The sequence below is a fragment of the Pinus tabuliformis genome, chromosome 4_2, assembly GCF_031772625.1.
Source record: "Pinus tabuliformis cultivar Carrire ecotype Pingquan chromosome 4_2, CPIR1, whole genome shotgun sequence".
Taxonomy (NCBI): domain Eukaryota; kingdom Viridiplantae; phylum Streptophyta; class Pinopsida; order Pinales; family Pinaceae; genus Pinus; species Pinus tabuliformis.
Window position 1 is genome coordinate 500,178,640 of NC_142304.1, and position 144,179 is coordinate 500,322,818.

General features: G+C 39.8%; 1 protein-coding gene across 1 annotated transcript; it reads right to left on the bottom strand.

Moving 5' to 3' along the window:
* Positions 1–13,181: 13,181 nt before the first annotated feature.
* Positions 13,182–96,211, bottom strand: LOC149170178 (cysteine and histidine-rich domain-containing protein RAR1-like). The gene is made up of 6 exons (XM_089428935.1): positions 95,848–96,211; positions 83,498–83,500; positions 55,837–55,919; positions 14,395–14,552; positions 14,028–14,257; positions 13,182–13,840 (listed from the first exon to the last, which is right to left on the bottom strand). Exons 1-6 carry the CDS (start codon positions 95,947–95,949, stop codon positions 13,745–13,747), a joined length of 672 nt encoding a protein of 223 aa, XP_089285061.1. The 5' UTR covers positions 95,950–96,211; the 3' UTR covers positions 13,182–13,744.
* Positions 96,212–144,179: the final 47,968 nt, after the last annotated feature.

Sequence of the window (144,179 nt, forward strand, 5' to 3'; positions counted from 1 at the left end):
CAAAGGCAAAAGATGTTTACGCTTCACTTTGATGGGGCCTCAAAAAACAATCCAGGCATAGCTGGAGCAGGGGGAGTAATCAGGGATCCTCAAGGGAGAACGATGGTTACTTATGAATGGAGTCTGGGGACTATGTCGAACAACAAAGCCGAAGCATACAGCCTCCTATTGGGGACCTCCATTGCGTGGAAGTTGGGCATTCACGACCTCCTAGTGTTAGGGGATTCAGCAATTCTTATAGCAGCCATGAACACTGGGAAAAACTTCAACCAATGCGCCTTGAACAGAATAAAAGAAAGAATATTGGAACAAGTCAGGGGCATGAACAACGTGATCTATAAGCACGTCCTCAGAAACCTCAATTCGACAGCTGATGAGTTGGCCAATAAGGCCACAAGAAGACCCACGGGCAAGGTGAAGGAGAACAATGAAATCTATGACCATGATATCCCATAGTCAACTTCTAATCCCTATGCATCAGACAAGAAGTCACCTCAGGCATCCTATTCGAGACAGCCGACCAGTGCAAAGGCGGTCCTCTGTTCTTCAAATCCCTCTCGACTGCCAAAAATGGGGAAACAGGACATGGTATCGGCATAAGGAATCGAGCAAAGCAGGAATAAACAGAGTCTCTGTACAACACATCTCAGGAAACATCAGCAGGCGTGATCACGCCCATGCCGGCTCCAGATTACAAGGACGGAGACATATCACTTCAGATGATCCGATGATAGTCAAGATCAGATCCTCCACACCCGTTCACGAGCGGGAGAAAGCCCGATTTGGCCTTATAAATCACAGCAAGCCTCCCAGGGCCCTCAGAGCTCGTTGGGGTCGGGGACAGCGACAAGTCGGCCTTTTACATAGCAGCAAGACCAGTATTGGAGCCAAAAGAACCTCTGAGCCCCTCTCAGTGGACGGCAATCGTCGGTCATTCCCTGCACACAGTGCCAGCTCAAACACCAAGTATCGATTGAAGCAGAACCTTCCGTGTGGGAACTCAGTCGACATTCCCCTGCTCAGGGTAAACAAATTTCCTCATCTCTGTGTTTTTTCTAAGGCTAATACTCGGGTTTGTATTCTCAGCAGCGCCCTCAATCAGCAACAGGACTCTCTGTTACATTCTGCTCCAGCCAATCAGCTCGGCAACACAAAGGCCACGCCGCCCTCTTCCCCTGCATTTGACAAAGCAGAAAACGCTCCAAACAAGATGGCGGATCAGAACAACCAGCTTGCCAATCAGCAGCAGCCCAGGAACCCAATGGATAACATTTTCAATAACAAGGAGTGTCATATGTGCAAAGCACATGTAGTCATGATTAACGCCCTGAAGAAGCAGGTGAAAGAGCTCACGGAAGACTACCACGCGGACAGAAACTCTAAGCGCAAGAAGCTGGAGAAGAGGAAGAAAGATATTGAAGATCTAAAGGACCGTTGCATCCATATGGAAGCTGTAATAGATCACCTCCGCACCATCACTGAAAGTCAGCAAGGAGAAGCCTCAACTAGAGTGAGCAAGAGGGAACCACTCCCGGATGTCTCGGTCACTCAACACTCCCCATAATCCATATGCACTGCAAATTTAGTTGGCTAGGAGGATCTTTTGTAAGGCAATATAGCCGTTGGTTTTTAGCTTTAAGTGTAGTCAAGAGAAGCTTTGAGAACTATGGGTCTGCGAACCCAATTTTGAATCTCAGCTCTCGGAACTTCCCCCTTATTGTAATAGACTTATGAATTGCAGTTTTATAATATACAAGTAGACGACGTTGTTAAAAAAAAAAAGTTTAATTTTCTGAAAAATTTTATGTTTTGGAAGTTTAGAAAATTCAATAGAAAAACAGAGATAACTGGTTCTTGCAAGTGAATCGCCAATTTTTGTGGCCACCAACAACCCCCCTCTTTATTTAGTATTAACAATAACACTAGGTACCCTTAGTAAAAATTCAAAAAATCAATTAAGGCTCATGTATTTTACTCCTTAAGAAACATCGCATCGCGCAAAAAATGATAGGACATTTCCTTATGAGTAAAAATGATAAACTGTGGGATTGCGAGGCGAACTCCATCGCATTGCATGCATTAATAAACACTCACATTAGAAAACCTTAAAAAATCGCCGATATGCGATATCGCATATCGCAAAATTGCAGGAAAGACACACAGCGATTATAACGATACTGCCACCCACAATATTGTGATCCGCGATCTTGCGATAGCGCGATAAAGCAACCTTGCGATAGCATAACACGATGACATTGCGATAATGTGATACTGCGATGCAGATCGCTGAAACATTTCATCGCAAATTTCCCTGGCTCAATATTCAAGAAAAGTTTTCCATAAACCAAGAACTGGATACGCGCTTTAATGATAATTAATGAATTATATGCCAGTTTTTAATGAAATATGGTTTTGTGTTGTTCGAAGAGCCAGTTTACGTCAGGTGGCATGTTTTTGTATATCCGTAGCATTGAAAGCTTTCCTGTCGATTTTTATTATCATTACTCTCTCCTCACTTGTGAACTGCAGGAACGAAAAACGAAAGATAGACAAAGCAATGTGTAGGAAGCTATGAGGAAAAAGGGTAAAACTCCAATGATTCAAATACAGAGAAAAGACGCCCGCATGCAACAGAGCCGCAGATTCACAGAACGCTGCTGAGCCATCCATTACAGATATTTCATTTACATCCATGGTTGAATGAGTATTGAACGATGCTGATATCAACAGGCACTTTAACGCTCAAGGTCAAGAGCTCCCGAAAGCAGTATTTTTACAAATTTTGAAGCTTTATACCCAGTAAAGAAAAAGGTGCCAAAGGAGAAAAACTCAGAGAAGCCCGAATCAAAGAACGGAGGCAGTTTCCGATGCGCTGAGAAAATTGTTCAAGAAGCAAAGCCTCTAACTGCTCAGTCACCTGTGAGCCCGAAAAATGCAAGAAAGCAATGGTAAAGAACAAACTGGAAACAGAAAGCTAGAGAAAAGGCAGAAGCAATTCAAGGGTTAACCAAGTTGAACTTGGATTATTACTGGGCCTACGCAGTAAAACCACATGGTCAGAAGATGACTCTCGAGTATATCATCGATTTTGCTGAAAAGATGGTGCCAGCTCTTACCATTTCTGTTTGCTTAGCTCAACCAAAAGCGGAAGACAGTCAGCCGACTCTACCCAGGCAAATACTGAATGCTTGCAACATTAAGGAGCAAATGCAGAAATAGTTAGATATTAGATTTAATTTTTAGAAATAGTTTTTCTTAGAAAAAGGGCGGTCATTTAAACCGTATCCTGAATCTGTGTAATTAAGTTATTTAGTTAGTAGTATTTAAACCCTTCTCATGCATTTAGAGAAGGGTCCAGAAATTTATCAAAAACTTATCTTCAGAACATGCATTTTTGCACCCTCAGAGGAGGTTTTGGTGAATGAATGGATCAAGATTTGTTGATGTTTGCATTTGATATCTGCTACTTGATGTTGCACTTCTGTACTCTTAGTGGATGTTAGAGCAAGGAGAAATAAATCATTGTCACTTGAAGCTTATGAGTAGGACTAGTCATAAATGGTACTTTTATCTCTTGACCATTTCTACTTATATGTTAAAGTGATATACAGTTTTTAGTTGTTTATGTATTATTGCATGAATGCCTGAGTTATCATTTGGCACTTTTGTACGGTGATAGCTATTTATTTATGCTTAATGTATGAATAGCTCATTATGCGATATGTTTTTCATAATTGTTTCGTCTAACTTTTTATGCGAAGTGGTTCATCTTTATTGATTTTCCTTTCTTATAATCGCTGAATGATCTTTATTACCAGTTGTTATTTGAAATCTCTTTATATCGCATAATAAAAGAATTACATCCCGGGTTAGTATAGACTTAGATGTTACTACTTATTAGATTACAACAGCATAGAATTAGATTAAAGTTAGAATTAGAATATCTTAAATAGGAACTGTTAGATCAGCAACATCAAATTCTACACACACACACTCATAGATTGGGAAACTAGTCCCATTATCCCCAGTCGGACCCGCTATACCAAGCGGATAAGGTGTTGCCAACCAAGGTCCAGACTGGGCGGGTATCCCCCTTGTTCTCGACCCGATTTTCGGGGCTTCAACAGGATCCTATTGATCCTCCTCCCCAAGAGCCCTCCTCCTCCAAGAGGAGACCCTCATGGCTTAGGGAGACTCTCGAAGATGTCGAGAGACATATTGCACCAAGGGGGACTTTCCGTGAGAGCAAGAAGTCGAACAAGTATCAAGGATACTTGACCATCATGAGCACTATCATTCAAAATGAGCCTTCATCATTTGAAGAAGTCGTGAAGCAACAAGTATGGAAGGATGTTATGAATGAAGAATACGAGTCTATTATGAAGAATGATGTCTAGGATGTGGTCCCTAGATCCTAGGACAAATCAAATGTAACCTCTAAGTGGCTCTACAAAATCAAGCATGAAGTTGATGGAAGTGCAGAAAAGTTCAAGGCTCGCTTTGTTGCTCGAGGCTTCTCTCAAAAGGAAGGTGTAGATTACGATGAAACATTTGCACTTGTTGCCCGATACACCAACATCTACTCGATCATAGCCCTCGCTGCCTCGCAAGGATGGAACCTACATCAAATGGATGTCAAGACCTCTTTCTTGCATGGTTCAATCAAAGAGGAAGTCTATGTGGAACAACCCGAGGGGTTTGAGGTTCATGACCGGGAATCTCATGTATGCAGGTTGAAGAAAGTTCTTTATGGCTTGAAGCAAGCACCCTAGGCTTGGTATGAGAGGATTGATAGCTATCTAATGAAGCTGAGATTCACTAGAAGTGAAGTCAATCTGAAACATTACTTTAAGGTTGAAAATGATAAACCTCTCATACTAGTACTTTATGTGGATGACCTCTTTTTGTCAAGTTCAGACCCTCTCATTCACAAATGTAAGAGGGAGTTGGCTTCTGAATTTGCGATGAAGGACCTAGGACAGATGCACTACTTCCTAGTGTTGGAGGTCTAGCAAAAGCGAGGAGAAATTTTCCTATCTCAAGGAAAATATTTTGTAAAGATATTGGAAATATTTGGGATGGTGGACTGCATGCCTGTGACTACCCCAATGGAACTTAACTTCAAGAAGTTATGTGGTAGCGTCGCTGGACCTGAATCAGGAAATGCTTCTAAGTATTATCAACTCGTAGGAGCGCTGATGTTCTTGGTGAACTCCTGTCCGGACATATGTTTTGCAGTTAATACGTTGAGCCAATATATGGTTGAGCCTCACCATATACATTGGATTGGTGCCAAGAATCTTCTAAGATATCTTCAGGGCACAATCACTCATGGACTGAGATACACTGTCGAAGATGTGAGGCTGCACGGTTATTCTGATGTTGACTGGGTCAGCAATGTGGTGGATCACAAGAGAACTTTTGGGTTTTGTTTCGATATCCTGGATGAGCAGGAAGCAGAAATTGGTTGCCTTAAGCACAGTTGAGGTCGAATACATAGCTGCTAGTATGGCCTCCTGTGAAGCTGTCTAGTTGACGAAGCTCTTCAGTGAGTTGTTTGTACATGTGTTGGATACTACCGTGATCCTCTGCGACAACCAGAGTGGGATCCGATTATCAGAGAATCTCGTATTTCATGATCGCTCCAAGCACATAGATACTGGGTACCACTTTATCCGAGATATGGTGCAACGAGGAGCAATAAGGCTCCATCACATTGGGACTGATGAGCAGGTCGCCAATATTCTGACAAAGCCTTTGCGAAAGGTTAAATTCTTAGCCTTCCGAAAATGACTTAGAGTCGTGGAGAGACCATCTTCTGAGGGTCTTGTATGATATGGACATTGAAATCTAGGAGCTCCGAGGGGCTTGGGGTACTTCTTGGAACGATGAGCAACCATAGGGTAAGTGGTTCAGCCTTCCCCTAGTGGTTTTTTGTGTACAAGGTGAGTGGTTCAGCCTTCCCCTATGATACCCCGTGGCGACATGTAGGCAAGATGAGTTGTTCATCCTTCTCCTACTGAGACATCCTACCCATGCAGTCTAGGACGTATGGGAAGTACCTCTCATCTTGCCAATGAGTAGGGAAATGAGGATAGGGACCATAGTACTACCAATGGACGCATCGTGTACTACCATACTCCCTATGCTAGGATGACCGATATTGATCTGGGATCAATTGGAACTGACTTTGGGCCAATAAGAGTGGTATGACACACTCTTTTGATTGGAACTAACTTCGGGTCAGTAAGAGTGGTATGAGACACTCTTTTATCTGGGACTGACTTCAGGTTAGTAGAGAATGGTATGAGACATTCAATCACTTATTCTTCTCCATAGTTCCGCAGAGCAGAGCAGTGCATTGATGGCAAAGATAGTACCGATTGGAAGATGGATTAGCAGATGGAGTTCACCCTAGTTGAGAGGGAGTGTTAAAATTGGCAACTAGGGCCAAACTCCACATGGGTCATATTATTTATGGTAGCTAATAATTTTCTTGGATTCCTCTCTCCGAGAGGTGTAGGATTGATCTAAAGATCATCTGATTCTAATATGTAAAAATGAAGATATGAATTTATTTGTATTATTGACAAATTGTCAAGGTCGACCAGCGAGCAAAACAGGTATTCAAACCCCCAGCTCATCATCAACGTTGCATATAAAAGGAGGAGACCTCAAGTCATTTTATTATCATCTCATGTTCACACATCTCTCTCTCCTCACTTGATTGAGTATGCAAATCTGGCAGCTATCTCTCACACGTGTGAAGGAAGGAGGACATTTTCTGTTTCACTGCATTGACCTCCTCTTGACTGCATTGACCTCCTCTTGACTGCAGATTTGGTGAGGACCTTCTTCGTGGTAGGCCGCGGATCTGGGCACTAAAATCAAGGTGATTTGACCTCGCATTTGACCAGCGTTGACTGCCCTAGATCTGGCCGCAGTTTGACTTTAGTTGACCAACATTTGATTGAACATTTTCGCACTATTTGGGATTGTTTGGGTTTTTGTTGGAGGCCGAAGTTGACTGGGTTTGACTGAGCTGCTTAGAGGAAGAATTTTGCCCTGTTTAACCAGCGTTGACATTTTTGGTTAGGGCTTTTCTACTATTGTCATCAATTATCAGATTTGTAAATTTGTACTATCTGTCTTTGTTGAACTATTGAAGAATATAAGAAGAATTAATCAAGGTTTTCCCCACATTGGGGTTTGTCACTAGTTGGTGCCACATCTTGTGTCCTCTTGTCTTGGTTTATCTTCTATTGTTTATGTTTATGTTCTATCTGCATTTTACTATCATGCTGATGTGATTGCTAAACTAGATATTGATATTGGGATAATAAAGAAATTGAAGTAAATTGCTCTTAAGCATAGAACATACCATTGTTACCTAATATTTAACATAATGATATTATAGCCATGAGCCTCATTGTGGATTCAGTCAAGGACAATTTGATTCCCTACATATCCACTCAAGACACCTCAAAGAAAATGTATGAAGCTCTCTCCAAACTATTTACAATCAAAAATATTGGCCAAGTAGCAAGCTTAAAGAATGAGCTTTGAACTATCAAGATGACAAAAGATGATACTATATCTTCATATTTTGTGAGAATCTCCCGTTTAAGAGATGAACTCCAAGCAATTGATGAAATTATTCCTGATAAGGAACTTGTAATATCAGCCATACTAGGATTACCCAAATCTTGGAATGTTTTTGCAGCTAGTATTAATAGTTGGAAAGAGGCTCCATCTTTTGAAGAATTATGGTCTGCACGTACTCAAGAAGAAGCCCAGCTTGGTCTAATAGGAGGAAACCAAGAATAAAATGTTATCTCCAATGCTTATTCAACTTGTTTCAAAAAGAAAGGAGGAAATAAGAAACATGACAAAGGTTCAAGAAGAAATCATCATAAGAAGATTGACCTATCAAAAGTTCAATGTTTCCATTGTCACAAATTTGGGCACTACAAAAACCAATGTCCTGAAAATTTAAATAATAACAAGAGAGAAAGAGATCATGCTACTGTTGTAAACACTAATGAACTATCAAAGAAAGCCAAAGGAGAAGATTCTGATGTCTAGGATTTGTATTATTGATCAAGAAAAGACTTGGGATCTTAGGTATTGTTAACCTTAGAGTATCATAACCCTTGTATAAAATTCTATTTAGGCCTTTTACTTTAGAAAAACCCTTTATAAGATCATGATTAACTTTAGCCTTTTTATTACATCCTTGTATTATGTCCTTGTTAATTGCGGCCTTTGTTTTCTAGGGTTTTTCAACCCAGTGTAATATGATAAGAGAGATTTCCTAAAGTTTTAGACAAAACCCTAAGATGAAGAAATATCCCGTGATGTCTAGATCAATTCAAGACTAAGAATGAGCCATTGTTATTCACAAAAATATAGTATTTATTGTCTTTCATTGCATTGTTGTTGACTTCCTCACTATATCTAGCTTTATTATCAGTTGATCATAACTTTTTCTTTTATGTTCCCTCTGAAAAGGATTGCAAGTAAATGAAGTCAAAAAATTTATGACAAGATTCAGAGGGAGCTTAAGAAGAACTATGAATTTAAAAGAAGATTTGTTTCAGAGGGAGCAATCCAACTCTCAAGTTTTAAAGTTAGCAACTAGAATTGCACATGCGGGTGCATTGGTAAAAGAAGTTTTGGAATCATTGTTAGAAGAAAATCATCTAGCAAGGCATCTAGATTACTTTATGCAGCAATATTATGGCATCATAAGGATCACAAAGATTCTCTACCAAAATGGAATTGAAGCATGAAGTCTCAGTGAAACAAGTCCAAAAGGAAGTAGAAGACTATTTGAGGTATATTTTCTATGTCTTTGTGATTATTTGAAAATATTTATGAAGAACATCTATGAGGTCTTTAAAGCTATTTTAATCAAGGGTTTCTGAACCTTGGATAGAAATAAACCTTAGAAACAAAACCCTAACCCTAAATTATTATGAATCCCTAGTTCTTAGGATATAGCATCTAGGATTTGCTAGTTGGATGTTTCTTTGCTTACTATCTCAAAACACTAATAGAGTTTTGAGTAGGGTTCTAAGGTATGTACTAAACCCTACCTATGATTGGGATAAAATGGATCTTAGGACCCTAGGACCAAATGCTTCCGCTATAAGAAGAAACCCTAGACTAATAGAATTAACATAATACTTAGTTGTGTTGAGAATTGAGGTACATAATAAAGAATTGAAGCAAGACAAGAAGAATAAAAGTATTCATACCTATGAAAGATGATGAGCATTATGGAAAGAGGGAGTTGTAAAAGAAGCTTGATGATATTGGTCAACATCCATTATAGATTCTTGAACAAAGAAACAAAAGACCACTTCCGTATATATTCCATATTGGATCAAGTATATGAAGCTTCTAGTTCGTTCCAGGAACATGATGATTAATATACGCAGGCTCAAAATCTCTAGATCGATGTAAAGTTGAACTCTATAAGACCTCCAATGAAGAAAGCAATAGTATAGACTATCGTAAATGACTTGGCATTGTTGAACAGATATTGATAGAACATGGTTTTGCTATCGAAAAGGACATATTGCAGGGATGTAGATGATAGAATAATATTTGGATTAAAGTAAATGACATTAGCATTGAAGAACATGTAGCTATAAACATATGGCACAAAAGGTAGTAGAACTCGAGTTGATAAAGAACTTCATTTTTCCCAGAAGATAAGAGGAACCTTTGACTAAGCTCTATATTGGTATCTTGGCAAGTAACCTAGATGATACGTAGATGTTTGTTGGGTTGCACCTTGTCAGATAACCTATATGGTACCTAGATCTTTGTTGGTATCTTGGCAAGTAGCCTAGACGATACCTAGATATTGGTTGGGTCGATACCTTGGTAGGTAGCATAGATGGTACCTAGATACATGTTGATGTCTTGGCAAGTAGCCTAGATGACACCTGGATCCTTGTTGAGTTGGTGTCTTGGCAGGTAGCCTAGATGACACCCGGATCCTTGTTGAAGTTAGTGTCTTGGCTAGTAGCCTAGATGACACCTGGATCCTTTGTTGAGTTGGTTTCTTAGCAGGTAGCCTAAATGACACATGGATCCTTGTTGAAGTTGGTGCCTTGGCAAGTAGCCTAGATGACACATGGATCCTTGTTAAGTTGGTGTCTTGGCAAGTAGCCAAGAGTACACCTAGATCCCTTAATGAGTTGATACCTTGGCAGTTAACCTAGATGGTATTAAGATCTATAGCATTATATATGTTGATTATGATACTCTTCTTAGAACATTTCAACTTAAGGTCATCCTTGTATTGTTTGTACAATTATGAATACCTCCCTTGTTAAGAGGGAGTGTTGAGAAATGTAACTATGCTCAGTATTCATAATAGTTATTGTATATATATCATTATATATTCAATGTAAAATGAAAAAGAAAAATAATTATTATTTTTATAAGCATGGATTTTAGGCTCAAGTCAATTAGATTAAAGCATGTTCTTCATGCTTCTAGGGCTTGTCAAATCAAAAGATTATTTAAGTCACTATCATGTATATAAGACCCTAATGGGCATTTTTGTATCAAGAAAGAAAAATTAGTTTTGAATCTAAAGAGTCAAAAGAGTCCTCCAAGACCAAGTTGACCTATCCTAAAGAAGTCAGCCTAGAAAGGCTCATTCGACCACATGGAAAGGTATATATAGAAATGATTTTTTTCCTCATTTATGATCCATCCATCCATAAGTTCGATCTGCAATAGAAATAAGAAGGAAGTGCGAAGAGACTAAAAGACAAGAAGAAACCCAAGCGAATGAAGACCTATTCTTGAATATTTTTGCTCACACGTGTGAAGAGGATAGAGGTTTCTAATTTGTTGCAAGGCCGAAAAAGTTGCAGACCTACAATTGAAGGCTGAAACTTTGACTTGACCAACAAAAGAGAAGTTTCACTTTCGTTGACTTTACTGACTTGGGCTTATTTGAAGAAGCATTTCTTGGGAGGTTGACTTGGTGCTTTGAGGGAACCTTTGTCTTTGGTCTAAAGGTCTTGAATGTCTCATTTTGTCTTGGTTCTATAAGAAGAAGATAATTTTTTATTGGGTTTTCCCCTAGGAGAGGGATTTTTCCCTGGCAGAAAGCCTACATATTGTGTTCTATTGTTCTTGAGATCTTCATGTTCTTTATGGTTGACAGTTGCTTGATGAAGAGACGACAAAAGAAGATAATATAACTAAAATTATCACAAGCTATTATCAATGTAAGAAAACATTTTTCTACCTTTTGATTTTCTAACAAGATCATCCTCGAGAGGAGGATGTCCATCCCACACTCGAGTGACAAGATGCCCTATATGCCATGGGATGAACCCTAGCTCTCCTAAGAAGTTTTGGGATCTACCTCTATTATAAGGGCTCCCCTAGCTCTATTACATGAACATCAACATCCATAACGAAGAGACGCTAATATATTACATCATATTATATGTTTGGTTTTGCATTCTTTGAAATGATTAAGTTTCTTTCCTATATTTTATATGTGATGTATCCCTAAATACGTTTCAAAAATGCATCCACACCGAAAAATCAAAACTACTTAAAATCCTACTTATTAGGACACTAATCCTTGTAGTCGATTTAATTGTGGATGTCATGCATGTTCTATTCATAAGTTAGTAACATAACCCTTTTTTCTAATAGCTTCAACTCTACTTGTCATAACCCTTTTTTCCAATAGATTCAACTCTACTTGTCAAGAATGAATCATATTAGATTAACTTAGAATCCTACTTATTAGGACACTAATCCCTGTAGTCAATTTGTCAATGAATGTCATGCATGTTCTATTCTTAAGTTAGTAACATAACCCTTTTTTCTAATAGCTTCAACTCTGCTTTTCAAGAATGAATCACATTAGATTAACTTCGACCGATGTTTTCTTGCCTAAACATTCATGAGCACCAACCTCCCCTTGAGAAAATGAAGTGCTTATAGGTTAGCTCGTAATTCAAAACCGATGCCTAAGTTGTTACTTTTAACCATCATCTTAAAGCATTATGAGATTTTACATTCTCATTGAAAGTTAGCTCGTAATTCAAAACCGATGCCTAAGTTGTTACTTTTAACCATCATCTTAAAGCATTATGAGATTTTACATTCTCATTGAAAGTTAGCTCGTAATTCAAAACCGATGCCTAAGTTGTTACTTTTAACCATCATCTTAAAGCATTATGAGATTTTACATTCTCATTGAAAGTTAGCTCGTAATTCAAAACCGATGCCTAAGTTGTTACTTTTAACCATCATCTTAAAGCATTATGAGATTTTACATTCTCATTGAAATATACTTTTCACGCAAAGCCAAAACAAAACCAACAGTCGTTAGTAGTTAGACATCACAATATCAGTAGCTCATTGTGAAGATTGTCATATTAATGTCAATAACGATAAAGACAGTGACAGTGGTGTCACAAGAAAACCATCATAGGCCCCCCTAACATTGTATCCAGCAATGAAGTTCCCTTTATGAATCAACAGAAAACTGATTCAAATCTAATGCCTAAATTTAATGGTTGTAATGTGATTGAAAGTTGCGCAGACCATGCTTTCCCTCTTTTCTGTGTGCACCGTTCAAGGAAAAAACACTTTAAAGAGATGTAAGAAAATGATTGAGAGATTGAAGAGATCAAAGTAGAATCATCTAATTGACGTGGGGTGAATAAGGGTTAAAGTCCAGCGTTAACGGCAAAACACAAAAAGACCATATTTCTTCAGTTTAGTGAAGCAATGAAAGAAAAGAAAAACATATGTAACGTCCCCAAGGAAAATGGAGATATGATTTCAAGAGTCAAATATCATTGAGACAACCCAATACATTAACAACTCCCATATGGGGGCCATAAAAATTTACCATGAAAACAAACAAAGCATACGTTAGACTACATTGCACCAACACTATTTCATTATAATAGGGATAATGTGAAGTTGTGAACATCCAATATTTAGCAAGAGTACAAGCATATTAAACATAGTTAAAGATATAGTTAAATAAACAGAGGGTGTACAGAGGGTTTGTAGTCCTTCAGCTATGAATAGTATCGATATTAAAACATGTGTTTCTGATAGTGTCTGGCATGCAAGCTAGGAGCAGCCACATAAAAACTCAACCAATGCTCTCGTCGACATAATATTAAAATCCAACACTATTATATTGTCCATGTCCTCAGTAAATAACCCATCCATGGGCCTAGGCAATAAATGCTCTCATTCAAATTAAAAAGCAGATAGCAGATGAGATATGCCCTTAAAACAAGAAATCACATACAAACAAAAACTATTGCCCTCAGTAAGAATAGGCTGTTTTTGTTTCTTAAAATGTTCATGGAAAAGAGAAGTACTCGTTAAGTTAAGGCCCACTGTCAGCTTAAGATGTCAATTTGTTCAGGCATAAGATAACCACATTTCTTAGTTTAGTACACATTTCATGTTTGACAGAATCATGGCACAATTCTTTAGCATATATTACGGCATACTACAATCAGCCTCAGGCTGCCTATGACATTACATTTGGCTCAAAGTTCATGAGATCGATTAGCCTTCATAAGTTCACCACCAAACTACCCATTGTTTATACTAGCAATTTGACTGCCAAACTACTCGAGAGGTTTTGGAAGATGCCTTTTAACGCACTTTTTTACAAAGGAATATGGGACCCATTCAATGTGAATAGTAAGATGATAGAAGCAACTTAGGGATCTGGATTTGCATTATGCCAACCTTTGGTGCAAGGAGGTATGGTCAAGAATTCATCAAACTCCTTTACATGCACATCGCAACATTGCCACTGCAAAAATATAAAACATTACCACCTTTCTTAGCATATCCTGACTCCTGCCAAAATCGTTTAACCTTCATAACAGCAATAAATTGAAAGAATGTTCACAACCAATCTGGAAAGCATCAGTAAGTTTTAAAGACTTTTAAGGAAAGCATCAGAAGATTTTACAGATTTTGGATTAACGTTCACTTACTCCTCTTGATCTATCATGGAAAACAGCTGGACCAGGATGATAAAGGCATGCAGTCTCGTGGTTGTCCCTTTCAGTAAAATTCTTCCCACAACCTTTGTTTCTGCATACTTGCTTTTCGTTTAAATCAATTATTTTTTTCGACTTGGGCACAAATGTAGATTTAGGTTTTGCAGCACTCTCTGAAGCCACCGAGTTATAAAATCCAGAATTTACAACTCCAACTTGGGAACCTATCAGAAAAAGCATTGCCAGATTTTGAAATTGATATGCAAAAGCAGTGCATGCTTTAGAACTTTGGAGGGTAACAAATTAAAAAAAATACAGTCAGAAAACAATTATAAGATAGATAGTTTGCATGAAAAAGCACCATGATCAGAACAGAAAAAGCCTTGACGACATCGGGAACAAGCGGCCTTCGCCGCATCTAAAGCAGTATTTCCAGTAGTTGATAAAGTTACAGGCTTATTGGGGCTCGGTGCTGCCTTTGTCTGGGGTTTTTCAGAAGTATGCTTCCCTGTTTTGCATCTACATTGGAAAAAAAAATTGGTTAGAATGAAAATATCTTATAACAAGACCTTAGATACAACAAAAAAGAAGCAAATACACTAGGAAATTCCTCTCAACTTTACACTAGGAAATCCATTTCTGCTCAATAAAAGTAATCCGTAAGTCTTTTAGTGGTGAAACATGAGATCATCCAAAAAAAGCAGTCATAAAAATAAGCTTCCAAATATGTTGCCTCAGAACCAACATTTATTGTCTGGAATCTTCAAATGACTTTGTTTCAACCACAGCAAAACTCACAATCACTCTATGGATACCAGTCAGATCCAAAATTGTGAAAATCATATTCCCAAAGTGTCAAAATGTGGAAATTTTGATTCCAAAATGTCAATTTTGATTCCAGAATTTTGAATTTCAAAGTGTCACAAATTATGACTGTATTTGGATTTCATTATTGTGAATTTATATTCCGATGTGTATATATCTCATTATAATAGAACCATTTAATTCGAGTGTAATTCATTCTTCCCTGGAAATAACCAGACAATCTATGATATACCAAATATTATCTCCATAACCTGCCCATTTCATTTCCAAGACTAGATATCCAGTTCAGAACTTCCCAAACATCAATTACACATTACGTTTCTCTTCCCTCCAAAATGGCTGCTAGCATCCACAATGTTACCAAGGATGCTAAGTAAAGAATTCAAAAAATAACTTAGGGGACCTTCGATTAGTCTTTCCTCTCCATAGAAACTGTTATCCTTCAGATTGTATGAGGTCACATCCACGACTTTTATCACAATCCAATTGCACAAGACACATTTTTTATGACACTGATTGGTCATTGGACAGATATAGGGGCTATTTTATAGATGCACATACTTTCCCTAGCATTATCCTTATGGTCAACTGCCTCAACAGTTAGGTGTGTGATGTCTAGAGGAGAGTGGATCTCATTGATTGACCAATGATACATTACTTGCAGTACCTTGATCTGTTTCAATGATGTGATGGTATATTTACTATGAGATATCCTTTGTCAGATCATTCAAGGATGGTTAGTGTGGTTCGACATGACATATATGATGATGTGATACAAATTTGTCTATATGGTGATTTTCCTAGTACCTAGGATTCTATTTCACATGATGATGGCACAATCCTACGATTGATGTCCTAGAATACCTAGTGTAATACACCTTCGATATGGTTCTAGAGGTGGCGCATTTGATGTGGATATACCCTCCTAGTGTCAGCACCCTAGCTCATGATGGTATATTTGTTGATTATTTCACATGATCATTTCATATACCTTAGTCCAAATGGAATGCATTAGGGGAATTTTGAGGTCTAAAATGGGCCTCCTAAGGAAATAGTAAAATAATAGTGAAAATAATAAAATAAGATTACATTATATCATCAAATTTTAGAGGGAAAAAAAAAAAAAAAAAAAAAACTATTTTTTCAACTCGTATTTTCAACTTATCTCCCTATGGGTTTACTCAAATTTCGAGTAGCAACACTCGTTGGATGCAGAATTTGATTCCTCATCCAAGGAGTGCCCATGTTGCATACTTTCAATGGACCCTGCTACACGAAAATGAGAAATACATGAAAAACATTATTGCTATCACGTTTTTTCATGTATTTTTCATTTGTTGTGTAGCAGGGTCCATCGAAAGTATGCAACATGGGTACTCCTTGAATGAGGAATTAAATTTTGCATACATCGAATACTCCCACTCGAAATTTGAGTAAAACCTTAGGGAGATAAGTTGAAAATATGAGTTGAAAAAATAGTTTTATTATTTTATTATCTTTTAATATTTTTACTTTTTTACTCCAAAAATGGTGAATCATCCCCCATGGTTGAAATCATCATCTTGAATCCTATTGGTTCTTATAAATTTTATTTTGGCTGTACGTTTTTCTTAGGAGGCCAATTTTAGACCTCAAAATTCCCCTAATGGCGACCCTTTTTTCAGTGTAAAAGAAAAACGTTGGAATTTGTATTAACAAAATCACCGGTACATAAACCACATTGGGAGCATCTTTCTTGTGCATCCATCGAAATGATCAACATATAATTTATCCATGACCATGCCCCATCCAGCATGTACAAATAAACAGGAATTTTTATGTTCCAGTGTCAACAAAATTAAAAACCAAATCATTCCCAGTAGCATCTTTCTGAGATATATCCAGAAATTAACATATTAAAGCAAGATACAAAGATAATCCCAAAATAGTACAACAAACAGTAATAACAAAAACAGAGGATAACCATCATAATAGCAGCTTCAGGGTAGTGGAAGAAGACCATCATGCAACGGCAACCCTTTGTGCACACATGTTCCTATTGATTTGATTACATAGAGACAGTTTTACTACACTTTGACCATGTGGAGGCTTCTTTGCTCAAGCACATGGGTTTATTGACTTGGTTTCACATTGACGAATGGCTAATTGAGCATGAATTGAGCTATTCTAATGGAGCGCTCACCTTCCAAGAACATTTGTTGAGGAAGCCAACTTATATAGTTTATTTTATGCATAATATGAGATTGTCAACCCCTTTTTTCTGAGGTAGTTGGGGTTTTGTTGACCAAGCACAAGGGCAATGGCATTATTTTATCACTTGTTGACACCTTCTTCATTGGATCCACCTCCTAGCAAACCTTTTCATGAGTATGTTGCATACATGAGGGGAACACACTCCCTTAGAGGCCACATGCCACATGGAGGAGACCTTATCATTTAATCAAGACATCTAGCTTGGGAGAGCATATGTACCACTCATCTCCATTCATTGCCATGATTTTGCAAGATTCTTGGAGGAGATTGCAAGACAACCCTCACATTTTATCATTTTTCTCACAAGTAGAGGATGGGAGGCTCGTACCCTAGTCATTTTACCTATTTTTGGTACATCTAACCACCTACCTAGAAGTGCACTCCTCTCTTGGAGATGTTTGACATGGTCTTGCCCCTAGATTGAGATGGCAACCTCTACTTTGAACTCTTGTTGCTTGGATATTGTACATTGTTGAAGAATGTAGCTATGGTCAGTGTTCATAATATTATTTTATTGATGTATTTTGAAAAATTGAAATTATTATTGGCAAGCGTGTTCTTCATGCTTTGTATTGGGAAAAACAAAAATATAGAAGGGCATGTTCTTTGTGACCCTTGCAAAGGAAGAAAAATGAATTTTGTTAAGTGTCATTTAATCCACCAAGTTGCCAAGTCGACCCTCCTAACCCTCATGTCGGCTCAGCTTAAGTGGCATCCTTTCACATGGCTTGGATGTTATATATAGCCCACTTGCATTCTTCATTTGACACATCTCACACTTATACATTTGATCCAAGAAAATAAGAAGAAGATTTTGAAGGCTGAAAATATCAGTGAAACATGTTAATTTCCACGAAATTTTGCGACTACTTAGTGAATAACTGAAAATAGTGCAATTACAAACTGAAACCAAACTTCCTTTCACAAAGATACAAAATTTCTTAACTCATAAGCAGCAAAATATAAACATAGAGATAAAGAACACAGTCACAAATTTACATAATTATTTTTCTCATGAACCCAACTGGGAAAACCTGCTTCTTTGTTTGTAGTATTTTATTGATAAACTTGAGCAATGGAATCTCTTACAAGGCAATTTGAGAACAAACTTGTTCTCTGTTGTACTAGCTTAAAACACCTTGCAAAACACGTGATCCTTGCTCTTGCTTCCTTGCGGCATACTTGGCCCGAATTCCTTGCGCAGAGGCCTCCTATATGTTGAAAATATAACTATGGTTGGTCTTCATAATTTCTATTATACATTATCATTATGTATTTATTGTAAAATTGAAAAAGAAGTAAAACAAAATTATTTTGAAGCAAGGGTTTCATGCTCCTTTTACTTATTTATTAGGTCAAAGCCTCCATTGTAGGCTTCTAGGGTTTTCTTGAGTCATAAGAGTCATTGTCATATTTATTAGACCCTTCTTGGGCTTTTGTATCATGTAAAGAAAAATTATTTTGAGTCAAAATAGTCATATTTCACCTCCTCACCAAGTCGACCCTGTTTGGGGCAATTTGACCCTATGGAAGCAGTATAAATAGAAGGAGAATTCGACCTATTTGGCATCCATCCATCAAGTTCGATCTGCAATGAAGGAAGAGAAAAAGAAGTGTGAAGTCAAGGACAAGAAGGTCAAATCAAAGGAAGAACAAAAATCGAAATTTTGGGGCATCTTCTCTCTCACACGTGCGAGATTTCTAGGGTTTCTAGGCAAGTTGAAGGGCCGAAATTTCTGTAGTGACTGCAGGTCCGAAATTCTGAGTTGCAGGGGGGCCGAAATTTCAAATTGAAGCAATTTTTTTAATTGACTCTTGATGACTTTCGAAAAGTTTGTCTGCATAGAAGGAAGGTTGACTCGGTGATTGGAGGAGGTCTTTGTCTTGGTCAAAAGGTCTTGGATTGTCTCACTTTGACTTGGTTCTATTATAGAAGAATAATTTCACTGGGTTTTCCCCTAGGAGAGGGGTTTTGCCCTAGCTGCATGCCTACATCTTGTGTCTCTTGTTCTTATGATCTTCATGCATTTTTTATTTGGTAATTGCTTGATGAAAGATAACATAATAAAGAAGTAAAGAAGCCAACACATATCACAAGTAATTATCAAGAAAAGAGGAATCAAAACCCTAATAACTACATGCATTGATTTCTCAACACTATATCCTAGCATAGAGGGCCTCCTATTCTTTAAGACTCGACTCCTAAATCCTAGCACAATTCTGCCACAGAGAAGCCTCCTCAATACTGCGCACTAGCTCCTCTAAGGTACGCACTCACAAACAAAGATGATCTCACACAAACTTGTGCTCTCTCTCACAATCTCGTGAGTTGTGTCTTGTCACAATCCTTCGTGCACAAAATAACAATGAATTCCTTGTGCCTTCATCCTTGCTTTATAGATTCGATCCATGCTAATTTTGGGCCTTGTTCAAATTTAGAACTTGAGTCTCTAATTGGCAAGTTAACTGGGTTCGAATTGTTTCTCTCTCCAATCATAACTAGAGTCACAACTCGTCCTTACTTCAAGTTCCCAACTCGTCCTTTTCTAAACTTGAATTGCCACTTGAACTGTAGCTAATCTGAAGAAGGGTCCATGTAACTGATCCTTCAACACTACGCATGAACTTGTGAATATTATTCCCACAAACTGGAAATAAACTCACCATCTCCATGAACTTGCTCCATGGTCAAAGAAGGACAACTCATGGTCTTTCTGGCTAAGACACAAACTATAGAAGACCTTCCACTCACTACATTTTCAACACTCCCTCTTAGCAAGAAATGTACTTCTGGATAAAACTCATCCACCTAGATCTTTCTTCAACGCTACCACGTTCTTCATTGTTGTAGTTGCTCCCTCTGAACTAGAAGACTTTCCCTGTTTTATCTTGTGGAATTTGATTTGAAGACCTGTTCTTTCTATGAGTCTATCACCTCATTCATAAGTACCATGCACCTCGTGTACCTCTATGGTTTCTTCCTCTAGTTGAAGGTGGTACTCCGAGGTTCAACTCGCTTCTGATCCTCCACAAACAAATCTCCTACCCACTTGGCTGGAACTCTCCTTACACTGGGAGTCACTGACTGAGTAACTGCATGCTCTCGTCCCGGGCTTTGCTCCTCATCATCCTGTTAATCGACCCAACTGCCAACTAGCCGAGACTCAAACTGAGATACTGGTCAAGGCTCCATCTTCAGTAGCTTCTTCTCAGGTACTCTAATTCGCTCTTGCTCTAAGGACTCCCTCGGAACTTTTCTCTCCTCAACCATCACTTCTCTACTTTGAGCACTTCCTACCTTGCTACTCAAGAATGTGCATGTCTCTATCTAGAACTTGTAGAGATTCTTCATCCTCACACTTATCAGCTTCTTACATCTAGAAGCCAAATGTTGGAGGTAACCCTTACCTTTGCTGAAGATTGCATCATAAACTATGTCCTCAAGGGTAGTTTCTGAAATAAGATTATGCTTTAGTCCTAGAACATAGAGGATATCTCTCAGATGGAGAGGATTACCTAACTCCCTCTGAAAACTAACAGTGCCAACTCCTCTAGCTGCATACATGCCATCATCTCCTAGCTCAATCTAAAACTACATGTCCTTCTCCTTTAGGTGCCCGGTCATGTGGAAGGATGCTCCTGAATCAATATACCATAGATTGTTATCGCATGAGCTTGCCATGCAAACTATTGAAGAAAAATATTTCTAGAACTGGGCAGAAAACACATCTAGCTTCATTCTCTAGCTGAAGGTGTTACTCGGAGGTCCAACTCTCTTCTAGTCCTCCAAAAATAAATCTTCTGCCCACTTGGCTTGAACTCTCACTATAGTGGGAGTCAATGATTGAGTAGCTACCTGCTCTCATCCCAGGCTCTGCTCCTCATCATCATGTTAGTCAACCCAGCTGCCAACTAGCCGAGACTCAAACTGAGATACTGGCCTACGCTCCATCTTGAGTAGCTTCTTCTCGGTACTCTAATATGCTCTTGCTCTAAGGACTCCCTCAGAGCTCTTCTCTCCTCAACCATCACTTCTCTACTCTGTGCACTCCCTACCTTGCTGCTCAAGATTGTGCCTGTCTCTATCTGGAACTTGTAGAGATCCTTCATCCACACACCTATTAGCTTCTTACATCCAGAAGCTAGATGTTGGAGGTAAGCCTTACCTTTGTTGAAGATTGCATCATAACCCTTGTCCTCAAGGGTAGCTACCGAAATATGATTATTCTTTAGTCCTGCAACATAGAGGACATCTTTGAGATGGAGAGGATTACCTATCTCCCTCTGAAAACTGACAGTACCAACTCCTCTAGCTGCATACATGCCATCTTCTCCTAGCTCAATCTGAAATTGCATGTCCTTCTCCTTTAGTTGCCCGGTCATGTGGAAGGATCCTCCAGAATCAATATACCATACATTGTTATTTGTTGAGCTTGCCATGCAAGCTAGCAAAGAAAAATATTTCTCAAACTGGGCAGAAAATGCAACTACCTTCGTTGATGTAGCTACATGATTCTTATTAGACTTCTTCTTCCGATTAGGACACTTAGTGGCATAGTGTCTAAACTCATGGCAATGGAAGCAATTGATCTTGCTCAGATCCTTCTTCCTCTTCTCGCCCCTCTAACTGGACTTGGCCTCACCTTGGCCCTTCTTTCCCTTGGATTTGCTATCTTTCCTTGCCATGGAAAAGTTCTCCTTGTCATCTACAGAGCTTCTCTACGAGCTCTCGTGCCTCTCGAGATCTCTTCTTGAACACAATCACTCCATAACCTTTCCCAATTGGGAATATGCTCTTTTCCATTTACTGCATCTTGAAAACTATACCAAAACATATGGAGTCCTAGTAGCACAAGACTCACAAGGTCACTTTCTACTACAATCACACCCATACCACCTAGCTCATCTCGAATCTGAGTGAACTTTATGATGGGCTCTCCTTTGCTCATTTGAATACTTCTTAGCTTCACTTTGAGAGCTAGCTTCCTGACATCACTTGAAGCCTAATACAAATCTAAGATGGCTTTCAACACCTCATACATTGTCTTCTTCTCATGGAGATTAGGAATAATATGGTCTCTGACCCCCTCTAGAATGATCCTCCTCACCTTGGTGCCATGCTTAATATGTTAGGCCAACTGTTGGGGATCTTGATATCGCACTATTGTCTGCTTAGCAAACTCTCCCGCCCCATTATCATCCAACACTATCGTGATTTGCTCCTTCCATGCATAGAAATTTGAGGCTCCCTCTAAACTGTGATCTGACTTGTTACCCACCACTTTGTGGGTGACACCTATAGAAGAAAATTTTCTCCTAGATGGTCCTCAACCGACAGCCCCTTGTAGCCACCAGATAGCTCGATGTGTCATTTCTCGACCACCTAAGCCAGCCATGTGGTCCCTTGTCCATTTGTTATGATCGTATCTTTGAAAGTGGACCTGCCAAACCCTAAGGTATGACTTTTCATTGTCTAGTTGGGTACTTGTGTTTACTTGTCATGGATACTTTTGGGCATGGATTAGTGGGGGGACTCGAAGGAAGGAATGGGTTAGGTTTGTACTCTTGTCTCCTCTGCCCAATTTGATGGTTAACCTTGCATCCTAGTCCTGTGGGATCTCTTGTACTGGCCACTAGCTTTAGGGATGACACTACATGGGAAACCCCGATTTTGGTTATGTGGTCCCACTTCCCGATGCCACATGCATTACTCCCCTCCGCTCATTACAACCCCATTCATCATTTTTCCCATCTAGGTCCACATTTGTCCATTGGGTCCACAAGGAGTTAGCCTCCCCCTCCCCTTGTCCACACTTTCGGTCAAGCCCGGAACGATGCCCCGGAGATTGATGCAGCTAAAAGAAAATGAAAAAGCATAATTTGGCCCCTCTCAACAAGAAATGTACCACAAAATGCAAAAGATGGTCGGGACATACAAATTTAGCAAGTGGGCAAAAGCCAAACATGAGCCCTACCCCTTATCTATAATCATCACCCTGGTTCCTATGGACCCTATATGAGGCCCTTCATCATTAAGGAACCCATGATTGTCCCAACCCCTGGTGCACGATGAACTGCCCCACCTTAAGGGGGTATCCACTGTTATACCCTACACATCATGCTCTCATCCCCTAGAGCCCCAAGCAGTTATGAAGAAAAATCAATCAAAGGCAAAAGGCATAGGAAGAAGGGTGGAAAAGCAAAAGCTGAGGTAACTCATATGCCACGATTGCTCCCTCCTACATTCATGTAAACAAGTGTGGGTGTCCCCTATCATGGCTACCCTTGTACCATGGCATGTGGCTTGGAGCCTTCCCCTTGGTCCCCTGCTCCGTTCCATCATTATATCACATGCCACCTACCACTTGATGGATGTACCATGGACATGTCACCCCCTTTGAAGGTTGAGACTACCTAATAGAGTCCTTGGTTAACATTTTTATTGAGCTTAGAGACACTTGTACATGTCAAAGCCCACTATGGAAGGGCATGTCGTTATGAAGCGTCCACTTGTTTTCCATGATTTCTAAGATCTTTTACTCAATTAGTCTAATGATTTGTTGTACTGGAAGGCAAGGAGATGCATTTGTTGGACATTGGATAAACCAACTCTCCCCATGTGTTCCGTGACATGGACTAACTGCATCTCGTGGATCTTTATCTCTGGCGATGTGATCGTTGACTAACACCTCTGGGTTTTGGTCTAACTGTAATCGTGATTCCCAACAAGTGGTATCAGAGAATAGGTCATGAGTTCAATACACACCTAGTTCGCGTTCGGGGGGAGATTGTTGGATATTGGATAAACCAATGCTCCCTGTGTGTTTCGTGACATGGACTAACCGCCACTCGTGGATCCTTATCTCTGGCGATGTGATTGTTGATAAACACATGCAGGTTTTGGTCTAACGGCAATTGTGATTCCCAACAGCATTAGATATTATGTAGGATTGCAGGTGGGTATCCATTTGGGGTTTGGTATCCTTGTACGAGGTCCAATCCCTCCAAAGGGTCACATTGGCATTTATAGGGTGAGCATTGAGAGCCATGGGCCTCCACCACAACAAAGAGCAGGAGTCCACTTCATGGATCCCTCAGCACCACACGTTGATTGCTCGTGTTCCACCTTTTGGATGAGGATGATGCACCTCCCACTTGGTGTTGATTTTTGGTAGCATCAGATGTGCTCTAGGCCTCAAAATTTGCAGGAAGGCTTAGACACATGCATTCTCCAATACCCACAAATCGTTTTGGGAAATTCCACCTGGAAACAATTTCATTAAAATAATTAATTATTTTTAATGAGACCCTAAGTCTAAACTTAGGAAATTAAAATAATTAATGGGTATTAATCTAAACTATCGACAGAACTTCTAGAAGAAGGCAGAGATCAAGTCAAATGATCCTAACCATTGATTAGAATCTAATCTGGGCCATTGAATGATCAATGAGAGGATTATAAGAAGAGACTTGATGGGCACTTGGAGTGTTGAAAAATCTAGGGCAATTCTATGTAGTGTGATTCTTCTTGACTTGATAACAATTTGTGGAGTCATTTTACTTTTTCTTGTTAGCTTAATCTTCTTCTTCTTATTATTAATGCATGTGTATGTACTTCATCCAAATGCTACCAAAAACATAAGAACAAGAACACAAGATGTTGGCTCTCTACCAGGGCCAAAACCTCTCTTCTCTTGAGAGGAAAACCCTTTAGTAAGTTTCTCTTATTGAAGCTTCTTATTGATCAATGCCAAACCCTAGACCCCTGACTAGAATTTCCTCCAAGCACAAGTCATGTCCTTCCTTCTTCCTACACTTTGTTTCCTAACACTTCGTCCTCCTTCCGACACTACGTCCTCCTACTTCTTTCGGCAACTGGTGATAGACCTTTATACTTTGTTCTAGAAGAGATATTTATCCTTGATCCTTAGTGAACTCTTTCACATAAGATGATGCCTTCTTTCTCTTACCCAACCGAGCTCCTTCTTGATGTGAAGTTGCAGACTTGATGTGACAGCACTGCAGCCCTAGTTTTTCGCACGTGTGGGAGGTTTCCCTTATGTTTTGACTCCTTTCTCCTTCGCTTGTGAGAGTCTCTTCTTCGCTTGAGTAGGAGGCCTTATAGGCCTAAGTTTCTAGCCCAAACAAGAGAGATATGTAACTGTGATGTGGCTGTTGTAATGACTGCAGATTACCCTTCCTTTTCTCGCACGTGTGACTGTAATTCACACTTAGAACAACCCCTTAAACTTCGGTCTTGTCTTCTCCTTCTTCGCTGCACTAGAGGCTCCTTATACTTGGCTTCTTTCACTCTTTTCTCGACTTCTCTTGCTCGCTGATTTCAGAGGTGAGTGTGTTCTCTTTGGAGGAGTGGACAACCTCTATATATAGAGGATTGTCCCTCCTTTAGGCCGACTTGAGGACAGTAGGCCGACTTGTCTATTTCTTCATCATTTTTCTGTTTGAAGGATGTCGTTGCAAGGAGGAGACTTTGACTTTGCTTGGAGGTATTCCTTTTGACTCTAATACAATTATATACATGGTGTAACATGCCCTTAAGGTCTTCAACATTTTCTTTTGACTACTTGACTCACCTATAGCACTTAACATGTGCTAGACCTATTTCAATGAGCAAGAAACTCATTATTATAAAAATAATATTTCTTTTCTTGAATAAGTACAAATATCAAAAGTACTTTTATGAAGACTGAAGCTAGTTACATTTCCTTCAACATGGAGAACACACTAGAGGCAGATACTAAGTTACTCGAGTAAGATTGATTTTCTCATTGGTCGAAGTTCGGCAAGAGAAAATCGAATCAGAGGGAGAGTTGCAGGTGAGAAAGAGAGTGAGGACATCAGTACAATCAGAGAGTGCAAGGCAGCAAGACGCAGAGCAGGAATAGGGTGACGCAGAAAGAGGCAGCGCAGAGGCAATGTGAAGCAAAGCATGTGTGAGCAGCTTGATGCTGAGCTTGGGAGAGCAAGTTGAGGTAGATAGGATCAAAAGGATTCTGGGGAAGAAGAAGTGCTTCACCTGGGGTAGAACTTGGTCAAGAAGTGTCTGTAAATTTTCTCATTCCTATTTTGTATTTTGTTGGTCGTAATTTATACAAGAGAATTCGCTGAAGAATAATAAAAACCCTCATCTACTGCACTGGTTTTCCCACATTGGGTTTTTCCAAGGACAATTATCCAAAAGTAATTGTATCATTATGGTTGTATTTGTGCTAGTATATTTCCTTACATTTACTTTCTGCAATGTTTTAATTGTGAGCCTGCAATAGAATATATTTCAATATTTGTTGTAAGAATACTGTGGATAACTTATTTTTGAAGTAATAAGTAGAAGAAATAATATTAATCACATGGTATCATAGCTATAAGGAAGCAAAAGAAAGAAGCCAGAGGACCCAGCGTTGAAAGGAGAAGGGAATTCGAAATTCCTGCAGGGGCAAAAATTCAAATCTCCCAGAGGATTGCACAGTTCAAGCCAAGGAGATTGGATTTCGTGGGAAAACTCTCTTTGAGTGAGTCGACAAAGAGGTAAGTCTTTCCAATCGAAATTTGTCAATGGTAGAAGGAACAACGCAGCAAAAGATTCAGCAAGGAGGGTTGTCTCAGGTGGGACACAATTTTTCCTGTAGCAGTTGTTGGGACAGGTTAGCGTCAGAAATTGGCACAATATGGATACTCAAAGTGTCTCAGATTTATCTACCAGATTAGATGAAGAATTCGCATGCCTAGCAAATTCAGCATCAACGGATGTTTGGTACATTGATAGTGGGGCTTCAACTCATATGACTAGAGTACGAGAACATTTCTCGAGCTATCAAGAAGAACAAATGGACTTCCAAATAACTATGGGAAACAGAACGAAATGTACTCCAGTAGGGAGAGGCACCATAGCTTTTCAGATGGAAGCAGGGACCAACATTCAAGCCACCAATGTTTTGCAAGTGCCAGGTTTAGGAATGAACTTGATTTCAGTGTCCCAGTTACATGACAAGGGATATGATGTATATTTCATGGGAAAGAAGGTATACATCAGGCATCCAAGTAGGAACAAGAAAAAGCAAATTGGGGTTCGAAGCAACAAATTGTATAGGTTGCAGCTTGAATCACCAATGGCACTGATAGGCAGCAACTGTAATGGTGAGAAGGAACGAAATGAATTATGGAACAGATGAATGGGGCACTTACAACATGGGGCATTGAGGATGCTCAAAGAGACTGTTGCAGGGGTACCAGTCCTTAGTAGTGAACATGATGACTTATGCAGAGGGTGTGTGCTAGGAAAGTACGCTAAAGCAACTTTTCCAGAAGTAACAATAGAGCAAAATGTGAATTAGGATTAATAAACTCATATATATGCGGTCCTATGTCCACAAGGGATCTTAGTGGTGGCGAATACTTCGTCACCTTTATCGATGATCACTCCAGAAAAACCTGGATCTATTTCTTAAAAACCAAGGGTGAGGTCTTTGACCGTTTCTGAGAGTTTAAAGTTGTCATTGAAAATATGACAGGGAAAAAGGTAAAGGTATCGTGTTTAGATAATGGTGGAGAGTATACAAGCAAAGACTTCATAGATTTTTGTGCAAAGGTGCCCATCAAAAGAGAGTGAACAGCTCCATATAATCCGGAGCAAAATGGAGTAGCAGAACGGAAAAATAGAACTACTGTTGGCGCAGCGAAAGCTATGTTATATGATCAAAATCTACCTAGGTATCTATGGGCAGAAGCTTGCAACACAGCAGTATATCTCTAGAATAGAACTCCTCATAGAGCATTGGGGAAGAGAACGCCCAAAGGAGCTTTCACAGGGAAGAAGCTGGAAGTCAGTCATCTCAGGATATTCAGAAGCATGGCTTATTGTCACATTCCAAACGAGAAGCATAGTAAACTGGATCAGACTGCAGAAAAGGAGTATCTCACAGGATACAGCGAGACCTCAAAGGCATATAGAATCTACATTCCTGGCAGCAGGAAGATTGTAGTAAAACAGGATGCAAAGTTCATGGAAGACAGAGCTTTCAGGAAATCTCGTGAGATGCCTGCAAAAGATCAGTCAAGAGATGTTCCGTTAGTCCAAGAGCAGCAGGGGCAGCAAGAAGGACAGGCAGGAGGGCATACCCCTGGATTGACTATAGTGGCAAGCACCAATATCTCCTCAGACGGAGGAAATGCAGATGATTCTCAACAAACGGAACGACATGATCAGGAGGAAGAGTTGGTTGAGCCTCCTACCACCAGTGGTAGAACTAACAGAGAAGTACAGCAAACACTGAGGGACGTAGAGGAGTTTGTTGGAGCTCCTAGAGCCGAGAAGAGGCAACATAGACAACCTGATAGATACCAGGCATTGGTAGCTCAGGTTGAAGAACCCTCTAGCTTTCAGGAAGTTGTTCAACACCAAGTATGGGTGGATGCCATGGTGGAAGAATACAACTCCATCATGACGAATGATGTCTGGGAAGTAGTACCTAGACCAGAAGATAGATCAGTTGTAGGATCACGATGGATCTACAAGATCAAGTATGCTGCAAATGGCAGTATAGAGAAGTACAAGGCAAGGTTCGTGGCAAAGGGGTATGCTTAGAAAGAAGGAATAGACTATGAAGAGACCTTTGCCCTAGTTGCTCGATACACCTCTATCAGATTTCTTATATCCCTAGTAGCTCAAATGGAATGGGAGTATTCACCAGATGGATGTCAAAACAACATTCTTAAATGAGTGATAGAAGAGGAGGTGTATATAGAACAACCCAAAGGCTTCAAAACTCATGAGAAGAAAACACATGTTTGCAAATTAAAGAAAGCCCTATACGGGCTCAAGCAAGCACCCGGAGCATGGTATGGTTAAATTGATAGTTACTTGCAGCAGTTGGGATTTGTCAAGAGTGATGTTGATCGCAATCACTATTATTTGTTGGTAGAGAATGAACCACTCATTTTGGCATTGTATGTAGATGACTTGTTCCTAACTGGGTCATCCAAGCTCATCCAAGATTGCAAGAAGAATCTTGAAGCCGAACTCGACATGAAGGACTTGGGATTGATGCATTATTTTCTGGGGTTGGAAGTTTGGAAGAAGAATGGGGAGATCTTCCTTAGACAAGGAAGGTACGCTACAGAAACCCTAAAGAGATTCAAAATGCAAGATTGCTGACCCATGGCTACTCCCATGATCACCAACTAGAAGAAAATAGATGCATCAAAAGACAAGGAAGTAGATCCCACCTTGTACAGGCAGCTCATTAGGTCGTTTATGTATCTAGTCAACGCTAGGCCAGACATTTGTTTTGTTGTTAACACTCTTAGTCAGTTCATGGTGGAACCAAAAAGGGTGCATTGGGCAGCAGCAAGACACATTCTTAGGTATGTATGTGGAATAGTCGGATATCGATTGAAGTACTTCCGAGGGGAGGACATCAGTCTGAATGGGTTCGCTGATGCAGATTGGGTAGGTAATTTAGTAGACCGAAAGAGTACCTCAGGGTACTACTTTAGTGTTGGATCAGGGATGATATCTTGGTGCAACACGAAGCAAAAATTGATAGCATTGAGCTCAACAAAATGAGAATGTATGGCAGCCTGCACAACTACATGCAAAGCCATATGGCTCAAAAAATTGCTTGTGACCTTATTCAGAAAAAGGATGGAAGCGACCACGATTTATTGCAATAATCAGAGTTGTATCAAACTCTCTGAAAATCTGGTATTTCATGATCGGTCGAAACATATAGATATTTGTTGCCACTTTATCAAAGACTGTGTTCAGCGTGGGGAAGTACGGCTACAGTATGTCCCCACAGGAGAGCAGCTGGTCGATATACTTACAAAGGCTCTCGAAAGAGCTAAGTTCACTCAGTTCAGAGAGCAAATGGGTATGGTTGAAAATTCGTTTCAATAAGAGAAGCAGTTTGCAGTGTAGTGACAGTTGGCAGTGGCAGTGCTAGCAGCAGCGCAGATGCATACATTCAGAGAGAGTTGTAGTATAGATGTAGCATTAACAGTGACAGGGTCAAAGGTAGCAGTACAGTTGCAGAAGCAGCACAGTAGTTGGTGGATAGCATGTCAGACATCAACAACGTGAAGGACGATGCTCCAGAGTCAGAGCAATATGTAGTAGCACTATATTGCTAGAGCACATTCCTCGCTAAGAGGGAGTGTTGATTTGGGGTAGCATCAGATGTGCTCTAGGCCTCAAAATTTGCAGGAAGGCTTAGACACATGCATTCTCCAATACCCAAAAATCGTTTTGGGAAATTCCACCCGGAAACAGTTTTATTAAAATAATTAATTATTTTTAATGGGACCCTAAGTCTAAACTTAGGAAATTAAAATAATTAATGGGTATTAATCTAAACTGTGGATGGAACTTCTAGAAGAAGGCAGAGATCAAGTCAAATGATCCTAACCATTGATTAGAATCTAATTTGGGCCATTGAATGATCAACGAGAGGATTATAAGAAGAGACTTGATGGGCACTTGGAGAACACACCAGAGGCAGATATTTAGTTACCCAAGTAAGACTGATTTTCTCACTGGTCGAAGTTCGATAAGAGAAAATCGAATCAGAGGGAGAGTTGCAGGTGAGAAAGAGAGTGAGGGCATCAGCACAATCAGAGAGTGCAAGGCAGCAAGACACAGAGCAGGAACAGGGTGATGCAGAAAGAGGCAACGTAGAAGCAGTTTGACGCAAAGCCTGCGTGGGTAGCTTAACGCTGAGCCTAGGAGAGCAGGTTGACGCAGAGAGGATCAGAAGGATTCTGGGGAAGAAGAAGTGCTTCACCTGGGGTAGAACTTGGTCACAAAGTGTCTGTAAAATTTCTCATTCCTATTTTGTTGGCTATAATTTGTACAAGAGAATTTGCTAAAGAATAATAAAACCCTCATCTGCTACACCGGTTCCCCACATTAGGTTTTCCTGAGGACGATTGTCCAAAAATAAATGTCATTGTGGTTGTATTTGTGCTAGTATATTTCCTTACATTTACTTTCTGCAATGTTTTAATTGTGAAAGTTGCAGTAGAATATATTTCGATATTTGCCATAAGAATACTGTGGATAACTTATTTCTGAAGTAACAAGTAGAAGAAATAATATTAATCACTGCAGTGGTATTTCTATTTAGAAATTTTCACACTTAGAGCAACACATTGGATTTGCTTTGATATCAAAGGGCCATCCCCTTGATCATTATGTTTGGAGCCTTCTCTCTCTTATTGGCATACTTTGGACTCCATTAGGCCTTCTCAATGACCCTACAACTCATTATGATTACTATTTTGTCATCTTGAGAGGCTTTATCATTGTATTATTGAGCTATCTTGGTGGGCTTGGCACCAAGTCATGTCATTATTGTACATTATTTTATTATTAGGCTAATTAGGCTATTTGAACCCCCTTATGGATTGTACAAATAGATGAGAGGGTCATTCATTTCTCTCATCATATTTTTCGATTGGACTATCTCTTCTTTAGAATTTTGGCTAGCCTCTTTGATGGATGAATTGGAAGTCTAATGCATTTCGATGTTTGGAAAAGCTTATCTTTTGTCTTGGAGCTTCGATATTTTTGCACATTGATGATTGGAGGATTTTCGCTATACTTGTAAGTGTCATTTTCATGTTTTACTTTACATGTATTGTCACTTGTGTAATGTATGAATGTTTTCACTCATGAAGCTAGTGTAGTTGCCTTTAAGAAATGTGAATTTGTCAAAACTATGCCTTTGTGAGGACTTTTCCTATGTTTCATGTTCAACTATGATGAATAAATGTCCTAGAGGTATATGATTGTCATTATTACCTTGATAAGTCATCAATTGCAGCACCAACAAAGTATAAACTTTCCTAGTAACCTAGTTGTTGCTTCTAGGCCATGCGAAGTTGCTAGGAGACTCCTTGATTGGGTATAAGTTATCTCTAAACATTGGATTACACTGACTCTATTCTCCCAATAGGCTAGGCAATGGTCTGGTCCAAGGTGATCACCAAGGCGCTGAGAAGTTATTACTAACAAATTTGTTTGAAGGCCGAATATTCTACTGTCTTGGAAGCCAAAGTATGGACCAGACCAAGTTCTAACAGAAGTAAAGTCATCTTGACTAAATTCTAAATACATTCTCCATTGTGATAAGATCAAAATCAATGATTAATCTGAGTTAGGCCCTGTACTTAAGAAAGAGATTGAATTGATGACAAGTACTGAAGCCTTAAGGAACTAGGTTGCAGTATTGACAAAGGAATCAACAAACCCTGAAGCCTGTGATCTCAAACCCAAGATACTTTGCAAGGAACTGAGCTAAGCCAAAAGTATATAAGCCATAATGCATTGTTAGGAGATGAGCTAATGGACAAAAGAATCTTTGTCTACAAGAAAAAATGATTGATGATCGGAGCAAGTACAAGGACAAGGAAACATGTTACCTTATGAAGATCAGTGCTATAAGAGATATTGTATATGACTAACAATCATCTCAGGTTAAGCTCCCTATATGACAAGAAATGTTGAAGTGTCAAACCTTTGGGTTGTTGAACTTAAATCTGAAAGATGGTTCTTACCAAGAAATGTCTACTTCGAATCAGAAAGGGCATCAATGACATGTATCATGCAATGGAAGGATGAAAACCCTCAGCCAGTTTTGACATGTTCCGATGTCTCAGTTTCATCATTTACAAAAGATATCTTGCACTATAAGTCCAGAATAACTCTTAGAGGATTGCCAAAGAATATGTACAGAAGAGGTTGAGTTCCTCTTTAAAACAGAAGGTTGAGATACATCCTGTATACAAAGTCAAAGAAAAACAGAGAGAATTGATTTGGAGGAATCAAGGAGTCATGAAGTTTCTCTAATAGTTTGTTACAGTTGATAAAATGCTACATTAAGTTTACTGAAAAGAAGAGACCGAGCCCCTCCTTAAAGTTGAACCTAATCTTACACCTTGTTGATGTGAAAATTTCTAAATAGAAATCCAACTGCATTGATTAATATTATTTCTTCTACTTATTAACTCAGAAATAAGTTATTCATAGTGTTCTTACGGCAAATATCGAAATAAATTCCACTGTAGCCTTCACAATTAAAATACTGCAGAAAGTAAATGCAAAGAAAAATATTGGCACAAATACAATCACAATGACACAATTATTTTTGGACAATCGTCCTAGGAAAAACCCAATGTGGGAAAACCAGTGCAGCAGATGAGGGTTTCTTTATTATTCTTCAACAAAATTCTCATGTACAAGTTACAACCAGCAAAATAGAATAGGATTCTCTGTGAGAAAATTTACAGATGTTTCCTAACAAGTTTCTGGTCTAGGAGAAGTGTTCCTCTTCCCTCTGCGTCTCACTGTGTCCCAGCGTCAACTTTCCCACAATGTCCCAGCATCAAACTACCCCTGCGCTGTCAGTCCCTGCGTCATAGCTTCTGCGTTGTCCTCCCTCTTCTCTGTGTCTTCTTCCCTTGCACTCCCAACTGATGTTGATTACCCTCACTCTCTTTTCCACCTGCAACTCTCCCTCTGATTCGATTTTCTCTTGTCAAACTTCGACCAGTGAGAAAATCGATCTTACTCGGGCAACTGAGTATCTGCCTCTGGTGTGTTCTCCAAGTGCCCATCAAGCCTCCTCTTATAATCCTCTCGTTGATCAATCAACGGCCTAGATTAGATCCTAATCAATGGCTAGGATCATACTGACTTGATCTTTTCCTTCTTCTAGAAGTTTCACACATAGTTTAGATTAATACCCATTAATTATTTTAATTTCCTAAGTTTAGACTTAAGGTCCGATTAAAATTAATTAATTATTTTAATAAAACTCTCTCTAGGTGCAATCTCCCGAAACGATTGCTGGGTATTGGAGAATGCATGTGTCTAAGCCTCCCTACAAAATTTGAGACTTAGAGCACATCCGATCCTACCAGAAATCAACACTCCCTCTTAGCAAGGAATGTGCTCTAGTAATGCAACCTGTTGAAGCATCACCCTGTTCTGTAACATCTCCCTCTACGCTTGCTAATGTCTGACATCCTGCCCACCAACTACTGCGCAAATGCTTCATCTGTTTGTTGATGTCCCTGCCACTTGTCAACACTGCATCCGTACTGCAACTCCCTCTGCAAGTGTAACTGAGAAATCACTTGTTTCTGCTACTAAAACGGATTCTCTACCATACCCATCTGCTCTTTGAACTAAATGAACTTAGCTCTTCCTAGAGCCTTTGTGAGTATGTCTACTACCTGATCTCCTATGGAGACAGATTATAGCTGTACTACCCCACACTGAACATAGTCTCTAATAAAGTGACATCTGGTATCAATGTGTTTTGACCGATCATAAAATACCGAATTCTCAGAAAGTTTGATACAACTCTGATTATCACAGTAAACCCTAGTTCATAACACTGATGTTGAAGACGAGGAAGATGAAGTTGCAAAAAGTTTAAGATCAAGAGGGCGCTAACTTTTCCTCAAAAGATAAGTATTCTATAACTCTCCTCTTTGACTATTACTATTGTTATTGTTTATTTGTTAGTCTATTGTCTTTATACCCTTTGCTTGGCTGTAATCATTCTTCTATGAGCTCCTAGTGAGGTTTGCAGGTCAGTGGCAAGGGTCACCAAGGCTCTGGCAGCAGATGGAAGAAGTGGAAGAACAAAGCAAAGCAAGAGGACTTTCCAGAGTTGTTACTTGGAAAAGACCCAAGTTCAGAGGGAGCGAGCAATTTGAAGTATGCCATGATTGTGTTGAAGAGAAGTCAATTTTTTAGCATGCAGCATATGGTAGCATGGAAACAAGTTTTGAAAAAGTTCTGCCGGAAAGGAGAGGATCATGACAAGATGTTTGCCTCAAAGGGAAAAGCTACCTCGGGCTTTTAAAGAGCTTGAAAGGAAGCCTTATGATTGAAGAAGACTTTACTTTATGCTTTGGGCTTGGTTGAATGCATCAAGGATGATCCCAAGAAGGACTCGTGTCAGAGGGAGCAACTATGAAGAATAGTATTACCCTCAAAGGCAACCATGAGAAAACCCTGTTTTGACCTCAAAGGGAGTTGACCTTAAATTTGATGTGAGACTCTGGGATGATGGACTGTCAGTATGAGATTGAGCACCCAGTCATGATGATGTTGAATCCTATAAAGCTTCAAGATTTAGGTTGAGTTTATTGCGTTAGTTTAAATTTCTTGGATGAACATAAAGTAGCATGGCAAAGGGCAAATATATTGCAGCTGAATAGATAAAGTTGAGAAGCAGTGTGGCTTCAAAGGCTACTTGCAGTATTGCATGATTATAGACATGGTGCTGAAAGGAGCAGTGTTGTTCAAGTATATATCCACTGATGAGAAAATAGTCGATATTATTTGCACTTTTGAGCATAGTTTTAAAAACAGGAACCGGTGACCGGATCGGTCCACCTATCAAATCGCGTTTCAAACTGGGACCGGTCAGATCTCAATGAACCGGTCTTTAAACAGATACATGAAATACTTAGTTTTTAATGAAAAAAAAACTATTTTTAAGATTTAAAACCATGATTCCAAACCAATAGATTTAAAATATGCAAAGTTTGCTCATCCATATACCAGCTAAAGGTGAATATATCAAATTGGCACTGAGTGCAATACATATCAGCAACATAATACATAATCAATGAGGCTCTAAATGGCCTCTAGAGTCCAAAAACAATGTTATCAGCTATGGGGTCACTGACCTACTACAAGTCTACATATCAGTGATCAACATGATCACTCCTCATCATGATCAAACTCATCACCACTACTAGACAAGGGATCATCAACATGAGCTACATAAATAACCTGGCTAAGTGTTTGAGGACTCCTAAAACTCCTCTGCAACCTTAACAGTAGTGGTAGTAGTAAAAACAAAAAAAAGACATCAAAACTACAAATCACTAATTAACATGATCACTCATGAAACTCATCATTGATTCAGCGCTACTAAAAATGGGATGATTAACAAGAGATACATAAACATCATCTCACTCAAAGTCTTCAGACTTGGATTGCTCAACCTTATAATATGATAAAAATTGAAGTTTAACATGCCTAACTAGTGATTTTGGTTTGAGTGAAGGGTTCATATACCCAGCCTTATAATGTGGTAGAAAAAGCTTAGCATCCCTAACCAATTATTTTCCTTTGAGTGAAGGGTACATTATTGTTAAGGCCATGGTAGAGGAGTTCAACAATCAATACCACCAACATCAACAAAGTTCAAAAATCAATGCCACCAACATCAAGGTCCTTAAAGGGCTTCATGCTCTTGATCAAATGCCAATCTCATACCCTCATGCATGATAGAATCAAATGGAAACATTGCAAACCCCCAAACCATGAAATCTTGAAAACCATTAAGTCTGTTGAATTTTGAGTGAACTCTAAAATTCTAGTTTCTCCATATGAAATCCAATGAGGTTGAAACCACTCTCAAACATCTTGAGTCATTTCATGGTAATGTTAAAAATTTAAGTAAAAGGATGAAAATGAAAAATAAAGGAAATGTCACTTTTACTTTAAGAATTTAACATTACCATTTGGCATTGATTGCTATTGTTGCTAGGGTTGATATGTGTGAGGCAAATGAGAGGGGAGACATTCTTTTCTTAGACGGGTTGTTTTTGGAGGGAAACAACTCCTAATTTTCCTCAAAACAGCTTCAAAACTCATAAAATTGCATTATGTGGGGTCTGTAGCTGGCCTGCCAATAAACCAGCCGGTTCATGAAGGAATTAGTCAATGTATGGGAAAACTGACCAGTTCCTTCATAAATCGGCCAGTTTTTGTGGTTTTTTTGGCGAAATAGGCCCATAAACCGGGTTTTTTGTTCGGTTTGACTTGGCCGCCCAATGAACCGGCCGATTTGACTAGTTTCCGATTCAAGCCAACCGATTTTTAAAACTGTTCTTTTGAGACAAGTTTGGACTTGTGGAGATTGCCTCCCTGGTTGAGAGGGAGCATGGAACGATATTGCATCTTGGATATGGTTTCTCCCTTTGTCAAATTTTGATTGGGTTGGACGTTCTGAAAATAGTAAGAGCACTTCCGAATGTTATTTTATCCTAAATATCATGGATGAGTATGATACAGAATTTTTTTGGACTTAGCATGATTGAAGCTGAGTATATAGCTGATTGTTCAACCTGTTGTGAAACAGTTTGGCTTCGAAAGTTGTTTGTTGGATTTTTTGATTAGGTGTTGGAATCGATTGTGACATATTGTGACAATGAAGATGTGTGAAGCTTTCTGAGAATCTGCTTTTTCATGAGAAGTCGAAGCACATTGAGATCAAGTGTCACTATATCCAGGGTGTTGTCCAAAGAGGAGTTGTGAGGCTTGAATATATTTCTACTGATGAGCAAGTTGTTGATGTTTTCACATATCCACTATCCCAAATGAAGTTTGTTTCTGAAATACGGCAGGAATGGCTAAGAATCCCTCACTTGGAGAGAGGAAGCATTAATATATAGCATCATGAGATTGACAATTTTCCTTGGGCTTAGCTGAGAGACGATTGGTTTATGGTTGGGAAGATTATCTTAGTTAATCCCTTGGGTCATTAAGATTGACTGAGAAACCACTATGGTTGGGGAGTTTGGTTCTAAGGCTTGGAGTGATCCCTTAGGTCATTATGTTTGACTAAGAGCCCAGTGGGTTTGGTCGAAGAAACTGATTTTGAGTACTCTCCGTTGGGTCATTGCATTTGACTAAGAGACCGTGTGGTCGGGGAGATTGGCTCTTTTGACATCAAGATCAGGATTCCTCCCTTAGGTCATGGAGTTTGACTGAGAGACTATATAGTCAGGGAGTTTGATATCAAGATAGGGATTCCTCCCTTGGGTCATGGATCGAGAGACCTTATTTATGGTCAGGGAGATGGACCCTATGTACTCTCTCAAGTCAATGGGTTTGGTCGGGATTCCATTAGTATGGTCAGAGAGTTTGATCCTAATTACTCCCTTGAGTCATTGTGCTTGACTAAGAAACTATTTCATATGGTTGGAGAGATTGGCCTCATTAACGATATTGATTGATCCAATGGTTAGTTGGGTTCTAAACTTGATGCCATTGGTTTTGGATTATGGGATGAGCTTGATGTTGGTGATTATAATGTTGATTATGGTGCTTGTCTTAATCTGGATCCTTCCTTATAGAATTTTTAAACTTGAGAACATCGTGACAAGTCATAATGAATACCTCCCTAGCAAAGACAGAATGTTGAAGAATGTAGCTATGGTCAGTCTTCATAATATTATTTTATTGATGTATTTTGAATAATTGAAATTATTATTGGCAAGCATGTTCTTCATGCTTTGTGTTGGTCAAAGAAAAATATAGAAGGGCATGTTCTTCGTGACCCTTTCAAAGGAAGAAAATTGAATTTTGTTATGTGTCATTTAACCTAACAAGTTGCCAAGTCAGCCCTCTTAACCCTCATGTCAGCTCAGCATAAGTGGCAACCTTTCGCATGGCTTGGAAGCTATATATAGCTCGCTCACAATCCTCATTTGACACATCTCACACACTTATACATATGATCCAAGAAAAGAAAAAAGAATATTTTGGAGGTCGAAAACAAAAGTGAAACATATCTCTGATCTGCCCTCGCTCAAGGAGACATGGAAGGCCAATTTGAAGACTAAGTTTGAGGCATAATTCGATGTGGTTCTGTAGTTCGTTCCTAGGGAAGAAATGTGACGTCTGAGGCACATTACTATGTAGAATAATGTGAAGTCTAAGTTTATACCTTTGTGGAATTGTGCGAAGGTGTGAGGCACATTACTCGGTGAAACCATGTGAAGTTTGAGGCTCATATTCTGAGGTATAATGCAAAGCTTTGTGGCATGATTTGAGGCTAAGGTAGACGGAAAAATTCATCCCTCTTGAAGAACTGAAGCAAACCTCTTTTGTGGACAGATTTGGGAAACATTTTGTCTTGATATGCTAGAGGGTTGACTTGGCACTTGAGATTGGTTATCTTAGCTACATTGTTGGCCAATTTGTATATGACTTGATGCCTTGTTGACTTGATTCTATAAGAAAAGAATTGTTAGGTTTTTCCCCTTGGAGTGGGATTTTCCCAGGGTAAATTCTTGTGAGGTTCTCTTCTTGTTCTTCAATTATAGTTCTTTGTATAATTGTTTTATGTTGCATAATAAATGAAAGAAAAGATCAACCTAAGTATAAAATCATAAGAAACAATTATCAAAAACTACCAAAAATCCAACACACATATGGCATTAGTCCACCTATTTTACTAGTTGTTTGATTTGTGCTCTCAAGATAGTTGAAGGATAATGTTATTTTATGTTTTCCAAGGATAGATCTAGGGTTTGTTAAGGATAGTATTATTTTATTATAGAGATTGTTGAGCTTAGACTCTATATATTTGAGCCTCCTCCACTTGTATTTGTTGAAATTCCTTGCAAATTTTGGAGACCATATTACTTCAAGCGCTTGTGATTTTAATGGAATACAATGGTACTTTCTTTTTCATGTAAGGCAAATTCTTGTGGATGATTATTATTGGATTGTTATGCTAGATTGTGGATGTCAAGGCTACTTCTTAAGGCCAAGGTGAACGGATTATCAACCACAAAGGAAGCAAATTAGGTGTTATGGAACCCCCGCCCCCCCTCTCTCTCTCTAATTCCTTTATTGTTTCGTTATGGAAAATTATCTATTGGAAGGTTGTTGGAACTTGGAAGCAGGGAGAGGCAGCAGAAGTAGGATCGAAAAGTGCAATTGTCAAAAGATTCTAGAAGAGGAGATTTCAAGAGCATTTTTTATAATATATTTTGATATAAATATATTTAAGAAAAAAATGTAGAATGGCGAATAAACTACAAAAAACATGAAAACATAAATTTAGCTATTGGATTAGTCATGATCATTTAAGCATCAATCATTTAGTATGCATGTAACATCAATCATTTAGTAGTTTATGACATTGTCATCCAATCATCAACCAGAAAACCAACCTTCAAGTATCAACATATCAAATTTGTCATCAACAAACTATAATAGATAACATCAACAACAAAATGAAATAGAACATAATATTCATTACCAAAGAGTTAAAAGATCCAATCAACAATTCAAAGGTAGGTTGGAACCTCAAAATTCAAATTTCAAATTGAAACCATCAATAATGTTTACAAAATAAGTCGTAATAAAGACAAAGTACTAAGTATAAAGAAAAAGAGATCTCCTATCTACCAAGCTTTCCTCTTGCCACAAGAAACTTCTAGTTTCTTCTAACGTGATCTATAAACAAGAGTAGAAGTAGGTGGAAATGTTTGTGGAACATAACCAGTAATTGCATGGCCCCCACATAACACTGGATGTTGCGAAGATCAAGGAAAAAAATATTGCATCTAGACACCTGCTAGTGGATGGGGGTGGCATGTCCACTCCATTAATATGACCACCATCATTATCACCCAAAAGTTTAGCTTCCAAGCACTCTAAAACCATGGCTCCATCCTCTAGATTAGTTCCCTCTAGATTGTTGTCCCAAGTCATATCTCTTTTATAAATATTGTTTTAAATCTCCACTGAATCAGAATAATAGGACAACAGCCTCAAGCTGTAGCAAATATAAACCAACCCTTATGCCCAATCTACATTCGAATTGTTTCTCTTTACATTGTAGATGAAGATATAGATGCTCCAACACCTCCCTGCAAAAAGTTTTGACCACCTGAGAAAACACCCTCACCGCCAATTTATGAATATATGTGTTGGAGGAGCCATATATGTTCGAACACCTGATAGAACCCAACCAACCTTGATTTCTAATTGCATGCAAGTTGCCAAAGATTCCATGCTTACTGATGTACTTCATCAACTTGCTTCATAATTGAGCATACTCGTCTTCCTTTGTAATCAACTTGTCTATTGCAAACATATACCCATGTTGCACCTTTGGATCTATGTGTGGTTGTGTATTAACCCCATCCATAGGCGTTGGTTGGGCCAACCAAGATGGAGGTAAGGACATATGATAAGGCATGGAGAGGAAGATTCAGATTATCCCAACATTTGACCACATGTTTATGAATATGATCATACAAAGATTGCATCGCTCGGATGAACAATGTCTTTGATTTGGCCTGGAATGTTGGCCCTCTGCTCCTGTGGGCATGGGAGGTAATCGGATGGGGGAGAGGAATAATATTCTAACAGGAGAGCAGATAAAGAAAGGCATCCAAAGCCCATCAGCATGCAAGCTATGTAAAGAAAAGGAGAATGGGCTAACCATATCCTTTAGAATAGCAGCCATTGTGAAAATTTGGAAACCCCAAATCCTATTGTAGCAACTAAGTAGGTTTCTTCTATTTGTTAAATAACTTGAACAAATTATTTATTGCATTCTACGGTAAATATCAAAACTAATACACTGCATCCTTCACAAAATCAATACAGCGGAAGAAATAAAAACACTGGAAGAATAGATGCACATATACAATAATACACCGTTATTTCGGACCAATGTCCCCAGAAAAACCCAACTTGGGAAAATCGGTGCAGTAGTAAATCTAAGCACAAATTTATGGAAGCTCAAATCTAGCTTTCCATACAATGAAAATGACTGACCGAAGTCTAGTGAGAAAAATCTCACTTCCACTGATGATCCGACACTGACCTTGGCTCAAGATGAGCTACTCCTTGTTGCCTCTACATTGCCTCTGCGTCACCCAACTCAGACCAACGTCTCTCTTACTAACTGATCTGATGCTACTCTGGAAACTCGATCTTCCTGGCCTCCGAGCTCCCACTCCGGCTTCTGGCATTGAATTTCGACTTCTCCTCAGCAAAATACGGATCTCCCTCTGAAGCTCTGCGTTGCCTCTCTACATTGTGTCAGCCTCTCTGTGGAATTCTCTGTCTCTCTGTTATGCACTCACCAGACTAGAAAAACTTCCTTCTGGCCATGCTATCCTTGCCCCTCTCTCATTGCTTTGACTTTACTGAATCACCTCTGGCAACTCACAGCTGCTACTTTGGAAATCAATTTCCCAGCAAAATCGAATTTCTGGTGGCTCCAAGTGTGTTCTCCAACCCCCATCGAATTTCTTCTTATAATCTCTCGTTGAGGCTTCAATGGCCACGATTAAAACATAATCGATGGCTAAGATTAACTAGAACTCGATCCATGTCTTATTCTAGAAGATTTCACCATGACTTAATTAATACCCTTTCATTAATCAATTTTCCTAGGTTTAGACTTAGGCACCGTTAAAAAAGATTAATTATTTTAATTAAGTTGTCTCTAGGTAGAATTTCTAGAAATGATTTATCGGTTTTGGAGAATACATGTATTCTAGCCTCTCCATCAAATTTCGTGGCTAGAACACAACTAATGCTACAAAAATCAACACTCCCTCTTAGCAAGGATTGTGTTCCAACACTGCAACCCACTGAAGCAACAAACTGTCTTTGCACCACCTCCTGTTACATTGTTGATGTATGGCTGTTGCTGCCCACCAACTACTGCGCAATTCTGATAAACGTCGCATCTGCGCTGTTGTTTGCCCTGCTGAATTGCTGCCAACACTGCATCTACATTGCAATTCCCTCTCCATTTGTTGTTGCTGCAACTACAATGGAAAAGCATCCAAAATATTGAACCAACTCTGGTCAGTATGATGCATTTGTCACCTGAGTCCTGAATGTTGCTAGACTCTGCGATGTCATTGAAGCCTCTACGTTGTTGTTGACTCTGCTCTGTGCCAATTGCACCACTGCCAACTCTACACTGCGCTGCCTAGTATCTGACTGCTACTAGCTACTGCATCTGGCACCTGACTGCACCATCTACCACTGATCCATTCTGCTACTGTATGTTTTGGGCTCCCGTAGCAAGGTATTGATTCATGAGGTGGATCTCCTCAAGAATCCTACCCATCCTGTAGATCTCTGGGCTACCTCACTTCTGGAGGTATCTCGGTGATCATGGCAAACTCTCCCTCCAATTTGGAGAACAACCTATCAATCTCCGCGGATGCAACCTGCTGATCCTGCTTCTCCTCCTTGTCCTTCTTTCTGAGAGGACATTGAGTGTTGTAGTGGCCAAGCTCACCACATCTGAAGCATTTCACTTTGGAAATGTCCTTCTTCCTCCTGCACTGCTCCTGTTGCCCCTTTGATGCGAGGGCCACATCCTCCTCTTCCTTTACTTGCTTCGTCCCACTACTGCTGTTGCTGCCAATGATGGTGGTCTTCACCAAATCTCGCCTCATCTCCTCCTATTGTAGATCAACCCACATACGATCCCAGTCTGGCAACTTTTCTCTGCCCAGAATACTTTGGACGAAGACTTGCCACTCTTCGAAAACGTTGTTTAGAGCAAACTGCACCAACTCAGTAGGTTGAGGCGCTGACCCTACTGCAGACAGCTGATCTCGAATATCCTAAAGCCTAGTAAGGAATGGGTCTATGCACTCCCCTTTCTACATCCTCGTGCATCTCAACTTCTCCTCAAGATACATCTTTCGCTACTCGGAAGATCCCTCATATAGCATAGCAAGTGCTTCCCACATCTGCTGGGCAGTATCTTTACCAGCTACGTGAGACACCACATGGTCTCGAACCCCATCGAGAATCAACCTCTTTGCCTTTGCCATCTCCTTCTTGTAGGCCTTAAGCGAATCTGCATCTGCGAGTACAGCTACCATGCCATTGATATAAGCATTGAGACTGTACTCATCTAGAAGACAGGAAATTCTAGCCTTCCAGATCACATGGTTGGAGGCTCCGTCCAACCGATCTTGATCTCTCAACCTTGTTGAGGCCATCTTTGCAAAAATGTCGAATTCCTCCACTTCTCCTCTACGCAGCTGCTCACTGGCTTTTCGCACTCCCTACTGGAGTGGGCAAATTTGCTCACAACTACTGCTGCTCTACTAGGAAAATTCGAACTTTTGGGCTAGAAATCCCCTGAGAAGAGAATTCCCTCAGTCTGTGCTCTTCCTTCCTCCTGATGTTATTTTGCACTAGCAAACTGTTGCAAAATAACTACGTCCCAGTTGAAGATTTGCTCTGCAAGGAAAAAAATTGCGTCTCCCTCTGCCTCTGGTAACCTCTGATCTAGAAAATATATTCTCTGTCAACTCTCTTAGAGAAATAAATTTTCCTCAAAAACTGTCCCTCCTAGCCCAAGGGACTACGCTGCCTTTGAGGGTTTCGAACTGTTGTCTCTGCAAAGATTCGAAATTCCTCCTCCCTTTTGCGACTGAGCTCTCCGGCTTATGATCTGTGCTCTGATACCATGTGAAAATTCGGAAACCCCGAATCCTACTGCAGCAATTGATTAAGTTTCTTCTATTTGTTAAATAACTTGAACAAATTATTTACTGCATTCTATGGTAAATATCGAAACTAATACACTGCAGCCTTCACAAAATAAATATTGCGGAAGAAATAAAAACACTGGAAGAATAGATGCGCACACACAATAATACACCGTTATTTTTGGACAATGTCCCCGGAAAAACCCAACTTGGGAAAATCGGTCCAGCAGTTGAGGGTTTTATTATTATGCAATAGTAAATCTGAGTACAAATCTATGGAAGCTCAAATCTAGCTTTCCATACAGAGAAAATATTAACAGAAGTCTAGTGAGAAAAATATCACTTCCACCAGTGATCCGACACTGACCTTGGCTCAAGATGAATTGCTCCTTGGTGCCTCTGCACTGCCTCTGCACCACCCTATGCAGATCTACGTCACCCAACTCAAACCAATGTCTCTCTTGCTGACTGATCAGCTGCTACTCTGGAAACTCGATCTTCCTCGTCTCCGGGCTCCCACTCTGGCTTCTGGCACTAAATTTCGACTTCTCCTTAGCAAAATACAGATCTCCCTCTAAAGCTTTGCACTGCCTCTCTGTGGAATTCTTTGTCCCTCTGCTATGCACTCACCGGACTAGAAAAACTTCCTTCCAACTTTACTATCCCTACCGCTCTCTCATTGCTTCGACTTTACTGAATCACCTCTGACAACTCATAGCTGCTACTATGGAAATCGATTTCCTAGCAAAATCGAATTTTTGGTGGCTCCAAGTGTGTTCTCCAACCCCCATCGAATTTATTCTTATAATCTCTCAATGAGGCTTCAACGGCCAAGACTAAAACATAATCAATGGCTAAGATTAACTAGAACTCGATCCATGTCTTCTTCTAGAAGATTTCACCATGACTTAATTAGTACCATTTATATATCAGTTTTCCTAAGTTTAGACTTAGGCACCATTAAAAAAAGATTAATTATTTTAATTATGTCGTCTCTAGGAAGAATTTCCATCAACAATTTATGGGTTTTGGAGAATACATGTATTCTAGCCTCTCCACCGAATTGTGTGGCTAGAATACAACCGATGCTACAAAAATCAACAGCCATGTCTGAGAGATCTGTGGTGGAATTTTCCAACCTTTCAATTTAGGAAGGTGTGATTTTGAGTTGGTGGAAAACTGGTCTAATTACCAGAAAGAGGCCGTCTTGTTCATGGGATGCTACTTTAGTTGTTGGTTCAAAAATCTGGTTGGAACAGAACAACAAAATTTTACGAACATATAACTCCCATATCAAAAATTTATTCAGTAAATTATGGCCTATTTAGTAGAAACTATGGGGGTGTATTCATTCAAGGAGGAAAAACCTTGTCCCTGGAAGTTGTCATTTCTTGCTAAGCGGTGTGTAGCAGCATCCTAGAAGTCTTGACAGAAGCCTAATCAGAAGAACATTAAGACCAGTTGACAGAGATGGAAGGCTCCAAGGGAAAGTTTTTCCAAGCTTAAGATTGATGGGGCATCTAAACAGAATCCTGGATGGGCAGGGGGGTCAACATCATCAGAACATGGAAAGGAGACTTAGTAGCTTAATATGCATTGGACTTGAAATCAGCAGTGAGAGGTATGAAGGAAGCAGTTTTGGCCAAAACCTCATTGCTCAGGGAAATTCGGCCATTGTTAATAGAGGGTTATCATCAGGCTCAATAAGCCACTGGCACCTCAAAGCCATCCTTGAAGCCAGGCAGACAGCGTCCTCTTTCCAGGAGGTTAAGTTTTCCATTGCTATAGGAGTTCCAAATGACAGTCAATCTCTTAGCCCATTTTGGAGCAAGCCTTGGATCACCATTTGGATTAATGTTTTTCCACAAGAAGCATGCAATGAAAGTGCAGGGCCTGGGGCTTTTCTTTAGATTTGATTCAGAACTTAATGAAACTTTGCTTCTGCTGAGGGCTGTTTTCTGACTTTTTGGAAGTATTATGGTTTGTCTCACACTTTGTATTAAGATTTTTCTGAAGCAAGGATGTAAAGGAAGTACAAGGCCTGGTTCGTCTCTCAGACCAACAATGGCCTTTAGATTGTCTGTTTTATTGAAGGTGAGCTTTTATGATTTGTTTCGGCAACTATCCAGTCTTTAGGTATAGATCTGTTTCAGCAACAAAGCACTTGGATTTTCAGGATTCAAAACACTGCCTGCCTTAGAATCACATTCTGAGCTACCAGGTTTATGTTTTCAAAGTTGTCAGTGTTCGTGGTGTTACACCTCATATTGTATGTGTTGAGAAACCAAGTGTGGTGAAGTCTAACACCTAATTTCTCTTCTTGATAATTACTTGTGAATATTAGATGTATTCTTATTACTTCTTATGTCTTCTTCAAGAACATATAGAGATCACAAAGAGACAAGAGACACCAAAATTAGGCTGCTAGTCAAGGCAAAACCCACAAGGAGAAATCCCAACAACCCTTCTCTTATAGAATCAGATCAAAATGAGAGATATCCAAGACCAAGACCAGGACCAGATTTCCACCAAGATACCAAGTCCAACCCTCCTCCAAGTCACCTCCAAAGTCAAAGTCAATGCTGGTCAAACTGCTCCAAATCTGGTCAATGTTCTGAAATTTGGTCCAGCAACAAGGGGCCGAAATTCAGCCTGCAACGACCTCAGAATTTGCAGCCTCTTTCACAGAAAAACAGACCTCCACACATTTGAATTGCAGTAGTCAAATATTTGGTAAACAAAGGGAATATTCTTCTAGTTTTTTACTTGCTTTCTCTCTCCTTCGACTAGGCAACTTCTCTCCTTCGGTTGGTTCAGAAATTGTTACTTGTGATGTGATGTGAATGTGGTCCAAGTAGGTCGAACTATCTTTTATATATAGCTGTCCAAGAGGGTCGAATAGGTGTCTCCTGGAGGACTAGGCGAACTTGTCCAAGGAGGGCCAACATGGTCGTTTTGTTGACTACTGACTCAACATAAAATTCAAATTCCTTTTTCTTACAAATGTCCAAATGGGATATGACTCAAATACATTTTCTTTTGACTCTTTCTAACTCTCTAAGCATGAAGAACATGCTTTGACAAAAATATAATAAATACATTAATGATAAATTTACGTTATGAAGACCAAACCTAGTTACAAACTTACAACTTCAACATTATGAGGTTTCACGTTGTCATTTTCATCACATTAACGGGGTTTGCAGCTGGTACCTTTCGAGCATTAGGATGGACTTGGGTGTACACATCTTCAAGGAGCCTTTGTTCTTGGTATTGGATTATCTAAGGGAAATCTGTGATGGAGGAGATTCCCTTCTCTATGGTGGATGGTCACATTTGATGGTTATCTTATGATTTGGTGCTATTTTCGTGCCTTTGCTTGATGGGACACTCTCTTGACATATGGATGATTGATACTTCATGTGTCATATGTTTCTTGGTGCATCCTAGTAATCTTACATGGTGATGTTATATTATTAATGCCACTTGGAGGGGCTGTTAGACATGCCCCCTTTTGTTGAACATGCGATGGGGACATACTTTAGCTAGCACTTTTCTTATGCCTCATTCCTATGGTGTTGGATGTGTTGTCGTGATACACTTTTCCTTGGTGAGATCGCCCTAGATGATATAGCATTGTAATATTAGACATCACCTATGGGGGATGTGTATTTGATGATGCTAGTACACTTCTTGTATCAATTCCTAAGTTTCAGTTAGGGAGCATGGGTACTACATGTGTTTCCATGGTGATTTAAGCCTTCTCTAAGACTTAAATATGGATTATATATGTAATAATCCCTTGGTGGTGGCACACCCTAGGTTCATGCCTAGGTTGAACCTAATGCTTTATTATTATCTTTGTGCCATGGTGGGACTTAGCTAGAAAAAACAGCTTATTTTGCATGGTACAATACTCTGATGGAGCATACCCCTTCATTAGCAGACATGTCGAGGCAGATCACATTATTTTATTGCCAATTTGCTTAAATAGAAGGGCCATTCCTTGGTCTTGGAAATTCATTGGGTTGACTAGGCTCTTGTCTTGCCCACTTGCACAAGATGAGGAGTTGTAAGTACCTTGGAGCATATTTTACAATTTATTGGGGTGGTTGTTGCACATTTGAGAAAAATCCCAAGGAAGATCTTCCATTTTGGAATGTTGGTGAAGGTCCCAAGACCTTTGACCAAGCCTTGCTTGTGGAGTTCACCATTTAGGCTCACATCTATAAAGAGGTTGGAACACATTTCTAGGGTGCATCTAATTATGTTTGTTGTTAACTCCTTGCACATTGACCGAAGGTTTCTTAGTGCATTGGAAGTTATGCCTGGAGTTTGTTAGAGAACACACCCTTGCCCTTGTTCTTCTTCAACATATTATCAAATCATTATGGAGCCTTTATTGCACACCTTTTCATGCATTGGTTGGAGTTCACATAAGTGGTAGAGTTCTTCATGAAGGACCATTAATTCACACTTGCTCACGTGCGTTGTGGATCAACTTGCTATTTTGAGAAGGTAGGTAAGGAGCGCTCTCCTAGGGAGGAGAATTTTACTATTGTCTTTATGCATGCATCTTGGAAGGCACACTTGGGGAGTTCTTCTGGGTAGACCACAAAGAACACTCTCTTATGTCAAGAATATTTTATTGTATTTTTGACCTGGAATCTTGGAGGGCACACTTGGAAGTGGACCATTTAGCATCTTGACATTTTCAAAGCCTATTTCTAGTGATGACCACTCTCCCCTAGAGGTTTCTCTCGCACATTATTTCATATCTTCTAGATGGAGTGAACTCTCTTGGAGAGGATATCTGATAAAATCCCCATGATCCATTTCACATGGTCAACATAACGAGGATAAGATCTAACTACTCCATTATTTTATTATTTCTTTGGCTTGTCAAGGAGTTAGTTGGAGAATATTGTATTTTATTATGAGAGAGATGTAGCTCCCTATATAAAAAGGAGCTTTCTCTTTATTTCATTTGTATATGGGGAATTGAGGATTGAGAGTATGGAGTGATTGAAAAGTGATAGGAGAATATGAGCTTGGAGATGATGATGTATTGAGCTCCATTGAATATCAAGATTGAAGACTAATGAAAAACGATATGTTGCTCTACTTTGTTGTATGGTTATACACTCTTCAATTGTTGCTAATATTTTGTAGAGACTTGCTATCATTCTCGTTTTGAAAGCCTAATAATGAACACGCAATTCGTTTAGGAGTGTAAGGCAATGTCAGGACTCAGGAGGTTCTTTCTCTTCTTTTATTGCTGTTGTATCTCTGTAATTGTTTTCCATCTTCTATCAAATTAAGTTGCATATTGCATGTACAATTCAGCAATAAAACAGCACTTGCATATTAGAATTGATGAGCAGAACCACTAGCTCTCCAAGACCAGTTTCCATAACACATTTTCAGCAAACATTGAAGGTTAAATATATCAAATTAGTTTATTTTTCCTCGAGTGCACAATCAAATGATGGAGGTGTCAAACTAGTTCTTTCACCCAAAGAGGATGAATGTGAAAAACTAGCCCTTTCTAAAATTCTACTATATAGTCCACCTCACAGTAGTTGATTTTGACAAACTAATTCTTTCAATCATGCAAAGTTTTATGACTCCATTAGCCCATAGATTGATAGATACTGGTCCCATATCATCCCATTTCCTTGTTCCCTTCTTCTTCCTTTCCTTTCTTCCCATATCCTTCTCCCCATTTCCATTTCCTTCAAAATACTACAATCTTTATTTTGTTAAGGCTTACTCTTCAAACTTCACCTTGAGTCTCCACTCCATAGCCTTAACAATCCTACCTTAGGGAAGCCCCCCTTGTTTTGGAAAAGAACCAACCTCAAGTGTGGAGAAGAGCTGCCAAAGCGACAGTGGGCAGCCTTCCTGAGTTACACAAAGCTAGCACTTTGGCGCTTGAGAATTTACACTTTGTGGGTGCTAGATTTTGTTGTTACATGTGAATAAGTTCTGACCCAGAATTGATGTGTAGTGCAACATCTTGCATTGCAGTTGTGTTTGGACTAAATTTTTCCTGCCCTTCTGTATGCATATCTGTTTTGAGCAGCTAACTGTGTGCTTCCCATCGTCATGTGGGGGTTAAGAATTGATTTTGTTATGCTAGTGAAAGTTGAGTGTCTGGGATAAAGTGGCCGTTTCCCTCTGTATTATATTCCAAGGGAAAATTCTGGTTATAATACAAAGCTTTTAACTAACTAAATAGAAGTGTCAATATCCTACCACATATGTATGGCAATGAAATTAATCATTAAAAGCTTTCAATAAGTAACATGGATCAGTACTGGAAACATTTAATCTGCAGTTATGTCATGCATTCAATCTGATTCTGCAGTGCCAGATAATATCTCATATAAGCAACATCTGAAGTAATATTCCTCAAAATGTTCCAATGATAATAAACTTCACCTAATATGTGACAAAACAGTTTTTCTATTCAAGTCCTAAAATACCAAAGAATGCCCCTTGCATAGAATTTCGTACTAGTAAATATCACATGTTAGGGACCAGTATAAATAAATAATCCTTGCTATCTATGAACTTTTCAAACACATCAAAAAGGCATTTGGATCAAGTTCAATCGAACATGGTATACCCAAAACCAATTCTTGGATTTTTGTGAAAAATAGACCTTCATCACAAAATGAATTTTGAAGGGTAAGGGAATAGTTATCTAAGATATGAAATCAGTAAAAAATGGAAAAGAGAAAGGAAAGAATGTTAAAATTTGGCAGCCTCAAAACTAATTTCCCTAAGGGAAACCCTATGTCCCCAAGAGAAAACCCTCATGTCCCATGAGAAATCATATTGAACAAAATTATTAATTTGGGCAAATTTATATCTGTGAGCGAAATTTAAATTTCCCTCCAAAACCTATAGGTCGGCTCTTCATATAAAGTCACCAAATCAATACATGACAATGTATATATAAACCCTATCATTCTATCTCAAAGAATACGTGTTGGTTGGTGGATCTCTGAGATTCTAAGGTTCGAAGGTTCCTATGGAAGAGTCTTCTCTTGCATTGCTTACAGGATTTCATATTCGCTACAAGACTTTGCCCTCGCTCTCAGGCTTCAAGACTACACTTGCTCTGTACTCTTGTAAGTCTACATTATGCTCTCGTTACAGTGCTCTCGCACAGGTCTACTCTCTCTCTCGCACATGCTACAGTGTCGCATCTTTGTTGGTATAGCAATCTTTGTGTGCATGGCATCACACTTTGTTTATATGTATGACATCTACAATGTCTACGTTGTATGGTCTCGGCAAACTCTATGATGTATTGCATCTACGATATCTACATTCGTGGTGTCTACGATGTATATATATGGTCTCTACAACATAAGCGATGCAAGGTCTCTACATTGTATATGGTCTCATGTTGTCTGCAATATATGATCTTGAATGGTCTCACTCTTGTTGCTTAGAATTTCGCTCTTGGAACAGTCTTATGGTATCACTACTTTGCTCTTGGTCGCCCACATGGCCCAATGTTTATGGCCTGCACAGCAGTTGGTCAGTATGTCTGGTTCGCATGGCTCGACGTGTCTAGCCCACATGTCCTAGTGCCTGGTTAGTAGTGCCCAATGCCCAGTGGTTAGCAATGCCCAATGCCCAATGGTTAGCAGTGCCCGATGGTTAGAAGTGGTTAGCAGTGCCCAATGGTTAGCGATACCCGATGATTAGTAGTGCCCAGTGACCAGTGGTTAGCAATGCTTGATGGTTAGCAGTGCCCAGTGCCCAGTGGTTTGCAGTGCCTGGTGGTTATCAGTACCCAGTGGTTAGCAGTACCCAATGGTTAGCAGTTCCCAATGCCCAGTGGTTAGCAGTGTCGGGTGGTTAGCAGTGCACGATGGTTAACAGTGCCTAATGCCCATTGGTTAGCAGTGCCCATCAGTGACCAGTGCTCAGTGGTTAGCAGTGCCCACTGCCCAGCGGTTAGCAATGCCCAGTGGTTAGCAATCCCTAATGGTTAGCAATGCCTGGTAGTTAGCATGGCCTAGTGGTTAGCAGTGTTAGGTGGTTAGCAATGCCTAGCGGTTAGCATGGCCCAATGACAGTGATTGGCATGACCCAGGGTGGCCTGCTTGGTGACAGTGGTTTGTATGGCCTAGGGTGGCCCCTGATTTGATGATGTAACTCTCTATGGATGTACTTTGTGTCTCAGCTGAACAATTGATGAATATCTAATACAAGAAGAAGAATTGAATTCTGGGTTTTCCCCCTTGTGGGTTTTGCCCTGGTCTCCGACCAAATGCTAGTGTCTCTATTTTGTGCATGTTTTTCTTATGTTGTTCCTTTATGTTTTGTTGCATTGTTGATGTTATTGTTCTTTCTACATAATCGCTGATAAAGTTATGATATATTGAGGCAAATGCATTATGCCAATGATAAAAAGTTTGTAAATGCAATTATCTAAAGCAAAGAACAATATAGCCCTAAGGAAAATTAACATGGTATCAGAGGTGGGTTGAAGAAAATTTATTGAGATCACCCCTATGAAGACATCGTTGATGGATCAAGTAGAATGAAAGATGGTAGAGACCTAAAAGAATGCTAGAGTTTGAAGGAAACACTGGGCAACCTGGTTATTAGGGTTTGGTGGATAACATGAGGTTAGAGTTTGGAGAAAACCCTAGATTGTGAAGTGCCCAGATATGATAGAGGCTTGAGTTTTATAAGTCTTGAAACCCCAACATGATTTGTAAGAAGTTATTTCAACACGTGACAAATTCGGTGTAACCCTAGATGGACTAGTCTCAGTTGGGCCTGGTTGTTGATGAAGACGATTGAAAATATTGGAGGTAACATTGGCATATGGATGATGGGTAGTAATGACTCTTGAAGGTCAATTCAAGGGGGAGTTGATCACCTCGTGTTAAAGATACGTACCTTCTAAGCTTATGTTATTTCTTTATGACACTGTTGTCATTTAGATTTATTGTTTTGTTTTTCCTTCCTGCATGAATATTTGAATACTTCTAACTTCCTAATGAAGATGTCATAAGCAGATCCTTCTTACAGATCATCTAGATACAAAATAATGCAAGAAAAGAGAGATAGTGTAGGAAGAGAAAAATTGGAGCAAGAACAGGAAGCTAGAACAGGAAAAGGAACCTGATGCAAGTTTATTCTAAGAGCTAGGCATATGTGAGATGATATAATGGATATGCTACAAGTTGCTAAGGTATCCAAATATTACGAGGTATATATAGTATAGCATAATTTTTTTGATTTGGCTGCAATATCAAGCCCTGAGGTATGACAAGAATATCACCTTGAGCACATATGTGAGTAAGTTTGATTCCCAGTACATATGATACACTGATGCACTTTATAATTCCCTTTATATTTGGACTTGACTTCGATATACGCTAACTTGATAATGTTCCCAGTGCTTGTAATGAATATGGTAATAGTATGGTTATAGGATTGATACTCACGATCAACTAACCATCTTCTTGTTGATCTTAATAAGGCTTTGATGAACTGTAACTACTATGATGACTTAATGGATGCCTTGACCTGATGATGTTAGGACTCTAATGAAAATGTTTAAAGAAGTGATTTTGTGACCATTAACCCTATCATTCTATCGCAAAGAATTCGGGTTGGTTGGTGGATCTCTGAGATTCTAAGGTTTGAAGGTTTTTTCGAAAGAGTCTTCTCTAGCATTGCTTACAGTATTTCGCATTCGCTACAAGACTTTGCTCTCACTCTCAAGATTCAGGACTACACTCGCTTTGTACTCTCGCAAGTCTACATTATGCTCTTGTTATAGCACTCTCGCACAGTATCGCATCTTTGTTGGTATGATAGTATCACATCTCTATTAGTATGACAATCTCTGTGTGTATGGCATCTACGATATCTACATCTGCAATGTCTACATTGTATGATCTCTATGATAAATGGTCTCGACAAACTCTATGATGTATGGCATCTATAATATCTACATTTACGATGTCTACAATGTGTATATATGGTCTCTGCAACATAAGCGATGCAAGGTCACTACATTGTATATGGTCTCATGTTGTCTGCAATATATGATCTCGAATGGTCTTGCTCTTGTTGCTCAGGATTTCGCTCTTGGAACAGTTTTATGGTCTCACTACTTCGCTCCTGGTCGCCCACATGGCCCGACATGTATGGCCTGCATAGCAATTGGTTAGTATATCTGGTTTGCATGGCCCGACGTGTCTGGTCCACATGGCCCGATGTCTAGTTAGCAGTGCCCAATGCCCAGAGGACGAAACATGATGATTACATTAAGAGGGATTGAGATTAGATAGTGACCATAAAGGAAAAAAGGTTTTACCAATGGTACACATTGTAATATCCTGAAATTAAAACATGCAAATTATTTACATCAATTAAGGTTATTAGTCATTGACATAAGATGCCTAGTGGTTAGCAGTGCCCAGTGGTTAGCAATGTCCGATGGTTAGCAATGCTCGGGTGGTTAGCAGTGCCCAATGCCCAGTGGTTAGTAGTGCCCAGTGCATGGTGGTTAGCAGTGCCCAGTGGTTAGCAGTGCCCGATGTTTAGCAATTCCCAGTGTCGAGTGTTTAGCAATGCCCAACTGTTAGTAGTGCCCAGTGGTTAGCAGTGCCCAATGGTTAGTAGTGTCCAATGGTTAGCAGTGTCTGGTGGTTAGCAGTGCCCGGTGGTTAGCACTGCCCAATGCTCGACGGTTAGCAGTGCCCAGTGCCCGGTGGTTAGCAGTGTCCGATGTTTAGAAATGCCCAATGCCCAGTGTTTAGCAACGCCCAGTGGTTAGAAGTGCCCAATGGTTAGCAATGCCCAGTGTCCAATGTTTAGCAACGCCCAATGGTTAGCAATGCTCAGTGCTCAGTGGTTAGCAGTGCCTGGTGGTTAGCAGTGCCCACGGTTAGCATGGCCCAGGATGGCCCAGTGACAATGGTTGGCATGGCCTAATGACAACAGTTGGCATGGCCCACGGTGGTCTGCTTGGTGATAATGGTTCGTATGGCCAAGGGTGGCCCCTGATGTGATGATGTAACTCTCTATTGATGTACTTTGTATCTCAGCTGAACAATTGATGAATATCTAATAGAAGAAGAAAAATTGAATTCCGGGTTTTCCCCCTTGTGGGGTTTTGCCTTGGTCTCCGACCAAATCCTGCTGTCTTTATTTTGTGCATGTTTTTCTTTTGTTGTTCCTTTATGTTCCGCCACATTATTGATGTTATTGTTCTTTCTACATAATTGTTGATAAAGTTATGATATATTGGGGTTAATGCATTATGTCAATGATGAAAAGTTTGTAAATGCAATTATCTAAAGCAAAGAACAATATAGCCCTGAGGAATATTAACAAAGAAAACTTAAAAGCTTACCCTGGTATAGCTAGAAACAAACTGAAGTCATGGCTTCGCTGTTTGCAGCAGCTCCACTCTTTTCCACCATCATGAAATATAGGCTGCAGAAAAATATAAAAAAAATGGAGTCATTCGGCCTTTGTACATTTATCACTAGCAGTGAGGCTAAAATGGCAACACCCGTCGAATTTTGCTGCAATGTTAAACCATTTTGAAAGAAAGTAAGGGAAGCCTCTGTTTGACAGATCTGTGAATGCAAAATGGATTGGTTTCTTTAGGTTCTTTAATACCATATTGGCAAATACACACATAGTGCAAACTACAGAAACATGCATCAAAAAGTCCTTAAAAATCATGTACAGCAAGGATAGCATCCCCCTTGAACAAAAATGGAATCAATAACAATAGATGCAAATGACCAGAAAATGCAATCAGCATTAAAACTTAAAATGCATTGCTAAATGTAGTGAGCACGCAAATAGTCTGTAAAAACATCAAAGCCTTCATAGTGTAAAATCAAAGTTTAAATGAGATTGTCCAGACTTACCGGCTGCAGGTAGCACGCCATTCCCAATAAACCAGGTCAAAACATGAAAACAACATTGTCACCCATTAGTTCAAGTATCAAGTTAAATCCTAGATATTCATATACCACTGAACCTATTGACCGAAATAATATATGTTACATTTAAGAAATGTGTCTTCACAATGAACAAAGCTGTATTACACCTAAGAAACATATCCTCTCGATGCAAAAAGCTAGAAAACAGCACAAACTTGGTTCTTTTACAAATAGTAAATCAATAATGATTCTTTAAATTGACCTGGGAAACACACACATCCTAATAAAGAGTTTCCTAAATACAGAAAATGCAGAAAATTGAAAGATAGTTCCAAACCCTTATGGAAAGCAGTGAAGCCAATAAATGACTAGCATTTGTGGCATAATGTCTAAGGAAACCTTAATGATTTTGTTCTCAGAAATAAAATAGTCAAAAAATTAGATGAAAATATAAAGCATTTGGAAGACGAAAATAAAGTAGAAGAGTTGTGATCACCCATGGGAATAATTAAATAATACATGAAAAGGAAGATAAGGATCGAGTACAACTGTACAAGAGATCATGGATAGAAAGCTCAATTCATAATAATGCAGCATGTCATCCTCAAATTTTACAAAAACAAGGAAAAAAGAAAAACGATGAGCATTGCATACAACATTGGAATATTCTTTATGCACAGAACCCCTCTAGTGGTAGAGATAGCATGCTATGTTGGTCATATCATTATGTTTATTCAATGTTAGCATTAGATAACGGTCGCGTTACATATAATGTAACAAAGTCACGTCACGTTAGTATATAAGGTCAATTAGATTTTAGTTAAAGCTTATTTGTTAACGCAATGCTAGTTGGTTGTACAGGTGATTCCCTCTCATGAAACATGAGTTTCGTATCTCATTTTTTATGTTGAGTAATCTACCAACTCTCTTCCTCTCACTCTTTGCAATTTTATGTTTTGCTGCTTGCATTGGCATGGTTTAATATGGTATGAGATCAATCAGTAGCATCTAGGAAAGACAAAACATGGCACTGGGGCATCTGGGAGTCAAAGTGAACGATTAAAAATCATCAACAAATTAGCAAAGACATGACCAAAAACTGTGGCACACAGGAGGCAAATGTGTGAGGCAGCAAATCACAAAGGCAATGGAGCAACAAGTAACATACAATAGACTCTAGAGGCATCCCTGTTGAATTTTCTACAACATGCATGGTAGAATACAATTTCAGCCAAATAATTACTTCCTAATGATTTACACTGTATTCTTATGCCACTAATATCATTGAGCAATTACGCTTCAGAAAATATCAACAGTAAATGCAGCGGAAACAGTAAAGATCATAGAAAACAGCCATGCACAACAGAGACAATGCTTTTACCCTGGGAAACCCAACTTGGGAGAAAACCCAGCAACTTTTCTGTAGAAGAAATTATTCCTCAGCGAGGTTTACAAAAATCAGCAATTTTGTCTAAAAATCTGTGCCCATAATCCAAGTCAAATACCTGTCAAACCTGGTCAAATCTTCAGCAAGTCAATGCTGGTCAAACCAGCCAAAACAGTCAAGAGTCAACACTGGTCAAACAGTCAGCCTGCAGTCAATGTTCAGCTCTATGGTAAACTCTGTGGCCTGTGGTCAACCCTGAGTCAATGTTGTATGGTTCTACAGTCAAATCTGACGTCAAACAGCTCAGTCAATGCCCATTCATCGCGTTCAAACAAAGATATAACTCGGTCAATTGCTCTACATGTGTGGCCAAGAGAGCGAGAGAAAAGGATATTTCCAAAAGCGATTTTTCTTGCTCAGACTTGCTTTCTTCGATGGTGTACAAATAAGGCATCACAATGGCTATTTATACAAGTTGAATAGGGTGAAATGCCCCAAGGGACACGTCTCTTCACCTTTCTGGGCCAATTTGACTCCCTAGGCCAATTGATGCTCCAAAATATAAATTTCTATTTTAATTTTCTTAGGCTGACTTGGAGACCTCCTTAACCATTCGGGAATACCTCCCGATGCTACACAAAATCAACACTCCCTCTTAGTGAGGGAGGTATTCTCCTTGGCTGCAAACAGATTTCTCCTTCACTAAATTTTTTCCTCCACAAGAAAAAGTTCATGAACTTCCAATGTTGATGCAGTTTCATGAACTTCCAATGTTGATGCAGTGCCTTTTCATATGCACAGTTTATAGATCACTCCATCTTGGAGTAGGCAATGTGACTCCTCACATGAACGTCTATACATCACTCCATCTTGGAGTAGGCAATGTGACTCCTAACATGCACGTTTATAGACCACTCCATCATGAAGTAGGCAATTTGAGTATCCTGTGCCATTTATCCCTAGCTAAATTAGGATGGCCAAGCCAAATCAGCATGGCTCCTCAAGTAAATGTATCTATCTCCTCTGGTCAAAACAGCATGACCCAACCAAAGTCCTTCATGGCTTCTCAGGAGAGGATCTACCCCTGGACCATTCATACCTAGCCAAATCAACATGGCCCGGTGTTGGGAACGGGTGCCCCTACGGACAGTTTTGGGGCTAAAAGCCCATGTTTTGGGTCAATTTTGTAATAAAGTAGTAAAGTCTCCGCAATTTGTGGTCGCAGAGCACGAAAGTGTCAAGATTCATGAAGGGTTGTCTGCCCTTATTTTGTAAAGTGTAAAGTCGGTTGTTAAGATCTACACATGGTCCACAGACCATGGGATTGTATAAAATGAGCTAAGTAAGTAAGCTCTAAGTAGTTTTAAAAAGTTTGGAGAGATAGCGAAGAATGAAGTGAAGAGTCTTGGTAGAGAAGTCTAAGTATTTCGGGTCTTAGCGTAGGTAGAGGCTCTGCAGCTGAGTGTGCAAAGGCCTAGGGTGGAAGTCCGTAGCTGAGTGCGCGGACCCCTACAGTTGTGTGCACAGGGCGAATAGAGTCTGTATTAGTCTGAAGAAATCAATAAAGAGAAGTATTCTACAAATTCTGTGTATTTATTTCATGTTAATGCATCTGGTTATATTGCGTTTTGGGTTTAATTTACAATGTTTATGTGATGCATGAATATATGTGATCATATTGGTTAATTGAATGCAAGTAAGAATATCAGATTACGCAGCGCTAACTGTGATTGTTTACTAAGATAAGTAAAACACTTAAGATAACATAGAAATCTATCAATACGTTGTCATAGCAACACGAAAGTGCTTGGATCGTGGGTTAAGGCTGCGCGAAAGTCAATCGTCCACCTTCGCGAAGGTACTGAAGGGCGAAATAAAGGGCTAGACTAATAGAGCCCTAAAACTTAGTGACCTGCGCGAAAGTAGGAATAGAAGGTATAAACCAACATCACGAGCATCTCCGAGTGCGGAAACTTGGTTCCAGCATCCCGCCATATTGCTTCGGGTGAAACTTCGTTCCGCGCTCCGCGGGCTGATGCCGAAAGGGCCAGTAGTGTAGGGATTTGTTTGGCTAACTAACACTAAACTTGGGTCAAGCCCCACACAGCCAACAAATGGTTCTGTTGTCGGGACCAGAATCTGCATAAGAGATGTGTGATGTCGTATCACTAGAATCCAACTAAGAAAGAGATCGAAGACTAGCTGGACAGGAAGATCCACGAATTCGCAGCGCAGGAGAACAGAAATCCGCAACTGAAAAAGGAACAATGGCTAGATACCTATATACAGAAATCCACGAGATCTTTTTCGGTTCCTTTCCAATTGAGTTATACGAGTGGATCGCGAAGCTAGCAGATAGCCAAAGAAGGTGGAGACTTGACGGTCCTATTGTCTGGACCCCGGAGTTAGTACAGAGACTGGAAGCCTCTAAGGATAAAATCGCTCGTGCTGTCAATCATTGGCTTTTTCGCATCATAAGAAGATTTGTGACTGAATTCGCGGTCAATACCTCAGTTAGTTACAGCGAGGCAAAGCAACGCTTTTTCAAAGGTTCGCGAGGTAAGTACTTGAAGTCTTTGAATACCTGGATTAAGATGTTATTGTGCGAAAAAAGGGTTATGCAGCTACCTTGATGTTCGGAGCTACGCGAAGTGGAAAGACTTACAAAAACTAAGGAAGAAAGGGTCCTGAGTATAGCCCACTGATTTCACCTCCATTGGGTGACGAAGAGGGAGTAGCGCAAGCTTCTCCATGAAGTGCAATTCAGTTAATAAAACAGGGATTCACGCGATTGCCACCTCCAACTTCACCACCATCACCTACGACTTCACCCATACCACCTCCACCGCAGTTCAGCATGGCGAATTCAGTGAAGCGGCCTTTGTTTAAAGGCTTGGGAAATGAGGACCCGGACCAATTTTGGTTCGTTGTGAAAGTTGTATGGGAAGCTTAAGGTGTCACAAATGATAACATGAAGAAGGCAACATTGGTTAGCGCTTTGCAAGATCGCACGCTAACCTGGTAAATCAAGTACCATAATGATAACCCAAACGTTGGGGTGGCAAACATCCAGACCACGCTGAATAAAGAGTTTAGTAGGCCTAAATCCGAGGCACAATCGATTGTGGGGTTCAAGGAAATCGCGATGAAACCAGGCAAGACACCTTGGGAATTGGATCAGAGTTTGAAGTGTAAAATCCGCGAAGCTAATATGAACTTAACAGATGGACAGCACAGCAAGTAGTTCGTGGCTTCACTCCTGCCTCACCTAAGGGTTGCACTGTCACAACAGAAGATTACGACTCAGGCAGAGGCCTTGGAGATTGCAATGAGACTACATGAAACACCGATGCAAGATCTGAATCTGGGGGTTCAGCAGATCCATGCGCAGTTGCAAAATCTTTGTCTTGAAATGCAATGTTTAAAGTGGGATAGAACAGTTCGACCAGAGGTGCGTGAAGAGATATGGTACCTAAAATGTAAAGGCCAAAGGCATGACTTAGACCATTGCCCGATCTTTGCGAACTATATTGCAAGAGGAGGACCGATGCCTTTAAGGCCGGAGGCCCAAGCAGGACCGAGCACAGGGCCTGCATTGTGGTGCGCTATATGTCAAGTAACAAGAAAACATACAACAGATAACTATCATTTGCTGCAGAAGTTTGTACAAACACCGCAACAACTGTTCTACAACTTCTGCAGATCGGTAGGGCATGATGAGCGCAACTGCAGAAGTTATGAATTGATGATGGATAGAACACCCACCTATAGGGTTCAGGCAGAAACGCGGCCCCCTGACCAGAGCGCAGGGATGGCGCGAACAGGCTTTTAGGGGTGCGGACGAGGCCGAGGCCAAGGCAGAGGAGGACCTGGCAAAGGTCGAGGAGAGCTAATCTGCTACAACTGCGGAGGACTGGGACACTATGCCCGTGAATGCACTAACTCAACGCGACCGTCGTGTAAATATTGTACTCAGTTTGATCATGAGACAGAAGACTGTCCTACGCTGATTGCGAGGATATGTGACAAGAAGGCGCTACCACCTCAGCCAACTCAGAACCTGCAGATGATGAGGTCTGAGCCTCGCGAAGAGGATCTGAATGTGAATATAGTGCTCTGAAGTGGAATTGCAACGGGCGATGATAAGGGGAAACAGCCTGAAGACAGCGCATTTGTTCGCAAAGCTTCGGCGAAAGAGGCTAAATTTGATTTGGAGCAATGTTGCACGAAGCGCCCCCCCCCCCCATGGTTCCAAGCCCTGAAGCGCATCCCGTACGGATGCACCTAGGAAGCTTGGTCGAAAGCGCGCTACCAAAATTCGGAAGCGCCGTTTCCGAATTTTTTGTCGCTTCCTGGAAATTCGGAAGCGTGGTACGGAAGCGCCGAAGCGCGCTTCGTACGGCACTTCGAGCGTCGAAAGCGTGGCGCTTCAGAGGAGGAAGCGTACGCTTCCGGAAAAGCATTTAGAAAATCGTTTTTTTTTTTTTTTCAATTTTTTTTTTAATTTTAGGTGAGTTTGCTTGTTGGGGGTGGGTCCACCTTGCGTTAGGGTGACGAATGAAGGCAAAAAAAAATATAAATATAACAGATGCTCCCTCATGGTAATGTTAAATTCTTAAAGTAAAAGTGATATTCTCCTTTATTTTTCATTTTCATCCTTTTACTTAAATTTTTAACATTACCATGAAATGACTCAGGATGTTTGAGAGTGGTTCCAGCCTCATTGGACTTCATATGGAGAAAATAGAATTTCATATCCTATTCAAAATTCAGCAGACTTAACAGTTTTCAGGAATTCAGGATCAATGGGATTGTGGCATTTCATTAGATTATATCAAGTATGAAGGTATGTGATTAGCATTTAATCAAGAGCACCAAGCCCTATATGTACCCTAGTGTTGGTGGTGTTAATTGTTGAACTCCTTTGTCACGCGGCACGCCCTTAGCAAAAAATTACCTTTCAATCAAGTCAAAATCATCGATCAAGCATGTTAAGCTTTTTCTACCATATTTTAAGTCTTGAATTAGGTAGTTTGATCAAAATTGGGCAATGTTGACTAATATCCCTAGACAATCGAGGTAGAGGCAAAGGCTAGACAAGAGGAGAAGAATCTAGATTCTAGATGGTTGATGCATCTAAATGGTCGATGCTCGAATAATTAATCATTAATGTACAATGGATGTTATATCTATCTTGATTTATGCACAAATATGCATGTTTTCATGTCTTCTACAATTAATTTGCTATTTGGGATGTTTGTTTTGAGTATAAATGCAAAAAAATATAAATATATATATATATAGCAGACGCTTCCGCGGACGCTTCGCTTCCTAGATTTTTGGAAAATGACGCTTCCAAAAAACGCTTCCGCTTCGCCCCCGCTTCGTGCAACATTGATTTGGAGCGCACACGCAAAACGTTTATGGAAGCAAGGAAGAGCTTCGATGAGGCCTCTACCTCAGGGAGTAGGGATAAGCCTGATTAAGAAATGGACCCTTATATGCTTACGACCTTTTTAGAGACCTGCATGAAGCTGTTGCGCGATAGCAACGCTGTGAAAGGGTTACAAGAACTTACAAATAGATGCGCCAGAAACGCTCCAAGTGAACCGCACGTGGTACGAAAGATTGGTAAGCATAAAGCAAGGACAGGGCGAGAAATAAGACTGACCGCGCAAATAGGAGAATATGAAATGGATCAGGTTATTTTGGATCGAGGGTCAGACACGAATGTTTTACCAAAGCAGACTTGGGAGCGAATGGGGAGACCCGCGCTGCAATGGTCTCCGATTCAGTTAAGAATGGCTAATCAGCAGAAGATCATCCCCATGGAACAACTGCAAGGAGTAACTGTAGATATTGAAGGCGCGAGCACATTGGCTAACTTTGAAGTGACAGAAACTGTGGATGACAACAACCCCTACCCTATGCTCCTTGGCATTGATTGGGCTACTGACTTGAACGGGGTAATCAACCTAAAGAAGTGAAAGATGATATTTGAAAAGAAATTGCTCCGTGTAATAGTATCCCTAGATCCTACTGAAGGATCGCGCTATACTGAACCAGTGCGCGATTATGAGAGCGATGATGATTTGGACTGCATATATAAGATAACAGCGCGAGACCAAGATTGGGTGAATTCGACAGCGGATGGACGAATTACATGGGATCGCGAGAGTTCCTGCACCTCAGACTCTGATGAAGAATTAGAGCGCTGGCAGAATCGGCTACATGAAGTAACCACGCTGAGCTATAACATGATGACCCGGTCGCTGCGTTGTGTATCGTCAGAGGTAAGAGATCTGCCCACTTACGATGGCCTGAATGATGTAGATGTATTTTTGGATGCATTTGAGAGGGAGGTACCAGAAAAGCAACGCTTCCAGGCTTTGGACTGGGCACTACACGCTACGCCCGCAAGATGGTGGGGTATGCACAAGGGTAGCTTTGATGATTGGCACGAGTGTAGGAGGATGATGAGAACACGCTTTGGGAAGTCGAAGGTACGAATGACAGAAAAATATGACGGGAAGGATGATCCGCGTGCGCACTTGGCCAAATGGGCTAAGGCTTATGGAGCGAAGCCCCAACCTAAATGGGTGCACTTGTTCTGTCATACCTTGGATGTCATCCCGATGAACTAGTACTTGGAAACAAAGCTCTGCCATGGTACAGGTGAATGGGATATTCTACGCGAAGGATTCATAATGACGTTCAGCTTTGAAGACGAGTTTGATTGTATTGACGAAGCGCTACAAGAAGTTAAAGCAACAATCTTTAGGATACCGCAAGATCCTTTGGATCTGATTCAACCCGATTGGACTACTCAGCTGAGCCACGCGCTGGAATGCTATAACGTGACTGCTGAAGAAGAAGACGAGGATCCACGAAAGATTAATATCCCTGAAACAAAGGGTCACCGCGAGGTCGAGTGTTATGAACTTAAAATCATAACAATTAAATAAAATATTAAAATATTAAAATATTAAAGTATTATTTAAATAAATAAATTATTAAGTATAATCAATTAATTAGCAAATAATTAGTTAAATGAAGAGACATCAATCCCCAAGGGACATGTCTCTCTGATTAGGCGTGGCCAGTCAACTCCTATTTAAGGAGCACCGCCTCAGCCTTGTAATCATCATTCAATTTTTATCAATATATATATAAACATATTACATTCAGAATCTTATCTAATGTCTTATTATCAGTTTACAGCAAATTAAACATTAATATTGCTAACAGTGGTATCAGAGCCAGAACTAGTCTGGTGACACCCACGAGCTTCTGCTGGCTGTCAGGCCCGACAGGCCTTCAATCAGCACCCTGCATTTCGTTGTGCAATATGGTGCTCACAGAATAGAGGTGCAGACTGTGCGTGGGGCATGGCTCAGGTTTTGGAACAGCCGTTCCCTAAGATCCATTGTCTGCCTGATTCTGCGTGGTGATCAGCATACAATAGCGTACGCCTGCAAGTTAACAGCCCGTGGAACTGCAATCAAGTTGCTGGCAAAGCGCGGCCTCGAGATCCGCTGCCATGGAAAACGTTGCGTGTAGAATAGGTTAACACTGCAACAAAGGGTCGTCGTGAGGTCAACAGAGTGACGTAGTCGGAGAGCCACAGTGGTTAAACGCTGAAGGGTCATGGTGAGGTCAGCTGGTTGACGTAGCAGAGAGCCACGGTGTTTAAACGCCGCATCGTGGTGAGGTCAGGTCAACGGTCGTGACCAGGGGACGTGACCACACAGGTTCGACAAAACTCCGCTCAAATCGACTATAAAAAAAACGAACTACAATAGATATATATATATATATATATATATATATTCGACCTTATATATAATTAATATATATATTTATATGAAATATATCGATATAATATCTTTAATTAATTAATTAATCAATTAATTAATTATATCGATATTATATATTTAACTAATTAATTAATCAATTAATTGATAATTAATAAATAAATAAAAATTATTATTATTATTTTAAAAAAATGGGTCTTCAAGAAAAAAACAAAATAAAATGGCAGCGAACAACAATGACGATATGAAAAAGGTTCAAGAGGACATCAACAAGCTGAATAAACGTCTGGATAATGTCGAGAAGTCAGTTAGTAAGCAGGACCAGATGGCTGACGATATATCTTTCTTAGAAAACTTGATGAGTCGGCACTTCGAAGAGACCGATCCACCTTCAACTACACACAGTCCCAAGACTCCAAAAGGAGCGACTTCTCTACAACAGGATTTCATGAGGCATGAGAAGCAACAAATACCCCAAATTCACTTCGAAGGAAGCCAATATTATACTCATTCTTCCAGAAAGAACCATCTTAAAATCAAAAATGAATTACCGAAGTATGATGGTAAGAACTTTAAAGGCGTTGTCGTATGGGTAAATAAGATGGATGCAATTTTTTTAGCAAACCCTCCGCTTGGCGAACAAGAAAAAGTCGTGACTGCATCCAATTACTTAGAAGCAAAAGCGTACGATTGGTTTTTGTGGTGGTCGTCTAAATGCACGGGTTGCTCATTCAATTGGCAAAACCTTAAAAACGCTCTGTTAAAAAGGTTTCATGATGAGGAGGAGGATGATGTCTACGAGAGATTTGTTCACCTGAAGCAAAAAGGATCAGTGAGTGAATACACTCACGAATGGGAAGTATTAGCAGTAAGGCAGAGAGGGTTTTCAGATGAGGAGCTGCTAAAAATGTACCATTGTGGCCTTAAAGATTACATTCATGAAGAATTAAAATTGCATAAACCTAAAACTATTGAGGAGGCCAGACATGCAGCCATAATTATCGAGCAAAAATATAAACTTCACAAACCACCATATGTCAGTAACGATAAGACTAACAGCTATTTCAAGGGAAAGGTAGGTAAAACCTCGTCAGAAAATACTAGTAAGTACGTTCCACCACCATTACGAAGTGAAGGAAAACAACAATTTAATGTCAAAAGAAAAAAGGATGGCAAATGCTGGAAGTGCAGAGACAAGTATTATCGAAGACACAAATGCGCAACACAAAAATCGTACAACTGTGAAGCTAAACAAGAAGCAAAGTGTTATTGTGATGGTGGACTCAAGAAGTACGCACAGCGTTGTAGATGTCAATGTTGCAAAAAGTTTGAACATCTTTGCTTACCTAGTAACAGACTTAAAAGTTATGGTGGCAGATGGAAAGCAGATAGATGGAGTTGGCAAGTGCCATAAAGTCAAATTGCAATTAAGCGATTATGCAATGGAGTCCAGTTTTTATACGGTTCCCCTAAGAGTAGATGTTGTTTTAGGTGTACAATGTTTAAGAACACTAGGCACTTATTCAGCAAATCACATAAAACAATTCATTAGATTCAAATGGGATGGACGGAAATATCAGTTGTTCAGGTTTCGGGCACCACCAACACAAGTCATCTCCACTCAACAAATGAAGAAGCTTATTCGCAAGGGGGCACCAGCATTTGTTGCGCAATGTCAGCACTTGGAATTATTATCGACAGAAGGGTCTCATCAAACATCAGAGATTTCATCCTTGATTCAGAGATACGAGAAGGTTTTCCAAGATCTACCAATGAAGTTACCTCCGGAAAGGCAAATTGAACACATTATTGAAGTCAAAACCGACTCAACTCCAGTTAATGTCAAGCCATACCATTATACCAATGAAGTTGTCGTTATCCCCATCAATACAAGACAAAAATAGAACGCTTAATTCAAGACCTGTTGAAGCATGGAATCATTACAAAGAGTAGAAGTCCATACGCTGCATCCATAGGATTGGTCAGAAAGAAGGACGGATCTTTCCGATTATGTATAGATTACAAAGGCTTAAAAAAATCACTATTAAGCATAAGTTTCCGATTCCATTCATTGATGAAATGTTAGATGAATTACACGGTGCAGAATATTTTTCCAAGTTAGATCTAAGATCAGGTTACTACCAAATACGAGTAAGGTTAGAAGACATCGAAAAGACAGCATTCAGGACTCATGAAGGGCATTACGAGTTCAAGGTCATGCCATTTGGATTAACAAATGCACCAGCCACCTTCCAAGCAACCATGAATGAGCTCTTTCACCCTTACCTTAGGAAGTTTGTATTAGTTTTCTTCGATGATATTTTAGTCTACAGTAAGACGTGGAAAGAACATCTCAAACATCTAGAAGAAGTATTGTCTGTTTTGGAAAAGAACCAGTTTTACGCCAAGCTATCAAAATGTACGTTTGGGCAGAAGGAAGTTGAATACCTAGGTCATATTATATCAAGGGAAGGAGTCCAAGTGGATCCCAACAAAATCAAGGCAATCAAAGAGTGGTCGAAACCCAAGAACATATCTAAGTTAAGGGGATTTTTGGGTTTAACAGGGTATTACAGAAGATTTATAAAAAACTACGCACATCTGACAGCACCCCTGATGAATTTGTTAAAGAAAAATGCTTTTAAGTGGGATGACCAAGCAAACAAGTGTTTTGAGAAATTAAAGGAAGTGATGTCAACCACACTAGTACTAGCAACTCCTAACTTCTCCAAACCGTTCGTGGTCAAATGTGATGCTTCTGGGTTTGGAATTGGAGCTATATTGATGCAGGACAACCACCCTATAGCATTTGAGAGCAGGAAACTTAATAAACAAGAAGGCTTAAAATCAACATACCAAAAGGAGATGCTCGCCATCATACACGCTTTGACGAAATGGCGCTAGTATTTGCTTGGAAGTAAATTCTCAATCCGAACCGACCACAACAGTCTTCAATTCTTACTTTAGCAAAAGACATTATCAACAAAACGACAGAAGTGGATGGAGAAGTTGTCAGCTTTCAATTTAGAAATATTACACAAGAAGGGGAAGGAGAATGTCGTAGTTGATGCACTCTCACGTAAAGATGACGATCACACAACATGCACTGCCATGATAGTTGTTCCGGAATGGTTGGACGAAATACGAGCCGAATATGCCAAGGATAAGGATTGTGTATCCATGATTAACAACATCAGTCAATATACCAATTTCGAGTAGAAAAATGACATCTTATCGTACAAGGGGAGAATTTACCTAGGACCTGCATCCAAATTTAAGGTGAAAATACTAAAGGAGTCTCACAATTCACCAGCAGCCAAACATGTCAGATTCTACAAGACTTACTACAACATCTGACAGTCATTCTATTGGAAGGGTATGAGCAAGGAAATTCAGAAATATGTTGCAGAATGTGATATTTGTCAAAGAAACAAGAGCGAAAATGTTCCAACTCCAAGATTGCTACATCCACTACACATTCCAAATCAGAAGTGGGAGGAGATTTCGATGGATTTTATTGAAGGACTACCTGCATCTAACGGAAAGGATAAAATATTTGTAGTAGTCGACAGGCTCACTAAATATGCCCACTTTATGGCTATTAAAAAGACTGACACAACCAAACAAATCGTTGATGTGTTTTGTAAAAACATTTACAAACTACACGGGTTTCCTAAGGTCATAGTCAACGATAGAGATGTAAGGTTTAAAGGGAAATTTTGGAAGGATTTCTGCCATCAAGCAGGAATATCCCTTAATATGAGTTCGACCTATCACCCCCAAACGGATGGGCAAACCGAAATCGTTAATAAATGCTTGGAAACATATCTTCGTTGTTTTGTTATAGATAAACAAAACAAATGGACACAGTGGCTACACCTGGCCGAATGGTGGTATAATACCGCATACCACACGTCAGCTAAGATGACACCCTTCCAAGCCTTATATGGTTACGAGCCACCCAGGTGGAAGGACTTTGCACTCCTTGATTCTAGGGTACCAGCAGTTAAAGACCACTTAGGAGAAAGTCAAAGAATCATCAACTTACTAAAAGAAAATCTAACCATGGCCCGTAATAGAATGAAACAGCAAGCTGACCAACACCGTTCTGAAAGAGAGTTCGAGGAGGGAGATTAGGTCTTTGTTAGACTCCAACCTTATAAGCAACTATCACTAAAACAACAAGGGAAGAATAAATTGTCACCTAAATATTATGGAGCATACCAGATAATCAAAAAGATAAGTAGTGTACCTTATGGGTTAAAGTTACCGGACAATTGCCGAATCCATAATACTTTTCACGTATCAAGTCTCAAAAAAGTATTAGGGCAAAATCAAACAACACAAGCAAAAATACCAGAGACCGATGAAGAAGGTAGAATAGTCCTTGAACCTGAGGGTATACTTGCTACCCGAGAAAAGGTTTTACGATCTAAGACAATAAAGGAATACCTCATCAAGTGGAAGAGGTTACCAGAGGAAGATTCATCTTGGGAATCAGAACATTTCGTGCATCAACACCCAGGCCTACCTATGCTTTAAGGACAAATCATCTTAAGGGAAAGACAATGTAACTTAAAATCATAAATATCAAAGTATTATTTAAATAAATAAATTATTAATTATTATCAATTAATTAGCAAATAATTAGTTAAATGAAGAGACATCAGTCCCCAAGGGACATGACTCTCTAATGAGGCGTGGCCAGTCAACTCCTATTTAAGGAGCACCGCCTCAACCTTGTAATCATCATTCAACTTTTATCAATATATATATAAACATATTACATTCAAAATCTTATCTGATGTCTTATTATCAGTTTACAACAAATTAAACATTAATATTGCTAACATCGAGGGTCCACAGATTGAGAATCCTGACATAACCGTGCCACTCAAAATGAAATAGGTAAATATTGGTACGGAGGCAGAGCCCAAATTCGTGAAGATTGGATACTACTGGGATGACGCAACGATGGATAAGGAAGCTGAATTGCTCCGCGAATACCAGGATTTGTTCCCTACCAAGTTTACGGAGCTAAAAGGGATAATAGGAGACCTGGGCGTTATGAAGATCATGTTAAAGCCCGACGCGGAGCCGGTTAAGCAAAGACATTACCGTCTCAATCCAAAGTATAAGGAGAAGGTCCGCTTAGAGCTAGGCAAGATGCGCGGCAAGCATCATTGAGCCCATAGAAGAATCTGATTAGGTAAGCCCAATGGTGGTACAGGAAAAGATGCAGAAGGATGAAATAAGGATATGCGTAGATCTCAAGAAGTTGAATGATGCTTGCGTACATGATCCTTTCCCGACTCTGTTCACTGATAAGGTATTGGATAATGTAGGTGGCCAGGAAGCGTACTCCTTCACTGATGGGTTCTTTGGGTACCATTAGATCAAAATCGCGCTGGAGGATAGAAGCAAGACAACCTTCGCGACTGAGTGGGGATGTTTTCAGTACACTGTAATGCCTTTTGGATTGAAGATTTTTTCGCATGTAGTCATTGCTGCGTTCAAGGAATTTATTCATAAGTTTCTGGAGGTGTACTTTGATGACTGGACTGTGTTTGGACTAGTGAAATGCCATGTGGCAATTTTGCGCCTGATGCTAGATACTTGTCAAAGGTACCAAATTGCACTCAATTTGAAGTAATGATTGTTTTGTGTTCCTTTTGGGACTCTGCTGGGACATGTGGTTTGAAGACAGGCATTGATGGTAGATCGCGATGATACTTAACTTGGAGGCGCCGAGGAGTGTGAAACAACTACACGCAACCTTTGGGCATACAGGGTATTACAGGAATTTTATCAAGGGCTATGCCCAGATCATCGCGCCTATGGAGAAATTGTTGAAAAAGGATGTCACGCTCTGTTGGAACGAGGACTGTCAAAAGAGCTTGGATGTATTGAAAGGAAATATGGTCACCGCATCGAATTTAGTCTTCTCGGATTGGAAGGAGGAGTTTCACGTACATGTAGACGCGTCATGTATAGCACTGGGAGCAGTACTGACACAGGCTGGCGGAGGAGAATTGGACCATCCTATAGCGTTCGCAAGCAGAAGGTTATCCAAGGCTGAGAAGAACTATTCCACCACCGAGCGCGAAGGGTTAGCCATGGTATACGCGCTCCAGAAATTTAGACACTATTTGTTGGGTGGACATTTTAAGATGTATACGGATCATTCTGCGTTGAAATACCTAGTCAATAAGCCTATGTTGGGGGGGAGAATTTGTAGGTGGTTGTTATTGTTCCAGGAGTATGATTTTGAAGTTATTATGAAGCCTGGATGACTGAACGCGGGACCAGACCATCTGTCGCGCATTGAAACAGGGGAAGAGCCCACTAATTTGGAGTAGGGATTGCCTGATGCGCAGCTATTTGCAGTACGTGTCGCGGATGGTCACTTCGAAGACATCATACACTTCCTAACGACAGGAACTGCCCCGGAAGGTTACACCATCCAGCGAAAGGAGTTAGTGGTACACACGGCAGACTTTTCTGTCATTGTCGGACATTTGTACAAAATGGGATATGATGAAGTATTACGATGATACGTACTGAAGTTTGAAAGGAGCAGTATCCTCGCGGACGCTCAGGGGGGCGCCGCGAGAGGCCATTATGCAAGGAGAGCAACCGCGCAAAAGATTCTACGCGCAAGGTTATGGTGGCCAACCCTCCATCAGGATTCAAAAGCTTACTACAAGGCGTGTGATGTGTGTCAAAGTGCTAGCAGGCCATTGCGGAGAGATGAGCTGCCTCTGAACCCACAGATGACGTTACAACCCTTTGAGAAATGGGCGATAGATTTTGTGGGACCCATTCAACCCCAAGGAAATAAGATGGGAGCGCGGTACATTATCACCGTGGCTAAGTATTTGACTCGATGGGCGAAGGCACAGCCTGTGAAGGACTGCACAGGCGCGACCGCCGCGAAGTTTCTCTTTGAGTATGCACTGACGCGATTTGGGTGTCCAAAGATTTTGACGAGCAATCGCGGTGCACACTCTCTGAACGAGACGATCAGCTCGCTGACGGAGGAATTTCAGGTATATCACTAGAAAAGCACGCCTTATCACCCACAAGCTAATGGGACGGTGGTAGCATTCAATAAGGTGCTGGAGAACGCGCTAACCAAGGTTTGCAACGCTCAACGAAGTGATTGGGACCTACGCATACCGGCAGTTCTATGGCCCTATCAGATGACATGCAAATAGTTGACTGGGCAGACACCCTTTAGGCTTGTATATGGCATTGAAGCAGTGATTCCCATGGAATACATTGTGCCTAGTTTGCACATAGTGTCACTCACAGGTATGACGAATTGCGGAGCCCTGGAAGAGAGGCTTGCGCAGCTCGCTGAGCTTGAGGAAGAGCGATTTCTAGATGGATTTCACCAACAGGTCCAAAAGCAGCGCGAAAAAACATGGCATGATCAGCACATTAAGTTGCACACCTTCAAGGTAAATGATCTGGTTTTGTTATATAACAACAAGTTTGATAAATTTCCAAGGAAATTCATAATGCACTGGTTAGGGCCCTATGTCATTAAGGAAATTACTAACGGTGGAGCAGTTCAATTGGTTAAATTGAATGGGGATCCCTTTCCAAGAAAGGTGAATGGCAGCCGATTGAAGCCATACACCGGTGATCCGGCCAGGTGACTATATGAGGATAGCATAGTCTTAGCGCTCCAAGCAGCTGAAAGGAGGCGCAAGACTATAAACCACATTGCCCAGTTGGGGAACTGCGCGATTGGAGGATTGTGTGGAGCAAGGAAGTGTCACAGGGTTCGCAACGCGGAGGGAGTTGCACTACCCAGGGAGAAATCACGCAGGTCAGCCGAAAAGAGATCGTTAAAGTCATTGTTCATGATTTGACAGTAGAAATGTGGCCAAATGGAGCGGGCGGCCGACATTTAAGACGAACTTTATGGGTAAGATCCTTGGAAATTTGTCACCAATCCGGCATTAATGAACCGAATGTGGGGGGAACGGTCGAATTTTAATTCAAAATGCCCTATAAATTACAAGTGGTTGCCCAGCGAAAAACACTTGGCATTTTGAGAATTAAGTTGTTGAGCTCTCAGGCGCACATGAACCGAGAATTCTTCGAAGCTCTGATAGCGAGTTCGGCGTTTGAGCAATTACCAGAGGCGACACGAGAATTGTTGAATAGCGTCATGTCAACACCTGCAGAAGCTATGGACACAGAAGTAGTGACAGCCGACGGAGCTGTGCCGGAGGTTGTTAGGGAGGCAGAGGGAGTTACCCCAGAGGTTACAAAGTATTAGCAGAAGTTCCCAAATCACCACGAACGCCTAGACCAAAGCTGACCCCAACCAAGGAGAGTGCAAAGGACAAAAAGGGCAAGCATGCTGCGATACAGGTGCGCGCGTCACCGAGAAGAAACCCACCAAAGGACAAGCCCATCGCACAAGAGAAGGGCAAAGCCATTAACCTGGAGCAGGAGGAGGAATAAATTGAAGACATCCCGATGGATGATGAGGACTTGGGGATAGAAGTGGAGGAATTTGAAGTCCAGGGTGTTGACCCTATCACTAAGTTGCCCGAGTATGTTCCTCCATGCAAGGGCAAGACCAAGGTGCCGAAGGACATTGACAAGAGCAAGGTCCCCTTGCAAACCCCTCTACTGCCATACGAGATTGTCTTTGAAGGACCGCGCTTGGGGCAGGTTCCTCTGTTAAAACTAGAATATTGGGACTTAGTTGACCATGAAAAGTTCCCACACTTAGCAACAGAGCAACTAATGCGCTGCATCATTGACACAACCACCGGGATGACTGCATTGGAGCTACAGAAGTGGCTCAGGGGAGTAGACAAGGCAGGTCTGCTCAACCTGTTGTGGGTGTCGCACTACAACCACACCCCGATTACAGTGTTGGTTATCAAGCAATTGCTATGCTTAGTGCATGATGGGTGTCTGTGGTTGGAGGAGCCAATACCCATCACCGACAGATTGATCCATAGGATCACACGGCTGCCCTACATAGGAGAAAATCCGGCCATGATGTTTGGCAGAAAAGGTGGCGAGCAGACCCTCGCGGAGGCCATGAAGGAGAAATTTAAACTTGTGAAGAAGCCGCGAGGATATGCCATCTCAAATATCAATGACCCTGCAATCAAGGTGGCCACGCAGATTTTGGCAGGAAAGGTGATGAGGAAGTGTCACGCAAATGAGGTGTCGGTACCTGTAGCCGTGCTAGCAGCCGAATGCACCAAAGGAGTCCAGTTCAATTGGGCACACTATCTCTCCAATGAGTTCCTTGCAAACTGCCGCGAGGCACAGGAGCTCAGCTAGACTTTCCACTATGTGTGGCTCTTGCTGTCTATTGTGTTGGTAGCTTGGGAGCTGCCGGAAGACAGTCAATTCCCCTCGGTCACGCCAAACTTACCAGAAGCAACGAAGTACACTTCGCTGTGGGCGACCAAGGATGCTCAGTGCATCAAAGATAGCAAGATCCTCTGGATCTTGATGGAGATGAACATCCGCATGGCCATCAATCGCAAACCGCAGTTGTCGCCTACTATGTTTATCAACCTTCAGGGGTACTTGGAGTTCAAGGCAGATTTTCACCATGTGTCGATCAGCGCGCGGAAGGACCCTACACAGACATGGTATGACTTGCCTTTCTTGGAAATGGACGACGCAATTGATGCAGTCCTTAATCGCTGATCGACAGAGTGGCGCACTACCTCAGACTTGGCGATGGGGACGAGCAAGTCCGTCGCGCAGCGCAAAAAGCAGGAGGCCAAAGCTCAAAATGGCGCAGCTGCCCGAGAAGAGGAAGGAGGAGGTTGTTGACAAGGCCCAGGAGGAGCGCAATGCCGCCCAGCAGACAGGTGGAACAGAGGGGCTCTAACAAAGGTACAAGGTCACCTTCGCCTGACACAGAGGAAGAAACGGACGAGCAAACAGAGCAGCATAGCGCGAACCCACAGGCGACGTTCACCTGCATCAAGCGTCCAAGGGAACAAAAGCAAGGAGGTTCGAGGAAGAAACCCAAGGCCACTAAGACGTCACTAGACCCAATCACCCTCACAGAGGGAGATTTGCATGACATTGGAGACACGGTGCGGGATGTCACCACGGAGGCACTACAACAATTTGAACAGCAGCAACAACTACTATTGGGCGCCATCCAGACAGGTCTACAGGAGCTACAGACCCGCGCATCGCAGGCTAGCACGGTGTCCCCCAACCTCGCGATCAGTACTTCAAAAGTTGTCGAGATGCTGCGTGCAAAGGTCTCCAACGATATAGTGTTGCCGAATGGAGCACTGACCACAGAGAATGACGCTAACAGGCCCACTATCAACGCACTCAAGGGAGTGATGCTGAACTTGGCAGCGCTCCCTAGTGAGGCGCTCCACCTACTTTAGGATGGAGTGATCGTGGCGCTGAAGGCCCGCGAACACCGCGCTTTACAGGTGACCAGCGGGCGGAGGATTAATAATGAACAAATGGCCCTACAGCAGGACTCTGCCATCGCCGCCGTCACCGAGGTAACCGACCAAAACAAGCGCCTAGTTCAAGTCGTGGAGGAGGCATGCCGAATGGTCTCGGAGTTGGCCATTCCTGAGGAAGAACCGGTCGAGGTGCGTGTCCACAAGCTTGCTATAGGGGTGCGCGACGCTCGCACAAAGTTGGCTAGGGTTCAGCTAGAGTTGAACCTACAGATTACAGAATTACAGTTGAAGGCCTAGCCTTCAACTCTACTAGAAGTAAAGGAGCAGCGTGCAACCGCTGTCACAGAAGCAATAGCGGTGGTAGACAGTGCAATAGCAGACTGCACACAGCTTTTTGAACAGTCATTCAAGGTCCTAATGAGACTACAAGAGGACCCTAATGTACGACGACTGGAGAGAGAAGCCCAAGAACTGCAGCAGCACTATGACGAAGTAAAAGGTACAGCGCAAACCATCGCCCTCACACAGAGACTGGCAAAGCTGTAGGAGGCCAAGCAGTTGAAAGAACAGGTAGATGTCGCGGAGGACAAAGAGGCAGTGCTGAAGGCGCACTTGAAGCCCTGGCTAGATGAGGCTTATTCGATCACGGCCTCTATTGAAGGAAAGGTTGTGAATCTGCAAGCAACTCAGCAAAAGCTTCAGGCCAACAATTCAGGAACAGTGACCGAGCAGATGGTTGAAGAAGCAACGCAGGCGACTGCACAGTGCACTGCCGAGGTTGCGGTCATACAGGTCAAGTTGGGAGGGCTTCGCGCCAAGATCTCCGCGCCTGCAGAGTGACTCAAGGGCGAGTCACCATGTTTGTGTTGGGGGCCTATTGGGAACGGGTTCCCCTAAGGACAGTTTTGGGGCTAAAAGCCCATGTTTTGGGTCAATTTTGTAATAAAGTAGTAAAGTCTCCACATTTTGTGGTCGCAGAGCGCGAAGGTGTCAAGAGTCATAAAGGGTTGTCCGCCCTTATTTTGTAAAGTGTACAATTGACTGTAAAAATATACCCATGGTCCGTGGACCATGGGATTGTATAAAAGGAGCTAAGTAAGCTCTAAGTAGTTTTAAAAAGTTTGGAGAAGATAGCGAAGAATGAAGTGAAGAGTCTTGGTAGAGAAGTCTAAGTGTTTCGAGTCTTAGCGTAGGTAGAGGCTCTGCAGCTAAGTGCACAGAGGCCTAGGGTGGAAGTCCGCAGCTGAGTGCGCAAACCCCTACAGCTATGTGCGCAGGGTGGATAGAGTCTGTATTAGTCTAAAGATATCAATAAAGAGAAGTATTCTGCAAATTTTGTGTATTTATTTCCTGTTAATGCATCTGGTTATATTGCGTTTTGGGTTTAATTTACAATGTTTATGTGATGCACGAATATATGTGATCATATTGGTTAATTGAACGCAAGTAAGAATATCAGATTACGCAACGCTAACTATGATTGTTTACTAAGATAAGTAAAACACTTAAGATAACGTAGGAATCTATACAATACGTTGTCATAGCAGCGCGAAAGTGCCTGGATCATGGGTTAAGGTTGCGCGAAGGTCAATCGTACACCTTCACGGAGGTGGTACTGAAGGGCGGAATAAAGGGCTAGACTGACAGAGCCCTAAAACTTAGTGACCTGCATGAAAGTAGGAACAGAGGGTATAAACTGACATCAAGACCATCTCCAAGTGCGGAAACTTGGTTCCAGCATCCCCCCATACTGCTTCGGGTGAGACTTCGATCCGCACTCCGCGGGCTGATGCCGAAAGGGCCACTCGTGTAGGGATTTGTTTGGCTAACTAACGTTGAACCTAGGTCAGGCCCCATATAGCCAACACCCAGCCAATGTCCTTTATGGCTTCTCAGGTGAATTACATCAATCTCCTATGGTCAAATTAACGTGACCCAGCCAAAGTCCTTCATGACTTCTTAGGAGAAGATTTTTCCAATCATGTAATTGCCCTAGGCCATACACCCTTTGTCAAATCAACATGACCCATCCAAAGTCCTTCATGGCTTCTCAAGTGAATGCATCCAACTCCCCTGGTCAAATTAGCATGACCCAGCCAAAGTCCTTAATGGCTTCCCAAGAGAGAGTCTACTTGATCATACAAAGACATCAACACTCCCTCTCAATGAGGGAGACAATCTACATCATGCCATGCTTGTCTTTTAAGTATACAAATCAATGTTTTAAAACTCGAACTCAGACTCAAAACCGGCCAAGGGTCAACTCTGACTCGGACTCTGACTCAGTATCGACTTAGATGAGTGGATTCCAATGACTCGATGTTTGTAAAAAGTACATTAAATATTTAATTTTTAACTAAAAAACATATTTTTAAGATTTTCATTCATGTTTCCAAACTCAAAGCATTAGAGTAATAGAGAGAAGACAACATATGATCAAAGTATGCTCATGAATATATCTATTATATCAAAATGGCACCCAGTGCACTATCCAATACATGTAATATATGGAGATTAGAACAAAAACACATAACCAAGGAGGCTCTAAATGGCCTCTACAACAAAACAATACAACTGCAGGACTACAAGTCACTAATACAGAATATTATCTCATTGATCAACATGATCAATCATCAATCATTAGTGATCACTACTACTAGACATGGCAACATCATCTGACTCAAACTTTGCATCAGAGTCAGACAAGGAAACCCATGGCTCCTCTACCTCTTCATCAAGATCTCCAATTGCAACTATAGAAGTAGTAGCACAAGCACTAGCTACACGCTGAGATAGACGAGCTATGAACTTGTGTTGCGGCTGAGTGGAGGAAATGCTTGCAGTTGGAGGACTCAGGGCTAGTACTAGTGGATCTACATCTCTAACTGACCAGTCCCTAATGCATCCAAGTCCATATCAACATCAAGAGCAATATCCATGTCAGGATCAAACTCTACTAGTTGAGTCTCCACTACCTAATTTGAGGTTTGATTCAAGTTGGACTTGACTAGTCGGATTAGTTTGGTACCAGACTTGTCCCTGATTCGAGTTAAGGGCCTAGTCGGACCAGAAGGGGGTTTCAATCAGTTGAATCGACCAACTTCGAGTTGAAGCGACCTAGTTTATAAATAGAAGTACAGATGAGAATGGTTGCAATTTTCTCATCTGTGAACATGTACTGGAGCTTCACTACTCCCTTCTACAGCATGTCTAGGATGAAGTGACCTGATCAAAGAGTCTTGCAAAGCTTCCAAACCCACACCACTTCACGACTTGCAATATTAGCTGCAATATACTCTACCTTTGTTGTACTGGGTACAATAGAAGCCTACTTCATGCTAAACCAAGAAATCATAGCAAATCCCAAGTTGAAGCAGCACCACGAGGTGCTCTTTTTGTCCTCTGCACTCCTAGCCCAATCTGAATCAATATATCCCTGCAGTCTCACTTCACCACCTAAGACATATCACAAACGATATCCAACTGTACCACACAGGTACCTCAACACATGCTTTGTTGCATGTCTTGAATCAACCATACACTGCCTAGCTTCCTTCACTAGATCCATCACCATAGCTACTTTTTGGTCACCCTGACTGGGTGCTCCCACTGACACTGAAGCAGATCCTCCTGTGGCAATCTTGGCTACCCCTTCTGCCACTACTACTCCCTCTGTCACTAAAGTGTATCTTATTGTTTGGCATGGTCCCCTCATAGAAGGCAAACTGTTCCTAGAGACCTCCTGTCTCTGAGCATCTAGCCCGATAATCTCAAACCATGACATCCTCTTGGAAGGTTGCTCCTTCCATTCTGCCTAACTGTTTGCTTACTCAGAACTAGAAGCTCTTCCAGTCATCTAGCACATTCCTAGATATCCTAACAATCTATACAATCCTCCCTTTCGAACATCAATCGCTCCTAATGAGTATGCTCAAGCTCTTAGGCCATACAAGACCTAGATCATCTGGCGATTGGAGCAAAAATCTCTTCATAGTCCACTCCCTCTTTTTGGGAGAACTCACTTGCCACAAACTTTGCTTTGTACTTCTTAATGTTGCCATCTACTGCATGAATCATTGCATTTGCAGTCTCCAAAATTCTTCCTTTCTGTAAAATTCCACAAAGGAGGCCACGGAAGAAAAAATTATAACCGAGCAAAAAGACGAGGCTAACCAAAAAATCAAAATAATATTAATAATCAAGAAAAAAAATATGAAGTACTGGAGCTTCACTGCTCCCTTCTACACCATGTCTAAGATGAAGTGACCAGATCAAAGAGTCTTACAAAGCTTCCAAACCCACACCACTTCACGAATTGCGATATCTCTTGATTAAGGAAGAAACTGTTGCGGATTATCACCTCCCTCTCTAACAAATTTGTAAGAGAAACTCGGAAACTTGTCATGTGCATAGAGGCACAACTGTCCACAAACATTACTAGCAGTAAATCCTAAAGGAAGAATTCCTCTGACTTCTTCTGAGGTGGATGCTCCTCATCATCATCATCACCATCATTAAAATTGGTTGTTGATGCAAGCTGCTTTGTCTTCCTTTTCTTCTCAGGACACTGGGAGGCATGGTATCCAAAATCATGACAAATGAAGCACTCAACCTTTGACATATCCTTTTTCTTCTCATCCTAAGTGGGTCTTCTACTTGTATTCGTCTTATCAAACTTTCCAAAGTTACATCTTCCTTTTTCTCTCCCTATATGAGATGCAAACGCTTGAGTTCTTCATCCAGTAGATTCTGCAAGTTGGTTCCTGGACAACAATCTGGCCCCCACTTGAACACAATCAGTAAATAGTTTATCAAACTTGCACAATTTTTCTAGTGCAAAAATTCCCTAAATAAATGGTTCCTGAGAGGAAGGGAATCCATAGAGAGTCACAATAACAAGCACCGCAGCATCAATGGTATCTCCAATGGCTACAATCTTATCTCTAATCTGGGAGACTCTCATAAGATACGAGACAACAGAATTTGATCTAGTCATCATGATGTTGATAAAACCTTAGGGAAACAATTTAAATGATTTTCTCTTAACTTGATAGTGCTTGTGATATTCTTTTACTTCTTATGTTAGTTTCTTCTTTTGCTTATTATCATTATGTTCTTTTATCATCAAACAACTATCAAAACATGAAGATCATCAAAAGACAAAAGGACACCAGATGCAGGCACTCGGTTAGGGAAAAACCTCTCTTAGAGAGGAAAACCCAAACGAATCTCTTCTTCTTATAGAAATATTTTTAAAGGACACTTCCAAGACCTACAAACGAGTCTTCCCCATGATTAAGCCAGCCACCACAAAACAAGATCATTATAGAGTCAACAAGTTTGACCTTTCCAAAATGTAGCTATTTAAACTTCTATTCTTCTCAGACGGATCTGCAACTTCAATCTTCACAGATGGGTCTGCAACTTCAATCTTCACAGATGGGTCTGCAACTTCAATCTTCACAGATGGGTCTGCAACTTTGGTCTTCACAGATGGATCTGTAACTTCGGTCTTCATAGATGGCTCTGCAAGATGATCAAGATAACAATGAGAATATATCTTCCATTTTTCATATCTTTGTATTCCCTTTCTTCTTTTCATATCAAACCAGATGTATATCTACTAAATGGGAGAAACAAGAGGACGAAGTCCTCTTTTATTTGTAGTCCTTGCATAGGCTTGAAGGGCCTTTTCTAGGCCGACTTGATCTTGGGGGTCTTCTAGACCTTACTAAAAGACAAAATAAAATTTCTTTTCTTATTACATGTGCCCATTTGGGTCTTTTACACTATGACTTAGATTTTGACGCAAGACAATAAACCCTAAAGCACACAATGGGTGCTTAGACCTATTAACCAATTACCCCAGCATGAAACCCATGCTTTAATAGGTCAAATTTCTTTTGTAATAAAATTTATTTTTCTTTCTTTCTTTTGATAATAAGAATGACACGACCAAAATGACAATTATGAAGACTGAAACTAGTTACAATTTTCAACACTCCCTCTTAACTAGGGAGGTATTCATAATTGACGAATGTTACAAGGACAGTACTCACTTTGAAAAGTTCTCACAAGAAGAGTATCAGCATAAGCAATGTTAGGGATATCCTAACTGCCAAGGTATCCTCCTAACACATCTAAGATCCAAGTGTCATGAAACTATACAAAGAATCCAACTCAAGGATTCCAGTTCCATACACTCCTTCAAGGATTTAAGACATTAATCAGAACTAAGGTGTTATCCAGGCATCTACCACTATAGGTACCATCAAGCTTCAACCCTAACTTCAAACCCCAATTTTGGGTTTTCTTTGCCCAATTGCTCAAAAACTCGCCCAAACTCGCCCAAAATTGGAAAATTTGGGGGTTTTCCCCTCTATTGAGGACTGTAGCCTACGGGGATCAATAGGTTATTTCATCCCTTGGGCAATTAATTTCCCCGGAACATTATAAGTGCATTGGCAAAGGTCCGCATAAGTCAAACTAAATGAGTTGAAGAATACCATCAGTTTTGTTCTTGCTGGAGAGGAATGGTCCCCTTGTCTTCTTTCCACTAGCACATCCCGGACATACTCCATCATGACTAGCTTGAACATCAGGCATCTAAGAGACTAACTTCTTCAATTTGGTAGGGCTTCATAGTGCAGATGTGCCAACCTTCGGTGCTACAGCTCACTTTGATGATTGTTGTCGTGGACCATTGCTAGCAGAGGTCTTCCATTGACTCTATAGAGTCCTTCACTTGTAGATCCCAAGGTGAAAGCATCCCTCATGCGAGATTCCATAGGCCATGTGAGGACTTTTCATTTAATGAAAGCTACTCTCATACCCTTGTCTTCCAAGGCAAATATGGATACCAAGTTCTTCTTTAGTCCTAGAACATACATAACATCATGAAGAACAGATTCACTGGAGTCCAAGTGAAATTCGATAGAACTAAAACCTTTCACAAGATGAGTAGTATTGTCTCCAATAATGATTTTCAAATTTGTCTCCCTCTCAACCAGATTTAAGAGGACTTCCCAATATCCAGAGAAATGTCTAGAAGCCCTATTATCCACCAACCATCATACGAATCTGGAGGGGAAGAACTAGAAAGAGCAAAAATAAGAATATATTCAGATTGACTAGCAGCTACATTATTTTCATACATGGAGTTCCTTGAACTCTTTTGAGGACAATGGCCTTCTTCTTGATCATCTTAAGTATCTCTTCTTCTTTTATCATTCCTTCTTCTTCTATCATCTCTTCTTCTTTGATCATTGAACTTGTTGTTGTTGAAGCCTCGAATGTTGTTGCAATTGGATCTTGAATCATTTCTCTTTTCCAGGCATTCTCAAGCATAATGGCCATGCTTGTGGCAGTTAAAGCATTTAATTATACTTCCTCTTCTCTTAGAGTCCTTTGATTCAAGGGGTGGCCTTCTTAAACAAGATGGTCTTCCTCTTCCTTTCCTCTTCTTGTTCTAAGCAACAAATGCAACGGGCTCTCCTTCTTCATGCTTTTGAATTCTTCCTCTGGCAATCATCCTGGCCTCTTCTTGAGTGCATTTACCAACGAGCTCATCAAATGTCAGAAGAACATTATTGTTGCTTAGAGTAGTAATGAAGGTTTCCCAAATAGGAGGAAGACCTTGAAGAGTCACCACCACCAGCTCTCTATCAAATATTTGTTCACCAACAAATTGCAATTGATCCCTTAGGCAGGATACTCTCATGATATAGGATTGCACGGATTCCCCCTTGTTCATCTTCATCTCTTTGAGTTGATTTTTCAAAGAGAGTATGTGATTCAAGTTGTTGACTTCATACATCCCGACCAACTTGTCATAAATATCCTTAGACTTCTTCAAGCTACCAACATAAACAAGTAAATGATCTTGCAAATCATCAATGATAATTTTCTTGGCTTTGAGCTCATCTTTCTTGTACCTGGATTTGATAGCAGCAGAAGCATTCGTCGAAGGCTCAAATACCTTTCCTTGCACATATTCCAAAACATCATTGTCATCCAATATAACTTCCAACCTGATCTTCCAAGTAGCAAAGTTAGATGAGTCACCTAGCTTCTCATTATCCTTGAAGTAAGAGGTAGACATCTTGACCAAATCAAATAGGTTCCTTCAACTTCTTTCAAGAATGATTACTCTTATCTCTTGTCTCCTTGGGCTTGTCTTCACCTTGGCTCTTGATTCCATGTTAGTTTTCCACTGTTCTATGTTGTCACAATTACTTCAGCCCAATTCTTAACTTCAATTAGCAATAAAATCAATCTTCCAGTAATAAATAGCAATTGTAGATAGAACAGTAAATGCAATGTACAGCAGACAATCAAGAGAAATAACAAGAGACACCGAGAATGGTCAAAGACCACGAAAAAACCCACAATGGGGAAAACCCATTCAAATTCTTCTTCTTATTAGATTGTCATAAAATGTTCAGCAAAGAGAATACAAAGTTCCAATTCATCAACCAAGATTCAAAGTCAATCCTTTGACTATCCAACAAAACCAACCAAACAATATCCAAGAGATGAGCCCAATTGGCAAATCTTATCAAAGTCAAAGTCTCCAAAAGTTGATCAAAGTCTACGGTCAACGATAAACAGAATTCTAAGTCACAATTGCAGGGACCTAGTAGACATCAGTGCAGTTGTAGCCTTCCAACCGCAAGCAGTACCCTATAAACCGAGCGGTTGTAGCCAAGTTTTCCTCGATCCAACCCTGCGGCTCCAAAACAAAATCTTCTTCTCGCATGTGTGAGCTCAGACCCTACAATTTCGAAACTGTACGAACCAATTTCAAACCTATGCGAACCAATCCAAAGAAGAGAGAGAAGAAGATGCTTGATGATGATATCCAAATGAGGTTGACTTGTTTTATATTTATATGCTTCAAAGGGGTGCCCAATTTCTCTTTAAAGTCGACTTGACCTTTTGTGCACATGTGGGTTTTCACATTAAAAATACATTTTTCCTTCATCAAATTAAATTCTTCCAAGGGCTAGGAGGGGTCTTTCTTGATGAGGAAGGTTGTCAAAAGGAGGGACTGTCCCTGAGTTGCTAAATTAACAATTTAGACTTAGTACCTTCAACACTTTATACACAAGCTTATTCAAATCAACCCAAGTCATACTTGAATTCAACATTACAACTGTCCTTCGTATAATGCATATAATTTTTGTGAGGTAGGACACAGATACAGTCTTCTGGTTGGGCCATACTAGAATATCATTAACTCGTAAGACTCTAGACACATATTCCGTTCTACATGATAGAGCTCATTTTTATGATGATAGGAGATCAATTACTCCAAACAAGAGTTATACACATCTCACACACAAAGAGTTAGAGGCATCAAAACTTCAAATTAGCTCTCATAAATTCATCATCATGGAGTTGTCATCATATCAAGACAACTTTTATGTCACATATTAACAGTATTTCCTTGAGGACTATCAATAGTTTAGAAGGATGAGGGGACTTCATCATACCTGATCTTCTAAAGGTTTGATACAATATTGTTGAGTCTTGCAAACTTTAAGATAAAGAGATCCATTCCTTCCATGCTAGGCCTATACTTGATCTTGACAGAGTTTAAAAAAAAAAATTACAAAGATGATAATACACACCTCATTTTTCAAATGTCAAACTTCAATCTTTGTCATTAGGACAATCTTTGTTCTTAAGCACAGTGTATTCCATAACGCACAAGAAAATGAGAATGCTAGCACAAAGCATTTTTAAGATTTCTTCCCCTCGGCCTTCTTTCTTTGATAGAGATATTCTCGTCCTTTAGAGATTTAGTTTGAAGGACTACCAGGTCTTCAAACATAGCTCTTGGTTTGATCTTAGAATTTCAAATTCTTCTCTTTGTTTGTAGACATGTTTGATCTTCAAGGCTTGAGGCCTTTCATTCTACTTTCAAATCTTCTTACGAAATCCAGAAAGAAACTAGGGCTTTGACTGTTTGAGATTCATTCACTGAGGTTTTGGACTTCTTTTAATATGAGGACAAAGGAACAATCACAAACGAATCTTGGTCATTGATTCGGCCTTCAATTATTGTTCTTTATCCTCACCTGAAGTATTTTGGTTTTTACTGAGACTTGGTCATGTTGAAGAATGTAACTAGGTTCGGTCTTCATAAATGTATTTGAGTCATTATGTAATGTACTTATCAAAAGAATGAAAAAGAATTTTTATTATTGCTACAATGACTTATTAAAGCATGGGTTTCATGCTTGGGTCATCTTTTATTAGTCAAAGTCCCCATTGTGGACTCCTAGGATTTATATTGAGTCATTAGAGTCATTGTACATTTTATGAGACCCTTCTTGGGCTTTTGACACATGTAAAAAGAATTATTTTTTATTCAAAAGTAAATTTTGTCACCTCCACACCAAGTCAACCCTTGCCTAATGAAGTCTGTCTGAAAGGAAGCAATTCAACCCACAAGAAGCCTATATATACAAGTGCAGTTCTATCTATTTGCTCATCCACTCAACAAGTTCGATACACAGAAGAAGAAGTGCAGTAAAAGTGCGAAGTGCAGGAGGAAGAAGCAAAAGTGCAAGATCGAAGTTTTTGGGCTCTCTCTCTCTCTCTTCTGCGAAGTTACTGGGCAATTGCAAGATCGAAGTTGTTGGAGTTGCAAGGTCGAAGTTTTGTTGTTGCAGTAGGTCGAAGCTGCAAAAGGTTCGATGTTGCTGGGGTTGAAGTGCTGCTACTGCATAGGTCAAAGTGTTGTATAGATCGAAGTGTTGCATAGATCGAAGTGTTGCATAGGTCGAAGTAGTTGCTGCTGCATAGATCGAAGTTTTGTTGCTGTGAGGTCAAAGATCTAGATCAAAGCTGCTGGAAGGAAGGGTTGACTTGGTGGTTGGAGGAAGTTTGTGTCTAGGGTGAAGAGTCTAGGATTATCTTAGGAAAACTATTGAAGGAAGAGATTTTGACTAGGTTTTCCCCTAGATAGGGGTTTAGGCCCGGCAAAGTGCCTACATCTTGTGTCTCTTGATTTGTGATCTTCATACACAGATAATTTGGTAATCGCTTGATGAAAGATAATATAACAAAGAAGTAAAAGAAGCCAACATAATTCACAAGTAATTATCAAGAAAGAGGAATCTAAGACCTAAGTCTACTTGCATTGATTTCTCAACATGGTATCAAAGCTAAGGTCAAGAAAGATTGAAGATCACTCTATTGGCTTGAAGGAAATGGTTACTCCCTCTATGATAAGTTATATGAGAATGGGATTCAATACTGCAGGAAGCTGGATCAAGAAGATCTTCTACTACTTATTCAACAAGGTCAAAAGTCAAGGGTTCTTGGCTGCACTTATAGGTTCACTTAATGATGATAATGCATGGATTATTGACAGTGGAGCATCAAGGCATATGACAGGGAAGAGTAAACAACTTCACACTCTATCAAAGGAACCATCTTCTCATACAATGGAATTGGGAGACAACAAAAGCTATGTTATTAGAGGCCTAGGATCAACATCCTTAAAGTTGGAAAATGGAGCTAAGTTACATCTCACCAAAATACTATATGTTCCAGGGTTGAAAAAGAATTTGCTTTCAATTTCTTGCTTAGAAGATAAATGGGATAGAGTTGCTTTTGTTGATAGAAAGGTTTTGGTTTGGGGAAAAGATTCAAGTATCATTAAATCTCGGTTTATTGGAGCTCATGTAGGAAGATTATATAGAGTCATAACACCATCTCCTCAAGCTCTAGTTCATATGGAAATCAATCCCATTGAGCTATGGCATAGAAGATATCGTCATCTACACTACAAGGCCATTCCCACTCTTAACCAACTAGTTCATGGTATCCCCAATACCAAAGAAGATCGTGAAGGAGTTTGCAAGGGATGTTCTTTGGGTAAACATACAAGAAAAGCATTTGCAAATAGTGAAACAAGGTCTAAAGAAATATTAGACCTCATTCATTTTGATGTGTATGGGCCTATGTCTGACAAATCACTTGGAGGTCATCATTACTATGTGACATTCATTAATGATCACTCTAGAAAGACATGGCTCTACCTTCTCAAGAAAAAGGATGAAGTATTTGAAAAATTCAAGGAGTTTAGATCTGAAGTGGAAACCCTAACCAAAAGAAAAATAAAGACTTTGAGATCCAACAATGGTGGGGAATACACTTCTAAAGAATTGATTGCATATTGTAAAGAAGCAGATTTAAAAGGGAGCTCATTGTTCCCTACTATCCCGAACAAAAAGGAGTGACCGAAAGAACGAATAGGACAATTGAAGAAAGTATATGAACAATGCTCCTTGATCAAAACTTACCAAAATTTCTATGGGGAGAAGCAGCAACTACAATAGTATTTATTCAAAATAGAAGTCCTCATAGAATTCTTGAGAATATGACACAAGCATCAAAGGGATCTTCGTTGGCTATAGTCTCTCCTCAAAAGCATATAGAATCTACATCAAGGAAGGAAGACATATTGAAGTAAGCAGGGACATTATATTTGATGAAAATCATGCCTACAAAAAATCCAAAGATATCCCTATTGATTCCAATGAAGAAGATATACCAATATTCGAAGAAGAAGTACACCACAACGATCCTTCTACAATTCAAGAAGAAGAAGGACCAAGTGAGCCTATTCAACCTGTGATCATATCGAACACTAGGAAGAGGCCAAATTGGTTAAAAGCTACTCTTGAAGATGTTGAAGGACATGGAGTTGCAAAAGGAACCTTTAGAGAAAGCAAAAGGCCGAAAAGATATTCTAGATATGCTGCATATATGACAAAACTGATTGAAGTTGAACCATCTACATTTGAAGAAGTTGCTCATCAAGAAGTATGGAAGAAGGCAATGTGGGAAGAATATCAATCCATCATGAAGAATGGGGTTTGGGAAATCATTCCTAGACCTAGTGACAAATCGATTGTCACCTCCAAATGGATCTACAAGATCAAGCACGTTGTTGATGGAAGTATAGACAAATACAAAGCTAGATTTGTTGCAAGGGGTTTCTCTCAAAAGGAAGGCATAGATTATGAAGAAACCTTTGCACCCACCGCAAGGTATACTACCATTAGATCTTTGGTTTCATTGGCTGCTACAATGGGATGGAATATCCATCAAATGGATGTAAAGACAACATTTTTGAATGGGACCATCGATGAGGAAGTATACATTGAACAACCTGAAGGCTTTGAAGTAAATAGCAAAGACACTCATGTTTGTAGACTCAAGAAGGCCCTATATGGTTTGAAGCAAGCTCCTAGGGCATGGTATGCAAGAATGGATGCATACCTTCTAAGAATTGGGTTCGTGAAAAGTACTGTTGATCCAAATCTCTACATCAAGGTTGTGGATAATGAGCCAGTCATTATTCTACTATATGTGGATGATCTATTCATTACAGGTGTGGAGCGAAGGATACAAGAATGCAAGAAGATGCTGGCAACCGAATTTGAGATGAAGGATCTAGGACTGATGCACTATTACCTAGGTCTAGAAGTATGGCAGAAGCCTGGGGAGATATATCTGGGGCAAGGAAAGTATATCATCAAGTTGTTGCAGAAATTTGGAATGATGGATTCCAAGCCCATGACTACTCCTATGATCACCAATCTCAAGAAGTTGAGGAGATTTGACTCAAGTCTCATAGATCCTACCTCCTATTGTAAGTTGGTGGGTTCTCTGATGTATCTAGTAAATACTAGGCCAAATATATGTTTTTTGTGAACATTCTTAGTCAGTTTCAGTTGGAGCCTCGTCATGATCACTAGATAGTTGCCAAGCATATATTGAGATATCTTCGTGGCACTATACATCACTGCCTAAAGTACGATAGCAAGGAAGTCAAGTTGATTGGCTTCACAGATTCTGATTAGGGTGGCAATGAGACCGATGGAAGAAGCACTACAGGTGGATGCTTTAGTTTGGGATCTGCCATGATCTCATGGATTAGTAGAAAGCAAGATCTCGTTGCTTTGAGTAGTGCTGAAGCAGAGTATGTGGCTGCATGTGAAGTAGGAAAGGAGGTTGTATGGTTGAGGAAGCTTCTGACAAATTTGTTCGAGAAGCCTCTGGGTCCTACTGTGATAAACTGTGATAATCAAAGTTGCATCAAGATGTTTGAAAATCCCGTGTTTCATGTTAGGACAAAGCATATCAACAATTAGTTCCACTACATTAGGAACTTAGTGCAAGATGGGATCGTGAAGCTACAGTATGTCTCGACCAACGATCAGGCAGCTGATATACTAACAAAGTCTCTTCCTAATAAGAAATTTGAATATCTTAGAAACATGCTTGGTTTAGTAGATATTGTTGATCTTGTTAATGATGATAAAAAGTTTGGAAGAGATTTGTTGAGGTTGTGTGTGTGAGACACATCGCCTGGGAGGACATCAGGTTGGCACTATGTGTTGATGTCTAGATCCCGAAGTAGGGAGGGTGTCGTTGGTCATAGAGCTCTGACCTCGGATACGCACCTGGATCCCTGGGTTGATGGTTAGCAAGTAAGCCTGATGGTACCTAGATAGGTTGAAAGCTTTAGTCCATCTTAGTCCCACCCAGATAGATTGCCCTGGTCAAGAATCTAGTCCATGCCATTGTGGTGCCTAAACTCTTCATAGTTCATATGTTTTGAGATCTTCCTTGTACTTGTATATGTTATTATGAATACCTCCCTAGTTAAGAGGGAGCGTTGAAGAATGTAACTAGGTTCGGTCCGCATAAATGTATTCGAGTCATTATGTAATGTACATGTCAAAAGAATGAAAAAGAATTTTTTTTATTATTGCTACAATAACTTATTAAAACATGGGTTTCATGCTTGGGTCATCTTTTATTAGTCAAAGTCCCCATTGTGGACTCCTAGGATTTATATTGAGTCATTAGAGTCATTGTACATTTTATGAGACCCTTCTTGGGCTTTTGAATCATGTAAAAAGAATTATTTTTGAGTCAAAAGTAAATTTTGTCACCTCCACACCAAGTCGGCCCTTGCCTGATGAAGTCGGCCTAAAAGGAAGCAATTTGACCCACAAGAAGCCTATATATACAAGTGTAGTTCGATCTATTTGCTCATCCACTCAACAAGTTCGATACACATAAGAAGCAATGCAGTAAAAGTGCGAAGTGCAAGAGGAAGAAGCAAAAGTGCAAGATCAAAGTTTTTGGGCTCTCTCTCTCTTTTCTGCAAAGTTACTGGGCAATTACAGGATCGAAGTTGTTGGAGTTGCAGGGTCGAAGTTCTGTTGCTGCATAGGTCGAAGTTGCAGTAGGTCGAAGCTGCAAAAGGGTCAAAGTTGTTGGGGTCGAAGTGTTGTTGTTGCATAGGTCGAAGTGCTACATAAATCGAAGTGTTGCATAGGTCAAAGTAGTTGTTGCTGCATAGATCAAAGTTTTGCTACTGCGAGGTCGAAGATCTAGATCGAAGTTGCCGGAAAAAAGGGCTGACTTGGTGGTTGGAGGAAGTCTGTGTCTGGGGTGAAGAGTCTAGGATTATCTCAGGAAAACTATTGAAGGAAGAGATTTTGACTGGGTTTTTCCCTGGCAAAGTGCCTACATCTTGTGTCTCTTGTTTTGTGATCTTCATACACACATAATTTGGTAATTTCTTGATGAAAGATAATATAACAAAGAAGTAAAAGAAGCCAACATAATTCACAAGTAATTATCAAGAAAGAGGAATCTAAGACCTAAGTCTACTTGCATTGATTTCTCAACAGTTCCTAAGGAACTTCTTCTTCTTCAATACCTTTCTACTTTCGTATTCATGTCTTTCGCCTTCAACAGAACCTTTGAACTTCAACTTTTAATGGTCATCATTCTTATGATCTGCAATGGATGCAACTCCTTTCTTTCAAAAGGTTGCTATAATATGTTCAATAAACACCTCAACTTCACAATAAGGATCCCATTATATGAACAAAGTGATTGATCAATGTCACTGTGAAACAATTTTATGCTTGAAAGGTGTGTATCCAAATATCTTCATAGATAATGAGGGATTCGTTCATGATCAATCTAAAGCCATGGAGTCTTTGAGACTCAAGGTTTTGGCCTTCTCAAGCAGAGACAAAAACTTGTACTTCTTGCAAACTAAAATAGACTTTCAGCCTTCTTTACTGTTCCGAAAAGCTCAGTCTTGACTTCAAATCCTTGCACTCCTCCACAAAGATTTGGACCTCAGACTAACATAGACTTTGGTCCTGCGCACAAAATACTCAGACTATACTCAAATTATTCTAATCATTTGAGAGAGGGAAGGAGGATTGTCTTCTTATCTTCATTTAGGCCTCCCTGTCTACTTATCCACCTTTGCTTGAGGGAACAAAACTGATCTTCTAGAGTGCTCTTTAGGTCTTCTTGTATCTCATATAAGGGCTCCTTCAAGTTTGTTTTTTGTCTTCATGAAGGAATTCATGATGAGCATGATCAATCTAGACAAAAGATATAGGAACTCAATACTCTTCAAGTCGATCTCGATGCTCTATTCCTTCACCAAAGCTCTGATACCATGTTGATTTTCTAGTTGCAAACAAGACTAGAACAATTTTCAAACTGATAACTACTTCCAATGATACAATTTGACTTCTTTAGAGCATTCCAATCATTAAGCAATTATACTTGAAAATTTCAACCATTAACTTCAGTAGAGCAATAGAGATCACAGTAAAAACAATGAAACAAGAGACACCAAAATTTCTTGGGACAAAACCCCACAAGGGGGAAAACCCGGTAATCTTTCCTTATGAGAAAGATTGAGAGAGTTCAATTCATCAAAATGTACATCAGAATATTCCAATCAAAGGTCAAACATTGACCACATTAATTTCCAGGTCAAACAGAGTCAAAGGAGAAAGAAAGTCAGCATACTGCTCACAAGTCAATGTCTGGTCAAAGGGCCAAAGGTTGGCCTGCAGCCAGCTGGTCAAAGTGCCGAAATTCGGCCTGCAACTCCACAGTCGAACCTCAGACTTTTTCCTGTGGTTGAGGCTCGGTCAACACCTAGAACAGCCTCATAAATTTGGTCAACAGATGGTCAATAATTCCAGAATAATTCAGCCTCCAACCTCAGTCAAGAATTCGGTCAATCAGCAGCAGAAGGATCAAATCAAAGCTGGTCAGCACAGAGAACAAAGAAGTCAACTCGCTGGTCAAACAGATCTTCTTCGCACGTGTGAGCAGATTCTTTTTGTGGAACAGGTCAGAATTGTTGTGTGATAGATGATCAAATGAGGGACTCAAATTGTTAATATATAGTTGATCAATGTGAGGGGTTTTGACCAAGGGTCAAACCCCTTCATGAAGTGGGGCCAACCTGTCCACCTGGGGCCAACTTGGACAGTAGAAAACAATGTATTTCTCCTTTGATTTAGACAATGAAAATACCAACCACAGCTACAGTTTTCAACAACTAAATCCCAGAACTTTCTCGTGAGCAAGCTAGGGGGAAGTTGTTAGCATGGAGGATTGTATCAGCATTATAATTGATTATGTAAAAAATGGTAAGATAATATTAAAAAGTAAGAAGTAGAAACAACGAACACCCTTATTCTAGAATCCACACACTCGCAGACCCAGTAATAAATCTGCATCATCATATCAGATTGCCGCTATGGTAGGTTTAGTCAAAAGAGAAAAAGGTGTTTTTAATACATAATTTCCCTGCCATGAATCTTCCAACTGCTTGTGTTTAGAAATCTAGTATAGATCTATCTCAACCCCAGATCTATTAACTTTTAAGCGTGAGATGGAATTTTAAAAAAAAAAAGTACAAAACTCTCGCTAGTAAAAAGATCCTGGGGTAAGATATATCTTTTTGGTTTATATTTAAAAAATTTCATGTTGAAGTAATAAATGAATGGTCAGCTTTGCTTTATTCATTTTTTTTACATGAGATGTCAGATATCCACTTTTTTCCAACTTCTTTTCATTATTTTATTAGCATTACAGGCATATGTGATGCATCTCTTCCAACCCAGGCTGTATTGTGCATCTTGCTTCTCTCAATGCAACAAAGTTTAAATCATAACATTTGATTGGTTTTTCTTTAACATTAAGCATGATTTCAACGAGCTATCTTGCTAGTTTTAGCACCATTTTCAGCATTTCAAGTTCAAACACCTAAAGAGAGTACAGACATATGTGATGCATCTCTTCCAACCCAGCCTGTAAAGTGCACCTTGCTTCTCTCAATGCAACAAAGTTTAAATGTTATATCTCAATGCAACAAAGTGTAAATCATAACATTTGATTGGTATTTATCTAACATCAAGCGTGATTTCTAGGAGTTATCTCGCTAGTTTTAGCACCATTTTCAGCATTTCACATTCAAACGCCTAAAGAGAGTACAATAAAAATTATAACAATGTGGAGTTTGATTCCATAGTATACCAAGTTTTTGGGGCGTCTCTCTTTAAGAATGATTTCTAGGAGTTATCTCGCTAGTTTTAGCACCATTTTAGCATTTCAGGTTCAAACACCTAAAGGAAATCTGCATACATTTTCTGTCTTTGCTTAGCCTTGCATTGTTGCTTGGAATTGTTATGAGGATCTTTGATGGAATTGCTAGCTTGAGGTTACTTGGCCCTTTTTAGAGTGTCGGTCATACCTCCTGTTTGGACATTTTGGCCTACACAGACCTCATTGCTCTTTTGATGGTTGATGGTGCTTGATTCTGATTGAACCCTTTGTTTTGATTCCCAAGTAACACCAATTTTTCTTGGAGCATTCATGTGATAGTTGTCAGTGTTTGCCATCCTTGTGTCATTGCAACCAATCCTTTCCTGTTCCATAATTCAAACATGTTCTTTAAGGTTACTTGGCCCTCTTCTTCAGAGTTTTGATCATACTTCCTGATTGGGGCTTTCGACCTCCACAAGCCTCGTGCCCTTGCCTTTCAATGCATATTTGTGGGATCTTCTTTAGTTTCAGCTCCAAGGCGTTTCAGCATTGGTGTTACTTCATTTTAGGAGCCTTGTTCTGGTCCTTTGAGAGCGGTCATCCTTAGAACATTTTGTACATGGATACCTATTATGGCCTTGTAGCCAGGACCCATTTTTGAGGTTTAATGTATTTTTCACACTTCCCTGAGTTGCACATATAGAGGATACGGGGTGTTGGTTTACAATGTACATATACCATGTAGTTAAGTTTACTCAAGTCAGTGTCTAATCATTGTACATTTTTTACTTGTTACTGCTTCGAAGGTGAACTACCCAACACCTGTAATGTTGGGTTCCTCCCAGTTTTTTATAAGTACAGGCAATCTCCTTATAATTAAACAACACATATACAACAGATTTAGTCTTTCTGTCAATTTCTGTTGCTGTTCTGTTTTGTCTGTGGAGTTCAAGCTCATGTATAATCGTGGTTGGCTCCATGTTTTTAAACACACAGTCTTTAGAATCAACTAATCTGCCCTAGCTTTGCTGGGCATAAAATTATGCCCAGTTGGTCTACGAAAGCCCTGAAATGTAATTGATGGGATAACTGCCTATCACTGCCATTTCCTGTGATTGACACATCCACCTCAAGCTGGTAGGCATTTTCTATAAATCACAAATATAAATTAAATTCCCTCTGAATTGCGTTTTATCTTTCAAACAGAGATCTTTCCACAAAAGTTTGTTAAGACTTATGTTTCCAAACTAAAAGTAAACTAACAGATAACCACCTTTAAGAAATTTGTGGAAAACTTATTCAGACAACTATACTGTAGCTTCTTCAATACTTCATTTTGCATTAAACTATTAAAAAAAACAACAACAACAACAAAAGTTTCTTCGAATAAATTATGAGGCAGAAACAGGGGGGAAAATGAAGGCATACACCACTGTGGTATCGGCAGGAGTCGTCAGGGTTGTCATCCTCTGTGAAAAAGGCTTCGCACCCAATTCGCTGGCACCGAATCTTGGGCTTCTCCGTCTCCATGAGATCGCGCGAAAGCAAAGTAGGCCTGCAATTAATGATGCCAAGCACACTGGAATGGAACAGATCAGTGATACACAATCTATGGGGACGAACAGGGCCTTAAATTATATAATATAATTTACTTCTTGGTGTCCGTGCCCGTGTAGTACTACAGAAGAAACTTCGAGTACTCCATTGGATTGGATTCCGTCGTCAGGAGGAGGATTTTATGCCCATTCTTGTATGGTGTTTAATTGTCGTGTTTTGGAATACGTTTTGCGGGGCAAAATATTTGGATGTTACATTTTAATTCGGGTTGAAAACAGAGATGGATATTTTTTCACAAAGCGAAAGTATTGCGATGGAAATAAAATGGTTTTTCTTTCTTTGGTGGGTTGGTGTTGCTACTATTTCAACGCTGAGTTTGTTTTGATGTTTTTTTAGTTGATGTTTTTTTTAGGTTATTTAAATGGTTAGGTGGATGTTTTTTTGGTCTTACAAACAACATGTTTTATATATTAATTTGGTATTTTAATTGGTCTTGACCTTAAAATTGGATAATAATAATAATAATTTGATTTTAATTGAATTATGTGGGATTATTTTAGTGATATTACAGTACATATGGTTGAGTCGAGGACAAGTGGATTTTATACATGAAAAGAAACAAGGTGTATTCTATAATTTAATTAAGAGAAATATATAAGATGTTTGTTTAATGTTATATTAATAAGTGGTTTTTAAAAAAATCAATAATAATTAAATATTTTAATTTCGAAGATGCAAAGGTTGGTTAACTATATGTATTTATTTATATCTAGTTAAGTTTCTCAAGGTTATCAATTGTTATTATGGTTGGTAACTAAGCAACTTTCCATCTAGATATTTCCAAAAAGAGGGGGATACTATGAAGTTTTCCTTGGGAAAAAATGTCTCATTGTTACCTTAAGTGCATAACAAGTTTTCTTAGCTTATGTGTTTCATAAAGAAAAAGGAATATTAAATAATAATAATAATAGATGTATGGGAAGACCCCCGATGGGGATGACACTCCTCGTTACCACTTGCCATCTGAGCACCCAACGAGGCTCGTCTTGCCTCCACGCGCACATTCAATGCGACATCATGTGCCGCTCTAGCCTTCAATTTAGGCGATTTTTGTAGCTTGGGAGGTACTCCAAGCCTTATGGATCGAGGGTTTGGAGGAAGAAGCTCCACAAGTGGCCTTGTGGGCTTGGAACTCAAGCTTGGGATTTTGCACCCATCGGGATTTGGGCCAAAACCATGAGGATTTTGAGCATGAGAAAATTTAAGGTGATAGAGGATGGCGTGGAGAATCCAACGCGTTGACAATCACTCAAATTGGAGCTCTAAAACTTGAGATATTAATTTTTGAATGTCGCTATCATGATTTGTGCAAGTCGGCTTGGGTTAAAGAAGACTTGTTGACAGTTGGCATGAATGTGTTGGAGCCACATGTGTAGGGTATAAATTAAACACATGTGTGAGTCCTTTTCCTCATCCAAGTGCAACATTCATAGTGAAAAGAACACCTGTGGAAGCCGCAACTCAAGAAGAGGAGGTCGAGGAGCATAAGGATCAGTTTGGAGACCTTTTGTGTGGGCCGAGGAGCAGCAGAGGATTCTGAGCATTTCTGGGCAGCTTTGGTGCTGGTTTGAGGGTGGTATATCCTTGTTTGGGTGAGCCGCAGGCCCTGTGGTCACATTAGAGCCACCGCAGGCCTGTTCTGGGCAAGTTAGGAGGGTTGTAAGGCCTATTCCAGGGTGTTGGAGCAAAGGAACAGGTAGCGTAGGCCAAGGGCTTAAAGAGGAAGGGAATCTGCAACAAATAAAGGGACTGTTGTATGGTTTTGTGAGGGTTGTTAGGGTCTACAATAATGCCCTAACCAGAATACTATACAACAGCAATTGCACCAGCCCAAAGGTACAGGTATACTGACATTTTCTATGTTGAATTGTTGCTAGATGGAAGGTTGTCCTAGTGCTTGGACAGTGTAGCTTGTGGAAGTCAAAGAGGAGGGGCAGATTTGATGGTTAGATGCCCTAACCAGGTGACAGATTCTACAGTGAGGATCAACTTGGATCAGTTTGACAAGTAACCTGTGGGAGACATTTGTTGGGGTTGTCTTGGGTGTTAAGAAACCCCAACTAGGAGCAGATCTCGCAGTGGAGTAATAAGTGTCCTAGAAGAGTATTGATTGGAGAAGTCTATTAGCATCCATGTGGAGGGGTTTCTTAGGTGTTGGATTCCCTAACTAGGAGCAGATGCTAGAGCAGACTTGGTCACTCGTTGACTGTTGGAGGGTAGCGTGAGAGTGGACCAAGTGTGGACGTGATTAGGCATTTATGGTCTGCTGGAGGACAGCGTGATAGCACCCAAGTTGGAGCCCAGTGTGCACCATCTTCATGGAACTAGGTGGTTGCTAGAGTGGCAATTGTTGAGCTCGAGGATTTAATCAACTAGGAGTAGTTTGTGGAGCCTGAGACTTGTGTGTGGAGAATGACTTCTACGGCAGATGATGATCAATCCTCCTAGCCCATGTTCATTGTGGGAGATGGACATCTTGCAATGATAAGTGGCAACCCTCCGTGCCCTATGTTGGTTTTCATTGGAGCAGCGCAAGAAGACCATAGTGGGCTGAAGTCCCTGAGTAGCTGAGGAGCAGTAGTGGGCAGTTGAGAGTTGTTCACAAGTGGAGCTGTGAACAACTTGACAAGAGTCTCGATGTGTTGTGTCCTTGATGGACTAAGGCACAACTAGTGAGCATATTGAAAGCCGAGGTTAAGTGGTCAGATGGATTTGGATCGTTTATAGAGGCAGGAGCTGCATATCAAGAGTCGTAGGACTGGGGAGGTACATGGTACGACCGAGAAGAGCCGAGAGAGTCAACTACATCAGCCATATGGTCAGAATATCTTGTTGAAGGTAGATTGGTCGTTGATGTACTGACACCAAGCCCCAATTTTGTATCTTGTATCAATGGATGTATGAGGGCCATTATTGATCATGTGCTAAAAAAATAGCTCAAAATTCAAAGTTGTCGAATCGGTGTGGAACCTGAACGACTACGTAGTGCTCATCATCCTGAATCTGGTGCAACCCATTTCGCACGAAATAGACACTGTATGCTCCCATAATCATGTTTTCTTTGCTTTCCCAAACATGTGATTTTTTGCCAAAAATGACAGCCCAATCAGCAGTCTGTACTACTAACGTGGCACTAACTATGCAGGTCTATGTGGCAGTTTGACTGGTCAATGGCCTTCACCGAATCACGTTGTGCCAAGTGGTACATTCTCATTGGGTGCAATTTGGTGGTTTTGATTAGGTGGTTAGTGGCCAACCATGGGCTGACACATGGCCCAGCCAGAAGCCGCCACATGGCAACTCGAGGGCCACCAAAATTTTGGGTCGAGTTTCAAGCAGCAGCAGTGGGGGTCGAACTTGCGACCACCAAGCAATGAGACAAGCCACATACCAACACGTCATCGCAAAGGTCTTAACAATATATGTTTGCGACTTTTATTTGAATACAATGTCCGTGCCAATCGGAGGGAGGGGCCAGCCCTTGGGCATGCACCACAATGCGACCACTGACGGAGAGGTGTGGGGAGCCCAGCTGGCGGGGGCAGGCCGTTGGCCTTATCCCTGGGCACATGGCCCCCATATGGCCATAAAAGTCAGAAATAGAGCGTTAGAGGCAATTTAATGTGTTCGACAATTTCGCCCGAAAATCGGCGAAATTGTCACTTCATTAGCGCGATTTGGGGCAAATTTGTAGGATGGTACCGGATTTTTGGGAATTTGCAGTGTGATTAGCAGAAAACTTGGAAAAGCCATAATTTCTTCAGCTTTTGACCAAATCAAGAGCAGAAAGAGGCTACACAAACATTTTTGGGCATTCTGGAGTCATTGGAACATGTTTCAGAGCTATCTAAGCATTGTAAATTGATGTATTCACATTTTTTAGCATAATAGAAAGGGTCAAGCCATTGGAAGTTGGACCAAGGAGATGTAGCCCATGAGGGGTGAACTCCTTCATCATGTGTTGTTGTGATATTGTTTTTGATGATGTTCATGTTTGTTATATAATGTTGTTTAGTCATTTGTTTATGTTAATTTGCACATAAAATTTACATAAAAGCACTTAAAAACTCATGATTAAACTTGCAATTAACCTCATGAATCCTTAAGCACTTTTAACATATTCTGAAAAGGAATTTAGCACAACAAAACTAATTTTCCCAATCATATCAAGTTTTGGTATTAGAGCTCTTGGTTTTCTTTGTGCAATAATGAATTAACTGTTTGCAAGTGAATGTCATGTTTACAAGGTTGAAGCTCAAGATAGGAGAAGGGAAGTTGGTTGAAAGCCCTGAAGTTGGGTCAAGGAGAAGGAGTGTAAGGTTGCCACAATGTCCACCACAAGTTCTTCCTCAAGTTGCAGTTGAAACTTCAGTGAGCATGTCTCATGAAGGAGAGCCTACAAACATGACAAAGGATGAGAATGTCTTTAGGAAGGCTTTCTTTGATATGACAGAGATGGTGAAGGTACTCTGTGAAGAGAGGAATACCAAACTGCAGGGTGAAAGCTCCAAGCCTCCAAAAGGAGAAGGTTATTCAAGAGGAGGAGGTAATGGAAATGGAGGTAAACCTCCACCCTCTCCACTGTCTTCTTCATCTTCTTCTTCACAGACATCTTCAACCTCTTCCACTAATACAACCCTTACTCATACTCATCAACATACCTCAAAAGGAACAAGTAAATCACCCCTATTAAAACTTGATGTTAAATTTGAACTGCCCATGTATAATGGTGAAGTGAATGCAGAGAAGCTTGAAAATTGGGTTCATCAGTTGGAGGTCTATTGAAGAATTCAAAACCTTCAAGAGGATGATATAAAGATTCAGCTAGCTTCCTTGAGGGTACAGGGTGCAACACTAGTATGGTGGGTATCAAAGTCACAAGAAGAGATAATAAAAAAAACACGGGAAGATCTCAATTTCTTGGTCTGATTTCATTGCTACAATTAAAATACATTTTTACCCTCTAGCATATATGCAGAAAGCCATCATGAATTGGCAGAACTTTAGACAACTTAAAGGTCAAAATGTGCAAGATTACACCCAAGAATTTAGAAAGAGGTCTCCAATGTTAGGTGTAGATTTGCAATCACAAGACATGTTGTTACACTATTACCTTAGGCATATTATCCTTATGTTTAATCCCAATAATCTAGATGAGGTGTGCATGCAAGCCACTCATCTTGAGGCAAGAGGGAAAAATACTCCAGAAGAGTGTAGTAAAAATCCATTCAAGGGTAAAGGAAAAGAAAAGTGTTTCAAAGGAAATAAAAATGCATCCATTAAAAAGGAAGGAGAGAAAACAATATGTAAACATTGTTCAAAAGAGGGTCACGATGAAGCTCAGTGTTGGAAGCTTCATCCCGAGATGAAACCAAAGAAATTCAACAACAAAGGAAATGAAAAGACAGCTGCAATCATTCAAGAGGATTTGGGATCTGATTCGGGTGATGAAACAAAAATTACAACCATGGGTATAAAAGGAAAAGAATCAATTACTAGCACTAGTATATCAAATTGTCACACTAGCACTACAAATGAAGAAACAAGGATGAATTATTTCATGTGAGGGTACAAAATCGACACACTATTTGATAGTGGCTCTCAAGCCAACTTGATATTTGAAGACTTAGTTAAGAAACTTAATCTTGAAACCAATTTTCATCCCAAGCCATATCCATTGGGTTGGATATGCAAGGACACAAACTTACAGGTTACAAGAAAATGCATTCTTCAGTTTGCAATCACAGCGAACTTCATTGACGAAGTTGAATTAGATGTTGTATCGCTTGATATTTCAAGAATTGTTTCGGGTGGTCCTTACCTCTATGATAGAAAAGAAATCTTCTATCGTCATGAAAACAAGTACCACTTGTTCAAAGATGGTGTGGAGTATATTGTGAGAGCTCATCGCAAGAAACTAAATCTTTCATTAGTTAATGCAGGGCAAATGAAAAGACTAGTGAATTCAAGCAAGAATTTAGTGCTTCTTATGATCAAACCCAATGTTGATGTTGATTATGAAGTGTTTGATGGTTGTAATTCAAAATTGAAAACTGATTTGGTTGATGTAGTTAACCATGATGATGAGGTGTTTCAGAAAGCAAAGGGATTTCCTCCTAAGAGGAGAATCCAACATGAAATACCATTGCAACAAAAGTGTATTCTTCCTAACATTGACATGCACCGAATGTCAAGAAGGGAAAGTGCAAAAATAACAAAGCAAATCCAAGGGTTGTTGAACAAAAGGATCATTCGACCATCTCCTTCACCATGTGGTGCACCTATCATTTTGGTGCCCAAGAAGAAGGGAAATCATTTCATTAAATGGAACTCAAGGAGTGGCTATCATCAAAGTAGAGTTGTTGAAGGAGACATATGGAAGACGACATTCAAAACCAAGCAAGGTTTGTTTGAATGGCTTGTTATGCTTTTTGGTCTTTTCCATGCTCCTTTTACTTTCATGCATATGAAGAAAGATGTATTGAAGCCATTTCTATACATGATAGTATATTTGGATGACATTTTCATTTTCTAGAAAATTTCATTATGAACATGTCATGTGTGAGAAAAAAATACTTGATGTCGTATGTCAAGAACATTTGTTATTGAATATGTCAAAGTATGAGTTGGGTAAAACTTATTTGATGTACTTGGGCCATAATATTGGAGAAGGTGAGCTGAAGTTAGACCTCTCCAAGATTGATGCCATTATGGATTGGTCAACGCTCAAGATAGTCATCTAGATAAGAGGTTGCAGCCCAATGTTGGAGGAAATTTTTTGTTAAATTTTCTTCTATTGTAGCTCATTTGCATTCTTTGGCAGTTGTACAAAAGGTCTTCCAGTGGGAGGCTTGAAAAATTCATTTGAGTTTCGGGTTGATGTATGTGACTATGCCATGGGCGCAGTCCTTATGCAACATGGTAAACCCATTTCATTTCATTCCGAAATTTTCAATGGTGCAGTGATTAAGTTGCAATGAAAAAGGCACTTTCATTGGATGGGTTTTCTTCTACTATTCCACTTGGTCAAAAGGAATAAGAAAGATATAAGTGACAATTTTGTTGATATGCTTTCTAGGCCTATTTTTTGTGTAACTACTTTCCTCAAGCATCATTTTGTTTTGCATGAAAGTTATGATAAACAAAATACATACTTTCAAGATGTACATTCAAGCTTGAGTCAAAGGAATCAAGTAGAGGAATTTGTTTACCATTTGCATCATAATGTGTTGTATCATCTTGGTAAGAAGGATGTTGCTATTGATGGTAACATGGACAAAGCCAAGGAGTTCATTGAATGACTCCAAATGGTACATCAAACAATGCAAGATTAGCTTGAAAAGAGAAAATGCAAGTACAAAGCAAGGCATGACAAGCATCATGTAGATCACAAGTTCCAAGTCGGTGATGAAGTTTGGCTTCACATTAACAAAGAGAGACTCCAAGGAGAAGGTAAAAAATTGAAACCAATTAGATATGGTCCATTCAAAATTCTAGAAAAGATTGCTTATAATGCCTTCAGGTTGGATTTGCCTCCATATATGCAAATTTATGTTGTCGTTAATGTTGAGAACTTAAGGTTGTATGAGCCTCCTTTGATTGAGGATCAAGGAGAAAATGTGTAAATTCCTTCTATTGAGTATTTTTCTCTTGAATACCTTGATGAACTATAACAAGACACCATTCTTGACAGAAGAACAATGTCTTCAAAACGAGGGAGTGTGGGCTACCTTTGAGTGGGGCTCAAAGGAACAAATCCTTCAAAAGCCAAATGGATCGAGGTTGGAAAGGTAAGGGAACCATACCCTCACATGTTAGAAAACTGAAAGTGATCTTTTGGGGTCCAAAAGGTTTCCAGTCTAGAGGAATGATTAGGTTCTCAAAGTTGTCTGATCAATGTGGAACCTGAACGACCGCGTAGTGCTCCTCATCCTGAATCTGGCGCAACTTGTTTCATGCGAAACGGACATTGTATGCTCCCATAATCATGTTCTGTTCGCTTTCTCGAACATGTGAATTTTTGCAAAAAATGATAGCCCAGTCAGCAGTCTGTACTATTGACGTGGCGTTGAATGTGCAGGTCTATGTGGCAGTTTCATTGGTCAATCAGCTTCGATGAATCACGTTGTTCCAAGTGGCACATTCTCATTAGGTGCAATTTGGCAGTTTTGATTGGTTGGTTGGTGGCCAACCACGGGCTAACATGTGGCCCAGCCAAAGGCCACCACGTGGCAGCCCGGGGGCCACCAAAATTTTGGGTCATGTTCTGGGCAGCAACAGCGGGGGTCAAACCCATGACCACAAAGCAACGAGACAAGCCACATACCAACATGGCATCGCAAAGTTCTTAACCATATATGTCCGCAGATTTTATTTGAATACAATGTCTACGCCAATTAGAGGGAGGGGCTAGCCCTTGGGCATGCGCCACAATGTGACCACCACCGGAGAGGTGCGGGGGTCCCGACTAGCGGGGGCGGGGCGTTGGCCTTAGCCATGGGCATGTAGCCCCCATATGGCCACAAAATTCAGATATAAGGCGTTAGAGGCAATTTAACGCGTCCAACAATTTCGCCCGAAAATCAGTGAATTTGTAAGATGGTGTTGGATTTTGGGGAATTTGCAGTGCGATTAGCAAAAAATTTGGAAAAGCCATAATTTCTTCAGTTTTTGACCAAATCAGAAGCAGAAAAAGGCTACATAGGCATTTTTGGGCATTTTGGAGCCATGGGAACAAGTTTCAGAGCTATCTAAGCATTGTAAATTGATGTATTCACATTTTTTAGCATAATATAGAGGGACAAGCCATTGGAAGCTGGACCAAGGAGACGTAGCCCAGGAGGGGTGAACTCCTTCATCATGTGTTTTTGTGACACTGTTTTTGGTGATGTTCATGTATGTTATATGTTCTTGTTCAGTCATTTGTTTATGTTAATTTTCACATAAAATTTACATAAAAGCACTCAAAATCTCATGATTAAAATTTCAATGAACTCATGAATCCTTAAGCACTTTTAACATATTGTGAAAAGGAATTTATCACAACAAAACTAATTTTCCCAATCAGATCAATTCTTTGTATAGAGATCTTGGTTTTCTTTGTGTAAGAAGGATTTAACTGTTTGCAAGTGAATGTCATGTTTACAAGGTTGAAGCTCAAGAGAGGAGAAGAGAAGCTGGTTGAATGCCCTGAAGTTGGGTCAAGGAGAAAGAGTGCAAGGTTTCCACAATCTCCACCACCAGTTCTTCCTCAAGTTGCAGTTGAAACTTCAATGAGCATGTCTCATGAAGGAGAGCCTACAAACATGACAGAGGATGAGAAGGTATTTAGGAAGGCTTTATTTGATATGACATAGATGGTGAAGGTCCTCTATGAAGAGAGTAATACCAAACTGCAGGGTGAAATCTCTAAGCCTCCAAAATGAGAAGGTTATTCAGGAGGAGGAGGTAATGGAAATGGAGTTAAACCTCCACCCTATCCACCATCTTCTTCATCTTCCTCTTCTTAAGCATCTTCACACTCTTCCACTAATACAACCCTTACTCATACTCATCAACATACCTCAAAAGGAACTAGTAAATCACCCATGTTAAATCTTGATGTTAAATTTGAACTGCCCATGTATAATGGTGAAGTGAATGCAGAGAAGATTGACAATTGGGTTTGTCTGTTGGAGGTCTATTGTAGAATTCAAAACCTTCAAGAGGATGACATAAAGATTCAGCTAGATTCCTTGAGGCTAGAGGGTGCAACACTAGTATGGTGGGAATCAAAGACACAAGAAGAGATAAAAAAAAACACGGTAAGATCTCAATTTCTTGGTCTGATTTCATTGCTGCAATTAAAAGATAGTTTTACCCTCTAGCATATATGCAGAAATTCATCATGAATTAGCAAAACTTTAGACAACTTAAAGGTCAAAATGTGCAAGATTACACCCAAGAATTTAGAAATAGGTCTCTAATTTTAGGTGTAGATTTGCAATCACAAGACACGTTGCTAAAGTATATAGGGGGTTTACACAGTTACCTTAGGCATACTATCCTTATGTTTAATCCCAATAATATAGATGAGGTGTGTGTGTAGGCCACTCATCTTGAGGCAAGAGGGAAAAATACTCATAGTAAAAATCCATTCAAGGGTAAAGGAAAAGAAAAGGGTTTCAAAGGAAAGAAAAATGAATCCATTAAAAAGGAAGGAGAGAAAACAATATGTAAACATTGTTCCAAAGAGGGTCGCGATGAAGCTCATTGTTGGAAGCTTCATCCCGAGATGAAACCAAAGAAACTCAACAACAAAGGAAAAGAACAGGCAACTGCAATCATTCAAGAGGATTTGGGATCTGATGAGGCTGATGAAACTAAAATTACAACCATGGGTATAAAAGAAAAAGAATCCATTGCTAGCACTAATATATCAAATTGTCACACTAGCACTCCAAATGAATAAACAAGGATTGAATTATTTCATGTGAGGGTAATCTCAAAACATACTAAAATTGACACATCATTTGATAGTGGCTCTCAAGTCAACTTGATATCTGAAAACTTAGTTAAGAAACTTAATCTTGAAAACATCTTTCATCCAAGTCATATCCATTGGGTTGGATATGCGAGGACACAAACTTACAGGTTACAAGAAAATGTATTCTTCAATTTGCAATCACAACAAACTTCATTAACGAAATTGAATTAGATGTTGTATCGCTTGATATTTTAGGAATTGTTTTGGGTAGTCCTTACCTCTATGATAGAAAATAAATATTCTATCGTCATGAAAACAAGTACCACTTGTTCAAAGATGGTGTGGAGTATATTGTGAGAGCTCATCGCAAGAAACTAAATCGTTCATTAGTTAATGCAGGGCAAATGAAAATACTAGCAAATTCAAGCAAGAATTTAGTGCTTCTTATGATCAAACCCAATGTTGATGTTGATTATGAAGCGTTTGGTGGTTGTAATTCAAAATTTAAAATTGATTTGGTTGATGTAGTTACCAATGATGATGAGGTGTTTCAAAAAAAATAAAAATTCAACATGAAATACCATTGCAGCAAAAGTATCTTATTCCTAACATTGACATACACCAGATGTTAGGAAGGGAAAGTGCATAAATAACAAAGCAAATCCAAGGGTTGTTGAACAAAAGGATCATCCAACCATCTCCTTTACCATGTGGTGCACCTATTGTTTTGTTGTCGAAGAAGAAGGGAAAGCATTTCATTAAATGGGACTCAAGGAGTAGCAATCATCAAAGTAGAGTTGTTGAAGGAGACATATGGAAGATGACACTCAAAACCAATCAAGGTTTGTTTGAATGGCTTGTTATGATTTTTGGTCTTTGCCATGCCCCTTCTACTTTCATGCAAATGAAGAAATATGTATTGAAGCCATTTCTAGACATGATAGTCTACTTGGATGACATTTTCATTTTTCAGAAAATTTGATTATGAACATGTCATGTGTGAGAAAAAAATACTTGATGTCGTATTTCAAGAACATTTATTATTGAAGATGTCAAAGTATGAGTTGGGTAAAATTTCTTTGATGTACTTGGGCCATAATATTGGAGAAGGTGAGTTGAAGTTAGACCTCTCCAAGATTGATGCCATTATGGATTGGTCAACGCTCAAGATAGTCATTTGGATAAGAGGTTTTTTGGGAGCAACCCAATGTTGGAGGAAAATTTTTGTTAAATTTTCTTCTATTGTAGCTCATTTGCATTCTTTGGCAGTTGTGCAAAAGGTCTTCTAGTGGGGAGGAAAACAATAAGAGGCATTTGATTCTTTGAAACAAAAGATCAGTTCAGCCTTTATACTTGCTCTTCTAGGCTTGAAAAAGTCATTTGAGTTTCAGGTTGATGTATGTAACTATGCCATGGGCGCAGTCCTTATGCAACATGGTAAGCCCATTTCATTTCATTCAGAAATTTTCAATGGTGCAATGATTAAGTTGTAGCGACAAAGACACTTTCATTAGATGGGTTTTCTTCTACTATTCCACTTGGTCAAAAGGAATAAGAAAGGTATAAGCGAAAAGTTTGTTGATATGCTTTCTAGGCCTATTGTTTGTGTAACTACTTTCCTCTAGCATTATTTTGTTTTGCATGAAAGTTATGATCATCAAAACACAGACTTTCAAGATGTACAATCAAGATTGAATAAAAGGAATCAAGTAGAGGAATTTGTTTACCATTTGCATCATAATGTGTTGTATCATCTTGGTAAGAAGGATGTTGCTATTGATGGTAACATGGACAAAGCCAAGGAGTTCATTGAACAAATCCAAATGGTACATCAAGTAGTGCAAGATCAACTTGAAAATAGTAAAGGAAAGTACAAATCAAGGCACGACAAGCATTGTGTAGATCACAAGTTCCAAGTCGGTGATGAATTTTGGCTTCACATTAACAAAGAGATGCTCCAAGGAGAAGGTAAAAAACTGAAACCAATTAGATATGGTCCATTCAAAATTTTGGAAAAGGTTGGTGATAATGCCTTTAAGTTGGACATGCCTTCATATATGCAAATTTATGTTGTTGTTAATGTAGGAATTTACAGGGTAAGTTCCTCAGACAGAACACCAAAAGGACACCGCTCACAACCAGATCGCAGATCAATACACCAGTATTTTGACGTGGTTAAAACCCTCAAAGAGGGAAACAGTCCACGGCCTGAGCCAACGCGGCCACTTCAGGCAATTTATTAATAAAAGAATGAAAATTTACATATGTTTCTCTCATGCACGGATTACCCTACAAATGACCCTCCATGCGCTTTAAATAGAATTCATGGACCAATCGGGTGTCAATCCACGGATCAAGTGTCGGTAATACCGAGGAGAGTATGAACCGTCGGATCACTACATATCGTGACCGTCGGTTTGTAAGTTACAAAATGTACAATGGTAAAGAAACACACTTTACCTAACTCTATACCTAACTTTACACTAGACCAAGTTGTACTTAACTATTTCCTATGTGTCGGAATATCCTAACATCCCCCCTTAAGAACAACTTGGGATAGGATTGAAGGATTTACAAATATGACACAATAGGAGAAGGAAGGAGGCACTAGAGCCTATCCCCCCTTAGTGACAACTTCTTGAACTCCAACCATAAATCGAAGTTTAGTGAAATTCACCTCTGTGAGAGCCTTTGTGAAGATGTCTGCAACTTGATCATCTGTTGAATAATATTGCACTTCAAGAACATGGTCGTGAATGAGCTTTCTGATGAAGTGCATGTGCAGTTCAATGTGTTTGACGCGCTGATGTTGGACTGGATCTTTGCATAGCTGAATGGCACTTTGATTATCACACCAAAGTGTAGTCGGATGCTGCTGCTCAAAGCCAAACTCTGACAGGATCTGACGAAGCCAGAAGGCTTCCTTACTAGCTTCTACGGCACCACGATACTCTGCTTCTACTGATGAAAGAGAAATGGCAGCTTGTTTCTTACAAGCCCATGTAATAGGTCCTGAACCAAGAGTGAACACATAACCGGCAGTAGACTTCCGATCATCAGGGTCACTAGCCCAATCAGAATCAGTGAAACCAACCAATAGAGGAGCTGCTTCGGCACTGTAATGAATCCCAAACTGAACTGTACCTCGAACATAACGAAGTATTCTTTTAGCTACTTTCCAATGACTTTCACGGGGGTTTTGCATGAACCGAGCAACAAGGCCAACAACAAAGGAAAGGTCAGGACGAGTATGGGTTAGATACAAAAGTTTTCCTACAAGTTGACGGTATAAGGTAGCATCAACTTCAAGAGAAGTACAAGTGACTGAAAGTTTGACTCCAGACTGAAAGGGAGAAGGGGCTGGCTTACAGTCTTCCATGTGAAAATGGCGTAGAATATCACAAGCATACTTGGACTGGGAAAGGGAAATACCCTCCTTGGATTGCAAGACTTGAAGACCGAGAAAATAGTGTAAGTGTCCTAAGTCTGTCATTTCAAATTTCCTTTTAAGGCTAGACTTCACATGGTTTATAAGGTTGGGATCATTGCCAGTAAGGATAAGATCATCAACATAAAGAACAAAGATGATAAGAGAGTTGCCCACTTTCTTGGTGTAGACAATATTGTCAGAATGACACCTAGAAAAGCCAGATTCTAAAAGAAAGCTATCCATTTTGGCATACCAAGCCCGAGGAGCTTGCTTGAGACCATAAAGGGATTTCTTAAGTCGACATACAAGGCTGGAGTCTGTTTGTATGAAGCCAATGGGTTGTTCCATATAGATTTCTTCATGCAAGTCCCCATGCAAGAAGGCAGATTTAACATCCATCTGATGGACTTCCCATTTGAAGGAGGCAGCAAGGGAAAGAACAAGGCGGATAGAGTTCATTTTGGCAACAGGGGAGAAGGTTTCAGTGTAGTCAATGCCTTCAACCTGTGAAAAACCCTTAGCAACAAGACGAGCTTTATGTTTATCAACTTTCCCATCTGGTCCATACTTGGTTCTGTAAACCCATTTGCATCTAACAAGTTTTCGTCTCTTTGGTAGAGGAACAAGATCCCATGTATCATTTGCCAACAATGAATGATATTCTTCATTCATAGCTGCTTCCCAATCTGGATGGCCTGAAGCTTCTGCAAAGGTGTCAAGATCATAATTTACTGGAGCTTGAGCCAGTAAAGAAGAGGCTCTCTCGAACTGAGAACGTGTACGTCGCTGATCTGTAGGATCACCAGCAAGATCACCTGCTGCATCTCGAGTAGCACGAACCCATTTTGGAAGCTCAGGAGCTGAAGGAGGATCCTGAGATGGTGGGGGAGGATTGTCATCCTCACTTTCATCATCTGAAGAAGAAATGTTTTCAAAGGTAGAAGAGATAGAGAGAGGTGGCACATCCGCCGGACTAGGCTCACAGGCCAATATATTTTCATCAAATTTTACATCTCTTCTAATGATAACATTTTTGGACTTAAATGGAATAAGTCTATAGCCTTTGACATCTTCAGAATATCCAACAAAAGTACATTTTTCACTCTTAGGTTCTAAAGCTTTATGCTTTTCATCTGGAATATGGGCCCACGCTTCACTTCCAAAAACACGAAAGTGACTTACATCTGGTTTGATTGAGCTCCATGCTTCTTCTGGAGTGATATTCTTTAAAGCCTTAGTAAGAGTGAGATTTATTATGTAATTTGCACAGTTAATTGCTTCTGCCCAAAAACTAAGACCAAGTCCTTTAGATTGTAGCAAACAATTAGCCATTTCCTTTAAGGTGCGATTCTTCCTTTCAGCTACACCATTTTGTTGTGGAGTATATGGAACAGTATGTTGCATTTGAATTCCATTCTCAGTGCAATAGTTGATGAATGTGTTTTTAACATATTCTCTGCCATTATCAGATCTTAACTTAAGAATTTGATGTCCAGATTGTTTTTCAACAAAGGCCTTGAAGGCCAAAAAAGTGTTAAATACTTCACTCTTGAGTTTTAAGAAGTATACCCAAGTGCGTCTGGAGAAATCATCAATGAAAGTTAAGAAATACTTGCAGCCAGAGAATGACACAACTGGAAGTGGACCACATAAATCACTATGCACAAGCTGTAAAGGGGCTGAGGCGTGCCAAGAGGCACGTTTTTCAAAACTATCCCGATGATGTTTTCCGAGTACACATTCGAAACAAACACCATCTTTGCAAGATACCATAGGAAGACCTGTCACCATATTTTCTTTACATAGATGCTGAAGGGAGCGATAGTTTAAGTGACCAAATCGCTCAAGCCAAAGTTTGCTCACTTCATCGTTATGAGCAACAAATACTGAGGGAAGATTTGATGACCCAAAGTTGTGAAACTTATACAACCTTGTAGAATCATCAGCAATGCCAGTAGCCAAAATCTGTTTAGGATCTCTTAAGTCCTTGATTACAACATCATGAGGTGAAAATTCAACGATTTTACCTTCACTTGAATGAGTTATCTGATATACAGATAGAAGGTTGTAGGATAAGGTTGGAACACATAATACATCATTAAACTGACCATTGTCTAGATGAACAGTTCCAGTCCCTACAACATTAAGAGATCTATCATCACCAACATATATATTTTTGGTGTTACAATCATTTAAAGAAGAAAACATGGCTTTGTTTTTGGCCATGTGATAAGAAGCTCCAGAATCAATGAGCCACTCATGAGAATGAGAAGAAGAAGATACATTTAATGCATAGCCAGACCGAGATGATTGACAACAACATGCAGAAAGTGCCATTCCTAAAGTTGAAGTTGAAGTTGAAGATTGCCCCAAATGGATGTTATGCTTCTTCATTGCTGCTTCCAAGGCTTCCATCTTCTTAAAGCATTTTGATTCTAAGTGGCCATCTCGATTACAAAAATTGCAATGTCTATCAGTCTTCTTCCATTTGTTTTTATTTGTCTTATCATTTTGTTGAAATGATTTTTCATTTTGGGGCTGAAATTGCTTAGGACCCTTGTTTGGTTTAGGACCATTTTTTTTAGGATATGACTTCTTAGGATTCTTTGAATTTGGTTGCTGCTGGGCGGCTAACGCTTTCTTGGAAGAGTTTCCAAGATTAAGAAGACCAAGGTGTAAGAGTTTTTCTTGTTCTCTTATTAAAGAATCACAAAAAGAGTCAAAGGAAGGGGGCTTGTAGTCTTTTCCTTGAGAAATGAAGGCTTCTCTTGTAGAATGGAAGTTGGAAACAAACACAGAGTAGGCTGGTCCCAACTTTGTAAGAATGGAATAGATAAGGTTACTATCTTCTTTCTTAACTTTAACACCTTCCAAAAGATATCTAAGGGTCTTGAACTTGGACATTGATGGGCTCTAATTTCATTTTTAATCCCAAAAACTTTATTGATTTGTTTCATTGCTTCATCAGGAGTATCAATTTCTGCAATATGGAATCTAAGATTTGGAGAAATAGACATCCCTATCAATCCACGTGCTTGATCTTGCCTATTTTCCCATTTAGCAGCCTTATCTTCATCCTTCGGTTTCTTTTCTTGGCCTGAGGCTATTCTGTACAGACCTTTACTTCTAAGTAAATCCTCAATGTAAGCCAACCATTGGAAGTAGTTGGTGCTGTCAAGGGTAACTTGGTATTGACTTTCCATTTTAATGGGAACTGAAGCTAAAGATGCTGAAAATAAGTGTTCCAATGGATAGATCTCGAAAAATTAGGCTGGTTTAAAAAAAACGGCTCTGAAAACGGCTTCCAGATGAAGAAGTTATGGCTTTTTGAAAAAAAGTTGTTGAAGTTGCCGACGAAGTGCGGAAATGAAAAAGTCCGCCCCCACAAAATGGAGACTTGAACCCAAGACCTCTACTCTCTTAAAATAGCTTTGAACCAATTGATCTATACAAAAAATTTGAGAGAGAGAGAGAGGGGGGGGGGGTGCTTTGGGTTGCGTGCTTGCTTTGAGAAAGCTCTTTTTCCCTACAAAACAAAAAACACAAAACCCAACACGGACATGCAAAGAAAACGAACCTTATGGCTCGAAGTCAGCTTTAGCCGAAAAAATAAATATTTTCAAAAATGAACCTTGCGGCTCAAAGTTAGCTTTGCCCGGAAACTAAATATTTTCCTCAATGTTTCTGATTTTCCGAGATCACCCTAAGGCGCAGGGAAAAGAGCATACGCATGAGAAAAATCCTTCCTTTCTGTTTCTGATTTGCCCAGATCGAACAGAGTCGCAGGGCAAAGAGCATACGCAGAAATGAAAGGTATAGATCCGGTAATAAAAAGGCTAAATAAACCGAAACCGAAATAAACAGAGAGAAAATAACAGTAAACTGCAAATAAACATTGTATACCTCCCGATCTTAAAAATGACGCAGCTAGGGCTACCGGAAACCTTTTCGCGTGAAACAAAAGGGGTTCCTCACTGGAACAGATGCTCCCAACACAACAGAGCAGTCCTCTCAGCCCGAAAGCAGTCAGAAACAGCAGATCTAGGAAATGGCAGTCAGATGCAGTTCTACAGGCTTCATATTTGGATCACCAACGGACGCGGCCCTCAAATAGCTCTGATACCATGTAGGAATTTACAGGGTAAGTTCCTGAGACAGAACACCAAAAGGACATCGCTCACAACCAGATCGCAGATCAATACACCAGTATTTTGACGTGGTTAAAACCCTCAAAGAGGGAAACAGTCCACGGCCTGAGCCAACACGGCCACTTCAGGCAATTTATTAATAAAAGAATGAAAATTTACATATGTTTCTCTCATGCACGGATTACCCTACAAATGACCCTCCATGCGCTTTAAATAGAATTCATGGACCAATCGGGTGTCAAGCCACGGATCAAGTGTCGGTAATACCGAGGAGAGAATGAACCGTCGGATCACTACATATCGTGACCGTCGGTTTGTAAGTTACAAAATGTACAATGGTTAAGAAACACACTTTACCTAACTCTATACCTAACTTTGCACTAGACCAAGTTGTACTTAACTATTTCCTATGTGTTGGAATATACTAACAGTTAATGTTGATAACTTAAGGCTGTATGGGCCTCCTTTGATTTAATATCAAGGTGAAAATGTCCAAATTCCTTCCATTGAAGATTTTTCTCGTGAATACTTTGATGAAATACAATAAGACACCATTCTTGACAGAAGAACAAGGTCTTCAAAATGAGGGAGTGTGGACTACCTTCAAGTGGGGATCAAAGGAACAAATCCTTCAAAAGCGAAATGGATTGAGATTGGAAAGGTGAGGGAACTATACCCTCACCTGCTGGACAACTGAAAGTGATATTTTGGGGTCCAAAAGGCTTTCAGTGGGGAGGAATGATCAGATGCTAAAAAAATAACTCAAAATTCAAAGTTGTCGGATCGGTGTGGAATTGGAACGACCGCGTAGTGATCGTCATCTTGAATTTGGCACAACTCGTTCGCGCGAAACAAACATCGTATGCTCGCAGAATCATGTTATGTTCGATTTCCCAAACAGGTGATTTTTTGCAAAAAATCATATCCCAGTCAGCAGTCCGTAATGATGACATGGCACTGACTATGCAGGTCTATGTGGTAGTTTGATTGGTCAACGACCTTCAACGAATCACATTGTGCCAAGTGGCACATTCTCATTAGGTACAATTTGGTGGTTTTGATTGGTTAGTTGGTGGCCAACCACGGGCTGACATGTGGCCTAGCCAGAGGCCACCATGTGTAGGCCACGTGGCAGCCCGAGGGCCACCAAAATTTTGGGTTGAGTTCTGGGCAGCAACAGTAGGGTTTGGACCTGCGACCACCAAGCAACGAGACAAGCCACATACCAACATGCAATCGCAAAAGTCTTAACCATATATTTTCGCGACTTTTATTTGAATACAATGTCTGCAACAATTGAAGGGAGGGGAAAGCCCCTGGGCACGCACCACAATGTGACCATCGATGGAGAGGTGCAGGGGGCTCGACTAGTGGGGCTGGGTTGTTGGCCTTATCCCCGGGCATGTGGCCTCCATATGGCCACAAAATTAGGATATAAGGCATTAGAGGCAATTTAATGCGACGGACAATTTCGCCTGAAAATCGACAAAATTGTCACCCCATTAGCGCGATTTGGGGCGAATTTGTAGGATGGTTCCGAATTTTGGGGAATTTGCAGTGCGATTAGTAGAAAACTTGGAAAAGCCATAATTTATTCAGTTTTTTACAAAATTAGGAGCAGAAAGAGGCTACACATGCGTTTTTCGGCATTCTGGAGCCATTGGAACACGTTTTAGAGCTATATGAGCATTGTAAACTGATGTATTCACATTTTTTAGCAGAATAGAGAGGGACAAGCCATTGGAAGTTGGACCAAGGAGACATAGCCCGGGAGGGGTGAACTTCTTCACCATGTGATGCTGTGATACTGTTTTTGGTGATGTTCATGTTTGTTATATGTTGTTGTTCAGACATTTGTTTATGTTAATTTGCACATAAAATTTACATGAAAGCACTCAAAAACTCATGATTAAACTTGCAATTAACCTCATGAATCCTTAAGCACTTTTAACATATTCAGAAAAGGAATTTAGCACAACAAAACTAATTTTACCAATCAGATCAATTACCCCTGGTACGGGAGCCCTAGACTATTGTATTATATGTTGATTAATATAACAAAGTTGGGTTGAAAATTGTAAAGAGTTGTCCATATTTTGTGCACTGGTAGATTTACTGTTGTTTATATTCCAATGTACAAAATAGTATCATTGTGATTCTTGGTTTGGTAGCGTAAGAGATTTATGATTCTATCCCAAACACCAAGGTCATGGAAAAACAACATGGTATCAAAGCGATGTTGAACTACTTTGAGGGATAGTGAATCAGAGAGTGCACAACGAAGCAACTTAGAGGGAGTTGTGGGTGTCTAGATCATGGAGCAGAGGGTTTAGCTGAAGACATGGATATGTGGTCTTGACTGGCTTGGTAGCAAGATTGGCTGGGAATTCTGGTGGATTGGTGGTGAGTTTGTGAACAATGGTTTGTTGTGGGGCAGATTGTTGATCATGGACTTCCATTGATTTGTCATGGATAGTTGGGACAACTTGAGGGTTTCTTTGGCATGGACAAGATCAGGTTGATCGATATGGTTTCATGTGATCGACTTCAGATTGGTAGGATAGAGTCTTCATTGGATCGTGATGTTGCATATCCAATATTGGAGGGATTTTCACGAGTTGTGTTTGATCCAGGAGGATGAGTGGTTGTAGGACTGAGCCAATGGAGATTGCGTAGTCTTAGAGGGAGTCTAGCCTTAGAGGGAGAAACCCTATGGAGGTTTCGGATCTTCAAGTTCATATGTGATGAGGAAGAGGCACTACCAAAATTGTCGGGTTCATTCTACCAGGTATGTTGTAGTGATGGATGCCAAATGGGCTAGTGTCACTGAGGATGATGATGGTTACTTCCTAGTCTTGGAAGTACCTCCCTCGCTAAGAGGGAGTGTTTATTTTTGTAGCTTGGGAGGTAATCCAAGCCTTGTGGATCGAGGGTTTGGAGGAAGGAGCTCCACAAGTGGCCTTGTGGGCTTGGAACCCAAGCTTGGGGTTTTGCATCCATCGAGATTTGGGCCAAAACCATTAAGAGTTTGAGCATGAGAAAATTTGAGATGATAGAGTATGGTGTGGAGAATCCAAAGCTTCAAAAATCACTCAAATTGGAGCTCTATAACTTGAGATATTAATTTTTGAATGTCGTTGTCATGATTTGTGCAAGTTGGCTTGGGTTAAAGAAGACTTGTTGATAGTTGGCATGAATGTGTTGGAGCTGTTAGAGTCGGTCTTTACATCCCTCTGTCAGAGATCATTTCTCTTATTGCATTTCATGTTTTAGGTGTCTCATTCAGCTCGATCATATGCATTCCGCTAGGGGCATGCCATAATCTGACGGAAGGGTCTTGCCATACATTACCCCTCATGCCTTATCCATGTTGGCTCAGGCCTGTCCGTCAAAATCAAGTTTTAAAATCACTTACAATCATGTTTTAGTCTATTGATCAGCAAAGGTCATTTTAGTCATTAGGTCTAGGGTTAGTTAATTTGGTCTTCAACAATGTCTAATAATGCCAGCTGACTAATGAGGGAGGTCCTTAATAGGTTTTCATTTCCAATATTTTCATCATCATATGCTCGACTATGACTTTTCTTCAAAACTCTGTTTTGAAGAAAATTTGTCATTTCGCTTTGTAATAAATTGTCATGTAATTTTCAAAAAGTTTTTCAGTTGTTGAAATCTCCAGGCGCAGCCCTGGTCTTCCTTTGTCAAGACATGCTACTATCCCTGCAAAAATTGCCAAAAGAAAACATCATTCAAGCCAAAAATCAAAAGGGAAACAAAAAGACAGAGTTATATTAATTGTGACAAAAAGTGCCAAGTCAAAACATTACAAAGTGGGTTTGTGAGAAGCAAAAATCAAATCTATCACTATAAGAGGTTCTCATGATTTTAAAAACATTCATTTGCATGCCAAGAACAAAGAGGAGGCATCTCAAAGTGAGTTTTGGTGAAAGAGTGAGAAATTGGACAAAAACCGCTGCAACTTGCCGGTACGGCGCATTGGGCAGAAGGCGCAGCGCACTGGGAGAAGTTGCGCAGTGTATTTTTGAATGGGCGCAATGCACTGGGACGGCGCAGCGCATTGGGCAAGCTACGTGGCGCACTCAGCTGTCTGGCCCAAAAAATTCCAGAACGGCCTCCAAACGCCCAAAACGTGCAAATTTCTCTTGAATTCAAGTAGGTTGAGCTCCTCCTTCGCTGTTCATACATCCAAGTTCATGGTGTATATTATGGTTGAGGTGTTGAGCTTCCAAACAAATGATCAAACCCTATTATTTTGAATTCCTCAAATATAAGCTGCTGCCTAGGGTTTTAAAAATTGTTTGCCACCAAGGTTACTCTTTTCCATCATTTTCCTTGACTCCAATTTTTCCCCTGTTTTCGTTGTTCCCTATCCCTAAAATTACTAAACCCCTATCCCAAATTCCCTTTCCCAAACTTTTAAATGTGAAAACCCTAAACCCTATTCCCACACATAAATCCTAAACCCCCTCCCATATTTACCTAACAAATTTCTCCCAATAATTCCTAATCCCTTACTATTATTTCCCCTTCCTAACAGTCCCTGTTTCATTTGTTTCCCCTTGGTGGCAAAGTTTGATCACATCACTAAAAGAGCAGTCCAAACAGTTTTCATACACCAACATCTTTTTCTCCAAGGCAGTTTGAAAAACAATAGTCATGGCATCTGAGCATTCATCGGATTATGAAATGGAAACCCAAAGTGACTCTCCCATGGAGGAACATGCACCTCGGAGGCCTCATAGAGGAGGTAGACATATCAGAGAAGAACCAATCACCCTCACTGAATTATAGGCCTGCCCTCTTGCCATGTTTTGTTTCCAGCATCAGTCATGCTATGAGTTTTGTCAAAAGGTGGCCAGTGTTCAATTTCATCATGAGTTGGCTTGTCTATTTGTGTTGCATTTACATGGAGATCAAGCTACCTTAGCCGGTGTCACCTTCACACTTACACCAGAATCTATCTCACTAGCAACCGACATACCAAACATTGGGGAACCATGGACCAAGAGGAAGAAGATTGATCGATAGCATTATGAGCCATACATTAAAACCGGTTTCTTGAGGCAGCTCAAGAGAGTGTTTCCATTCCGATATCTGAAAGATGAATATGCTCCACTAATGAAATTGATCATGAAATATTTCAGCTGTGAGGGACGGTTCTCTCGTCTATATGCTTATCACATCAGGTTGCTCATGCATTTCACCAGGGTACGGATGATGAACATTTCGTATTTCATTTGCCGGAACATAGAGAGGATGACCACCCTTGTGCAACACAAAACCCCTCAGCAGCAACTTAACAGTGTTTATCATTTTGCTCTTATTAAGATTTTGGTGGTTCATCAGCTTGGATTGCAGGGCATCACTTGGGATGATTTCATCTCTCGTGACTTCTTCAGAGCTTCACAGGGATTATCAGAGGTTAAGCATGAGACAGGTGGACCTTCTCATCAGTATGAGCGCCATGAGACCGCTAGTGTGCCGGTATTCATCACATATCAGAGGGGCACTAGACATTTGTTTGCAGCAGCGAAGCGAGTGTTATCTCCACCCGGTGTGGAAGGGGCCTCGCTTCTGACATCAGCACCACAGGTACAGGACAAAGGCAAGAGGCCAATGCAAGATGAGGGGCCTTCAGGTGAACAAGAGACTGACTTCATTCTCATTCATGATGATGATACAGATACGGGCCCACAAAGTGCACATCTTAGAGAGATCATTCAGGAGCAGCAAACAGAGATCAAAGCCTTATCCCTTGACTTGGAGAGGGCTAAGTGGACTATGAAATACTTGGAGCAGAGGAACAAACATCTTGAAGATCAGCAAGCAATCATGGAGTTACAAAACATCCGCGAGAATCGCCAAGCTGCACAAAGGAGAAGGGTTGAGCTCACTTCATTGGAGCAAGAGATTAATGATGATCGGGAATCTAATCTTGAGAGAGTTAACATCCAGTTAGAGATACTGTTGGAAAAGGCCAGTAAGGACCATGCATTGCTGAGACACATGGCTTTCCACTACATGGCACGAAACAAGATCTGCAAGGCACGAATGAGGAATTTAAAGGCAAAATTAAAGAAGGCAATAAGGAAGCAAAAGAGGCAAAGGGAGCTTGATTGTCTTCAGATATTGGCCGAAGCCTCTTTAGCCCAGCATGAAACTTAATGAAGAAGCTCCAGCCCAAATTTCAAGAAATTTGGGGCATTTTTGGCATTTTGACAAATTTTGGCACAAAAAACAGGGTTTTTCTCCCTATGCGCCGCGCCATGTGGCGCACGCTTTTGCTAGGGAGCTCCAAATTGCAAAAAGTTTACATTTTTGGATTTTTCATGAAAAATCATGGTTTCTGGTGCATGGACAAGAAATTTGGGCAAGTTTTGAGTCCCCAGGAGGTCAAAAACACTCAAAAAATGACCTCACTGCCCCTATTTTGACACACAGGAAGCAGTCTTGGGAGATTGAAGTTTTGGAGGGGCAAATGACATCCAAATTCAGAAATTCCACTTGGGTTGGAAAGTAGACAGGTAGGGCTTTCCAACAAGAACACTTGGGTTCAATTTGGACTTCAAGAAGTGCCTCAAAATCAGCTCCAAAGTGGCACGACACATAGAGAATCAGGCGCGGCGCATAGAGGATTTTTGCCTATTTTTCACTGTTCAGCTCAGTAATTCACCCAGTTTTGACCAGTTTTGCTTCTTGATGTTATTCTTGACTTTTTATGATGTAAGTTGATAACCATGATGTAATATTGGCACATTTTTACTTGTTCTAGAGGATTCATTCATTAAAAGGTGAAAATTGAATGAATGAATCAGTTTCCTAGCATATAGGGGTAAAGTTGTTTGACTACCTAGATTTCAGTTCTTTGTTTAGAATTAGTTCAAACAGCTCCTAGAATGATGAGCTCGGCCCCTAGAGGCAAGGGAATAGGTTTGGCTTGTCTGTATTATGTAATTTGTAAGTCATTTTCAGGGTTGGACACTTGGGATTGCTTGGGCACTTCATTGTACATTTCATTTATGCAATTTTGGCAAAGGAAAGACCAGGGTTTTGCAGCACTTGTTGGGATCCTTGTGGCTCTGTGTTTGGATGGTGTTTTTCTCCATGTATTTGTAAGTTCATGAATTTTTATGTATGCCATTTCCCTTCTCTTGCTTCAAAAATTAAATGAATGAGTACTTAAGGTGGAATTCATAAATTGCTATGCTTTGCCTTTGACTTTTGTTTAGTTTTATATGTTTTCTTCAGTTTGTAGAGGATCCTTGATATAATATTGCCCTCTTCAGCTTCTCAACAATCCTTTCTATCCATTCATCCAATTTAAGGCTTCCTAACCATTGCTTTTCTCGCCCCAACTTGAACTCTGCAAGAACTGGCCCTCATCCCCAGACCCAAATTTTACTTTCCCTTTTTTCCAACAAAACCCTCAAAAACTCAAATCAAATCCTTTGCACTTCATACCTAGCCTAAGATTAGCTTTTATTACAGTCATCTCGAGCCCGATCAATTATCTTTTGCCGAGATTGACCCGGAGAGAGCCCTCTCCTGTCCTCGTAGGACTAGTTATGAGGCTGAGCGTGGTTTGATGTGGACCTAGAATCTTACCTTTTCAGCCTGAGGTAAATCTAGGCTCTAACAGGAGCCACATGTGTAGGGTATAAACTAAACACGTGTGTGAGTCCTTTTCCTCATCCAAGTGCAACATTCATAGTGAAAATAACACCTGTGGAAGCTACAACTCAAGAGAGAAGGACCAACTTGGATCAGTTTGACAAGTAGACTGTGGGAGACATTTGTTGGGGTTGTCTTAGGTGTTAAGAAACCTCAACTAGGAGTGGATCTTGCAGTGGACTTATAGGTGTCCTAGAAGAGGATTGATTGGAGAAATGTGTTAGTAGCCATGTGGAGGGGTTTCTTAGGTGTTGGATGCCCTAACTAGGAGTAGATGCTACAACAGACTTGGTCACTCATGCACTGTTGGAAGGTAGTGTGAGAGTGAGCCAAGTGTGGATGTGATTGGGAATTTATGGTCTACTGGAGGACAACATGATAATGCCCAAGTTGGATCGTGATGTGCACCATCTTCATGGACCTAGGTGGTTGCTAGAGTGCCAGTTTTTTAGCTCAAGGGTCTGATAAACTAGGAGCAGTTTGTGGAGCCCGAGACTTGTGTGTGGAGAAGGACTTCTACAACAGATGATGGGAAATCATCCTAGCTTGTTTTCATTGTGGGAGATAGACATCTTGCAGTGATAGGTGGCATCCCTCCATGCCCTATGTTGGTCTTCATTATAGCAGCGTAGGAAGACCATAGTGGGTTGAAGTCCCTAAGTAGCTGAGGAGCAGCAATGGGCAGTTGAGAGTTGTTCACAAGTGGAGATATGAACAACTTGACAAGAATCTCGAGTTTTTGTGTCCTTGATGAACTAAGGAAAAACTAGTGAGAAGATTGGCAGTCAAGGTTGTAACGATCAGATTGACTTGGATCATTGATAAAGACAAAAGTTGCAGATTTGGAGCCAAAAAACCAAGCAGGTACATGGTAATGACCGAGAGGAGCTGAGAGAGTCGACTACATCAGCTAGATGGTCAAAGTATCTTGTTGAGGGTAGATTGGTTGTCGATGTATGGACATAAAGCCCCAGCTTTGTATCTTGTATCAGTGGATGTCTGAGGGTCATTATCCATGGTACGAGAGCCCTAAATTGTTGTATTATATGTTGATTAATATAACAAAGTTGGGTTGAAAATTGTAATAGGTTGTCCATATTTTGTGAACTAGTAGATTTATTGTTGTTTATATTCTGTTATGAAAAGTAGTATCGTTGTGATTCTTGGTTTGGTAGTGTCAAAGATTTAATTTTTTATCCCAGACACCAAGACCATGGAATTAGAACAGAGTACCGAGATTGCTCGCACACTTCGCAGTTAAATTCATGGGCAGCCATGAAAGGTTTTCCAGTTTGGTTGTCTAAGCAATGAATTTGGACAGAGAGGAGAACAGAGGTGCTTGTGTTGGGTTCCATGGCGACTCCCTCATGTCAAGGCCTTGTTTGAGTAGCGGTGTGGACGCTTGTGCTTGATTGGTTTGGATCGACACTGGTTTACTAGATTGCCCATGGGATCTGGGAACACGAGACGATGGGGTGTCATTTCGTCTTCACACCTTCAGGATTCCTATGAGGAATTTCAAGTTTCAAGAGCTCATGCCTGCAGTTTGGGGTAAGGTATATGCTCATGTAATTTTCAGTGCCCGTCATCACAAGTAGTGGGTTCCGTCAGAGTCTAGCTGAGCCTACCCTGTGTTTTGTTATTTTTTGGGAATTTCCTTTGGTTATTGTCTGTGGGAGGGTGTTATCCTGGGCTTTAATACGCCCTTCTCGTGGTTTGGTTTCTTGTTAGGGTTGAAGGTTACTGTTATTATTTCATTGTCTTCTCAAGGTCATGGTGTTATCATCTATGAGTCAAGGGGGTGGAGGAAGGCTCATGACCTACTCAGGCCTTGGGACTGGGTCGTCACGGGCTCTCCCTGTGTCACTCTGTGTGTTTTCTGGTCATTGGCCCATACTCATTTGGAGCAGCGATTTGACGGGTTTGGTTATTTTTCTTGTTATTGCAGGTGAAATTAGCTCTTTCCTCTAGCCTCCCCCTTCAGTCGTTGGTTCTCTCACAACCACTACAACATGGCCCGCCAATGGGGTCGGCTCTCATCGAGGGGGAGGGCACCTTTTTCATGCAGGGTGTCCTGAGCCTGGCCACAACTCACCCTCGAATAATTTAAACAGTCGGGAGACTGAAGAAGCAACCGTTATATCACCAGCTCGTTCCCCATGCCACATTATGGCTCCTACCACTATGTATTCCATCGTTGAGAAACTTCGAAATATCTAGATCAACATGGATATTCTTAGGGACCACCGCTATGAATATCACAATGAGTTTGTGGCTTATATAAATGACATCCAATACAGTCAAAATGAAATTGTGGAGAAATTGGACAACCTTCGCTGCAGCTACCGTCGCACCAATGACCACCTACGTAGCTTGGAAGCGTGCGTGGAACACATAGATTTTCATATGCATGATAGTGTTGGCTTTTGCAGCTCCCCTTGTAATGCCACCCAATCCCCCTCCTTGATATGTTGCTATCAATCCTTGTTATCTTTTTGTTTTCTCCTAGCATGCTAAGGCTACAATGCCTCTCGGAAATAATTGATGTCAACTGCTTTCTATGGTTTCCTCGAGGCCCCAATATCAACAAGTCTAGTCGAAATGCGGGAAAGGGGCCTGTTGAGATGATTTTTGTAAACAATGATTTCCTGAAAATCTAATGAAAAATTTTGAATGACAAAAAAAAAAGATGTATAGGAAGAAAAAGGTGGGAGACAGGACTATGGACCATACTGAAGGGTTCACGGTCTTTGAATATTCAAGGTCTAGTTAAGTGAAGGACTCGCAAGTTAACAACCCTAGTAATGATGTTGTAGAGGTCAATGTGGTCATTTTTGTGACTCCTCGTAACTTTACGTCTGAGTGGCATAGTGGGTTGAAGGTGCACATTGAAGGATGCGATGAATGATGAGTTTAACCCTAACAAAATCAATAAAAGTAGTTGTGTGAGGGTTAATGAGATTGGAAATGGATATGACGGATCAAGGCTCAATTTTAGTCTTATAAATGATGTATTGATGGTGTTTTTCCTCCAAAACAATTTTCTTATATTCACTTGGAAATTTCTATCTTTTCACAACTTAAAGATTTTTCTAGCAGGCATCGTAAAGTATGTCAACCTAATGTCCTTGCTGTTGGAGAGGGTGATGCACGGGGGGTTCCATTAGTCATAACCTTGACTTGAATTATTTGGTGGGTGACAAATGGCATTCGATGAGGAAATATGAAGCCAAGGAAGAAGTTCAAAAATGAAATAGTTTAAAGGTTGTCAAAGAGAGAGTAGATAAGACTAGATTGGGGTAGAGGAAAAAATTGGGACTGAGAAAACTACGACTCTAGTTAGAAAAGCCCCAATGTCTAAATTAAAGGGTAAGTAGTTCATATGGGATTCAATAAATTAGTGGCTTTGTCATACTTGGAGGTCAATGATTGGTTATGCTCTTGTCTTCCTTGTGTTAGCTTGTGAATGGTTTGGCTTTATCTTTTATTTGAAGCCGGATGTGGCTTATATTCTTGGAGCTCCTTGTTATGAACATAAATATAAAATAATATAAATTATAATACACTCATAATTAAATAATAATTTATAATTAATTGACATATGAAAGGAAAGGTCTTAACTAAAAGATGGAACACTTAGTGAAAAGGCACTCCCGCCTAGCTATATATACAGAGCCCTTATTGTAATATATATCATTTTTCTCACACATTATTAGTCCCTACCTCACCAGGGACTATAACACTCGCCTTCCCATCAAAGTGCATAGACTTTGCATTATTTTGTTACATTTTTGCAATTTTAACCAAAGCTTTGGGAAAATCTTAATATTTCTATTTTCATGCAAATTCAAAAATAATTTTCTAATTCTTTAGAAATATTATTACTAATTTTTTATTAACTGAGCGAGCTTTGATGGGACATAATTCCCCGGTGGAGGGAATTTTATTTCTGGTATTTGTTAGTGCCTGACAATTCATTAAAAAAATCTAATTTTGTGAGTGGTCATACCGTCAGTGAGTGCTCTGACACTCACACTGTTATGCTACTGCTCTGCCCAATGATTCTAGAACTAACACAATTGCAGGTCCTTCACATAGGCGAGCGAGAGCTACACAAATCTCCAATTAGTATTATTATGTTTCATTATGTGAAGATTCCTTGTACAGAGCTTTCCTTCTGCAAAATCTTCGACATTATTTTTTATTTAACATTATACTGTAAATTACCTATAATTATAGGTCTTCCTCATCAATCCCTTTATTTTAATATAATGATCCTTTTTACCTCAAATCTAAACCATCACCGAGATATTAAAAATACATTTGCATTATTCTAATCATAACATGTAGTGCATGGTTGAACTTATCACCTATGTACATGGCCATGAAAAACAATTATAGGCGAACACAATGGATAATTTTTTTAAGGTAACATTTTACAATTTCAGGTATGCTCATCAGTGTGAACATAATACTCAAGCATGTGAACGCCTTTAACAAATTTTCCTTGTTTGTACTCAATTACTTCCTCATTTATTTATATTTTCATTGTTTTCATTTACATTTACCTTCCATTTGAATTAGATACTACTTTTCATTGGTATGAAATAAGTACCTGCATACTTGTGTGTGTTTTTTCTTCTTCTGAAAATACTCATCTTAATATATTTAGCCAATGTCCTAATCACATAAGGTCTTTCATATTTAAGTATTCTTTTCCTCGGCAAAGTTTTATAAATTTGAACATAGTATCATAAAAGACAAGAAATTCCAACATGCGTGCTTTAAAAAAGCTTTAACCAAAGCAAATCGAAAACCTCTCTAATTTCTTATGATCAGAAATCATTTCATAATATTAAGTTTTTTGGGTAAGGAATGAATGAAGAATTTTGTTTATGCTTTCTAAATTCTTAATTATTTAACAACACTGAAATGTCAAGATTCGAGATAAAATTTATACTTATGTGAAAAATTAAAATGAATTTTAGATAGCATTATTACATATGGCATTATTTCAAATCATTAAAATATCAAATCTAAAAGCAAGATTTTCAAAGCATTAAAATATTAATATTAACATATATTTTCAAAACTAACACAAATGCATATGTGCGAGACTGCGAAATAAGTCCATTATGTGGAGGAATTTTTCATGCTTTCATTGCACGAACCTTCGCACTCCGTACAATCTATTAATAATAAAAAATGAAGCGTGCCTGATTACACAAAGATAACGATAATAATAAATGAGGTAGTTCAAATTGCATGTGTATTAAATTAATCTATATATTAATTTTTCAATTAAAGTTCAAATTGCATCAAAATTAAAAAGCATTATTACACAACACGTCAACGGGGTCTTTGATAGACGATGATTGGTTGCTTTGTTAAGACACTCTTTAATGTGAAGTCACTAGTTCAATTTCCCGCCCCGATCGACGTGATATATTGGACATGATGAAGATGTATTCATGCCAAGCTTACAAAAAAAAACATTATTACACTACATGACATTATTTCAAAGCATTAAAACATCAAAAATAAAAGCATGATTTTCAAAATTAACACAAATGGTCTGTTTGGGGTAGCTCAATTGGTATTGGTCGTGGAAATGAAGTCTCATCGAACCAGAAGTCTTGGGTTCAAACCTTGTGATATTCCCCCCGATCGGGGTGAGAAGTTGGACATAATGAAGATGTAGTCCTACCAAGCTTACATTTTTTTTTTTTAACACAAATGCATATGTGAAGGACTGCGAAGAAAGTCCATTGTGTGGAGGAAGGTTTCAAACTTTCGTTGTGTGGACCTCCACATTCTACACAATTTATTAAAAACAAAAAATGAATCTAGCTTAATTACACAGAGATAACCATAATAATAAATTAAGCGAATCAAATTGCATGTGTTCTAATTCCAAAAGAGTTAAAATGCATCCCAATTAAAATATCAAATTAAAACACGTTATTACAAACTACCATATTCATTATTTGAAAATATTAAAATTAAAATTAACGTATCAAAATTTAATTTAATTATCTTATATATTAATTTTGATATAAATTTGAACTACTCTATATATTAAATTTTTAATTAAAATTCATATTGCATCAAAATCAAAAAACATTATTACATATGCTTTATTTCAAAGCATTAAAATATCAAATCTAAAAGCATGATTTTCAAAGCAATGAAATATTAATGTTAATGTATATTTTCAAAATCAACACAAATGCATATGTGTGGGACTGCGGAGGAAATCCATTGTATTGAGGAAGCTTTCAAGTTTTCATTGTCCGGACCTCCACTCTCTACACAATCTTTTAATAATAAAAAAAAACCACTAGTCTTATGCGAGACCGAGGAGAAAGTTTTCTAGCTTTCATTGTGCAGACCTTTGCACTCCATACAATCTATTAATAATAGAAAATGAAGGCCGCCTAATTACAGAGAGCTAACCATAATAATAAATTAGGTTAGTCAAATTGCATGTGTACTAACTCCAAAAGAGTTAAAATGTATTACAATTAAAAGATCCAAAGAAAAACATTAATTGAAAGCATTAAAATTTAAATTAATGTATCAAAATTAAATCTAATCATCTTATATATTAGTTTCAATATATATTTAAAATTTAAACTAATCTATATATCAATTTTGCAATTAAAATTCACATTACTTCAAAATTAAAAAGTATTATTACACAATATGGCATTATTTCAAAGAATTGTAATATCAAAACTTAAAACATGATTTTTAAAGCATTAAAATATTAATATTAACATATATTTCAAAACTAACATAAATGCATATGTGTGGGACTGCAGAGAAGGTCCATTTGCAGAGGAAGCTTTCAAACTTTCATTGTGCGGACATCTGCACAATCTATTTATAATAAAAAATGAAGTTAGTATAATTACACAAATATAGCCATAATAATAAACGAGACGAGTAAAATTGCACGTGTTCTATCTCCAAAAGAATTAAGATGAATTATGATTAAAACAACAAAGAAAAAGGGGTAGCGGGAGGGGGAGGGATTCTTCTAAATCCCTAAGGAATAATTGCAGACAAAATATTGTGGGGACTTGGCAGGAAAACTAATAATCAGGCAGAGATGTATGGATTTTACCTAGGGCTAACGATAACTCACCATCGTGGTATCAAGGATATAACTATTTTGGGAGACTCCTACCTAACCATTCGACATCTAAGATCCAATACTCCTTCAAAATATAATATGCTAAGTTTGTTGTTCCAACGTAAAAAGACATCCTCTATTCTTTCTCTAGCTACCCTTCCTTCCATATTCTTTGAATCCTCAATAGTGAAGTAGATCTAGGCAATAAGGTCTGCCTCTTGGCAGAAGGGAAATCATAAATTTATGGTATTGTTGGTCAAGTTGTCATCCCCTAGAAGATCCCATGATTGATGTATGTAATCCCTCTATCAATATGTGTCCTTACCCATCTATAAAGCCAATTCCCAAATCCCTTTTAACCTCCCCCAATCATTTGTTCTCCCTCATTTCGTCTCCCTTCCCCTCATTTTCATCTCCTTATATGATCGACAAGCATAATTGTGATAAGGTTCATCTTGTAATGATTATGAGGGAACCCTCGTACCAGTCCAACGTGGCATCCCTCGAGTGTCATCTACATGCAATCGTGCCAAATTTATTGGCACCTTCGTCGTCCCTTTTCACCCTTCAACAAAATCCTTTGGTATCTTACAACATCATCTCTACTAGCGTGCCTCATTTATGTGTTCTGAGGAAGATTAGATGGGAATGTAATGCAGAGTGTAGTGCCCTGCTCTAGTTGTCTGACAATGATATGACTTTAACATTTATTTAGCCCTAAGGCCCACACATTATTCTTTGAGGACCTCAGGTTGAGGATCCAAACACATGACTCTATTATTAGTGGTTGTGATATTATTAGTTGTAATGTTTATGTATGTTCTCCATTGATATTATGATGAAGATAGCATAAATGGTTATGTATGTTATGGTTGGCTTCTACACTTGGTATCAGAGCTATGTTGAACCCTTGAGACTTATGGGCGAATGCATGCATCACTAGTTTTGTTAACTTATTAACAATCCTGCTTTGACTTCCAAACAAAAGAGACATTGACAACTCGTAAAAAACACCTTTGGATAGTGCGAAATCTCTCAAAAATTGTTAAGGAAAAGTACTCAAGAGTTTTATGGGAGATTATTCGTCTCTTTGTACTAAAGCTAACTTTTAATCAAAGCGAACCTTGTAATGACCTTTCAAGATTACGTTGGCCTCTACTTGCAAGCAACGTTCAACGCCAAGCCAGAGCCCTTAAGAAGGCTTTGCAGACTTGATTGATGGTCTAGTTTTGGCTAAAAAAAAAAAAAAATCGTTCTATTTTCTGGTAATATTTATATCATCATTATCATTTATAGCGTTTTGAGAACCTTTGAAAAAGTAAATATCAGATGGGAGATTGCGCAAATTTAATGATGGGCATTTTCAACAGGAAAATTGAACTTGGTATTCTCTCTCACAATTATGTTCTGGTTTGTTTTTCGACGTTAGATACAATAAATTGCAAAATTCCCATCTGCTGTGAAATATTAGTTATTAGTTCTGGGCATAACTCTAATTTATAATGCCCGTGTATAGTTTTTATTAAATCCTTTAATTAGGGCAGAGCTTTGATTTATTATGCCCACATAAGTTTTGGTTTGTGCACTATCCAGATCGACTTTGTTAATGGAATAGCCACCACTAAAGGTGATTCACATTGTTGATTATGTAGCAAGCCAGAGAGTAATTAATGTATGGACTAAGACTGAGATCGCAGAGTTCAAAAGGAGTAACTTCAAAAAGTCGGTTTTATTTTACTCTTGATTTCTGATTTTAACATTGAATATTATCCTTTCAACAAGTCAGCTTTATTTTACTCTTGCATTCTGATTTTAGCATTGAATATCACCATTTCAACTTCCTTGCGTGGTTGACTTTAACAGTCACTTGTCTTTTATTACGTCTTTCCATTTGAAAATTTCCTCTCTATAGATGTGATATGAGATAACAGTTTACAAAAGTTGATTCTAAATGAATGATTAGACACGAAAGTTTTCCAGCCTCGTTCAAAAGCCATTCCTATATTTGTACGGTGCACTGTTACAAGCCAAACTTGACCACTTGGCCCTTCAAGAAAAGCATCTTTATGAACCTGAAAATGGAGCAATCTCACAAATGCTGGCGGGATTCACGTGGATCGATGTCCCACAACTTTAGCACTGCCACTCAAATCGTTTCCTTTGCCTTCTGCTACAGTCGCTGGAGGCACTGCATTGTTGTCTTGGCCTGACTAGAAGGCTTGACATAAAGCTACAATCACTCTGAAAATAGGACTGGAGACTCCTATTACAAAGTTTTTGTTATGTTCATAAGTCTATTCCCGGCCACAGTGTAGAACTGAAATAATCATAACAGTGAGAAGAGCCAAGTAGCATTTTTAAGGATCAAAAGTGCTAGATTGCTAGACTAGTCAAGGCCAAGATTCCTGGAAAATAGAACACAGTTCTGTGCGTAAATTATAGTTTAATCTCAGAAATATGAAAAGTGATATGTGCCATACAAATTATGAGGTAATCGAATCTCTAGATTAGAGCAGCCAACAAAAAGATTACTGTGGAATGGACTACAATTATGAAGATATTAAAAGTTATAGTCACGTCAAGAATTATAGTTGAGCATTTCTAGAGAAGATGAGCATTAATTCCGGCTCGGCTACAGTTTGGAACAACAAATAGGCTATCCACAGCGAAGGGCTGTATTAGACGTGTTTATTCCACTGAAGGTCCAATGGTCAATTTGTGGTTAGCGGGATCCATGTAACTTTTAACACGTGAGAGTCACAATTCGTTGTCACCAGCAGCGGGAGATTATTTTCCACGTGCCCAAAGAATTCGAAAAGCAATGAATATGCAAATTTTCTAATTTTTGTGTTTGAAAATAGTGAAATTTTTGATCTAAAAATATTATGTTTGAAAACATATGCGAAATCGATCTAATCCCCTGGCATGGTATTTCCATCAGTCCCACGATATTTCTCTCTTTTTTCCTCGTTAAATCGATCTAATACTCGGTCCATTCCACAACTGAGTTTACGATATAGGAAACCAGAGAGCTCGAGAGGCCTTAGGCTTCATCCAAATCACAGTTTAACAGGCCATCGTGCAATGCTTTAATCCAAGAACAAGAGCAATTAAGTGTTAGACCACCAACATTGTGGAACGCAGTTTACTTCATATTGTGACTAGGGTTCGATAGTTCAATGCACAACCCTGTAATGATTTTTGCTCTTTGGTGGGTCGGCTCCATGCTTGAGGGTGTTCCTTTGGTTGCACAGAGGTAATAATGAAGAGAGCCTCATACTCTTTATTGCATTTCACTAATATTGCTTGAGGCATATCCGCACAAATAAATGATCATGATTTTGGATTACGCTGAATGGTATCTTTATATATTCTCTTATGGTATACGTTCTGCCCTAAGCTCACTCATGGTCGATGCAATCTGGCATGTGTTGAATGTTTGTGCAAACAATTCTGATGATGAGTAGATATTTCACTACTATAATGCTAATATGATAACCAACACTCTCATAATCGTGGCATGGTGGAAACGTATTCTGACATTGACATTGTTTTCTAGATACAGGTCTGGCAGGGATTTTAACCTCAGTAAGAAATATAACAATATGAATTTTTGTTTATAATAACACTTTTCTTATGATTAGAATCAGCCCATATACTTCCATATTAACAATGCCTCTGCTGATCTCCATCAAACATTAAATACTGATGAGATTTTGGCACGTTTTGAACACATTACGGCTGGGGTTAAAAAAATTGTCTCGTGTCGTTTCATTACAAGTAGTAAAAGTGCATATAACACTATTATTTTCATTACCATTGACCTGTGGTTATAATGTTGACTTGTTATTAACCTAAAGCACTTATGTGCTCATGTGATAGTGTTTTGAAATCTGTGCTAATACTTCAAATGATTTCAGAAAATATGGACACTAGAAATATGCATTGAATGGCTTAATGGTAACATTGCACTACCCTCAGGTTAAGTCTTCATGGTCTCGTTTCAATATTGAAAAAAAATAAAAGTAAAAAAATAATTGAATAAAATGTGGGATCTTAACAACTCTAATCTTATAGTTTTATAATTTATGGGCATCTAAGATTTTCATGCTAAATGGAAGTATGAGATCAATGACGCCATGCAAAACCAAGTGGTGATATGACATAGTCTAGATACGATAGGACTTAACTCCCCTCAACCTAAAAGGGTGTTCCAGCTTATTCTATTTGAATGTGAAGTGGTTGCATATGTCGTCACCATTCAATATGGCCAATATAAGCGGGATTTCACAACGGATAGGAAATTTCAACATCCAATATTTTGTGTTTGTTGATAGCTAAGCTCATAAAATCATAAAACATTAGAAACGTATTTTCTCTCTTTTTACTAAGGACATTCTCAGTTTATGTTATGATAATGCTACCAACCACCTCTACCATTTACATGACATGATGTAGTCTAAGCATACTATTTGAGTAGATTGATGGTATTCTTTGGATTAAATCTTATAGGAATGTTTGAAATTGATAGGCGAATTATATAATCAAGAACTTCTAAATGCATAAATTGTTCCTTTGGAAGTATATAAACATAACAATAAATTATAGAACCATTGAGGTTGGTTATGATTTTTATCTGATTTTTATTTATTTATTTTTATCATACAAGGAAAAATCGTGTTAAACTATGGTAGGATTTATTGGTGAACCATGGTTAGAAGAGGTACAAGAAGAAGTGGGGCAACTAAAGGGCGCAATATGGCGCCACCACAACAACCGACTCCTACCTCCCCACCCAATGATGGGGAAAACATCACAACACCAGAACAGATACCAACTGGAGAAGTATTGAACTTAATGAGATCGTTCCAACACATGTCTAAGGCATTAATAAATCGTTTGGAACGAGAGCATGGAGGACCTGTCATACAAAACGAAGTACCCCAAAACACTACAAGAAATGATGTACGTCGAGATTTGGAAAAAGTAAAATTTCCAGAGTTTTGGGGGTCCACAGATGGTCAATCTGCAGAGGCATGGTTAGAAAATATGGCTATGTGCTTTACCTTGAGAGATTACACCTAAAATATGAAGGCCAAGATGGGTATATTCTAGCTAAAGGGAAACACACTACTTTGGTGGAAGATATTATTAACCCAATTAGGGATGGATATATCAGAAGTAACTTGGGAACTATTTGAAGAAAAATTTAGAGAACGTTACTTGTCAGAGGAGTTCCTTGAGAGGCAACTAAATGAATTCAATGCATTAAAGCAAGGGAGTCATTCACTACCAGAATATGAGGCTTGTTTCATGGAATTACTCCATTATGCCCCACTTAAACATAGAAAAACTCAATGTGAACAAATTTGTGTATGGACTAAATGTTAACATTCGGGCCAAGGTTAGAAGCTTAATGCCTTGCACCTTGCACGACGCAGTTCAGTGGGAAACCATTGCTGAGGAGGAGATCATGAGCAGTGGACTTAGTAAGTCAAAAAGGCCCGCAGGATCAGGAGTACCAAGTGGAAACCGTATGGAACGTAGAAATTTGCAAAGGGGTCCTGTGCTAAATCATCAAAAGTGGTTAGCAGGAAATCAAAGAACACCATATAGGCATCCAGCTCAGCATTCGCATAGGGTACCTCAACAAACTCGTCAACCACAACAGCACTGGCCTATGCGACAACACCAGGTCACACCACCTCATCACCAATCCCAATAGTCTGATCTTTCCAGTAGAGTTCCAGGCCAACTCTCTATTATGCTCCTATACCAATAGGTTTCATATTTCATGATTGACTTGATTAACTCTGCAATATGTACATACCTTTTCTTGTTGCAAAGGTTTTCCATATTTTTCAAAAAAAAAAAAAAAAAAAAACATGTAAAGAGGGTATACCCTAAAAGAAAAATCAAAGGTTAGAAAGATAAATGGTTAAAAGAAAAAATGAAAAGAAATGAACCCCAAATAAAAAGGACCATGAAAGTGTGCAAGTCCAAATTCCACTACTATTTCATTTTTGTGTAAATAAAGCATCATGTACAACTTGTTGAACTTTTTACTACAGTTGATGAATGACCAAATAGCTTAATCCTGGCCAGTTCATGTGTGAATTTCCTGTCTTAGAGATAGAGAATAGAAATCTATCCGAATTGTTTAAACTTGGCAGATAAGTAGATAGGTAGAGAAGCAAAGGAGTTCAACTGTTTAATCTCAGCCCTTGGAAGAAATAAGGGCGGACTTAGATAGGTTTATCATTTAAAGAAAAGAAAAGTTGAAGAGGGTTTGCTAGTCCAAGTGCACCCAAAGAAAATGAAGAAAAAATGATAGGTACAGTAGGCTGGGTAGGCAGTTTTGATGTTGCAGAAAGAGACTTGTGATAGGTTCTGTCTCTCAAATTGTTCATTTTACTATTATCACAAGTGCCATGGCAGATGTTTGAATACAGGTCAATGCAAAGCATAACTAATTCCCCCTCATCCCTTTCCCATATCATTTACTAATTTCCCCAGAGATATTAGGATCTGTTTGATATCCTCTAAACCATTTATTTCATCCCATTACATAATCGGCCTAAGTTAATCCCTGTTTTACTTAGGGAAATGGCCTCATTTCTAGTATAAATCCCTGTTTTCCCCCCTTTTTTGCCTAAAGCATAAGTAACATTATGCCTAGAGCCCATTAATTTTCAAAAGGTTTCATATTAACAGAATAACTGTATTATTTAAATCCTATACAATTCTTTCCCAAATTCCGTAATATGTATATATATGCAAAACCCCAAAATATTAATATTCCTGCCCCTAGTCGAAATACGACTATAGTATCGTTTTACAAGGATTAATACATTCATTTGGAGTTTATTAAGAACCCTTCCCACGCAAAGGATTAATTAACCCCTCGTTAATTAATAACTAAACCCACCCGACCGCCAATAAAATCGATCCCGAAACCATTAAAGCCGTGGTTAATTATAGCGGTCCCACCACTTAAAGCCTCCGCCACCTCTAACGAGCGCCCACCGTCCGATCAACGCCTTCCCATCGGACGACCGAGATCTATATCGCTAGCCCTCCATCCGCCGAACTTTACCGCCCAGGAGATTGGCGGTATCACCGCCCGTACCAGGATGCGTGTCACACTCCCGCGCTGCTTGCGGCCCTCCCGTCCAAAACCACTTTAGCCCAAAAGCGGTCTGGGGTAAAACCTCTTACCGCCCTCCCTCTGACCCTCGCTGACGTCACTGCCATGTCACCGTCCCGTACCCTTCGCTACGCGACAAGCTGTCTTGTCATGCTGACGTCATCCGCTCAATAAATGCCAAAAATTACCCGCCAAACTAATTTTCGTTAAATAAATGATAAAATGTCATTTTCGCCCCAATTTTCTGCATACTGTGCCCCATGCAAAATAACAACTGGAGCCATTGTACCAGCTTTTCAACCGCCACCCGGCCAAAGAGACCACGGTAACGCGCTCTGCAATCCTTCTTTCGACCTGCAGTTACTCAATTTGCCTTTGTAGTCCAGGTATTTATCCATTTTACTAGTAACCCTGTAAATTCCACTTTTTCACGAAAAATTCTACCTGTGAAAACCAAATTCGAGTTGAGAACAATCTGTTTAGCCCGTGAAAAGACTCCTAGACCTGTGGTTCAGTCCAATTTTCCATAAACAATCCCAAATTCCAGTTTGAATAACACAAGAACCAAACATGGAGGCCCCCGCAGCCCTGAATGTCACGCCTATAAATGCACCCCACAAAGACTTGGATTATCTGCCTCTTGCAGACAAAGATTTTCAAATAAAGGACTTGACCACTGATTATAATCATCTTCAGGCCTTATGCCAAATTAGGGATAGTTATCTAAGCAACTCTGATGTTTTTGGACTGTGGGAATCAAACCTTCCCATGTACTTCGTTCCCTTAGTCCATGTTTTTCCAGACATCATTCACCAATGCTGTGCCAACTATGACCCTGTTCACAGGGCAGTTATGTCTCCTTCCCAAACTGTCCTTTTTTCCATAACTGCTGAATCCATCAATGAAATGCTACATTTACATTCCACTGAGCCTCTTGCTCCTCTTTCCATGGGATTTTTGCTAGAAAAAGCTTCTCAATTGCCTAGCTCAGAGATAAGCCATATTGCTAAGATGTTCATGTCACCAAAGCACCAACCTACAGGCCCTCCTCCTTATCTGCACACTTTTTTCACTGAAACTAGTAGGCTTATTGTTGACATGATATCCTTGGTCTTGGGATTTAGGTCCAGTGAATATGTGGATGATATCACCCTGGTTCTATTATCAATATTTACTCCAGGACAACCCCCTACTGTCAAGTATGACTATGCCACTTTTATTGCCAACAAAATCCATAATCAGTTTATAAATTTGGATAGAGAAGGAGTCTTCAAATACACATCTTTTATATACCATCTGTTGTTATATTATCAGCCAGACAACTTTCCATTTCCCATCAGGAAAATAGACTTAAAGGGAAATCAAATTTCTGTGATCTTTTGGAGCTTAGTCATCCACAATACTTATGAGTGCCCCTATACTTATAATGAATTCATTGACTTGTTTGTACACCCAGCCTCCACTCTGTTGATAGGAGCTCATCCTCCTAGGATCACTGGGGATATGAAGAAGATTTTGCAGCTTTCCAAAAAATACAAAATAGGTGACTGGTACTTATACCAGAATCACACAGAGATCAGAATGTATGGGTGTGAACTTTGCCCTTTCAAGTTGTCCAAATATGTGCCCATGAGGTTATTTGCATTAGAATATTTCAGGCAGATCATCAATGCAGACCTAACCCACTTTTGTAATGTAAAGAAGAAGGCTCAGCTGAGAATCAAAAACCAGTTAGGCCCTTATGTTATCCATTCTAGGGATGCATGGAAAGATGCAGAACAGATCTTAGAAAACCACCTCAGATTGAAAAAGAGTTTTGGGTGGGTGCCATATGACCCATGTAGTTTCATAAGTGACAGAAGGGTAAGGTACATGGTATTAGTGTATGTACATCATAGGATCCCACAAATTAAACAATATGCAAATTAGGAAGAATGGGTAGAAGGGACCTTAATAGAAGAAATTACTGAACAGGAGAAGATGGAAAAAGTTATGAAAGATCTTGAAAAAACCATTGACCTAGACTCTTTTGGACAGGTATCTTTCAAGTTGCCTCAACAGTCAGGAGTTGGAACATCCTCTGCTGGAACTTCTCAGCAGCATGCATAGAAAACCAGCACATCAGTCACAGGGACTTCAAAGAGTAAAGAGCTAGATACCAAAGAACATTTTATAATGACAGATTAGCTAGAAATGTCCAAAGAACAAGAACAAGTGCAGATTCCTCCAGGCCAAACTAAAGCACCAATAATTCCAGCATTGCAAACTGCTCTAAATGAGGAAAGAAGCAAGAAAAGAGACAGGGAAGAGGCCACACCTATCAGTGGACCTACTGAACAGCCAAGGGCAAAGAGGCAAAGGCTAACTCCTCTGTCAGAAGAGGAAATTATTGAGGAAACGATAGACAGTCTAAGAGGTGAGAGGGTAGTTAGCCAACAGACCTCCCCAGTGATAGAAACATCAACTAGCTCCCATAGGCAAGAGCTAGAAAGGCAACACAGTGTAGAGGTGTCGTCCACCAGGCCATAAAGCAAATAGACCTCAAACATCAAGAAAAATTTCACAGAGATAAAGGCCAGGAATGATCCTGTGAGAATTGAAATTTATAATCAATACTTAAAAATGGCCCCTTCAACCCAGCAAATATTGATGTCTGCCTATGACATTAATGAAAGCAAAATGATTGTGAGTTATTTTAAGCCAAAGGTGCAGCAACCCTAATCCGCAGCAGATTACATCAGAACAAACTTGGAGGTCCTAGCCAAAGACATTCATCCATTGGACCAAATTGAACTTCACAAACAGACTGGGGAAATGGTGTATTCCACACTAACTGACAAAGCAATGTTGGCCCACCAGTTACAAAGTTCCTTGGACAACACAACAGCTCAGTTGCATTGGGAGAAAGCTTCTTCTCAAGCTAAGGCTAACAGAATCAAATCTTTAGAAGAGATCATTATGGAATTGGGGCATGACCCCAAAGATGCTAAAGGCATAAAGGCATTAATCAAGAAGAAGGAAGAGGACATTGCTGCCCTAAGGAAACAGTTGAAGCTACCTCCTTCAAGGCACCCTCAGACTACAAAGATTATAGAGCAGAAATCAGAAGAAGACATGATGGACCTGCTCATGAAACTCAATGAAAGATTAACTGATATAGAGCAGGCACCGGAAAAAGCATTAAAAGAGAAGCAGGGAGAGTCGACCTCCCAGCCACCTGGGGTAATTCCTACAGTCACAATTGCAGTTCCCTCAACAATTGGATCAATATTGGCCCCAAATGTCCCAACAACCACAACTGAGGTAATCACAGGTACAACATCAGCAGGAGCAGCACCAAGCAGCAGTACCGGTATGAGCACAGAAGAATTGATAAAGGCCATGGAAGAATTGAGACTCCAAGTGTCAGAGCTAAAACAAGTAAAGGAAAAATTGGCAAAAATAGAAAAGAGTTATGATAAATCCAAAATAAGTGTGGCAAAGAAAATAAGAGAGGTTAAAGCATTAGAAAACAAAGTCAGAACATTAGAGAAGGATCTCAGTATGGACAAGCCTCTGGTAGAAATCAAAGGAATTCTCTGGACTAACATCAATCAATCCCTAAGTAATGTTTGACCATCTATCCAAGCAATTTATGAGCAGATTGACTTGGTGAATGCAACACATGGTGAAATTCAAAAAGCAAGAGCTTTACTAGGACAAATGCTTGATCAAGCCAACCGGCTCATACACTTTTTGAATAGCAGAAACAGGGAACAACTGGAACAACTCGGCATCCCAGACATGATAGGCACCATTTTGGATATCAAAATAGTTCTAACCAAGAGAACTTTAATGCAGAATTTGGAAAAAAGATGCCAGGATATGCAAGTAGAAATTAATTCTTTCATGCAAAGGTTTACAGTTTTGCAGGATAAAGGGCTACCAAGTCTTTTAGGAAATAATGACCGGATTATGAAACACACATATTATGGACATAAGTTGAACACATATTCTGTTGATCAAGTTAATGCATCAATAAGTGCTTTAGGAGTAAAAGCACTCCCCACAGGCCAAACTCTCTATGATAACTTAGAAAATTTATTTTATATTGAGCATGAGGTAAAACATCTATTTCAGCTCCAACCTAATTTTTTCAGATATACAGAAACTGATGAAACCCTGAGGAAACTTCAGAGGCATAAGTTTCCAGATCAACAATGGTGGGAAGACATGTTGGGGATTTTGTAAATTTCTCTTAGATAAAGCGGAGATTTCGGGCTACTTTTCCGTGATAAGGTAAACAGGGATAAATGAGGCTCAGGCGGGTCAAAGCGTATCTGATCAGGATCAAAGAACATCCGATAAAGACGGAGTAGCCAGCATAAGAGTATCAACGGAAAAACATATGTAAACTGACTTGTAGAACCTACCGCCGGAACATCCGATAAAGATGGAACAGCCAACACAGTATCAATCTATTGTTTCCCTGTTTTCGAGACTGTTTATCTCTATCTTTTGTAAAAAGGGATTAGTCATCACTAGATATTATATCCATAAGATATTTTGTAAGATCTTTTGTAAATAGTTCTGTATAAATACCCCCCAAACAAAGTATTTGGGGTTGGTTGGTGGGTATTCATGGATTTTGACTGTAATACTGAAACTCTGAAATAAAAAAGCAGTTGGAACCATTTGTTTTCGGGCCTACTAGATGAGGAACTGATGCAAAAGACTTTTCTCAGAATTATTGATTAAACTCCGGATCAATAAGTCCCCTATATCTCATGTTTTACAGTCTTATTGTTTATTATATCATCTGTGTTTCATAATCTGAATGGTAAAGAAAATGATTAATTCAAAATTTGCTAAAACTGCACTCTATCTTCAATCTTTATTTTTCTCTGTTTTTTCTTCAGAATTAATATAAGCAATGAATTCTTAGTTGCTCATGCTTCTTGATTCTTGCATATTTGACTATTTGCTAAGGAATTCTTAACTGCTCCTTAACAATAATCATCCACTTTCCCTCTTTCAATATGCTGAAGGATTCTTAACTGCCCTTCATCCATTTGAGTCCATCCCATCTGATTTTAGTTTAAATTTGCTCCATGTTTGATTACCTTGCTTTATGATACCATCCTCTGTTAAGAAACCGAATCTAGAAAGCCATCCTTCTTCGACTCCATCATGCCCAGTGGACTGAACTATTTAGTTTGCCTCACTGTTCTATTGAATTCCACCATCTAAACCCAAAACCCAAAACAAAACCCTTGGACTTCATAACTAGCCTAACACATTTCAAAACAAAGCTAAATCATAAAGAGAGAGCCCTCTTTGGATGCAGATTGGCTAGAATATGTATCTAAAAGATTGGCCTGTGGTTACCTCGGTCGTATTCCCTTTCTTACAACTTTGGGGAACAACCTGAGTGATAACACTCTCGGTTCAGTTGTTTGTAGGAGCGAAGCCCCTAAGAGGGGGTGTTGGACTTGTGGAGGTCCTCACTACGAGAGGGATTGCCCTCAAATGAAAGGTAATTCTAACTCAACTAAGAATGCAACTACGGTGGGGGATCTGGGGAAGGCTCATCGCATCCATGTAGCGGTGAAAAATCGCCAAGTCGAACACTAGTCCACTATGTTGGAAACCTCAAGTAATATTGATGGTATGAGTTTTGTCATTTTAATAGATCCAGGAGCTACTGATTCCTTTATTTCTCTAAATGCATTATCAAGGATTAAACATAAAGAAATTGCACAATATGAATTTAGACATGTAGAAATGGCACGTGGTATGAAAATAAATGTAGGAAATATGGTAAAGGATTGTGAAGTGGACCTGGGTGTATGTAAGACCAAGGTATCCTTGGACTCTACAATTTTAGGATTCTATGACGTAGTTATAAGAATGGATTGGTTGGAATGACATGAGGCACTCCTACACTATAAAGACAAGATTCTACATTTTACAGATGATGACGCCCAAAGAAAATCATTAAGGGGAAAGAATCGAGGGGTGTCCCTGAGGTTCATCTCCTGCATGCAACTAATGAAATATAGGTGAAAGGGATGTCAAATGGTCTCAGTGTTAGCCCTAAACAATAAGGGTGATTTTGAAAACCTTGATAAACATCCATTTCTCGTTGAATTTAAGGATGTATTTCCCGAAGAACTACCCGGGCTACCCCCAAAAAGGGAAATTGATTTCACCATCGACCTTAAACCAGGCACTGAGCCTATTGCAAAAGCACCCTCTCATATGTCGGCTCCAGAGCTAAAGGAATTGCATATCCAATTAAAGAAACTATTGGACTTGGGGTTCATACGACCTAGCATATCTCTTTGGGGAGCCCCTGTGATTTTCGTTAAGAAGGATGGGTCTTGGCGACTGTGCATTGACTACCGCCAGTTGAACAAAGTGACGATAAAAAATCAATACCCTCTGCCAAGGATATATGACTTGTTTGATCAAATGAGGGGGGCAACTGTGTTTTCAAAGATAGATCTGAGGTCGGGATATCATCAGTTGAGAATCAAGGAAGAAGATATCCGGAAGACAGCCTTTAAGACAAGATTTGGGCATTATGAATTTGTAGTTTTACCCTTTAGACTGACAAATGCCCTGGGTTTTTCATGAGTTTGATGAACAGAATAATTCAAGATTACTTAGACAACTTTGTACAAGTCTTTATCGATGACATTTTGATCTACTCAAAGACCCCAGAAGAGCATTACGAACACTTGAGGATAGTTCTACAATGTCTTAGAGAAAACCAATTATAACAAAAGTTGTCAAAGTGTTCCTTTTACCAAACCAAGATTCATTATCTTGGGCACATTATCTCTAGGGATGGTATCGCAGTAGACTCGTTAAAGATCAAGGCCATCATGAAATGGCCAACACCAACCAATGTTCATGAAATACGAAGTTTCATGGGCATGGCAGGGTATTATTATAGACTTGTCGAAGGGTTTTCGAAGATATCAAGCCCCATTACCGAGCTCCAAAGAAAGAACAAGAAATTCAATTGGACTGAAATATGTGAAGAGGCATTCCAAAGGTTAAAGGTGTTATTAATGACAACACCAATTTTGAAGGTGTCGGATATGGAACAAGAATTTTTGGTTTGCACTGATGCCTCCAAGGAAGGGCTGGGTTGTGTGTTGATGCAAGAAGGAAGAGTAATAGCTTATGCATCAAGGAAACTTAGAACCCATGAAGAAAACTACACAACCCATGATCTAGAAATGGTAGCAATTGTTTATGCACTAAAGATTTGGAGACACTACCTTCTAGGAAGGAAGTTTGATATTAGGAGTAACCATTGTGGGCTACAACACATATTCACTCAAGACCACTTAAATGCAAGACAAAGACGATGGTTTGAGCTAATTAGTGAATATGATTTTGAAATCAATTACATAAAAGGAACACTAAATAGGGTGGCTGATGCTTTAAGGAGGAGGCCTCAGATATTTTCAGTGATTCCCTTAAAGACAAATTTGAGGGAGAAACTGCTTGATTTACAATTTAAATACACCTGGTATCAGGATGTTAACAAAAGTTTGAGGGAGGATGAAATGAGGGTCCCAAAATATGAAGAATACTCCCTTGATAATGATGGGCTACTACGATTTCGGGGAAGGATATATGTACCACCGAATGAAGATATACGCCAGTTAATCTTGAATAAAGCGCATTGCACAGTGTACATGGCACACCCTGTTGTTAAGAACATGAGTGCGGACCTAAAACCACTCTTCTTTTGGAAAGGGATGAAGAAGGAAATCATAAAATTGGTAGCAAGATGCTTAGAGTGTCAATGAGTAAAAGCTGAACACAAACATCCAATAGGGTTATTGCAACCCGTGAGATACCAAAATCTAAATGGGAAGTAATATCAATGGACTTCATTATAGGACTACCAATGACCTCAAGAAGACATGATTCAATAGTAGAGTTTAGGCTTCTGTGATCCATATCAAGTTTACAAAAATTCTTCAGCGAAGATCACATGAGACATCATTTGTCGACGCGTTTCGAACCAACTAGTGTGGTTCATCGTCAGGACAAGTTGACAAAAATTCTTCGGCGAAGATCACATGAGACATCATTTGTCGACGTGTTTCGAACCAACTAGT

Excerpts from the sequence above, each read along its gene's own strand:
- LOC149170178 (XM_089428935.1), bottom strand. The coding sequence starts at position 95,949 with ATGGAGACGGAGAAGCCCAAGATTCGGTGCCAGCGAATTGGGTGCGAA. Across the intron at positions 14,553-55,836 it reads TTGTTTCTAGCTATACCAGG|ATGCAAAACAGGGAAGCATA; the intron begins GTAAGCTTTTAA and ends TTTCCAATGTAG. Across the intron at positions 14,258-14,394 it reads CTTTTTCTGTTCTGATCATG|GTTCCCAAGTTGGAGTTGTA; the intron begins GTGCTTTTTCAT and ends TTTTTCTGATAG.